At 28.2% G+C, this 144,179-nt stretch overlaps 9 protein-coding genes, 2 long non-coding RNA genes and 1 other non-coding gene across 24 annotated transcripts in view; 7 read left to right on the top strand and 5 right to left on the bottom strand.

The window, feature by feature from the left end:
- Positions 1-4,571: 4,571 nt before the first annotated feature.
- On the top strand, positions 4,572-24,263 carry LOC126902335 (uncharacterized). Of its 8 annotated transcripts, none has more exons than XM_050679491.1 (7): positions 4,572-4,720; positions 6,775-6,958; positions 9,711-9,912; positions 14,355-14,599; positions 15,897-15,995; positions 16,050-16,749; positions 16,820-17,229. In XM_050679491.1, the coding sequence occupies exons 1-5, from the start codon at positions 4,629-4,631 to the stop codon at positions 15,954-15,956; spliced, it is 783 nt and encodes a 260-aa protein (XP_050535448.1). In that variant the 5' UTR covers positions 4,572-4,628; the 3' UTR covers positions 15,957-15,995; positions 16,050-16,749; positions 16,820-17,229. The 8 variants fall into 8 exon arrangements, with proteins under 8 accessions (XP_050535448.1, XP_050535449.1, XP_050535450.1 ...); XM_050679492.1 differs by having other exon boundaries at positions 15,897-16,358; positions 16,624-16,749; positions 16,820-17,226; XM_050679493.1 differs by lacking the exons at positions 15,897-15,995; positions 16,050-16,749; positions 16,820-17,229 and adding exons at positions 20,914-20,978; positions 24,130-24,253.
- LOC126902345 (uncharacterized) lies at positions 17,486-19,592 on the bottom strand. Its single transcript, XR_007703192.1, has 3 exons — positions 19,024-19,592; positions 18,375-18,546; positions 17,486-18,121 (listed from the first exon to the last, which is right to left on the bottom strand). It is a non-coding gene; the product is annotated as an uncharacterized LOC126902345 (long non-coding RNA).
- Positions 24,264-31,682: 7,419 nt separating the features above from the next.
- Positions 31,683-46,770, top strand: LOC126902322 (E3 ubiquitin-protein ligase rnf8-A-like). The gene is made up of 8 exons (XM_050679454.1): positions 31,683-32,356; positions 42,209-42,361; positions 42,625-42,691; positions 43,286-43,402; positions 43,610-43,679; positions 44,486-44,583; positions 46,393-46,591; positions 46,646-46,770. Exons 1-8 carry the CDS (start codon positions 32,151-32,153, stop codon positions 46,705-46,707), a joined length of 972 nt encoding a protein of 323 aa, XP_050535411.1. The 5' UTR covers positions 31,683-32,150; the 3' UTR covers positions 46,708-46,770.
- Positions 46,771-58,972: 12,202 nt separating this feature from the next.
- LOC126900418 (ATP-dependent RNA helicase p62-like) lies at positions 58,973-63,487 on the top strand. Of its 3 annotated transcripts, none has more exons than XM_050676112.1 (9): positions 58,973-59,129; positions 59,229-59,331; positions 60,176-60,376; positions 60,436-60,682; positions 60,738-60,926; positions 61,846-62,025; positions 62,088-62,371; positions 62,789-63,132; positions 63,200-63,487. In XM_050676112.1, coding segments are annotated over exons 2-9 (1,524 nt in total). In that variant the 5' UTR covers positions 58,973-59,129; positions 59,229-59,329; the 3' UTR covers positions 63,277-63,487. The 3 variants fall into 3 exon arrangements, with proteins under 3 accessions (XP_050532069.1, XP_050532067.1, XP_050532068.1); XM_050676110.1 differs by having other exon boundaries at positions 58,978-59,129; positions 59,207-59,331; XM_050676111.1 differs by having other exon boundaries at positions 59,018-59,129; positions 59,198-59,331.
- Positions 63,488-69,140: 5,653 nt separating this feature from the next.
- Positions 69,141-69,264, top strand: LOC126903394 (U5 spliceosomal RNA). Its single transcript, XR_007703491.1, has one exon. It is a non-coding gene; the product is annotated as a U5 spliceosomal RNA (small nuclear RNA).
- Positions 69,265-70,082: 818 nt separating this feature from the next.
- Positions 70,083-78,204, bottom strand: LOC126903290 (uncharacterized). The gene is made up of 10 exons (XM_050681396.1): positions 78,032-78,204; positions 77,886-77,947; positions 76,931-77,146; positions 75,342-75,579; positions 74,909-75,271; positions 74,563-74,846; positions 74,364-74,485; positions 74,053-74,286; positions 71,925-72,271; positions 70,083-71,443 (listed from the first exon to the last, which is right to left on the bottom strand). Exons 2-10 carry the CDS (start codon positions 77,909-77,911, stop codon positions 71,129-71,131), a joined length of 2,145 nt encoding a protein of 714 aa, XP_050537353.1. The 5' UTR covers positions 77,912-77,947; positions 78,032-78,204; the 3' UTR covers positions 70,083-71,128.
- Positions 78,205-78,525: 321 nt separating this feature from the next.
- On the top strand, positions 78,526-83,998 carry LOC126903291 (actin-binding protein IPP). The gene is made up of 10 exons (XM_050681398.1): positions 78,526-78,738; positions 79,303-79,511; positions 79,584-79,728; positions 79,824-79,962; positions 80,063-80,228; positions 80,514-80,857; positions 80,930-81,193; positions 81,251-81,336; positions 83,278-83,498; positions 83,558-83,998. The coding sequence occupies exons 2-10, from the start codon at positions 79,329-79,331 to the stop codon at positions 83,786-83,788; spliced, it is 1,779 nt and encodes a 592-aa protein (XP_050537355.1). The 5' UTR covers positions 78,526-78,738; positions 79,303-79,328; the 3' UTR covers positions 83,789-83,998.
- Positions 83,999-84,891: 893 nt separating this feature from the next.
- LOC126903165 (uncharacterized) lies at positions 84,892-108,856 on the bottom strand. 2 transcript variants are annotated; one of them, XM_050681184.1, is made up of 5 exons: positions 108,603-108,856; positions 87,274-87,380; positions 85,395-85,759; positions 85,077-85,198; positions 84,892-85,017 (listed from the first exon to the last, which is right to left on the bottom strand). In XM_050681184.1, the coding sequence occupies exons 2-5, from the start codon at positions 87,377-87,379 to the stop codon at positions 84,927-84,929; spliced, it is 684 nt and encodes a 227-aa protein (XP_050537141.1). In that variant the 5' UTR covers position 87,380; positions 108,603-108,856; the 3' UTR covers positions 84,892-84,926. The 2 variants fall into 2 exon arrangements, with proteins under 2 accessions (XP_050537141.1, XP_050537140.1); XM_050681183.1 differs by lacking the exon at positions 108,603-108,856 and having other exon boundaries at positions 87,274-87,424.
- LOC126903162 (integrin alpha-PS2) lies at positions 90,425-131,079 on the top strand. Of its 2 annotated transcripts, XM_050681179.1 has the most exons (20): positions 90,425-90,687; positions 96,042-96,270; positions 111,004-111,125; positions 117,656-117,753; positions 122,605-122,722; positions 123,630-123,691; positions 123,766-123,814; positions 124,262-124,345; positions 125,441-125,616; positions 125,681-125,887; positions 126,177-126,282; positions 126,437-126,844; positions 126,920-127,068; positions 127,127-127,332; positions 127,394-127,640; positions 127,784-128,129; positions 128,333-128,424; positions 128,501-130,021; positions 130,087-130,323; positions 130,457-131,079. In XM_050681179.1, exons 2-20 carry the CDS (start codon positions 96,101-96,103, stop codon positions 130,562-130,564), a joined length of 4,506 nt encoding a protein of 1,501 aa, XP_050537136.1. In that variant the 5' UTR covers positions 90,425-90,687; positions 96,042-96,100; the 3' UTR covers positions 130,565-131,079. The 2 variants fall into 2 exon arrangements, with proteins under 2 accessions (XP_050537136.1, XP_050537137.1); XM_050681180.1 differs by lacking the exon at positions 124,262-124,345.
- Positions 131,053-136,127, bottom strand: LOC126903164 (epimerase family protein SDR39U1-like). 2 transcript variants are annotated; one of them, XM_050681181.1, is made up of 6 exons: positions 135,901-136,127; positions 134,967-135,079; positions 134,700-134,907; positions 133,507-133,653; positions 133,238-133,428; positions 131,053-131,417 (listed from the first exon to the last, which is right to left on the bottom strand). In XM_050681181.1, the coding sequence occupies exons 1-6, from the start codon at positions 136,001-136,003 to the stop codon at positions 131,196-131,198; spliced, it is 984 nt and encodes a 327-aa protein (XP_050537138.1). In that variant the 5' UTR covers positions 136,004-136,127; the 3' UTR covers positions 131,053-131,195. The 2 variants fall into 2 exon arrangements, with proteins under 2 accessions (XP_050537138.1, XP_050537139.1); XM_050681182.1 differs by lacking the exon at positions 135,901-136,127 and adding an exon at positions 135,224-135,322.
- Positions 136,128-136,222: 95 nt separating this feature from the next.
- LOC126903166 (uncharacterized) lies at positions 136,223-136,832 on the top strand. The gene is made up of 2 exons (XR_007703436.1): positions 136,223-136,446; positions 136,632-136,832. It is a non-coding gene; the product is annotated as an uncharacterized LOC126903166 (long non-coding RNA).
- A 2,726-nt stretch (positions 136,833-139,558) lies between these two features.
- Positions 139,559-144,179, bottom strand: part of LOC126900907 (SNF-related serine/threonine-protein kinase) — a 5,090-nt gene continuing 469 nt past the window's right edge. The window contains exons 2-9 of the mRNA XM_050676941.1: positions 144,035-144,179; positions 142,639-142,928; positions 142,466-142,575; positions 142,055-142,400; positions 141,885-141,989; positions 141,571-141,685; positions 140,777-141,508; positions 139,559-140,439 (exon numbers count right to left, since the gene is read on the bottom strand). The exon at positions 144,035-144,179 is cut by the window's right edge and continues 135 nt beyond it. Of these exons, the coding sequence (XP_050532898.1) occupies positions 140,191-140,439; positions 140,777-141,508; positions 141,571-141,685; positions 141,885-141,989; positions 142,055-142,400; positions 142,466-142,575; positions 142,639-142,928; positions 144,035-144,179 (2,092 nt within the window). The 3' untranslated portion in view covers positions 139,559-140,190. The remainder of the gene's footprint in view (positions 140,440-140,776; positions 141,509-141,570; positions 141,686-141,884; positions 141,990-142,054; positions 142,401-142,465; positions 142,576-142,638; positions 142,929-144,034) is intronic.

The following is a 144,179-nucleotide window of genomic DNA, read 5'->3' as shown; positions in this document are numbered from 1 at the left end:
AAATAATCATTGCAAAATATCATTTTTAACCTATTTTTTTGGTATTATAAAGTTAATTTTTTGAAAGTTTATGTTTAAAAAAATATTGAAATTTACATTATTAAAAAGAAAATTTTATAAGAATAAAAAAATTGTATTGTTAAGATTAATATGGAGTCAGGAAATTGTATAATTACTATTTACTGTAAATTTATAGAAAAGTTCAATATTTTAGCTTCGATGCGAAGCTGAGAAGGTATTAGTTTTACTAAGATGTGTTTATTTTTTTTTTTTTTTTTTACGTCAAAAGATCTCAAATTGTATCTAGTCGAAGACATTACCCTCAAAAATTGAAAAAAATGCCCTCGTTCCCCGTAAATGGGGAAAAACCTCCAAAAAAATTACAAATTTAAAAATCGCTAATTTTTGAAATTTTTTTAATTTTTTTTACTTAAAAGTGCCATAACTTTTTTAAAAATGAACATATCAATATAATTCTTTTTTATATAGATGTGTAATATCATTACCTTTCGTTTGGTATTTTTTTTTTATAAAATTAACCCTTAACCTGCCCACAAGGGCATTATCAAATGCTATTATTGTGTGAAAATTCTCGATTTTATTTTTTAACATTTTTAACTTTATAATGCTATGACATATTGAAAAGTGTATTGATAAATATAATTTTTTTATGAGAAATAATATTTTTTAATAATCCCTTTTTCATTCGACGTACTTTATCTTAATCAGGATATTAATAAGGAACTAGCAGTTTATGAAGCTTTTGGAATAATCCACCAATTTTTTAAAATTAAACACTATCTAAAGATTTGCATCGAAGCGTTTTTTTTTTTTAGTGATTTTAATCACTGTCAGATATCATTATACTTGATCCAACTATGCCACATCACCACTGTGACGCGACCCCCCTGTGCTGGGTTTTTAACTTTATTATGCTATAACTTTTTGAAAAATGTATGGATCATTACAATTTTTTCATGAGGAGTAGTATTTATATACATCTTTCATTCGACATACTTTTTTTTTAAATCGGACCATTTCCCTTAATACAGGGGGGATTCAAAACATAAAAATGCATATAGAAAGTAGAATTTTTTCAACTTAATTTTTGAAAGTGTTCCAGAAGGTCTGACACTTTTATATATATCTTAAATTAAAGCTAATGTAATGTACTTTATTATGCGAAAAAAAAATTTCGGACTTCATTTTATCTTCACGGTGAAAATGGCTACGGAATGCTATTATTGTGTGAAAATTCTAGATTTTATTTTTTACAATTTAGCTTCGATGCGAAGCTGAGAAGGTATTGGTTTTACTATGATGTGTTTTTTTTTGTGTCTGTTACCACTTTTTCTCAGCTCTCACCGAACCAATTTCTTTCAATGATACGTCAAAAGATCACAAATTGTATCTAGCCGAAGTCATTACCCTCAAAAATTGAAAAAAATTCCCTCGTTCCCCGTAAATGGGGGAAACCTCCAAAAAAATTACAAATTTAAAAATCGCTAATTTTCGAAATTTTTAAAATTTTTTTTACTTAAAATTGCTATAACTTTTTTTAAAATAACCGAATCTATATAATTCTTTTTTTTAGAGATGCATTGACAAGTATCATATCGTATACTTTATTATGCAAAAAAAAAATTTCGGACTTTATTTTATCTTCATGGTGAAAACAGACATCAAAGTTTATAAAAAAAATACGATTTTTGTAAAAAAATTCTTTTTTATATTTTTAACTTTATAATGCTATAACTTCTCGAAAGATGTATGGATCAATATAATTCTTTTTTTTGTAGATGCATGATGTCTTTACCTATCATTTGGTATATTTTTTTTATAAATCTGACTTTTTACCTGCCTACAGGGGGGGATTCAAAATGACAACTTTTTCACAAAAAATTGACTTTTTCAACTTAAATTTTGAAAGTGTTCCGGAAAGTCTGACACTTTTATATATATATTAAATTAATGCTAATGTAATCTTCTTTATTATGTAAAAAAAAAATTTCGGACTTTATTTTGTCTTCACGGTGAAAATGGCTATTATTATCAAATGCTATTATTGTGTGAAAATTCTCGATTTTATTTTTTACATTTTTAACTTTATAATGCTATGACATATTGAAAAGTGTATTGATCAATATAATTTTTTTATGGGAAATACTATTTTNTTAACTTTATAATGCTATGACATATTGAAAAGTGTATGGATCAACATTATTTTTTTATGAGAAATAATATTTTTTAATAATCCCTTTTTCATTCTACATACTTTATCATAATTAGGATATTAATAATGAACTAGCAGATCATGTAGCTTTTGGTATAGTCCACCAATTTTTTAAAATTAAACACTATCTAAAGATTTGCATCGAAGCGTTTTATTTTGATAGTGATTTTAATCACTGTCAGATATCATTATACTTGATCCATCTATACCACGTCACCACTGTGCCGCGACCCCCCTGTGCTGGGTTTTTTTTTCATTTTTATTGTAATTAAAGTCTAAGTCAAAAGCCTGAAATAACTACGTTTTTTTTTTTTTAGATAACTTTAATTTTTGAGCCAACTCGACAGTCATCAAATTTATTTGACTATCTGAGTTCAATAACGCACTAGTTAAAAAAAGACTACTTGTTTTATAATCAATTCTTATAATGGTTGTGGACAACAAAACTTGTTTTTTTTCACCGACCACCGCATAAGCACTTATGGCAGCGTTTATTCCCATTTCGACTGCTTGCACGTGCAATAGTGTATTATGACGTTCGCTGCATTTCCTACATTTGGAAAAATTNATGACGTTCGCTCCATTTCCTACATTTGGAAAAATTACATGTATTTTCAGCATGATGACCTTAATATATGACACATATATTTAATTGCTTGACTAATTCTTGACGTTTCTTTATGGATAGTGAAAGAAACTGAGGACAGCGGGTATATCACAATGATAACAACTTAATTTTATCGATGATGCGTGCATAGCCATTTTTTTGCCACTCCGGTTCTCTACGCCATCTGTCTTTTACAAATGACATTTCCTTTTTGTCACTGTCAACTTTAATTAAAAGCCTACGAAAAGCTTCTGCCGCTTCTAAAATTTGAATCCTTTTTTCTAAAAACTGTATTAAACCTTCAACAGTTGACATTTTTGTTTTAGGCGAAACGGTTTCCCACGACTTCAAAGTTGTGCTATCTAATTTTATTAAAATTATGTGTAGCAACATAGAGCACCAGTTTACTAAATCCGTTCTAAGTTGTTGGCCAAAAGAAAACGCAATTTACAAATAACAAAATATAGCTAAAGCATAATAAGTGCTGTTATCGTCCGCAACTGTCAATAATGACAGAGAAGGTAAGCTGCCGAAAAGGGGTGTTAAAGCCTCAGCTAACCAAATTTAAGACCTATGTCAAAATTTTCAATAATGATAGCGATATCGAGCATTTATTAAAATTAATAAAAAATAAGTTTGAAGAAAGCTGGAACGTGTTTCAAAAACTACAGTCCGAAATCGAGGACAAGTTGTCGAAGCAAGACGACGAAGAAAAATATAGAGACAACTATGTAAATGATTATTTCAAAGCTCTTACTGAATGTAGTAGAGTGATGGAAAAATAAAAAGTAAATGATCGGGAAAGCGCGACTTGGTCACAACAATAATTAAATAGTTTCTGAATTTGACGGTGAATACAAAAATTGGTCCAAATTCAATGACAAATTTTTAGTCTTTATCGACTCGTAGCCAAGAATTTCTAACATACAAACATTCTTTTATTTTTCTATTTATGACATTACAAAATGACCTTAAAAGGAAAAGCTGCGAAGACAATTCAGTCATTATGACTGAAACTAATTACAAGTTACCGTGGCAATGTATTAACGACCTTTTCAATAATGAAAAATTCATAATTGAAACTCATACAAAAGTTATATTCGATGTAGAGGTTATTAAAAGGAAGTCAGCTTCTGAATTACGTTGTTATTAGATCCATTAGCGGGAGAAATGACTACGCTAAAACAACTTTTCTTCAAAAGCTCATCTTTACACCTCTAACCTTTATTTATTTTCCTCCCTTTTTCTTCTATTAACACTATATCATCAGCGAACAGCATAAACCATTTTCCCTTTATCATCTTCTACATTAAAAATCTATAATATTCTTTAGTTTCAATATACATTACATTTAATGAAAATTAAATTACATTACATTCAATACCGTGCTAAAAATATTTTAAAGATAGTAAAGTTAATTTTTCTAAAATTTTGAAATAATTACATTAGTTAGATAAAATTTCTTAGTCTTATGTAAAATACTTAGCTATGACCGAAAATATAAAATTAGCACTAACAAAAGAGTTTTGTAAAAAAAAAAAATATATTTCAACGTAATTTAATATTATTTTTTTCTCTAATAAAACTCAACAGTACTAAGTTATTTACAGATAAAGCGTTTTTGTACAAATACTGGTAATGACGATAGTAGATTTTTCGCATCTGTGTTTAACTATGCTATTAATATAAATTAATGAATAATATAATTAACCGTTATTAACGTATTAAATAGTTGAGCAATCTAATGATTACTAAAATTTCTCTCTATATATAAATTTATCAATTTATATGCGTACAAAAAAAATAATTCTAATGATTTTATTAAAATTATTAATAACATTACATATATGCTATGGAACATCTGGTAATCTAAAAACAGAGTGAGTATTAATTCGTATTTTTCCATTTAAAAAATGTAAAAAAATTAAGGAGTATCCAAAAGAAACAATTGAGTATATCTCATGGAACGGACTCGTAGATTTAATTAGTGAGAAAGAGGTATTGGAGAGGCAACAATGAAAAATAATAAACCAGATGATTTACCAATAGAAAAATGGAAAATATCAGGCGGTATTGACATTAGGTGGTTAAAGGATCTTTTTAATAAAATCTTATTAAAAGGGAAAATGCCAAAAGAAAGGAGGAATAATACTGCATTGTCGATATTTAAAGGCAAAGAAGATATACAGGAGTGTGAAAAATTATAGAGGCATAAAGCTTATGTGTCGTAGTATGAAAAATTAAAAAAAGGTAATAAGAAAATAAAAAATGAAACATACCTAAAAACCAATTGGGATTTATGCTTGGTAAGTCAATAATGGGAAATACAAGGAGAGGTGACGTGGTGTATGTGGTTCGCTAGCGATATAAAGTTAATAGTAGAAAATAGGTAGGAAAATAAATGAAGGCTAGAGGTGTGAGGATCAGCATTTGAAGAAAAGGTTTTAAGAATAAGTAGAAATAAGACAGAATATATAGAGTACGAGTTTGACATAGGAGAACACGAGGTAGGTGAAATGAAAAAATCAATAACGATATGTGAGGACGTGATAGAAAAGGTGAAATGTTTTATTTATTTAGGTGAAATGTTTTATCTATATCAGTTATAAGGTGATTTTAAGCGTTTGGTGTCTTATGCGATAAAAGAATTCCTATGAGACTGAAAGGTAAATTCTACAAGACTGTAGTGACACCAGCTATGATGTATGTTTCAGAGTATTGGGCGGTTGACAAGAAAGTAGAGCTGAGAATGAGTGTAGCAGAGATGAGAATGCTTAGATGGATGAGTGTTGTCGTAATTTAAAATAAGCTTTGTTGTAATTTAACTAATAAAGAGTAAAAGTGTAATAGAAATTATATGTGGTATTAAACTATGTAGTGAATGCTTTTTGAGATTTTATCGGGGCAGTGTGGTTCGAGAATCTGTTATTGCTTGTAATGAAGTGCACATTAGATTGGAATAATCTTACCTGAGTTATGTAATCTTTTAATAGTACAGTTTCAACTTATGGGATGGCAATTAACACACAAACTCGAATAATCACTAATTTATAGACAATGTCTTTAATAAGTTTATTTTTATAATCACATAAAACAATGATAAAAGATTAGCAATGCAAAATTGACACGAGGAAAAATTGTACAATAATATTTTTAAATCAGTTTTTACAGGCACGAGTAACATAAAAAGTATTTTTACAATTTTCACGAGTAGACAAAACAGAGCCAGACGATAATCGCGACGTGATCGCGCATTGGGATAAAATCGAAACAGGACGAAACTATGAGCCCAGGGATGTTCTTGGTGCATTTCCCAGGTCCCCTTTCATAGATGTGGATAATCATCGTCCAGCTCTTATTGGGTTTCACATTTTAGGTCTTCTATAATTTGTTTACATCGTGAAAGGGTTTCTTTAACTATGGACAATAAAGAGTAACATTCGACTGTTTGATATTTGATTATTTAGCGTTTGCATGTGTTGAAAAGGAGCGGATGTTTGTGGCGTGATCGTGGGAGTTATGTGTTTGGCTGTTTTAGAGGATAGAAAGTGTTGATTGTGTTTTGTATTTTATATATAGAGCCTATTACAACAGTGGAATAACAAGATAAAATAATGAACAATCAAACAAGAAGGAGTATAGGTGTAGTGTTATCCGTGGATAAGATAAGAGAAAATAGACTTGGTCATGTTATGAGGAAAGAGGAATTGAAAGCTGTAAGAATAGTTATGGAAGAATAGTTGAAGGAAGAAAAGGTAGAGGAAGACCACAAAAAGAGATGGAGGGATGTTATTAAATATGGTACGAGGACGACTGATGTTTGCGCAGTTGATGTGAAATTTTTATTAGTAATATTGAAGACCATTATTTTTTTTCCACAAAAAAATTTTTAAAAAATTGTTGTCAAGACTTAAAAATACACTTATTTCTACAGCTTAGATAAATCATGGGCCGAATTTGATAAATATTTAAATTGTGATCACATACAGTATATTGGTTACTATGAAGGAATGGAAGATGATATAGACATGCATTCTAAAATAAAAACACAGTATTTATCTGGAATAAATAATATCAGAAATTGGCATAATGTAGGACCTCTAAAAGAAAATAATGAAGTAAATAATTTTTAAATAAATAGTAATAAGTAAAAAGTTATCAGCTTTTGGAAACTTATCATAGTATCTTACTACCGCACACTTACTGATCGAATCATACCTTAAGTGAACATGTTCTTCAATAAATTCTAATTTATCTAAGAAATATAGTGAAAATTAATTTTTATCTATAGAATATCTAACTTAATATTTCCTACTTAATTATTTAAAATAAAAAATAAGCTCGCTTTCAACAGCATCTCTCCTTATTACCATATTCAGATACAACACAGGTTTTTACATTACCATTAAATTAAAAACATTGTATCTTAAACACAGTGTTTAAACCTTAGTTACTAGTATTATACCCTAAAATTGTTTTTTATAATATCAAAACCTATTAACGTATGTTTTAAGTAAAATGTATGTTAAACATGTCTATTGTTATAAACCAAAAATAAAAAGGAAAGAAATGAAAGATTAATTAATTTGGTCGATGAAATGTTAAAGGTAAATAATTAAATAAAATATAAATTAATAGATGGAGGGTTTTTAGTTATATTAATTATGTGGTTTTTATTATTAAATTATAATTAAAATAAAAATTAAATGTCTCGTCTATAATATTTATTATATGATTTACACATTAATTGTTTCTTTATTTAATTATTAATTTTCCTATTTAATTTTTATTAATGTTTTATTGCGCAATAGATTGTTGGAAGTTCGAAAGCATAGGTTAAATTGTACTTAACATACGTCCTATGTAATACAATAATATTTCAAGTAATCCAGTGTTGATTTCCGCATTAAACGCACTATGTATACGATTTATACTATACGTCATATAGTCCATATAATTACTAACAAAAAAATAACGATTCAAGACTTTAAATAATATGATTCAATTACACAAAGTCTATGGCTGATCTTACTTGTAAAAGATTTTAAACACTCTATATCTTATTATAATATAATTTATAATCTGTATTTATTAATTTTTTACGTGCGTTGAATAAATATTTTTTTTGAGAGAGTATTTTTTTATTGAGAAATCGATACCAATATTTCTTAAATTTTCCTCTGGTCTGGCCAAAACAAGATTCAGAAATATCTATATCTATATAAAAAATTTATCAAGGCGAAATTGTGGTGGCCCAATGTGTCCCGGCACTAGAAATCGCCTTGAAAGGATGCGGCATAATAATCACCAGGATAAAAATTAAACATTGCAAATATACTCGTAAGTTTCTCTGTGTTGTCTGCCGGCGCGATGTTTGTTAAAACAAAGACATTAGCAACGAGACTAGCTACCCAATAAGAAAAGCTCACAATAAATTTTTATTATTAAATAAAAATCTAAGGTTAAGTTGGATTTGTTATTAAAATAAAATAATTTTAAGAAGATGTAATGTTTAAAATATTATTTGATATTAGTCTCACAACAAGAAAAATAAAATTTTATTAATGATTGAACAAATTAAATTAAATTAAAAGATTCACCAAAACAAAATTCACTTTAAAATTTCTAAGTGTCATTTAGTTTTAAAGAAAAATATTCTAAGTCCAAATTAATTAAAAAATCGACTAAATCCCGGAGAATGAAATCTCGAGTAGAGTGTCATAGATTTTGTANATCCCGTAGAATGAAATCTCGAGTAGAGTGTCATAGATTTTGTATCTTTTAAAATCGCCGAAAGAACTGGTTTAGATGGGGAAAAATAGCTTTTTATAGTTCGAAGAGGGTAGCCTAGCGATCTCTACCGTGATCCTGGAAGCTGAGACTTTGTATTCTAATTGGTTAATTAAAAGAGAGTCCTGCGTGTAGGCATTACTTAATAATTTCTACAAGAGGGAGATTTTTTGCATTATTAAAGGGTTATTTTGTATTTTAAATAAGAGAATCCTGTATTGGTGATCTTGTATAATCATAATATGTGACATACATGTACAAATGATAACATCATATTATATGAAATATTATATATGTATATATAATATAATATTACACTATACTTCTGGTCCTAAAAGGTACTGTTAAATGTTTTTACTAAAATTTCTTATATTGTTAATGTATACATTTAAAAGTTAAATGAAAATTATTTACAAGATTAATAAGAATTATATTCATCGTAAATATATTTTTTATTTCAAAGAATTGATTCTAAAAGTTTGTCCATTGAAAATTATTTATTTATTATTGTCAAAATGATTTTAGAAAAAAAATCTGTCATGATAATTTTTATATTAAATATAATAGAGTTGAGTTATTAGTAACTGAACCGAACAAAACGAGCGGCTTTGTAAAAATTTCCCCCATTCTAATAAACTTTGAAATGATACCACTGCCTTATACATAATAAAGATATTAACTTTAATAATTCAATTGATAACATAAATATTTAATCAACTTAACAAATAGAAAATGACTTATTTAAGAAAATAACTGGTCGATAACAATTATTGGACCAGTTTTCCAAACGTATTAACAATTTAAAGTAATTTCAACAATTACTTAACAAAACCCGCGCTTCACCTGTTGAAGGTGAACCGAGATTTTTGTAGTTTTCATCTTTATACATTTCCAGGCCGCACTTGTTTCTCTCGCCTAGGTATAAAAATGTTAATAACTTCCTAAATAATGGTCATATACTTTATTATACTAAATATATTTTTGAACACTTAATTAAAAGATTTGCAATAATACATTTTAAAACTATTGTTTATATTACTAGTATCGTAACGTTTTTAATAACAATAATATGATCTATAGTTGGATGTTTTTGCACAGTCATATGCAAATTATGCAGCCAGAACAGGACAATATGATAAATTCAATTCAGTTTTTGGACTATTATTCTCATCTCGTTTAGTTTCTAATGACATAGGAAAAATACCTTATGAATTGTATATAAATTTTGATAAAGACGATGAGCCTTTTGATTTTGACGCAAATGAGGATGAAATGATTAAATGTAAGTAATAATAATAAATTATAACTATCCCGTATAAGAATTTTAGGGGAGTTTTGAAAATATTTTTAATTAGCTCAATAACTTGTTTCTTTGCTGTGATATTTAATTGCTACATATTAGCATTAATTGTTCAAATCAACTTGTGATACCTCATATCGTATTAAATTTTATAATAACCAGTAAATTATTATTTTTATTCAACTACCTATTAGACATTTTTTTCATTAACATTGAGTTTAAGTTTTCTGATAATTATTGAACCACAATTGTCTAATTGTCTATTCTATCTATATTTATTGAAATTTGTTAATTTTTATTTTAATATAATATTGTTATTTGTGTAAAAATAATTATTTGGTTTATTTGGTAATGATTATAATCATTCATATTCTCTTTTATATTATTTATTAGTATTGATTATCTTTATAAATTATTATTGATCAAATTACGTTAAAGTATTTAAATATTGTATATAACTCTAAGGTTAAAATTTTGAATTACTTATTATTCACTATGAAGAAGCTTAATTTACTAAGATTTTTATTACTGTTGGACCAGCAGTGTCATAAATTGAATTTTTTTTTTCTGTAAACCGTAATGATATTTTTCGAATAAGCTGACAAATATCAATTAATATTTATTTGATTGAGTTTTATCTATTGAATTAATTTAAAGGCCCTAAACACATAAAACAAAAACACTTTTACAACGCTGCCGGTCGATTAAATTCTATGAGTCTAGCAACTGATGTAGACTCAGGTTTTCTTAATGTTAGCTCACATTCTATCATAAAATATTTATTATAACCTCCACCAGCAGTTTTTTTTTCTGCAATAAATCTATGGGCCACTGCATTTTTTCAGTATAGTCATACCATAAAATAAAAAACTGTTTTCGTGGAAGATCATAAGCTCTTTTGTCAATATTAATCACGCATTGTTTCAACTCCTTCATTTGTGCTTCAGAAAATGTTTTTTATACCTCCCTAAATTTTGAGGAAATTCACATCAATTTCTATTCCCACTGAAATATGAATTCGTTATTTAAAATATCTTCTTAGAGTAAATAGGGGTATATTATATTTTATTGCGGTAGCATTCAGACTTAAAACATAGCTTGTGACATCTGATGTAGCAAACATCATGTCTTTATTTTCCCAACTTTTCCTCTCACTTGTTTTTACATATTGCCGTGGAATGTTTGTACTTAATTGAAAAAAAGGCAAATGGTATAGTATTGTTATCGTTTCCGCCACATACTACTAACCACTTACAGTCATTGGATGTATCAGTCTATGGTCCCTTCAAAACATTTTATCATAATACAGCTAGTGGATGGATGGACTCTCACCCTGGTGTCCCATTATCTATCTATGATATACCGTCATTAGTAAAAAAAGCTCTCCCATTAGCAGCAACCCCAAAAAGTATTATATCTGGATTTAATAAAACTGGTATCTGGCCATTTAATAAAAATGTTTTTACTGATGAAGATTATTTGTGCTCCGCTGTTACTGATAGACCATTGACTGCTGATTCAATAAATAATACCGTCGCCATTGAATTACCAACTATTAGTAACTTCTGAAGACATAAGACCACTACCAAAAGTAGGTGAAACGAAAAATAATCGTACAAGAAAAAAGATGAAATCAACAATTTTAACTGATACACCCGAGAAAGAAAAGTTAAGACAAGAACAAGAGGCCCGTGATGCACAAAGAAGAAAAAAAGAATTGAAGTCTAAAAAGAAATTAGATTTAAAAAAAACTAAAACTAATAAAAAATCTAATTGTAAACCAAAAAACAATAGTCTAACGCAATAAGTTCTGAAGAAGAGGATGATTACTTTTGTAAAATATGTCTTGGAACTTATTCAAAAAATCACAAAGGAGAAGGTTGGGTTGAATGTTGTTCTTGTAAAAAGTAGGCTCATGATAAATGTGCTGGAGTAGGTGATTTATTGTTCTACAATTGCAAAAACTGCACTTCAAATATTGATGAAGATTTTGAAGATATCGCATGAAATAAGTTAAATAAGATTGTTAAAATAGTAACGCATAGGCTGCTGTTAACTTTTTTCTAATAAATAAAATCGATAATTTTCACACAATAATAGCATTTGGTAGCCATTTTCACCGTGAAGACAAAATAAAGTCCGAAATTTTTTTTTTACATAATAAAGAAGATTACATTAGCTTTAATTTAATATATATATAAAAGTGTCAGACTTTCCGGAACACTTTCAAAATTTAAGTTGAAAAAGTCAATTTTTTGTGAAAAATTTGTCATTTTGAATCCCCCCCTGTGGGCAGGTAAAAAGTCAGATTTATAAAAAAATTATACCAAATGATAGGTAAAGACATCATGCATCTACATAAAAAAGAGTTATATTGATCCATACATCTTTCAAAAAGTTATAGCATTATAAAGTTAAAAATATAAAAAAGAATTTTTTTACAAAAATCGTATTTTTTTTATTAAGTTTAATGTCTGTTTTTACCATGAAGATAAAATAAAGTCCGAAATTTTTTTTTACCATTATAAAGTATATTACATTAGCTTTAATTTAATATATATATAAAAGTGTCAGACCTTCCGGAACACTTTCAAAAGTTAAGTTGAAAAAGTTCTACTTTCTAAATGCATTTTTATGTTTTGAATCCCCCCTGTATCATTGAAAGAAATCGGTTCGGTGAGAGCTGAGAAAAAGTGGTAACAGACACAAAAAAAAAAAAAAAAAAACATATCTTAGTAAAACCAATACCTTCTCAGCTTCGCATCGAAGCTAAAAGGATAGATAAAAAATGGAAGTATGTAATTTGTAGTAGCGCTCATAGCTCATACACACGTCACTGTGACCCCATGTTCGTCGAACGAAATTTTTATATTCACTCAGCGAGTATCAATGGGGCTGATCACTTTTGGAGTTTTTGTTGCCACTGTGGAAAATCCTGACTCGTTTACATTGTAGATTTGTTCAGCTGTAAAAGAGTATTTTAATCTGACTTCTCTAAGTAAAGCCGCTAAATTTGTAATATGTAAATTTTTTCTTTAATGGCGTCGTCTAATCCTGCCTCCATTTTCTGTAGCCCTTCGGGTCTGGTAATGTATAATTTATTATTTTATGTTTTGAGCCATACCTATTTTTTTTTAGTGCGCCGTGCCTTAAGCACGTGTGGCGAATTGTTTTTTTATTTTATTAAATTTTTTTTTTAGGTGCCCCTATTTTTTTTATTTAGATCCCGCAACATGGCAGACGTGTGACAAAACCACCTGTCATGTTATATCTATATTTTTTTGTGATTTTTTTATAGGTTTTATATTATATTTTATGGGGTGATGCGTATGTATCATTAGTATAATGTGATAACGTAATGCATTTTATGAACGTCTTGCAAGCTAAGTCTAACTGTTTAAAACCAGTCGCTTACTTGGGACGTATACCCACCGTACTTAGCGGTAATGCTGTGATTAATAGCCGGTGGGTAAGACGTTCATCGTATTATCTATTTGTAAAAGTGTAGGTGTAACTAGAATTTTTTTTATTAATATCTGTTTTTTTTTCTCTCTGTTCCCCTTTAATTTTTAGACGAGGTTTTTGACCGTTCGGTTTTTTTGCCTCGTAATAACTTAATTTTTTTGTTTTTTTTTTAATAAAGTCCCCTTAATTTAACTTAACTATCACCTTACTTTTTTTGCGTGTTCCATCTTCATTGGACCGTTGTATTTTTTTATCTTTTTTCCTTTCAAAAATCAACTCCCCTTAGTTTATAAGGTACGGGCAACGGCCTTGTATAGGGTCATCCCTCATTATTATGGTTATGTGACAACTGTCACGAGGTTTTGGTATACATCTACTATCAACGACTCAACTGACATCGACTTCAACCTTTAATACTTTTCTATTTATTTTAAAATTGTTTTTTAATGTACAAAATTTAATTTCTTTTTAAAATCCTACTGTGGTCCGACAATACATTGTCTCGCCCAGTAGGTTGGCGACCCTTTTCTTTCTAATTTTTCAATGCGCCATGAAAGTTACAAATTTTCGTTGTGGCTAATTAATTCAATTTTTTTTTTAATATTTGTTATCTTTCAACATTAAAAGCGAATTATTAAATACAATTTTTTTATTGGTTTATCAATATTTTAATTAATAATGCAAATACGTCATGGTGAATACATTTTTCAGAATGGAAGGAAAAATAATGATATTGTGATTGCCACGTTTATTAACAAGAAGAAGCGAACGGAGATTTTATGTCATTTTAATGTAAAACTTCATTTTGGACAAAAGTGTAGGATCTCAGTTTATTACGATTTACCTAACGTCATATTTTGATGACAAACCCTCGTTTATGAGTATAGAATTGTAGCTAAATAATTTTACATTTATAAACTCATTATTACTTATTTGCTAAGCTGTATGATTTTATGTAGATATGGATAATACTTTGTGTCGACTTTCAACTACTGTAATTTGGAAAAGTTCCATTAACATAGGAATTGGTGTGGCAAAAACAAATGAAATACGTGAATCACTGTATATTATTGTAGCAGTAACACATCCTAAGCCACGCGCATTGGGAAAATATAAAGAAAACATAACACCTAGAAATATTGAAATCATGGAACATGATGGTTACTTCAAATTTCTTCAGGAAGTAAAAAAACGCGAAAAAAATGTAATTAAATACAAAATCGAGTCATATGTCCAAAAACTTATGGAAACTTTCTCTAAAAAAAATATCAGTATTGAAAAGAAAGAAAACTAAATGTTCAATAGATTCTTATAAATTCTTAAAACACTTATGAAATTGTTATTTATATTGATATAAACTATTAACTAATAATAGGCTCTTAATAAATTTAATAACCTATTAGTAATATGCACTCTTTTAATACATGTATATTATTTTACATAATGCGTTCCATTTGTGTTGCATAGTTTTGTTCCTTTTTTGAAAATTCCGTTAATTGTTAGTTTTTATAATACAAAAATATTTTTAAAACAACACATCACCTTACTTAACTAAAACTATAAAAAAAATACACCAAATGATAGGTAAAGACATCAAGCATCTATAAAAAAAAAATTATATTGATTTGTTCATTTTTAAAAAAGTTACGGCAGTTTTTAGTAAAAAAAATTGAAAAAATTTTGAAAATTAGTAAAGTGTATAAGCTTTAATTTAAGATTAAATAAAATTGTCAATATTTCCGGAACATTTTCAAAAATTACATTGAAAAAGCTGAACTTGTGTGCAAAAATTATTTTTTTGAATTCCCCCTGCGAGGAGGTTTAGAATAAGATTTTCAAAAAATTATATCAATTGAAAGAAAAATATCTAAGTTTTCAATGTAAAAAAAATAATGGTAAATATTAAAATATTAAAATATTTCATAATAAACAGTGATTTTTACAAAAAATTACATTTTTTGTTAAATTTTCTTACAGAAGAAAAGGTGTTGGACAAATTTTTTTTTTGAACTTATAATATTTATTGTAAGCTTTAATTTGACATATGTTTAAAGGACGCAGTATTTTCGGAACATTTTCAAAAGTTAAGTTGAAAAAGCTAGTTTTAGTAAAAAAAGTTGCTATTTTAAATTCCTTCCTTTGAGCAGGTTAAGTGTTAAAATTTCAAAAAAATAACATCAAATAAAAGGAAAATATCAAAGGTTTTAAAAAAAAAAACTTAAGTTGTTTTGTTAATTTTTAAAAAAGTTATGGTAGTTTTAAGAAAAAAAAGTGAAAAAAATTACGAAATATATTGAATTGAAAAATTGTAATTTTTTTGGAAATTTCTCCCATTTACGGGAAACGAGGGAATTTTTTCAATTTTTAAAACTTACCCCAACGTTAACACGTCTTTAACTTTTAAATATTTTTGTACTAACAAATGACTTTTAAACAGTTGTTTTTTTAATTATAAATATGCTTAGTGATTAATGGTAAAAATAAATATTTACTTTGCATAGTTTCATCATCCAACAAAACGAACTCTATGTCTACTGGCGTTAAAAAAACCAAAACGTTGACAGAAGTCAACAAAATTAGATTAAAGGATCAAAATACAGGTAAATATTTTTAAATGATTTTCTAATAAATACTTATAGGTAAAATTATATCAGTTACTGAAATTCGGACAAATTTAAACATAAAATCTGCTGAAACTCCTGAAATAATCGTAAATACACAAACGACGTTTACTGTTAATGCACCGAACAATTTAGGCAACACATTCATTGAAGAACTCGAGTTAAAATATGAGGAAATACAACAACGGCATCATTGAAATAGAAAAATTTGTAACAACGCTGACGTTATATTGTCTGTATTAGCAGACGCTTTTAGTGAGAAACTTCAAATGATACGGACCATTCGTAAAACTAACTCCTCCAAGGCAACTAAAGAAGTATCTAAAAAACACTCTATCTTGGGTAATGATAAAAATAACGAGTCTTTGCCTATAAGTTAGTTAGAAGCTTTAAAAAATCAAATCGCTATGAACTTGCTCTCCCAAATCCCATTCATTCGTCCCTAAGTCAGATGTTAAAAACATTACAAATTCGATTACTTCAAAGTCTTCTTCACGTTATGGTACAGCGAAAGTTTATCTTCCATTGAATAAAGCGAAATTCGTGTTTACGATCCCTGTTAAAGTACCAGGTAGTAAAATTTTTAATGGTCAGTCAGAACATATAGGTCATTTAGCAGCTGTCGTTTACAATATGGACACCTCTATGGCATCATCAAATCAAAACAAAACAAACAAGAAATTTGTGTATAGGATACCCATAAGGATCAATGTTTCAAATGGAAAAAAAATTAGTAATAATTAAATTATTTTTATAATGTTATTCACGAATAAATAATATTAAATAATACTTTAATTTTTCAGGAAAAGTTCACTTAAGATTTTAGATTTATCCTTAAACACTGACAATACATACAATAACACGTAGTTCAATGTCGTAGATTATACAACTGTACTTCTTTATATTCCAGAGTTAAACATGTCAATGCCGAACCCTATACCAAAAATTGTATTAAAAGGACCATTAAAATAACCTTATATTATTATAATTAATGACACAGAAAGATAATTTTAACAATTACTGTTATTGTAATAGCATTTAACTACTGCCTGAAACTCTTGAATAAACTTGTGTCTGTATGAAAAAAAAAAATGCTACAGTATTAAACACTAGTCTTAAAGATTTTATTTCATCGTTAGTCATGAATATCACACTAAGATTTATGTACATTAGTTCATATTTTGTGTTTGTATATGGCCATAGTAGATGATTATAATGTAGTATAGATTTAATAAATATTTATACTTCATTTTGTGTAATTATTAACCGATTATTAGACCATTCATGTATTACATAACTAATAATAAAAATAGTAACATGGAAAAGATATTTAGTTAAAAAAAAAAATTTAATTTTTTGTCTTTTTATGGACAACCTAGAGTACATACATATCCTTAAAGTCTCTGCCCAAAATAAATATATTTCAGTAAAAATAGTTGAAAACAACTCATTTCAACTAGAACGCTCATTATAAGTTCACACAATTTAGATAGATGGTTTTTCATTCTACTATAAAATTTTGATTTTATGACAGTACTTTTCCCATAATAGTGTCTAAACTATTCTATATTTAATTATTTAGATATATTTCAATGTAATAACAGAAGCTGTAAAAACAGTTATAGAAATTAATGTTAAAGGAAGAAGAGGTAGAGGAAGACTAAAAAATAGATGTTACTGAGTGCGATATGAGGACAGCTGATGTGTTATGCAATAAGAGAATTCCAATAAGATTTTTTAAAAGTAGTATTAGACAAAATTTTTTTAGAATCCTAAACAGAAATTGTTATTTAAACAAATAAAATATTTGATCTAAAACTTTACTTTTTAAATGTACAATGGATGGTAATCTACTTGTATTAATTTTTATTTGACACAGTTGCTTTCTATTTAATTGTGTGTGCACAAAATCGGTTATTTTGGGTAATATTTACACTTTTGGATTGTTTGGGTAACTTATACTGATAATGTTGATCTTCATTATTTAGAATGCTCAAATTGATAACATCAATTTCTCCTATTTCATCATCTACTTCTACTGAATTGTTCACAAGCAACTAATTAGAGACTTCAGTAATTTCATCATCAAATACATGACCAATGTTCTAAAAAATATAATAAAGGTTTAATTTGAACTAATTTAAATTCATGATTTTTCCATTTATATAAATGAAAAAATTAATACTTTCAGATGTATTTTATATATATTAAAATAATTAGCAATACCAACATAAATAACTTTATAGTTATTAATTATATTAATTTAAATAGATCCTACTTAAAATATTTTACAAAATTAGAACCATTATATGTAGCACAATAACATAATTTATCTAATATTTCAAACTTTATGTATACTTCATCTTTAGTATTAACTAAGATAACATATGTATGTGACCCTTCTAGTCTTCTCATTGTTAAAAACTTTTATTTCTTAATAAATCATCTTTGATCCATGTGACAATTATTCCAATGTGTGATCTAACAAGATATATTATATTACTGCATATAAAATATATTGATTAGGTACCTACACAAATAAAAATAAATATATTATTTAATTTTTAAAAATCTGCAGTCTTAGTAATATGATCATATTTAATCATCTCAGATTTTATTTTGAAGGATAATTTATGAAAGTCATTCTCAATAATTTTCATTGAAGACATAAGTTTTCTATTTAAGAAACCTCGTTCAATTATTTCCTTTAAAACCGTATTTTTAATTATTCTAAAAGGTAAATTAACACTTATAATAAATTGTTGCAGTAATTGATCTAGAGTATCTGAAATCTAAATTATATAGTATTGATAACAAAGAATAAATTTACAAAAACGTATGTTAAAAGATTTTTAATTAAGTTATAATTTTAATTATATTAAATATTTAATATTGACAAATAACTAATTAGTTTTCTACATTATAAAGTAGCAGTTTTAGAGTTATTTTAACTAAAGTCCTTAAATATTAAACAACTAAAATAAAAAATTACTATGCATATTCTTACTTTGATTAGTAAACTTATTCGCTCAAAAAGTACTCCAAAACTGGCTGATTTATTTTGAAGTATAACACTACTGTTTTCAAGTGATCCATTACAAAATTCTAATATCAAAACTTTCAAAGATTATTATGAAATTAAATTTTTCCCCAATTTTATTTTAATTATAATTATCTTAAAATAATAATTATCTTGAGAATGTTTTTTTTTTTTTGAGTAATGGTTAAATACTTTTTAGTTTTTCGAAAGTCAATCGAGTCAAAAAGTAGGAGCGACAATTTCAAATAACCGGCCAAGCAAAATATCATAAATATATAATACAGTTAATATAATACACACTGTATGAAAGTACGATACTTGGCGGGCAAATGGTAAGATAGAACGAATCCCCGTCTCATTCCATAGTCTCTCAGTTGCGTGGCCTGCGGTAAAGCAGTAAATTCATAAGCAAACTGGCAACGTTGCTTTGAGAAGTCTAAAGGAACAGAGCGTTAAATACGTTATAAACAGCACGTTGCCAGTTTGCTTATGAACTAATCTTTTATTTGAATTTGTCGCTCTAACTTCTTGTCACTCGATTGACTGCAATAATAATTTTCTCAAATATCTGTCCGTCGAATTGTTAACAATCAATGAATTTGTCGCTCAAATAAACTAAAATTATTAGTAATAGTTCGGTCTTTTATGTTACCTTGCTAATTGTTATAAATCGTCCATTAGTATTGTAAATAAATTCATTTATGAAATGTGTATTATGACGGCTATCACAATATTTTGTACAAATTATTCAAGCACCACTTATTCTACATTATATTTATTCTGTTTTGTTCTATTTTTAGCAGAAGTTGTTGATATATTTGATAGAAGTTTTACATTTTCTTATTACAATTTATCGAAGACTAAATATATGATGTAATTTATAATTATTTAATAGGTTATGCACTATAATAACTTTTTTTGTAACTTTTAAATTTAAAATTTAAAAATATAAATGATTGTTAATAAAACTATGAACTTAATAAATGTAAGAAAACTATTACACAAAAATTGTGTAAAGTATTTTTAAAAGTATTAATTATATATATATATATAATGTGATATTTAATTAACTTTACAGAGTGATTGATTTATTATTAAGAAATAAATTTCTCCTTAAGTAATAATCTTAAAAATAATTTTTTTTTGGTTTTGTTGAGTGCTATTTGTCTTTCAACTTATAAATGGTTAAATACTTATTAAGTTTATCCATTATCCTTTATAAGAGTAAAAACTTAATTTTTTTTTTGATAACATCATACATTTTTAAAGCAATAAATATTCGACAAATTCATTGATTATATTGTTTTCGAAGAACAAAAATTAGAGAAAGTTAAAGTCTACAACTGTTAACTAAAAATTGCCTGAAATATTACAAACAATAATAAAATATATGCATAATGTGTTATTTAATTAGTATTACAGAAGTATTGATTTATCACTAACACTCTCTCAATTTATAAATGGTTAAATACTTGTAGAATTCATTCTTTATCCTTTACAACGATATATACTTTCTTAGCCAACTTTCTACTTATGACTGATTGACTTAAGTATCTGTCCATCGAATTGAAAATTCAATGAATTTTGTCACCGTTTTTAAAATATTTTTTTCTCTGATGAAAACGGTTGTTGAAATATATCTCTCAAATAACTAAAATTATTATAAATAGACCATCACGTTTAGATTTTTTTGCTATTAGTTTGTTATTGTATAGTTATTTATCACCCATTAGTATTGTAAATAAATTGAATTTATTAAACGTGTAGTATGACGATTTTGAAGATTTTTAGTGCAAATTAATTAAACACCACTTATAATAAAGTTACTTAAGTTATTCTTTTTTGTTCTATTTTTAGCAGAAATTGTTGTAATGTTTAATGGAAGTTTTGAATTTCATTCGAGATAATATACAGAGTGTTCAGTAAGTAACCAGTAGGTTAGTTCAGTAAGTTAAAAAATCCGTTTCCTTGCTTATTTAACACCCTATGAATATTATAATTAATAATAATTTAATCGGTTATATATTGCAGCTTAAAATTTAAAAATATAAATAATCGTTTAGAAAATTGTGAACCTAATAAATGTATGAAACTGTTACATAAAAATTACATAATATATTACTAAACATATGTTATACGTATATATATATATATATATAAAGGCTTTGTTGAGTACTATTGACCTCTTAAATTTAAAGTAGTTAAATATTTTTAAGGTTTGTCTTTTAACCTTATAAGTGTACAAACTTTATTTTCTATAATAGCAACATACATTTATAACTTATCCAACATATTGGTGACAAATTCATTGATTATTTTGAATTTCATGAACAAGAATTAGAGAAAATAAGTACTGAAGTCAATCGAGCTAAAAGAACAACAAATTCAAATAATCCACTGAACAATATTAAAGTAATAAAAGTATAGTACATATATATATATATTACAAGAGAGAACGTGACTTGACGGCCAAATGGTAAGATACAAAAAAAAGATCCTACATTATTCAGTAGTCACTCGGTTGCGTTTGTTCGTGTCCCATGGGTCAGAAATAAGTTCATAAGCAATCTGGCAACGTTGCTTCCATAAGTCTATATAACTAAAAGGGACAGAGCATTGAAATCATTCTTTACGATTACCAATAACACGTTGTCAGATTGCTTATTGTTACATATTTTATTTGAATTCGTCGCCGTTTTTAATATCTGTTCCGTCTGCTGAAATCTATTGTTTGAAATTGTCGCTCAGATATACTAAAATCATTGCTATTACTCGGCCGTCCGGTTGTGTTATTTTTCTATAAATTATTTACTGCCCATTAGTATTGAAAATAAAGTAAATTTGTAATATGTATGCTATTTATTATGTCGGCTTAGATAATTTTTGGTACAAATCATTCAAGCACCACATTTATTACATTAAAGATATTTTTTTTGTTCTTATTTTAGAACAAATGTTAGCTATATTTGATAGAAGTTTTAAATTTTCTTTTTACATAACATTTGATACTTTTTATATATGATGTAATTAGTAATATTCTAACTTTTAGTAAATTTAAATTATTTATTTTTACTTTTTTTAGCATAAATGTTTGTTATATTTGATAGAAATTTAAAATTTTTATTTATATTTTATTTGAGATTAAATTTATAATGTAAATAATAATAATGAAATCGGTTATACACTATTTTTTGTTTAACTTTTAAATTCAAATTTAAAAATATTAATAATTTTTTACAAAGTTGTGAATTTAATAAATGTATAAAACTATTAAACATAAATTATGTAAAATATTACTAAAAATATTTTTGAAATTTTGTTTAATTAAATTTAACGAATGATGATTTATCCTTGACCACTAAATATTTCTAAAGTAATAATAATTTTAGAAATTTACTAACTACCCCAAGTAGTTGGAATTAAAGCTATGAAAAAAAAGAAGAAGAGAATTTTTTTTTTCCTTCGTTGAGTACTGTTTATCTCTCAACATAAAAGTGGTTAAATACTTTTTAGGTTCGTCCTCTATCCCATATAAGTATAATAACTTTATTTTTTTAAATGATAACATACATATTTAACTTACTCATAAGATAAAAATTTAAAACTTATACTTGAAAACAAAATTTGGATCAGTATTTCAGAAATTATTACTATTTTTGTATTTAGCGCGGGTGATATTGCGCGGCCTAGAATCGTCTAATTACAAAAGTATTAATAATTTCTGAAATACTGAGCCAAATTTTGTTTTTAAATATAAGTTTTAAATTTTTTTCTTACGTAAATTATTTAAATACTAGTGTACTGTAAGAAAGCAATTGTGGAGTAATAAAGTTAAAACTAAACAACATATTTATGTTAAATTTATAAATATTTAATTAATTTGATAATTAATAATTGAGAAAATGAATACTGAAATTGAGACAAAAATACGATAAACAAATTCAAATAATAGGATAAACAAAATAAATGTATAGTACAATATATATATATATTCAATAAATTGAAAAAAGTAAGAGCGACAATTTCAAATAACCGGTCGATCAAACTATAATGAAGGTAAATACTATGAACATATTGCACGAATGAATAAATAATTTGTCTATCAAATGGTAAGATGATAAACGGCTCTTATTTTACCCAATAGTCACTCCTTTATGTTTTCTCTGGCCCTAATTACAAATAAGTTTATAAGCAAACTGGCAACGTTGCTTTCATAAGTTTGTATAATTGAAAGGGGCCGAGTGCTAAAAACGTTCTTAATGTTTATAAACAACATTTGCCAGTTTGCTTATGAACTAATCTTTTGTTTGAATTTTTCGTTCTTAATACTTGTGGCTCTATTGACTTCAGTATTAATTTTCTCAAATATCTGTCCATCGAATTGTTAATAATTAATGAATTTGTCACCGCGTTTAAAATATATTTTCTATCTACTGAAAACAGTTGATTGAATTTACCGCTCAAATTTTGAGTAAAATACACCATTAGTATGGTAAACTAAAATTATCACTTTTAATATGACACGGTCCCGCGTCGCTTCACGATACACGAAACCCCGCGACCCGTCCCATATTTATCACCAATCGCCCTATTACGTGAATATGGTAGTTTGATTGCATGACACTGCGCGAGATACGCTACGGTACGGTACAAAGTCCAGCAAGTGCCACACGTCTCTCGATGACCCGCCGCAACATTACGTTGTAGTCGTTTCGTCCAAACTACAGTTTTTCGCCTCACGTATCGGCTTCAATATTTACATACTGTTATATATTATTAATTAGTTTTATTAATTATTATTAGTTTTACTTTTTTTTTTTTTCAATTAAACTGCTCGACGCCATTCAGTTTTATATTAGCCCAGTACTGTCTACGTTATTGTGTTCGGCACACTAGTGTTTCCCCTGTCAAATAGCCCATCTGGTTTGGTTATATTCCTTGTTATTTATCGCCTAATAGTATTATTAATTGTTGCATTTATCAAATGTATGCTGTTTATTATTTCAGCTTATTCAATTTTTGCTACCAAAATTCAATCACCACTTTCTTTATATTATTTTTTTCTACTTTTAGCAGAAATTGTTGTTGCTTGATGGAAGTTTACAATTTTCTGTTTACATTTTATTTGATACCAAATGTATGTTGCAGCCTACATTTATTAAAATATAGTTTTATAAAAAGTTATCATAAGAAAATCAATCCTTATAAAAATAATATCAACAAATCCGAATATTAATGGTATATAATTTTACTGTTATTATATTAGATCTATGATTATAGATAATTGTCTGTTATCTCAAATCAAATAAATCAATTTTTTATTATTTAATGAATTTTTTTCTTTATTCTATTTATAAATGAAGGATGCCAAATTTTGAGTCATTCCAATAACTAATTAAGTAGATTAAAATCAAAAAGAACTGCCTTTAAAAACAAATTAAAACACCCAGCACAGGGGGGGGGTCGCGGCACAGTGGTGACGTGGCATAGTTGGATCAAGTATTATGATATCTGACAGTGATTAAAATCACTATCATAAGAAACGCTTCTATGCAAATCTGTAGATAGTGTTTCATTTAGAGAAATTGGTGGATTATTCCAAAAGCAACATCAACTCTTATTTCTTTAATTATATCCTGATTAGTAGTTCTTTGATTTTAAAATATAATATATGAATAAAGACTAATTATAGTTTTCAAATTCAGTATGAAATTGTGAGGCCAGCTATGATGTATGGTTCATAGTGTTGGGCGGTTGATAAGAAAGTAGAGCAGAGAATAAGTGTAGCAGAGATGAGAATGCTTAGTTGGATGAGTGGAGTGACTAGAGAAGATAGGATAAGGAACGAGCATATAAGAGGAAGTATAGGTGTTGCGTCAATCGTGGATAAGATGACAGAAAATAGACTTAGATTGTTTAGTCATGGTATGAGGAAAGAAGAATCGAAAGCTGTAAGAACAGTTATAGAAATGAATGTTGAAGGAAGAAGAGATAGAAAGAACTAAAAAAGAGATGGAGGGAAGCTATTGAATGCGATTTGAGGACAGCTGATGTGAGCGTAGAAGATGTGGGAGATCGGGTCAAGTGGAAGCTTAGGATAAGGGTGCCCGACCCCAAGTAGTTGGGATTAAGGCAAAGAAAAAGAAAAATATTACCAGATATTCCGGTGGCAATTGACATAATATGATTGTTATTTCGGAATGTACAATTTAGCGTTTAGTTGGGTTTAAATAATATAGCGTCAAATCAATTACCTACTCTATCGGTTGTATCTCAATATACACTACACTTTAATGATACAATAAATAAATAAACTCACACATACACACATATGCATTTATAACATTGTGTCTAATGTAAGTATAACATGATAAAAAGTAACCGTAAAATGAAAAAAATGGAATATAAATTTTATTACTCATATTAAATGTAATGTAACTCGAAAAATATTTGTTTAAATGAAAAAATATAAGATTATATTTTTATTTATAATTGTCTTTTAAACAACTTTTGTGCGAAACTTTTTTTTGTAAGTTAAATATTTTTTTTTGAGAAAATTAAGAAAGCTCATATTTTTGAACTTTTGCGAGGATTTAAAAAAAAAGCTCAATTCCAATCTTGAGGACTATTAGTATGTCATTATACATATTTTAATTCAACTTTTAAAAAAACAAAATTTTTTCCGCAATTTTTCCTTTGTTGACAGGCCTAGATGTCAATTTTAAACTTGTAATTGAGCTAAAAGTTATGGTAATATATTCAATTTATTTTACTATAAACTTTCATAAATCTTTATCAAAAATTTTTCATCAACTTTAAAGAACCAAAAAAATAGGTTAAAATTGAAAATTTGGACTGATTATTTTTAACATATTAAAAATCAAATCAGTAATAATTTGAAAACAAATTTTTTTTTCTTTTAATTATTATTTTATATATATAATTAGTAATAATATAAAAAATTAGAAGTGATAGAAATAGTCTACTTGCAGATTTGAAAACAACGCGAAAATTTGATTTAGAAAAGTATATTTTTGTTTCTGATGAAAGTTCCTTGAAGTCGAGTGCATTCATTTATAGTAACAAACAGTTTTTATTGATAATTATTGTATTAAGCCCTTTAAATTTTTATACACGTAAAAATAAAGCAAAATATAACTTCTTTATTATTTTTATAATTTCTCCGTTTAAATTACAATATTAAATATCAATTTCATACTAAATTTAATAATTATAATTAGTATATATTCAAATATTATATTTTAAAATCAAAGAACTACTAATCATGATATAATTAAAGAAATAAGAGTTGATGTTGCTTTTGGAATAATCCACCAATTGCCTAATTAAAACAAAAAAAAAAAAAGTTTGTTGGGAATTTTTTCTGCTATTCTGCAAAATTACTCCTTCGTTGACTAGAATGAATCATTAAATAGAAAATTTTATGAGAATTAAAACAATGTTATTTTTAAGATTAATATGCAGTCAGAAAGTTTTATAATTATTATTTATTGTAAATTTATCAGAAAAACTCATTATTTTTTGCATTTTTATCGTAATAGAACACTTAAATAGAAATCATAGTAATCATTTCTAAGTAATTTTTGATATTTAAAAAGATTCTACTATTGAAATATCCAGAACTGAATTAATTTTAATGATTTACTTTAACTAAAAAAAAAAAAGTTAATATTTTGAATCCCTCTTGTGGGCAGGTAAAGGGTTAGATTTATAAAAAAAACCAAATGATAGATAAAGACATGCATCTAAATAAAAAAAAATATACTGATTTGGTCATTTTTGATAAAGTTATAACAATTAACAAAGTTATAAGTTTTATACACTGGACTACAAGGAACTTCCATCAGAAACAAAAATATACTATTCTAAATCAACTTTTCGCGATGTTTTAAAATGTGCAATTAGACTTTTTCTATAACTTCTAAGTTTTAATATTATTAAAAAATAGTTTTTACATATAAAAAAAAATAATTAAGAACAAAAAAAATTGTTTTAAATTAATACTGATTTGATATAATATTTAATATTAATTTGATTATTAATAAGTTAAAAATAAGGAAAATGACATATTTAACCAATTTTGTTAATCGTTTAAAGTTGATTGTTGTAAATGTTTATAAAAAAAAAAAAAAATTTATTTTACCATAACTTTTAGCTCAATTGGTAAGTTTGACATTGACATAATTAAATAGAAAATTTTATGACAATTAAAAAAATTGTATCGTTAAGATCAATATGCAGTCAGAAAGTTTTATAATTACTATTTATTGTAAATTTATCAGAAAAGCTCAATATTTTTTTGCATTTTTATGGTAATAGATAACTTAAATAGAAGTAATAGTAATAATTTCCTAGGAACTTTTGTTGTTTGTTGAAAAGATTCTATAATTGAAATATTGAGAACTTAATTAATTTTAATGATTTACTTTAACTAAATGTACCAATCAAAACAAAGTTGTTAAAAAGATTATACTCAATAGCGTACTATACAATTTGATTATAATTGTAAAAATCCATTATTAACTCAGGAGAAACTAGCAATCATTTTTTTTAGAAATGATTTATATATCAACATGTTACCAAAAAATTTTGAATATTATAGTCTAGTAGTAGCGCACACAAATAGAGTAAAAAAATTATTAAATTACAAAGTAAAATGATTAAATTTTGTAGTTGAAACCTATCATATCAAACTTCATTCGTCAATAAATACTTTGAAACAATTAGAAATTAATGATTTTAATAGTCTTTATGGAGAACATGTAATAACTAACTGTCTAATTGATAAATTAGAATTTTTTTTTCAATTTTTGAGGGTAATATCTTCAACTAGATACGAATTGTAGTCATTTGACGTATCGTTGAAAAAAGTAGNAGTAATTTGACGTATTGTTGAAAAAAGTAGGTCAAGTTAGAGCAGAGGAAATTAATGATTGTCACAAAAAAATATCTTCTCAGCTTTGCATCGAAGCTAAAACTTAAAATATAGTAAAATAATTTTAATACGAATAAGAAATTTCTTCTTGCAAGGGGCGACTAAAGTGATGGGATCCTTGATCTTTATTGAAGTTATTGAATCTAAATGAGATAAAAATCAAACGAGTTAAAATTTATACTAACTTAAAAAGAATTAAGAAAAAATGCAAAAAATTCATTGCCATACGCGGGTTGGAACCTCGTACCCCAAGCGTGTAAAACATAAATTTTACCAACTCGGCACGTACGTCGATGCCGTCGGATGAAAAAATTTAGTTATTTAAGCTAGTTCAAATTTCAAAGTTATTTTTCTCGACTTCAAAGAAGCAAACAAATTTAAATAAGTTTAACTTTCTATACTATATCAATTTTAATTTATATAATATTTATGAAAATCTGTACTCCCCTTGTCAGGTATTTTAAAATAAAATAAAATACAAAACCCAGAATTTTAACACAAAAATAGCATATTTTTGCATACGGTAGTCATTTTTACCATGAAGACAAATCCAGAGGTCAAATTTTTTTTTTTCACATTAAAGTATATTACATAAGCTTTAATTTAAGATATATTTAAAAGTGTCAGTATTTCCGGAATACTTTCAAAAATTAAATTGAAAATATCGTAGTAACAATACGCATGTTTAAAGTTTTGACCCCCCTTGTTAAAGGGGTATGATCCGATTTACAAAAAAAGCGTGCCAGATGAAAGGGGTATATCAATATTTATTATAAAAAAATAATAATATAGATCCATACATTTTTCCAAAAGTTATATAAAATATAAATTAAATAATATAACATATAAAATCGAGATTTTTTTCACGGAAATCGTACGTTTTTCTTTAACTTTGATGTCCGTTTTCACCACGAAGACAAGTCCAGAGGTCAAATTTTTTTTTTTCAAATTAAAGTATATTACATAAGCTTTAATTTAAGATATATATAAAAGTGTCAGTCTTTCCGGAACATTTTCAAAAGTTAAGTTGAAAATGTCCTAGTAACAATACGCATGTTTAAAGTTTTGACCCCCCTTGTTAAAGGGGTATGATCCGATTTACAAAAAAAAAGTATGTCGAATGAAAGAAGTATATATAAAGTATTTATCATTAAAGAATAAAGTTGATTCATGCATTTTTTAAAAAGTTATAGCAACATAATGTTAAAAAATGTAAAATATAATATCAANGTTGAAAAAGTTCTACTTTCTATACGCATTTTAAAAGGTTTGGAACCCCCTGTATAAAGGGAAAAGGTCCGATTTAAAAAAAAAGTCGAATGAAAGAGGTATATATAAAGTATTTATCATTAAAGAATAAAGTTGATTCATGCATTTTTTAAAAAGTTATGGCATCATAATGTTAAAAAATGTAAAATATAATATCAAGAATTTTTTCACAAAAATAGCATATTTTTGCATACGGTAGTCATTTTCACCATGAAGACAAGTCCAGAGGTCAAATTTTTTTTTTTCAAATTAAAGTATATTACATTAGCTTTAATTTAAGGTATATATAAAANATCAAATTTTTTTTTTTTAAATTAAAGTATATTACATAAGCTTTAATATAATATATATATAAAAGTGTCAGTCTTTCCGGAACATTTTCAAAAGTTATGTTGAAAAAGTTAATTTTTTGTGAAAAAGTTGTCATTTTGAATCCCCTTCTGTGGACAGGGAAAGGGTCAAATTTATAAAAAAAAATATATAAAATAATAGGTAAATATCTAAGATATCTATAAAAAAAAAAATTTAATTGATTTGTTAATTTTTGAAAAAGTTATGGCACTTTTAAGTAAAAAAAAATGAAAAAATATCAAAAATTAGCGATTTTTAAATTTGTAATTTTTTGGGGGATTTCCCCCGTTTGCGGGGAACGAGGGAATTTTTTAAAATTTTTGAGGGTAATGTCTTCGACTAGATACGATTTGTGATCTTTTGACATATTGTTCATCAAAATCGGTCCAGCGAGAGCTGAGATTGAGNATCAGTATGTAATTAACATCTGCTACCATAGTTTCGAATGTTTTTAATTCAAAACAAATACTTTCATTACTTTAAAGTGTATTTATATAATAGATTTGAAACTGAATAGCATAAATCTTAAAAGGATAAAAAACACAATGAGCTTANTTAAATCTTAAAAGAGATAAAAAACAGAATGAGCTTAAAAAGAAGTAACAGTTGTTCTGACTTAACTGGTAATGCGACAATACAGTGCTTGGCTAGTGGCACTTACTATCCTATTGGAGAGACTGAGGTAGATTTTTTCTTTAGGAAATAAAATAAATTTAAGTGTTAAGATGAACTTATTAAAAATACATATATTTTTATATGAAAATAATATTTATATTAACTTTAAGTCATCTTAACTTTGTTTTATATTTTACAATATACTTCATTTTTCTTTAAAATGGTTAAATTGATGTATTATAACTCTTCAGTTTGTTATCGGAAGTTCTCCTGCCTGTTCACTTGTAATTGAAGAAGAATCTATTACAAGACGGCATTGTTTTATAAATAAATCCAATGGCCGATATATTATTTCTCACAATGTAAGACTTAAAATTTTTATTGCATGTTTATATTAATTTAGCTATCAAAGAGAATAATTAATTCTAAGTTGATCAACAATATCTGTACTACAGGGAACAGACAATGAAACTTATGTAAATTGTGTGCGAATTCCCAATAACCAAAATGAATATCAAGTTTTAAATCATGGAGATGTTATTTCCTNATTTTAAATCATGGAGATGTCATTTCCTTTGTAGATGAGAATAGATTTATTAAATATATGTACAGATTTGTTTTACAAACATGTACAAATAAAAAATTGAAGTAAGATTATTCTTAAGACATCATGTGTGTAAGTAATTTGTAGATTATGGATAAACAATACACTAATATAATCAAATCTATTATTCATTTTATTAAACGCCATCAAATGAATTGATTAATATAAACACTATGTCTAAATCAAAAATATCTGAAAAATATTATTTTAATACATGTCAGTTATTTTTATTATAAACTTTCTAATCGGTTAATATGATAATTACAAAGAGTATGAACAATATTTGTTTATAAAATATTAAATATATATTTTACATTGACACGGCACCGCCCGTCGCTCTAGGCTGGCGCTCTCTACTGTCTCTCGCGATATTGACCTTAACTGGTTTGCCTTTTTCTTGTGTGCTGTTTGTGTTTCATTGTTTTTCCGTGTTTTTTTTTTTTTTGGATTGTGGCGAGTGTGCTCATTACCGATATTACCGACGACAGAAGGGTAGTTGTCCATTGTTACATACGTATAACATTATTCGAATTAAGGAAAATATCTAATATTATAAGAATCAACTATTGTCTTCCGACGTTGTTTCTTTGTTTTTACTGTTGTGCTTGTGTAAATATATACAGAGTGTTCACTAAGTCAGGAAACGGGTTTCTATTGTTCTCATTGTTTGTAACAATGAGAACAATAGAAACCCGTTTCCTGATTTACTGAACACCCTGTATAATATATATATATATATACCTGGAGTGCCGTACCATTTGGATACGCGTTAACTGGCTCACCGAAGAGGAATCTCAACCGGCCGAGAGAAGTTAAGGGAAGAGGCTTTGAGCCGATTCAGTTTTATTTCTAATTATATTAGATTTTAGTTTTAACGGTGAAGTCTCCCTCACAAATTTGATAGTTCATATAGTTATTTGAACGGATTTCACTGATGACAGCAGTGAATTTTTATCTGGGTTCTTCACAGTTACATGTTAGTGGGATTAGATTGTTAGCCTGGTCCCTGGGAAAATTTTCTTTTATAAAAATAAAGTTAGAGCAGTTTATCTAATATAATCCGCAGTAAGTATTGTCGTTTAAGGCCCGTTTCACACTAGCGCGTATATTCTTGTACGCGCAGCGTTTTTTTTTTTTTTTTTTTCACACTATACCGCGTTTTTGCTATAGCGATTTCTATTTATTTTCAAAATGAATGTCCAACAGATAAGATGTATGTTGGCTTTTGCGGCCTACAGGCACATTTAAAAAAAAAATACTTCAAAAATAAAAAAAATTAGGCGATTTTGGATTCACCCGATGCTAGTTCAAAGACCTCTTAATGGCGCTTTTGCAACCCTTTTTTCTGGATTAAGAGACCACGAAGAGAAATGTTTTGATTATTTCAGAATGTCGTTAAAATTTTTTTATGAATTATTTTCAAAGTTAGAAAAGGGGCTAACCGTAGTAAATAGTAACTTTCGCGTACCTATTTCTTCGACAGAAAGGCTGTGCATAACATTAAGGTAAGTAATAAATATTACTCAAAATAAATTATTTAAGGAGCTAATTTTATAATAACTACATAATAATTATCAATAAAACGACGGGGAATTGATGTTTTTTCTATAGGAAAATATTAAGGGTTTAATAAAAGTAATTTTTTTTACTTAAAAAAAATTAATTAAATTGACAATTCACATTTTGAAATTTTTATTATTAAAACACGATATTAGGTGGGTAAAATCTAACAGTATTTGTAATTACTCAGAAATCATACTAACGTTTTTTGAATAAATACTCACTTAATATTTTAATTAGCTCGTATTTATAGATACTTAGCATCAGGTAATTCATTCACAGACCTTCATTACTCCTATAGAATGGGAATATCTACTATTAGTAAAATAGTAGAAGACGTATGCAGCGAATTATGGGGACTTAAATCTTAAATTATGCCTTTGCCGGATCAGCAAAAATGTAAAGAAATTGCTTTGGGTTTTGAAAACGATGCTAACTTTGTAAATTGCATCGGCGCTTTGGACGGAAAACATATTCGCTTAATTAAACCAATCCAGATTGGATCAGATTTTTATAATTACAAACATTACTATTCAATAGTTCTTATGGCTATTTGTGATGCAAATTATTGTTTTACTTTTATTGATGTGGGAGCTCAAGAAAAGTGTTGTGATTCAACAGTTTTTAAAAAAACAAAATTTTACAAAAAACTAGAAGATAAAGAACTTTTTGTACCACCACCGAAACCCTTACCCGGCCAATGAAATCCATTACCGTTTGTAATAGTTGCTGATGAANGAAATCTATTACCGTTTGTAATAGTTGCTGATGAAGCTTTTGGTGTATCTCAAAGCATACTTAGACCATATGTACAAAGCAATTTGAATTACAAAAAAAAAGTGTTCAATTATCGCTTGTCTCGGGCAAGAAGATATATAGAATCAACTTTTGGAATACTTTTCAACAAATGGCGTATTTTCCATAGATCGATGAACACAAGTGTAGAACTTTCTATAAAAATTGTTAAAGCTTGTTGTATATTGCACAATTTTGTCAGGAATAGAGTTGGATTTAGATTTGAAAACACATTAAGTATTATTGGTTTTGAAAGTCTTAATGACTCAATTGATGTTTATAATAGATCAGGTAATATATTAAGGGACCAGTTTGCCAATTACTTTATAAGCGAAGCTGGTAAAGTAGAATGGCAAGATAGAATGATTCATTAAGTCAATAAAAGTAATGTGCTCAATAAGTTTATGTTAAATGTCTTCTTAGTACTACTAGTAATGGTCTTTGATTTTTATTCTTTTGGTAAAAAGTTTTTGCCAGAAGAATTATTTTTACTAAAAAATAACATTTTTTTATAATTAACATTTATCAAAATTGTTCTTAGTATAAACATACAAATAAAAAATTTTAAAAGTAATATTTTATACATTTTTATGCTATTCATCTGGTCCCTGGCACTTTTCCACCTTTGCTGTACTTTGTCCACTGAACCATGATAATGGTAATTTTAAAATATATATATTTATTATTCATAAACAAAAAAAACCCGCACAGTTGGGACTCCACATAGTTGAGATTAGTATAGATTATATTTGACAGTAATTAAAATTACTATCATAAAAATTGTATCGATGCATATCTGTAGATTGAGTTTAATTTTTAGAAGGAATTGTTGGGTTATACCAAAAACAACATTGACCCTAATTCCTTAATAATATAATGATGACTAGTTTTATGATTTATAAGTATAATACATGAATAAATAAATATTATAGAAATTAAAATAGTATGAAATTGATATTGAATATTTTGTATTGTAAATTTATAGGGTGATTAGATAAGGTGTCGGGACAATTTTTTTTAATTTAACTTGTAGTTTATAGGGTAAAGCTTTAATTTAACATATGTTTGAAGCTCGGAGTGTTTCCAGAACGTTTTCAAAAGTAAGGTTGAAAAAGTTATCTTTTAATACAAAATTGCTATTTTGAATCCCTCCCTGTGGGCAGGTAAAGTGTCCAAAAATATACTTAATAAAAAGAAAATATCTAAATGGTTTCTATTCGTCCATTTTTAAAAAAGTTGATAATTTTCAGTATAAAGTAACGTTCCGGAACACTCTTAAAAATAAATGGTAATAATATTAAATGAAAAAGAATGATATATTCCAATTATTCTCCCATTTTATGTCCTCTAACCTTATGCGTTAAGATAATCGTTTNCCATTTTATGTCCTCTAACCTTATGCGTTAAGATAACCGTTTACCTACCTGTATGTGCACACATAATTATATTTTATTGGAAACATTTTAATGGGATGAGCGACCGCCCGCCCCCAGGGGGGACAATGCCTGTGTACAATATACATGCATAAATACTCACTTGCATCTTTTTGATCGTTGCTGTTCATAGCATCGAACCCAATTACAACACGTTGCGCTACTTCTCTAAAGGTTGCTGCTCTAATATCCTTGTCCTTATACCTTTCATCCCTTGAATTTCACAAATTTGGTCTTAACTGAACCTCATTTATCAAAACTTCAGTGTCTATAATGAGAATCATTTTTCGAGAACTTACTAGGGGTAGAAGTCATGACAAAATGACGAAAAAATACAAGACGCGTACATCGTACGCGTCAGTGTGAAACGGGCCTAAAAGTGTTGGTTACAGTTTGTTATAAAGACCTTATTGATATGGACAAAAAGTGAATTTCCGGCCGATAGTTACAGTCTTTTGGTAGATAAAAATAGTATATTTTCGTCTGACCTTGTCAAAGCGGCCGATTGCCAGGTAACCGTTATTATTATTGTTCACTCGCTGCCATATCATATACGGCGGCCCCGTACCATCTTATCGCGGTACTTTATTACAACAAAAGCAATAATAATAACGCTTGTTTTCTACTGCAGTAGCAAATCTGACCGTACACGGAGATATTGTTTATCTCCGCTATCAACTTAGCATACATTTGATTATTAAGGTTTATAAATAAACATAATATTAACGGTCAATATTTCGGGGAAATCATTAGCATAAATGTAAATTGCGCTGAATTACGTTGCGCTTTCAGACAGCTACCGTGCTACGCGACGAAACCCAACATGCTAATTATACTAGAGGAAAACATACGTAGCGCAGGGAGGAATCCAGCTACCGAAATTTTACCGCCCCGTACGCCGGTCGATAGCGAAATTCCGGTCCGCGAACCCGAAGTGAGGGTTTTAGACAACTCCACGGACCGTGTCAGCGAACTATCAGCGGCCCGGCGTAGCACCTTTACCGGAGAAACATCCGGTGAACCTCGCGCTACGCACATCAGACGACGAATCTGATGTCGAACGATCGAGGGAAATTACGCGAGCAAGCGGTCAACTAGGCGCACCGTAAGTCGAGGACGTATACGTTGCCCGCTCGATAGTGCACGCGACAGAACAAGTGTGGGCGATCCGACAGAACATTGGCGACATTTCGAATAACGCGCGGATCTATAACTGAACTAGAAAGGTCGCTGTCGCGTATGTCAATGGAACAGCGACAGATTTCAAACATGTTGGAGCGAATCAGTCAAAATATGCTGCCGTCCCCACATGCTGCTGCACAACCGACTATTCGTCAAGCTAACGTAGAGCGAAATGATAGTCGACGATAGTGGTCCATCGGGAGCGACGGACCCGACGCGACACGACGCAACACTACACGAGCGCCTCGCGGACATCGAAGCGCAAGAAGCCCGCAACATGAGACGGTCGTACGGACAAGCGTCGCTACCACGGATGTGTAGTACGGGTTGGCAAGACGAACATTATCCGCGCACTCATTCATATGAGAACGAGCCGACCGATATTTCGTTTACGCGCCAACCACGGGAGGGGCAATTCAACACAACCGACGGTCGTCGGTCTTTCAATGATTTGTCGCCTACCCGCAGTTCGCGGTCTGTGTTGGTACCTTACCACGACCTACGCACCGTACGCGCCTGCTTACCTGAATATTACGGGAGAAACGAAGAGGACCCACGGGAGTTTCTAGACAGAGCGGAGGATCTACTCTGTCAGGACGGTATACACCCAACCGCGTGGTTACGATATTGCGGCGAGCGACACTGGCACTGCCAGTACCCAAACAGACCGTCGGTATCGGGAAACGGCATGAATGTTCACAAATATAAAAAAAATCAAACTAATTGGCCGCAACGAAAAAATTTGTAACTTTCATGGCGCATTAAAAAATTACAAGAAATGGTCGCCAACCTCTGGGCGAGACAATGTATTGCGGACCACAGTAGGATTTTAAAGAAAATTAACTTTTATATATTAAAACAATTAAACAAAAATATAAAATTAAGTAATACTAAAGTTGATGTCCGTTGAGTCGTTGATAGTAGATGTACACCAAAACCTTGTGACAGTTGTCACATAACCATATCAATGAGGAATGACCTTATACAAGGCCGTTGCCGGTGCCTTATAAACTAAGGGGAGATGATTTTTGAAAGGAAAAAAATACACGAGTCCATTGAAGATGGAACACGCAAAAAAAAGAAAAATATGATGATTCAGTTAAATTAAGGGGAAATTATTAAATAAAAACAAACAAAAAAAAATTAAGTTAACACGAGGCAAAAAACCGAACGGTCAAAAAACCTCGTCTACAATTTAAAGGGGAACAGAGAAAAAAAACAGATATTAATAAAAAAATAGTTACACCTACACTTTTATTCTTAGAGAATACGATGAACGTCTTCGGGTACCCACCGGCTCTATTAATCGCGGCATTGGGTATACGTCCCAAGTAAGCGACTGTTTTTAGGCAGTTAGACTTAGCTTGCAAGACGTCGGGACATCCGGAATAAAATGCACTACGTCACCACTAGGGTGGCCCTCAAAAATCGAATGTCTTTTTTTTTTTTACGCTACCCCTTAATTTTTTTTTAATGGTCAAAAAAATGAGCTGTGCAAAATTTGGGACCGATCCGTTAAGGTTAACCCGTGCCCCCGGGCCTATTAAGTTGAGTCGAAGAGTCAAATTTAATAGAAATAACTGATCTATGTCTCATAACTTTTTTTTCTCTTAACTTAGAATAATAAAAGTAAAACTCAAGTAAAGGAAATTTTACAAGAAATTCAAAAATAATAACTTCAATGTTGTTTTCTCAATAAATAGCCCACAAAAACACTACATACAGTAAAAAACANGATAAATAGCCCACAAAAACACTACTTACAGTAAAAAACATGTAAAAGTCTTAAAATACGTTATAACTGATTTTGTTGATTTTTAATTATTTATTTTCATTTTATTTTTTGGAAAACGCATATTCGTTTAAAAAAAGATTCTAGAAGTTTAATTTTTTATGCCNCATATTCCGTCCGACGTTTGACCCGGCGGTCTGTTGGCGACAACACGGCTAGCCTTTGGAGTAGGGGTCAAAAAAAAACTTAATACCCAGTGCCAGAAATTACTAAGAACAATTTTAATCATAAGGCGACAATGTATGCGGTGAGCAGTGCAAATGACGTTCAAGATAGGAAAGGAGCGGGGTGAATGTACACACAAATGCCGTCCATGCACCGGTCTGAAGTAATACACAGCTGACTATCTCGCACGCGCATAAACAAATCACAACACCTTATCATGATAATTTTAATAACAAACGCCGTCGCAGTCCGCATTCGGCTCAACACAAATATATATATATATATACAAATAAAATAAATAGATGAAGAGTGAATGCGTCAAACGTTCTATGTGCCAAAAAAGTGAAAAATTGTTTTATTTCTGATTTATGTTCTATGTGCCAAAGGCCACAATCTTGTATCTGTTTCAAATGTCAATTAAATTTTTTACTTGTACAAAATTGCATTCATAGATGGTGTTCGATATGTGAGACATGCCCATGTTACCATTGTTTTTTGTGTTTTCTGAACAAATATGTTTTTGGCACATAGAACGTTTGACACATTCACTCTTCAGATACTTTTGTCACGTTACAGGCAATCGGCTAGGAGGGAATTAGTCTGCCCCTCCAGCCTACAACAGAACCAAACAGGGCGCAGCGCTTTAGATGACGTTTCGTTTAAAACGATCTTGGCACTTTTTCGGCACCGCACCTCTCTTATCGGAATGGAGGGGACGCCGCGGTAAATTCGGTTGTAATCAGGGTATCGGAGTTCGAACACGCTGCCGACACGAACGACCAAAGCGCGGGTCAGGTGTTCGAAATTTTTTCGGGCACAGTGGGGGAGGGGGTATCAGTCGATCCGGCAAGTTCACTAATGGCAGTTAACACTGTCAGTGGGCAAACCGACGTCGCGGTTAAGAACCAGCTGCCCCCCGTTCGAACCGTAAACCACCCGAGTAATGGCCAACGAAAATGCCCGCGTAGAATTACTACTCCAGCGGTCGAGTTATAATTCGAAACTGGCTTCGTCACAGCCCTACTCGACTTACAGGCGCATAAATCGTATGTAAAACCGGTAATTGCTTATAAATACGGAACTGTTTATAGAGGACACACTGACGCGGTTAAACTAGTGGACGGACACATCGCCACGACGAACGGTACCGCCAAAATCGCGGATTTAGAAGTGCGTTTTCAGCGGTTATTTTAGACGACCTGTATTGCGACGTATTACTTGGCCGTGATTTTCTGATTGATCAGAAAGTCGCCTGGGATTACTCAGCAGGAACAATACACTTAGGCACTAAGAAACGTACAACCGCTTGTTGGAAATCAGGCGCACGACACATCTGACGCAGTTAGATATAACCGGCGACGTTATTAACACAGACGATATGTAATTACGCAGCGGTCTTTAACGACACGGTGGGTCGCACAAAATTGATCGAACACGACATTCTATTGAAAGACCCGCTCCTATCGCACTAAAACCATACCCCTACCCCCTACATAAACAGGAGGTTATTGACGATATGGTAAACGACATGGAGGCGCATGGGCTAATAGAACCGAGTGTATCGCCGTGGTCAGCACCGATCGTGCTGGCCAAGAAGAAGAACGGGACTTTTCGTTTATGTATAGTTAATCGACTTAAAGTCGGGAATTGGGAATGTTCTTTAAATCAAAAAGCTCGTAAGTTTACGGCATTTAGAACGAGAAGGGGCTTGTTTCAATTTCGTGTACTACCGTTTGGACTCAAAAATTCACTTATGACTTTTGTAAGACTTATGAATGAAGTATTTGAAGGATATCTAGATGATTTCGTCCAAGTTTACTTGAACGATATAATTATTTATTCAAGTAGTTTAGAAAAGCATTTAGAACATTTAGGCAAAGTTCTAGAACGATTAGAGTGACACGGGCTGACATGTCACACAAAAAAGTGTAAAATAGGGTTTTCCAAAATTTCTTTTTTGGGCCATATTGTACACGGTGAGGGCATAGACAAGCAGCCTGAAAATCTTGAGTCCATCCGCGTCCTATCGGTCCCACGGAATATTTACGTAGATGTCTCGGCATATTTAATTGGTATTGTTAATTCGTCGACAACTACGCCGAAACAATAGCGCCGCTGAAAAATCTACTAAAAAGGGGGACGAAATGGTTGTGGACGGAAGACCATCAAAGGGCTTTAGAACAGGTAAAAAAGACCCTGTGTGAGTCCCCACGTCTGAGTCCTCCTGACTACGCCAAAACTTTCTGCCTTCAAACCGGTTCGAGTATAATGAGCGTGGGAGCAATACTCTTTCAACGCGGAGATGAACCGGGAGAGAGAAGAATCATATCCTACTCCAGTAAGAAAGTATCAGGTATAATACCAAAAAAGATTTGATGCACATGCTATTAGTATCAAGTGATCCATATATATCTCCAATGAAATTATTTAAAAAAAAAGTATAAATTAATTTTCTATTGATGTGCGAAATTTATTTGTCAATTCCGAATCGAACGTTGAAGATTAAATAAATAACCTAAACAATTCAATATTAGAAATTGAAATAAATGAAAACTAATTGTAAATAAAAAATGTACGAATTGGTTTAATCTTATTAGCCTTATGCACAGTTATTTTTGTCCGCCGCAATAAAAAATTATATTTTTGAAATTTAGACTAGTTGCTCTACAATATCTATGCATTGATACTTGGGTAAAATAGGGTAATTTTTAGTTTCAAAAACGCCTCAAAAAATGCTCTATTTTATTAAAACGATCATTACTTAATCAAAAAAATTTTTTTTTAACTTGTTAGAAAACTTTACAACGAAAGACCTTTTTTATGTTGAAAAAACCGTAATATAACCATATCTCTACTTCAAACGGCTATAAATAACAACCGGATTAACATGTGACCTTGAAATTTTATATTTTGTCTACGCAATATACTAGAATTGAATTTCAAAATTATTTTAACATTATGAGTACATTTTAAAATGAGACTTATGAGCGCCTAAAATTCGATTTCAGACCACTGTGCGATCGCGAGCGTACTCTACAATCAGGGGATGAGGGACGGCCGCGCGGCTACCCTCCGTGAAACTCGAAGGGCCCTCGCTACCATGCCGGTGGTCCCGCGGTCTGTTCCGGGGGAGGGTGGTGCCTCCTCTCCGCAGCGCCCTGTTACCGCTGGCGCGGTGGTGCAGTGACCGGCGGGCCGCCGACCGTCCCGCTTCGACAACCTACACACGGGACGGAGCGGCCGACGTGGCGAGCACGTCTTCCAGGGCGGGCTCGGCCAGCCGGCCGCCACAGCCCACCCGGGCTACAGGAAGCTCACTCCCTCCGACGTAAGTCGGACGTATGTCGGAGGGAGCGCATCAACAGGACTTTCAAGGAGAGGAAAGACCGGGAGAGAGAAGCGGCCAACCGTCCACCATCTACACCGGCGCCTCCAATGCCCGCGCCAAGGACCCGTCCACCATCACTGTCAGAGATCGTGCGACACTCCTCCACAGCAACAAGTACCACAGCTGGACCGGCCCCCATGGAAGTCGAGGACGCCGTGGGCGGGTTCCTTGCAGACTCTCCTTCTCCTCCCCGTTTCCATCGTGAAACCCCTCGTCGCGAGTAATCCGCCGAGGAGTTTCCTTCTTTTTTTTCCCCCTTCGGTCCTGACGTCATCCATATGTTACGGATGACCGGACCGAATAGTCCATTCCCTCTTGCCAACGAGACTGAAGGTTTCAGTCTAATACGGTAATTGTTGAACGCAATATAAATGACCACACACACAAGGAACATGGCGGTAAGTCAACAATTGTTAATTACTTATAACTACTGTGTATGATGCGACAATTTGTCTACAAATATCGTTTCCGACGTTGACCTTAACTGGTTTGCCTTTTTCTTGTGTGCTGTTTGTGTTTCATTGTTTTTCCGTGTCTTTTTTTTTTTTTATTGCGGCGAGTGTGCTCATTACCGATATTACCGACGACAGAAGGGTAGTTACCCATTGTTACATACGTATAACATTGTTCGAATTAAGGAAAATATCTAATATTATAAGAATCAAATATTGTCTTCCGACGTTGTTTCTTTGTTTTTACTGTTGTGCTTGTGTAAACATATATACACATAGACATAAATATATAATATATATATATATACCTTGAGTGCCGTACCATTTGGATACGCGTTAACATTAAATGAATAATATTGTTAAAAAATGAAAAAAGTTATTCCTTTTTAAATTTCAACTTTTAAACTATGCTTTGCTCACAAAAAATATTTAAATAAACTTGCATTCATGGTAAAATGCTTTTTTACAAAATTCAGAATTATGCTTAAAATATTTCATTCATATATACCCTATTCTTTTAAAATTACTCTGCTTTTTGTGTTTAATTTTTATAAAGTTAGATGTTTTAATTATTTGTATTTATTTTTCAGACGAAATAATGAAGTATCTAGTGAAGAAAATGAATCTAGTGAAAGTCAATCTGATGTTGACGATATTGAGAGAAGCGGCCAACCGTCCACCAGCTACACCGGCGCCTCCAATGCCCCTCTTGCCAACGAGACGGAAGGTTTCAGTCTAATACGGTAAGTGTTGAACGCAATATCAATGACCACACACACAAGGAACATGGCGGTAAGTCAACAATTGTTTATTACTTATAACTACTGTGTATGATGCGACAATTTGTCTACAAATATCGTTTCCGACGTTGACCTTAACTGGTTTGCCTTTTTCTTGTGTGCTGTTTGTGTTTCATTGTTTTTCCGTGTTTTTTCCGTGTTACTCTGCTTTTTGTGTTTAATTTTTATAAAGTTAGATGTTTTAATTAATTGTATTTATTTTTCAGACGAAATAATGAAGTATCTAGTGAAGAAAATGAATCTAGTGAAAGTCAATCTGATGTTGACGATATTGTAAGTTTTAATTCTGTGGATGATCTTTTTTTTTACAATTCATTTCTTTAAATGAATACAAAAATTATATATTTATTTTTAATTTTTACTTATGATACGACCCTATTTGGGTACATATCTCATATGTCTGTTAACAGTAACCCAACATTTTAATTAGTACATATCACATTAGAAAAAACTAATTAAAGTAAAATGGATTCAAATAATAATAAAATAAAATAAAATAATAATCTATGGATTCAAGATATGTTGAGAATATCCATTAGGGAGATGACAATGTGCTATAAACATCATGAGAATTATAATTTTTTAAATCACAATTAAATAATAATAATAAGTTCAAATAATATTAATTAGATGTATAACATTCATATGGTAGGTCTCAACTGCTTGTTGCACTACATTTTCACAAACAGTTTTCTGTAAGAATGTGTATATTAACATTGTCAGCGGGTCCCTGTATATCTATCTGTAATAAGCATGAATGCTGACCAAGCTGTTAAATGTTATTGACTGAACCAAGATTTGTGCACAAAATGTGACCGTATTACTTATTTAAATCCAATTTTTTAATTATTAGTTGATTTATTTTAGCTGAAAAGTGAAAAAGCATCAATAAAGCGTTTTATAAATGCTAAATTTGATAAATTTAATGAAATAATTAATCAAGCATCAAAAAAAGTTAAAAAATTGAAAAAAACAGTTCTAAAAGTAAATATATTTTAAGTAAAAATAACTTAACCACTGGTTAATACATATTGTATTATTTTCACACAATAATAATTTTTTTTATTAACATTTACTATAATTAAAAAAATGTATATATAGATTGTATTAGTTTTTAAATTAGTTCTAAAATCATGTTTTATTAACCTATATTTTTGTATTAAATCATATTAAAAAAAATTTTTTTCGCAGCATAAACTCGCTAATAATGAATTAACAAGAAAGAATTTAGACTACGAAAATACTTTAAAAATACAACAAGGTGATTATATAAGTATATATATTGTTATTAACTTACTTTATTTAATTTTACACCTGTTTAAGCAAAGTCGCATGATATTCTTAGTATATAACATGAAATATACTGTGTCTTAATCTGGACTTATTTACCTGTATAAAATATACAGGGTGTTCAGTAAGTGAATAACCTATGAACTCTATTTATTTATTTTTTGGATGGAGTTCACGTAATGGGGTTTAAATTAATTTTGGGCTTATATATTACTATTGTATTAAATTAAACATTAGAAACATTGGTAACAATATCATGTCCATATGGTCATTGATTATTAAGTAATTATCAAAAGCAGTTACATATAAACATACATTTTTGTTTATAAAACATTACATTTTTTTATATTATAACAATTATAATTCAAATCTCTAAGAAAAATATAATTTATAATGCATTGTCATGTGTGGTCTTAATTGATTTTTATAACTATTTTAGAAACATCGTCATCACGTTTTAAAAATAAATAAATCTTATTCCTTTTATTAAATATTTTGATAAGAAAAAATATTAATTAAAAAATAAAACACCTATGGATTTAAGACATTTTTGAAAAAATTAATTTATCTTATTTTTCCTAAACTTTCAATTGCATTAAGGCTAATGTTAAATTACATTAAAAAGAGGTATTTATCAAATTATTATCATTTGTAATTCTATTTTCTAGATAAAATTTTTAAGTTAAACTTTGTTAAGTCATTTAATAGCTTCAACATACTTTAATTATTATCTTTTATATTGAGAAGTTAATTTTTTTGTTTGAATTATTTTTCTAGATCAAATATCAAAAATTGAAGAAACGATCAAAGAAAAGGTTTATAGTGTTCTAGAAAGTGATTTGCAATGTTCAATTTGTAATGAATTAATGGTTAAGGTATTATTTTTACATTTATATCCATTAATAGTGTAAATATAACACGTCATCATGTTAAAAGTTCTTAGCAAATTTATTATGTTACTTTGGTTAAAAAATGCATTAGGGAATACTTTTTAATCAATTTTAAGATTATTAAATAATATAAAGTGATAGTAGAGATCTGAAAACTTTTTGAACTTTCTAGTTCTAGAATTGTAAATAAAATTTCTGAAAAGTAAAGCTAAAATATTTTAACTAAAAAAATTATTTCTGATGAAAATTTCCTTTTTATTAGTTGAAAAAGTAAATAAATGTATTTAAAAATCAATTATAAAATTCATATAGTAAAATCTAGTAAAGCAATTTAAAATGCTTTTCTTTAGGTAAATGTACATATTTTTATTTTGAACTAATAATTAATATGATTGCTAAACATATGAAGACACAAATTTTCAATTTAAAATAAAATTTGCTTAATCGTCTAAGATAAAAAATAATTTTACAATTACTTCATTTACTTACATATACATTACTTTACCATGATGTGTCACATTTTAAAGTAAATTTGTTTGTTTATGAAAATAAAATGCAATTTAGGTAAAATGAAAAATATTACTATGTCATTGTCTATATATTATTATTTTATAATNTTAAATATTAATATTATTGGGTTTGAAGTTTAAATAAAACATATTTTATCTCAAAATTGTAGTAATACAAAAATAAGCAAAAATGTTGTTTGGGGTATTTTATTTGACCAATGTTGGGTATTTGGGGATTTGGTCAATTCAGGAGCAACGAGGTTCTATCGGGATTGTAGAGTCCGAGGGTTTAGAATTGTAAAGACAAGTAGATATAAAAATATTTGTATTAAGTTCCTCTCATAGAGGTATTAAAAATGACCTAACTGGTAAGTACCTGAAATAATACAATGAGGCAACGAAGAGGCGATGGCCAGCTCACGAATACCATGTAATGTGATTATGTACAAGGTACAAACTAGTCAGTAACAATTAATAAAATTTGAATATAAATATGTGATCTGTTACTTTATCATTTTTTATTCAGATAATTAATTCTAAATAATTGGGTTAATATAAATTTAATTACTTCTTTTATATATCTTACGTTCAGATTTATACTTTTCCTTTTTAATACATAAATAAAGTATTGACACAAAAATAATTGTACTTGATTTCGCTTTACAATGTACCGATGAAAACACAGGGTCGCGGCTGGTTTGATCAAAATAAATCAGTTTGAAGAATTCTGAATTTCTTATTGAATCCAGATCTTCAAAAAGAAGAGAGAACTGAAGGTCTCTTAGAAAATCAGCGCCTTTTTATATTATTTTTAATTACCCCCATCATGGGTTGTTTCCGTCAGCGCTTTTAGTGATTTTCAGTTTATTGTATAAAATTTGAACATGATAATTATTTTAAGATAAGATGCATAGTATACAATAATCAATTTAACATGTATATGCATATGTAATAGCTAGTGTACAAATGTGTATATGTTATGACAGATAAATTAATTATTTGTTAGTATACAATTGGTATTAAATATTGATAAATTGAATATAATTATATTATTAATTAAATATTAAATATTGATAAATGTAAGATGCGTAATGCAGAGCATTGTGCATATTACGACAAAATGTTAGTTCAAAAAAACTTGAATTTTACGCATCCATAAATTAGATTAAAAAAATGATTTTAAATATCTCATTATCATTGAGAAATAAATAAAATTTAGTCATAAATTGTGAAAATGAATATTTGATATAAAATTTAATATGTAAATTTGTTTTTTTTTTTTTAGGCGTGTACAATTAATTGCAGCCATACATTTTGTGAAATTTGTATAAATACTTGGTTGAGAGACAGTAATGAGTGTCCTCTTTGTCGAACTTCAGTTCAAACCGAAACCCTATGCCTATCTATGGATAACTGTATTACTAATATGTGTAATGTTCTTGGGAATGAAATAAAAGAACATCGGGAAAATATACAACAAGAAAGTAAGTATATTTAAACATTTATTAACTTATATTTATTGTTATATCTATTTTTAGGATTGGCAGTTAATGTCCGGCGAGCACCACAAATGGCTCGGAGAGGTCGTAGAAGAAGATAAGATATACGTCGAAATATATAACCTGCACATGTTCAATGAGAAATAGTGCAAAGAATTCATGAAGTAAATTTATTATTATGCGTATAATGTTCACCAAATCGTTTCCACTGGCACCAACACCGCCAGCGACGACGTTTCCTCCGAACGGTCCAGCATTACCAACATCAATGTCCACCGCGCGAACAATTTCAATCTACACGGTGCCAACTTCTATTGTTACAATTCAGGATAACTCGGCTACGGAACCTGGCGTGTTGTGTACGCGATACTTATAACGTATACATACATATATACGCGTTGTAAGAAATATTTAAAAAAAGTGAACGAATTAATACCGTCTCACATTCCATAACCACAATAGTTGTACAGTAAGGTTATGTGTTTCTAAACTGTAAAATAAAATAAATTTACTTTATAATATAAAATTTACATTACTGTAAATTAAGCTCTATAATGTCATTAAGTAATAGTGAGGTTTGTTATAAATGTAATCTAGGATTTGCCGAACTTAATTATCCTATCAAATGTGATGGCTGCAAATTGTCTGTACATAACAAGTGTTCTGGTTTAGCAGTGAGTGAAATTAAATGTCTAACATTAAAAAATCGTAGTTTGAAATTCTTTTGTGTAGCCTGTAATAATGGTTTAAGTGAACTCCCCGAACTGAAATTAATTGTTAACCGTTTAATTACTGAAGTAAACGATCTTAAAACTCAAAAAGACACTATTTATACATCAGAAAATTCTGAAGAGTTCATAGTCAACGAAATAAGTGAGCGTAACATGAGAGCGTCAAATTTAATTCTATACAATGTTCCAGAGTCAAAGTCAGATAACTGATAGAATTGTGCAAGACTCTAATTTGGTATGTAATGTTATCAGTTCAATAAGTAGTGGTAAAAATATTATTAAACCTTTAAAAGTTATCCGATTGGGTAACCGTGACCAGAATAATACTCGCCCGATAAAAGCTATATTTGCTTCACCAGCTGAAGTGTTTGATATCTTTTTACGGAATGCCTTATTAAATGTGAATTATGATATAGTTTGTTTAAATGAAACATGGTTAAATTATATTTTTGATGCGGAACTTGGTTTTAATAATTATAATTTATATAGAGATTATCGTAATTTGTCGTACGGTAAACTGCGTGGTGGTGGTGTGTTAATTGCAATAAATAAAAAATATGTTGTGAATTATTAAATGTTCCTCTTGTAACTGGAATCGAACAATTATTTCTAAAATTCACTGTAAATAAAATAAAAATAGTTTTAGTTTGTGTGTATATTCCACCTGATGCAACTATTGAAATGTATTCTAAACAATGTGATGTTATAGAGTCTATATATTTTAACTATCCTGATTACCATTTTATTATTACTGGTGATTTTAATTTAAATAGCTACGATTGGTCTATCGAATCAAGTATTCGAGGTAATGTCTCTGGAGATATACTATATAATTCTTTTGTAAATCTTTTAAATTTAAAACAATGTAATTACATTAAAAACTCTTTAGGTCATACTCTTGATTGTATATTTCTTAGTTCTGATGTAGAACTTACTTCTATTGTTCATTCATCTGAATCCCTTGTTCCAATAATTGATGATTTTCATCCTCCTTTAGAGTTAAATATAAAATTTACTCATCCTTTTTTACAAAATTTTTATGAACTTCCACTAGTGTATAATTTCTAAAATTGTGATTTCAATAAAATTTCTCTTGTTCTATCAAACATCGATTTTGAACTTAATCTAGACAATACTTTAACTTTTGAGGCTCAAATAAATAAATTTTATGAAATAATTTACATACATTCTCTTTATTTATACCCAAAACAAAAATATTAAATAATTTTTCACCTGTTTGGGCAAATTCTGAGCTTAGAAAACTCATTATTGATAAGAAATGTGCTCATAAAAAATTTAAACTTAGTCATTCTCATCAAGATTATCTTATTTTCTCTAATCTCCGCAAGAAATGCAAAAAAATAATATCTCTCTCCCATACACTATTTATCACAAATTTAGAAAACGAAATCCAAACAAATATTAAACCTTTTTGGAAATATAATAACTCACTGAAAAAAACTAATAATGTAGTACCAGATTGCGTTAAATATCAAAACCACTCATCTTCAAACATCTATGAAACAGCTCAATTATTTGCCAACTACTTTTCCAGTGTTTATGATACTGACTCAAGAATCTTTAATGAAGAGTCCTAAGAAAATATAAATACGTCTTTAATGAATAATATAAATGTTAATTTAAGCTCCATGTCTATTGATCAAAATGAAATTCAAGAGTTATTAAATAATTTAGATATGAATGCGAGTATATATATATATATATATCATTGTATACTACATTATACATATTACATAAATATACTATATTTATATACTTAGTTGATTTTCCCTCATGAACATTTTGTAGCATATGTATCGATGACTTGTTGTCACCAAAAAGTGTTGTAGACCCCTCTGGATTTATATAACCAAGCTCATTTTCTATTCTACGAATCCAGCAAATATCATCAATAGACACAATTACAGCTCGATATTTGACTTCAGACGTTGACTTTTGGACCTCCTCTTAAAATGAGTATACCACTGGTTGAAATATGAGCAACAGGTTGACCAGCATAATCAACATCACTATAAGCAAAAATTTTATCATTTCGATTAAAGAGTATTCCATATAGCATTGTACTCTTGAAATACTGAAATATACGTTTTACTACTTTCCAATGACTTTGCATAGGTTTGTTGCAATAACGACTCAAATAACGTACAGCAAAATTTATGTCTGGACGAGATATTGTAGACAGGTACATCAGACTTTCATTGACTTCACGATAGGGTATCATTCATAAAATGTTCTTCTTCGGTTTTCATTCTAGGTTCCATCGAAGTAGATACAGGATTTACAGACTCAAAATTGAAACGTTTTATCACCTTCCTAATATAATTTGGTTGATTTACAAAAATACCATCTTCAGTCTCTTGTATTTATATACTTAAATATGGAAGTTTATTTTAGTTTCCTTTATCAAATTTTTGACATTTCATCAAGGTCTTTACCAGCTATTAGTCCATCATCAACAAATAACGCAATTATTATACTTCTGTCATTGTTATAATAAACACACAGATCATCATTAGTATCATTAAACTCCATTGTCTTCAAGAAATTTGTAATTTTATCATTCCAATTTTTAGAAGCTTGTTTCAGGCCATATAGACTCTTGTTCAATTTACAGACACGGTTTGTATTATCATGAAAACCTTCAGGTTGATACATAAATATATCTTCTTTTAAATTACCATGTAAAAATTCTGTTTTGACATCAAATGTCATTAATTTCATACAATTAGATGCAGCAAGACTTAAAAGCAGTCCAATTGATACATAACGAGCTACTGGACTAAATGTATCAGTATAATCAATACCTTTCATTTGTTCAAAACCTCTGACAACAAATCTGGCCTTGTATCGACCATCTTGCTTTTTACGTAATATTAACGACAAGTAAGCGATTTGATGTTATTTAGCAGTTTAACCAAATTCCGTGTATTCATTTTTACAAGTGACTTAAATTCTTCTGTCGTTGTTTTTCTCCATTTTTCATCATTAAACGTTTCAGAAACAGAGATATCTTCAACCTCACATATCATAGCCATATCTAAGTTATTAATTGAAACAAATCCACATTCATAATCATTCAGTTTTTCAGGCTTCTTCAAGGTTCTACGTTGTCGTAGATTTGAACAATTGAACTTCCTTTTTCTTGACATTCTTCACTTTTGCTTTCATCGTTAGAACTTGCTGAATCTGATTCCCTTCCTGAATTTGCAGTTTGACTTTCATCAAATATAATTTCCATAATTGTTTGATTTTTGTCTGTCTTTTCATCAAAAATTACATTATCTGAGCTTGTGACATCCTATCTGCCTGACAAATAAATTCTATAACAAGGAGTGTCCAAGTCATATCCAACAAGNAATAAATTTTATAACAAGGAGTGTCCAAGTCATATCCAACAAGTATTCCTTTCTCTGATTTCTTAACAGTTTTAACTCGTTTATGATCATTTTGTTGAGGAGTATAAACATTTGAATTGGAATGAAATACACCAAGTTTATTCAATAATCTTTGTGTATAAGCATTTTTTATTTCAGTATCATGATCAGACCTTAGACATTAAACTTTCTTGTCTAATTGATTTTCTATAATTTTCATGAATATTTCAAGTTTTCCTACAGCTTCATCTTTTGTTTTCAAAAAGTAGACAGTACGATATTGTGAGAAATAATCTTTAAATAACAGAAAATATTTAGCACATTTTAGTGACATGATACCCATTTCACATATGTCGATATGAATTATATCCAAAATATGTTCAATATAATAAAATATGGACACTTATGAATTTACCGGATGAGAAACATAATGTTGCTTACCATAAACGCATCCAGAACATACATAATTATTTCAGTCATCAATATATTTAATACTATGTTAATTTAAAATACCCCTGACATATTTAATGTTTGTTTGAGCAAGTATTTCATGCCATGGTTTTATAGAGATAGCTGACAAACATTTATTTTTGTTTCCCTGATGAAACATAATTTTGTATAGATTTCCATCACGTTTTGCAATGGTTACAATTTCTTCGTCATTTGATGTTTTGAATATAGAGTTATACAGGGTGTAAATCTTTCAAACCATAGTAATGTATGGGCGAGTATCCTGGTAAACTGTAAAATAGGACCTCGTTTTTTTTTTTTTTTTTTCAAAAATTGGAGAAATTTTAGAATAACCCCCCCGAATTTCTCTAAAATTAAAAATAAATCATACCACAATATTTCCCGCAAAATTCTCATACAAATTGAATGGTCACTCAATTTTTTGTAATTTTTGCGCCCTCCCCTGAACTTTAGGTTCAAAGTTGGAAAAAAATTTCACATTAGTGTGACCCATCAATTTGTATTGAAATTTCACTGGGAGTCCTGTAATGTAGTTTATTTTTAGTTTAATGGATTAAATAACAAGAAAGACCGGAAAACCCACAAATAATGTGATATTTTTTTAATTTCATGAGTTTATTTCGTCTTTTATTATTTATTCAAACCGATTATAATTTTTATCATTGAAACTGTATAAAATTATAAATTTTTTTCTTTTTAGGTCGGGGAAATAAAAGAATTATAATATTGAAATGAATATTTTTAACTTTATTACAATTAGAAATAATTATGTAACCGAAATAATGTAACCGGCACACTACTATTTTCCGAAATTTATCAATAATGAGAATATGGTACATCACTGAGCTTGTTAATGTTTATTTAAATGTTCGAAAAATACTGTTCACTATTGAATAGTCACTTATTAAGTTGCACATAATATTAGATAACCTTTAAAATATAGCTTCTTTTTTTGTGCAATAAAAATGCATAAATATTACATTATTTGTAGGTTTTTTCGGTTTTTCTTGTTATTTAATCGTTTATACTAAAAATAAACTACATCACAAGACTCCCAGTGAAATTTCAATACAAATTGATGGGTCACACTATTGTGAAACTTTTTTCCAACTTTGAGCCCAAAGTTCAGGAGAGGGCGCAAAAGTTACAAAAAATCGAGTGACCACTCAATTTGTATGAGAATTTTGCGGGGAATATTGTGGTATGATTTATTTTTAATATTAGAGAAATTCGGGGGGGTTATTCCAAAATTCCTCCAATTTTGGAAAATAAAAAAAAAAAANGGGGTTATTCTAAAATTTCTCCAATTTTGGAAAAAAAAAAAAAAAAAACGAGGTCCTATTTTACAGTTTACCAGGATACTCGCCCATACATTACTATGGTTCGAAAGATTTACACCCTGTATAAATCTGCTGACTGGATAAATCCTTTGTCTAGTCCTTGCGCCACCGAAAAAAGGTTGAAAGTCATTTTTGGTACATACAAAACATTTTTCAAGACAATTTTGTACTATTCATATCCATTAAAAGATTCTAGATGAACGTCCACTCCAATACCTTCAAATTCTGTAGAATCACCAATCACAGCAGTTTTTGACTTTTCAAATAATTTTAGATTTGCAAGCCAATACTTTCTGGCAGTCATGTGGTGTTTTGTTGCTCCACAATCTTGATACTATGAACTATTACAATCCAAATGATTATTTAATTCATTAATATTTGCAGACGATAGACAAATAGAAATGAGTACTTAGTCATTTTGGTTCCTAACTTCATTTCTTTCAGACTTAATTTTAGTATCATTATTCGGGCAGTCTTTGGCAAAATAAAAAAATGGTTTAAGACAACATGTATACATACCAGCGTTGGATTATATAATTAAAGAACTAGAAAGACGATTTACAGATAATTATGGTTTGTTGGCATCAATATCTTACTTACACCCTCAACATGAACAGTTTTTATGTTATGAACAATTAAAACCTTTAGCTGCTCACTATAATCTTGATNGCAGTTAAAACCTTTTGCTGCTCACTATAATCTTGATCTGGATAATTTAAGAGCAGAACTAAAAATCTTACCAGCAACTATAATCAAATATCAAATTCATTTTAATGTTAAGGTAAACAACTTGATGAATTTAATTGATTTACTTGAAAAGTACAAGCTTGCATTCGACGAAACGTATAAGCTAGCTATAATTATAATAACTATTCCAGTATCCAGTTCAGCTTGCGAAAGGACTTTTTCATGTCTCCGACGTTTGAAAAACTACATGAGGAATCGGATGACAAATGAACGGTTGGTTAATTTGGTTTCAATAAGCATAGAAAAAAAAATATCTAAGAACTTGGATTTAGATATTTTTGTGCAGTTGTTTTCTGAACAACACAAAAACAGAAAAATAATTTTATATTGAACTATTTAATATTTATAAATCTAATTATTACTTTATATATTATATTTTCAAAAAAATTTTTTGTATTTGTATTTTTTTTTTAATAAATTTTAAATTGTTTATAAATTATAATTATTTTAAAAATTATTTATAACTTATTTGTTATTAGTATTTAGGTATAAATTATTTTTTCTTAATAGCTTAAAAGTTGACAAATCAAATCAGTTTATGTTCACATCATTATTTTATTTATTTTTCACAACNAACAAATTAAATCAGTTTATGTTCACATCATTATTTTATTTATTTTTCACAACATGAAAAATTCATCTCGATAGTAAAGATGTAAGTATTTTTTATTTTTTTTAATTTTAGGTACTATCCATTTTTTATAATACTGTTAACAATTAGTATACTTTATACGAAAACAATTTGTTTTTAACCAACCAATGGTAAAATTTTGAACTTGTAAGATTCATATTATGGGGTACTATTTAAAGACGAGTGGAGGGAGCCCCCCCACAAGCTTTTTACGGGAAACAAATTATGGAAAATGATACAAGGGCCCAAAATTGTTGGCCCCTCCAATAAAAATTTTCTGGCTACGTGCCTGCCGTTGAGTATGACATCAAACAAATTATTTTATTCAGGTAGTAGGACGGTGACTGACAAAGATGGCTTAGGCGAGGGATCGTGTCAATATATTATACAGAGTGATCTACTTCACAATTTTCTTGGAAACTATTGAAAATTTTAAATTTTTGCAAAGAAAAATATTATTTGACTTAAAAAATTTTATGACAAGTAGTTAAATTATTTTTCTTGCGTCTCTTCGAGAATAAAATACCTAAACTTTAATTTTCTTTAATGGAAACACTATTTTTAGTTTGACGATACGATAGAAAAATCAATTGTAAACAATTTTGTTCTTATTATTATTTTTATCTGATGAACCATTCTTCTGTTATTAGTTGTTTAAGAATAGTGAGTTCTTCTTAAAAAAAAAAATATTATTGTATAATTGTGCTATAAAACATAGTTATTTAATAAAGTGTAGTCTATAATATTGACACGGCGACCTGTAATGATCGATCGGTAACGCGTTGTGCCTCAAGATTCGATTCAATACCGTCGATCTATATACCCAACCGTCCTCCCATACAAGAATTGTTTCCTCTCAATTAAACGTTAGGACTAAATTTAAAAATAATTAATTAAAGAAACGACTAGCTACAATTACATAGTATATTTCTAAGTAAGCAACTTTTAATAATTAATTCTTTATAAAAACTTTATATGAGACTATTCGCAGATTAACACTATCACAGTCAATACCTGACAACTGATGACTGACGCCAGAGAGTGCTAGCTGGAAGGCACTATTTTTTTATAGGCGACTACCTGGTCAAAAAAAAAAAATCCTTACATTTTTTAGTTGAGAAGACATTAAATAATATAAAAAAAGATTATATAATAGACTTAAGATTATAATCTTAAGTCTAATAATTATTATGGTAATTATTATTGGAGCTGTGGTGGTTTCAGTCCCCATCATTAAAGATAATATTTTAGGAAAGAGTGGGTGATAAAAAAATATGGCAAAGCTTTCTATTAATTTATTGTTCAATATTATGAAATAGTCCCCATAGACAAAATTTTCAAGTAACGCTTATGTTTAAGGCTCTCTAACAATACTCTCATTAAAAAAATATATATATTTATAAAAATATATCTACTGCTTAAATTGTTTACAGATGTATCCACGTTTTCAGTAAAGAGCTGACGTTTCGGACTTGTACCGTCTGTAGTTTGTTTACGGTATGTTTTTATATCAGTTGATAACTGATAACATTGATGTTGCTTATCTGTTGTTGACAACTGTCAGTTTCTTGTTTACGGCAAGTCTTGCTAATAGCTTATCCAACTTCTCTGTTGTAATTTTCTGGGCATTTTTTGATGGACTATTACCAAGACTTGGTTACCTATCATACACCACACAAAAAGAAAATTAACAAACAACAAAGAAAGTAACTTAATGTGTGAAAAAACTACAATTTAAAACAGAAAATTGCCGATTTAGAAAACAAAGAGCTAAATGTCAAGAGTAGTGATGGGCATTTTTGAATATTTTAAACTATCGAATAATTTTTATACAACCGAAGTTTATTTTTGGCATAAACTATTCGAATAGACTATCGAATAGTTTTACCTAAAATTTTTATTAAGTATACTTAATTATAATAAGAAGATGATTAACGAATACTTATAAATAAATTATTATGCAATTAATAATAATAAAAATTAGTGATGGGCATTTTCAAATATTTTAAATTATCGTATAACTATTCAAATTGTGTTTATACAACCGAATAGTTTATTTTTAGCATAAACTATCGAATATTTTTACTATTCGAATACTTTTTGAATGACTATCGAATAGTTCGAATAGTGGACAACTATCAAATAGTTCTATATAGTGATGGGCATAATCGAGATATTCTGATTTTTTTAATAAATAATATTAGAATAATATTGATTATTCTATAATCGAGTGATTATTTCTAATGATTTCTCGTTTATTATAAAAACAATGATTTCTTGATCTTGAAATGTATATAATCGAATAAAAGTTATTTCGAATGATGTCCATGAAACGATGAAACGAGAGAATACTATTTTTAAGTTTTTATTTAGCATAAATTATAGTCGAATTATTATTAAATTGTTGACTTCGAGTCTTATTTTCAACTCGTTCAATCGCTACTCATGGCAACACCTTATCTGTCACATTTTTGGGAAGTATGTGACGATTAGAACAAAGTTTTGTCCTGAACTGGCTAAACTACTGAGTTCTGATTCTCTCACTAGTTGTGAATTTATGAAAAATCAATTAGGTGTGGAATTAGGTGTTTTAATTATGATGGTCAAGCAGGCTATTGCTACCTTATCTTATGTTTTTATTTTTAAATTTGTTATCGGTTTTTTTAAAATATAGGTAATAATTATTAAATAATAAAAATAACAACTTGTCTTTTATTTAAAGCACTTATTAATAATGCATTATTAATATATTATTGTTATTATTATTCCTAAATTATAGTTTAATATATTAATTATAAATAAACACCAACAAATAAAAAAAGCAAAATTAAATTAATAATTATTTACTATAGGTATATTTATTCATATTTCGTATAATTTTTCGATTCTCTCGATAAATAATAATAGTTGATTATTCTTATCATACGAGCAGACGATTTTAACTTCGAGTGATTTTTCGAGAGATTCACTCGATTATGAAAATGTCTCGATTACTAATCATTCGATTATGCCCATCACTAGTTCTATAGTTTCTATTAGATATTTTCCATCACTAGTCAAGTGTGCCGTAAACAACAACAAAAACAAAAACCGGATGTAAACAACATCGATGTTATCAGTTGGTAAATCAACTGATTTAAAAACATACCCTAAACAAGCTATGCTGACAGTACAACTACGAGCCTCTGACCATCGTTCTGAAAATGGACTCTACAATGAGTCCGAAACATCAGCTCATAAATATATATATATGTCTAAATATAGGTGGGCACACGGTAAAATGTTTAGGAGGCTAAAGCTTACATGTAAAAAAATACATATAAAATCTTCATTTAGAGAAATTAAAGCCCTTCAAAGCAGTAATGAGCGTTTTAACCATCACATATTTTTTATGCAACTATATATTTTATTTTTAGCATACACTATTAAATATTTAAAAAAACTACCGAAAGTTTAAAAACTATTTTTAAACTAACTAAAAACTAGTTTAAAACTAACCCGGCTACGCTGGGCACGATAAGTCTTTTGCAGAAAAAATATTACATCAGAATCAGAGTAACAAAAATATATTAAAAATTTTATTATTAAAATCAAGAAAATTTAAAAAGAGAATATACATAAAAATTATTAATATTCTAATTATAATAATCGTGTTTATATTATAAAATATGTGGGACTATGTAAAAAATTTAATTTTGATATATATATTGGTAACTGTTATTTAACGTTGGACAGCATAGTTGTTATCCCAATTTAAACGATAAACTCATAGACTTATATATCATATATGAGAAAAAAAATTTATTAATAATGTATAGTTCTGATAATGAAAGTACAAACTTAGATAATTATAATCGTCTTGAAATTTATGTATAACATGTAACATTCATCGATAAAATATAGTGCTATGTGCAAATGCAAAATAGTGTCCTAATAAAAATACATATTACACTAAATAATCAAGGTTCAGGATAAACGTATGAGCAGAAATTAGTCAATGCGCATATTAAAACCAATAATTCAAACCTTAAGTCGTAAAACGCTGGCGTCAGCGAGCGTTTTTCTCAAAAATGGTTGAAATTTTAAAACACTCGTGGGCGAACGGCAAAAATTTTCCGACCTTCACCAATAATTTTCCTGGAGTCTGGTTGAGTTTCGTAGAAAAAAAAAATTTTGAAAATCCGAGCACGCTAAATAATTTTTCCAGAAAAGCGTTTTTTTCCTTGTTCAATTATATAATAAGATAATACAAAAGGGTTACAAATACAGGTAGCTAATTGGTTTTTTTTTTAACGATATTCACAGGTATATAGCCTTTATTTATTATCAATAGTAGTAAGATACAGCTGTGAGTTTATAAATACACTAACTGCCAATACAGAAATTATATCTATTGATAGTCATAATTGACAATAAACACTTCGTGACTGTGACAGCGATGTCATAAAAAACTAAAAGTGAAAAATAAATATAGTTTAAAAAACTAAAAAACACGCTTTTAAAGTACATCGAACAAAAAAGTTAAAAATAATTTTTTAAAATAAACTTAGAACAATAATGAACGAAAAATATTAGTATTATTGTGAAAAAAAGCGTGGGTGCTTTGTGCCATACTTTTCGTATATTGAGCGCCGACGTTTTAAGTTTATTTTAAAAATCATTTTTAACTTTTTAGTTCGATATGCTTTAAAAGCGTGTTTTTTTTAGTTTTTTAAACTATATTTATTAATGTTTGTTGTTCATTAATTATGCATAAAACTGTTCTTTTCAATAAAATCAATGAGTTAAGGTTATAGATTTTTGATGTATCCTTCATACTCTCTGATATTACCATCCTTTAGAATAAGTACTTTATTTTAATTAAACAATACTTAAAACAAATTGTATTTTTATGTATATTTTATTTATTTTTTGCAAACACCGGTGTTAATAGTTCGGTACTATATTAATTTAGTAAAAAGTAGTTGGTATCACTGAGCTTAAGTTGGTAGATATCACTAGTGTGCTAGTAGTAAGTAACCAATGACGTGTCATCGATTATATTAATCCATAGTTTCTCTCTTTCTACATACATTATTCTACCTTAGTCGCCCTTCCGTTTTATCTTTCGTTCTTTCTTTCGTTTGCTGGCGACGACGTAACATCACATTTGACGTCGAACGAAATCAAGTTTCTTTCAAGATCACTTAAGTTTCATTACTGAGTACTGTAAGTATCAAATATTTGTTAATTGTAACATACCTATTTTTTTTAACTCTAGTTGTAAACCTAACAAGTTAAATTAGACCATCATTATGTTTGCTCAAGGTTTACGTTGTGTTAAATCCGCCATATTGAACCCAATCAATTGTTCATCAACATTGAAAGGCATTTCATCATCTCAGTTGTTCTTAAAAAACATTTCAATTATGTAAGTATCTAGCGTTTTTTTGTCTTTGTATACTTTGATAATTTTACCCGAGGTTCTTTGTAAAATTTTCTACTAGTTAGGTTATGCCATAGTGTGGTTACGGCGTGTTCCCATGTTCTTTAGAGCATTTTGTATCATAATTCAATTTTAACGTCACAATGAAATAGCATTTAATTCTTCTTCTTCTTCTTTTTCCTTTCCTTAATCCCAACTACTTGAGTTCGGCCACCCTTAAATAGTATTAAATTATTTAAAAATTTAAATAATTATAAATTTTTTTACAATGATTTTTTTTTTAACTATACATTCCATATTAATGCCTTTTATTTATAAAAACTATACTTTATTTTTACTTGAACGGTAGAAAATATATTTTGCCATTAAGTAATTGTTTAATATTGTTCAATCACTTTTTTTTTTATATGTTAAATATTAATTAATGTATTTTGAAATTATAAGGGAAATAATTTTCTCACAGTCAATAAAGTCTTTATTTTATATTGCTTACTATATTAAACAATTTTTAATGTCTTATTGCCATCACTTTCCAGTCTTCATTCATTTCAATTAAAATTAGGTATAGGTGGGATAGCTTTAGTGCTGCCATCTATCTGCCATTAAATATTCCTATTTTTATTTCTAGAGTATTTTCAAATAATCTAGTTCTATTTTCTGTATGACTCTAATGTGATAAAATTTACTATGATTTGACTTGACATGAGTCAAGGTCTTTTTAGCTTCATTTATTTTATGAATTACTTACACTTGTGATAAATTGTTTTCAATGTAATTTATTTCTTATTTGTTTGTTATTTATGTTATCTAAATGAATATTCATTTGTAGGTCTTATGCAAGAAATGGTAGAGGTAATAGTTCTTATGGAGGCGGTGGTGGAAGAGGAGGCGGTCAGCGATATGGTGGTGGTAGAATGGGAGGTGATAAGAAAAATCCTGGTGCAAATCTGCAAACCCCTAATTGGGACCGTGTTCAATTACGACCTTTCAAAAAAGAATTTTATGTTCCCCATCCTACTATTGATCGAAGGTAATTTCTTAACAATTCGTACCTTTTTATATCGAGTTTAATTTTTTTTGTCTGGTTAGATCTTATGAGGAAGTAGATAAATACCGTACTAGTAAGGACATCACAGTGATGAGTTCTGATAGAACTGAAGTTCCATATCCAATTCAACATTTTAAAGAAGCCAATTTCCCAGATTATGTAATGCAAGTTTTAGTTAATGAAGGTTTTAGTGAGCCAACACCAATCCAAGCTCAAGGTTGGCCTATAGCTATGAGTGGTAAAAATATGGTTGGAGTTGCACAAACTGGATCAGGCAAAACATTAGCTGTATGTGTATTATTTTTCATTTTAAATTGGAAGCCTAATATAACATTATTTCTAGTATACTTTGCCTGCTGTTGTTCATATTAACAATCAAGAGCCCTTAAAAAAGGGTGATGGTCCAATTGCACTTGTGTTAGCTCCAACAAGAGAATTGGCTCAACAAATTCAGAAAGTTGCTGCTCTTTTCAACCAATCCACATATTTACGATCCACTTGTATATATGGTGGTGCACCTAAATCTCATCAGGTATTTTTAAGTTGAATTAAAATTAATATTGCCTATTATTATTTATTTGTAATTATTATTTGCTGAATTTACTAATAACATGGTGTTTTGTTTTTGTTCGTTGCAGGCCGCCATTTTGAAATTCGGTTTTGCAGAACTGGTTTTTAATTTTTTTGCTAAAATAATTGAGTAACCTTAATTGCGCACAGTGTATTTGGATCATGACTTATTAATTATGTCGTGTTCATTCACCTGAAGCGGCGCTGCAAACCGAATTGATACAATTGATTTGTCAATTGGCGGCCATATATCTGTTGGTTCAACTAAACCGACACTTTTCAATCCTTTTCTTTAAGTTCTTTGTTTGTTCCTTATGCATCGAAAACTAAACCGTCAGCATGTCTTCATCGTAGCACTGAACAAACAGTAAGTTAAAACTTATTAGTTTTTTGAACCAGGTGTGTTCTCAGTGCTCATCGATGAACAACAATTTTTAATTTCTTCAGAAGAAAATAATAAATAACATAGAGTTGGGTTTAAAATATGTATGATAAAATATTGAACTTCTTAATTTCTTGATTACACCTTGTATTAAATTGAATATTATATAATTTACGTTTAAATTCTTAATAATAATTTTTTTTAGTTATTATATATAGTTAGTAAAGCCCTACCATTAGCAAATTAATATTTTAAAAATGATCTCGTACAAGATTATGTTAAATCTGTTAGTACACAATTTGTACTAACATGTGTAGATTAATAATTAGAACATATTATAGGTTATCCTGTTAGAATTAAATTTAACAATGAGGCACTACTTATTTTATTATTGATCTATTTACCTTTTTAAAAGTTCTAATCTAACTTGAGTCATATTTTTTTTCCCAACTCTGTATAAAATATTTCATAAATTAATATTAATATGTTAACACATTAGGCTAGAGATTTACATAATGGTGTTGAAATTGCTATAGCAACACCAGGCCGTCTACTTGATTTTTTGGAATCAAATGCTACTAACTTGCAACGTTGTACTTATCTTGTCTTGGATGAAGCAGATCGTATGTTAGATATGGGTTTTGAACCACAAATAAGGAAAATCATTCAACAAATTAGAGTAAATTTACTTTACTTGTATTTAGTTTTAGTTTTAGTTACAATAATTTTTTATTTAAATAGCCTGATAGACAAGTGTTGATGTGGTCTGCTACATGGCCAAAAGAAGTCCAAAAATTGGCCAATGACTTCTTAAGTGACTACATTCAGCTTAATGTAGGATCTTTAACATTATCTGCCAATCATAATATTCAACAAAATGTTGATGTCGTTCAAGAACATGAAAAAGAAGATAAACTTATGGATCTATTACAAGACATAAGTAACATGGATGAAAATAAAACCATAATTTTTGCTGAAACTAAACGAAAAGTTGATACAATTACCCGTAAAATTGTTAATATGGGGTAAGTTCAATTAAAATGTATTTCTATGTAAGCAGTTCCAAGATTGTATGATAAATATTTTCTTGTATACAATTTTTTTTTTTTTTTTTAATGGTTTTAGTTTTTAAGCTATCATGATTTTTTTTTTTTTTACCCCTATGTTTGTGTTATAAACCTACCATGAAATCTTTTATGTGGTTTAAAAATGATGATTTTTTTTTTTAGAACATACTCTGTGTTGTTTATTTGTCCTCTAAGAAGATCTGATTATTAAACCTATATATATAACGATTTTGTAAATGATGATAATCTTACATTAAACATGCCTAGTGTTGTTTTTTGTCCTTTAAGAAGATCTGAATTGCTATATTCAATTTAACATTTAATTACTAATCAATATTATAAAATTAATTAATTAAGTTAAGAAATTATTTTTAGTGCTAGAGCTGTTGGTATTCATGGAGATAAATCACAATCTGAAAGAGATCATGTATTAAAACAATTTAGAAATGGAAGAGCAAATATTTTAGTAGCAACTGATGTTGCTGCTAGAGGTTTAGATGTAGATGATGTAAAATTTGTTATTAATTTTGACTATCCCAATAATTCAGAAGATTACATTCACCGAATTGGTCGAACTGGTAGATCGTCTCAAAAAGGTACATCATACGCCTTTTTCACTCATTCCAATAGCAAGCAAGCTAAAGATTTAGTTGCTGTACTCACTGAAGCTAATCAGAGAATTGATCCTAAATTAGCTGCTATGGCTGCAAGATCTTATTGTAAGAATATATTTTATTCACATATTGAATTGATTATATCTAATTATAACTGTTTTGTTTTTTATAGCCAATGGTGGTAATAAATGGTATGGTGGTGGTGGGAACCGTTGGGGAGGTGGCCGTCCAGCACACAGAAAATTTTAAAAATAAGAAGCAGTATTCATTTATTGTGCACTAATGATCAATATTATGTCCCTTGACTTACTGATGTGAAATATTATTTTCTGTCTTATGTTGTATACTATGATTGAATTTTGTCTCATTCTTCTATTATTTCATCTGTACAATTTTGATGATTGTATTTGAGTAATTTGACTTTGGAAGAACTACTATTATATATTGAGTTTTCTATTAATTAATTTATTTTTTTCAAACCTATGACTTCTAAGTATAATATCTTTTGTATAATATCTAATCTGATATTTTTCTTTTATCCTAATATAATATGTGTAATCAAACAAACATATTTTGAATGAAAATTAAGGAATTTTATCTACTCAGTTAAAAATTTTATAAAGAAATTGAATATCTAATATTAAAGAAAATTTTGCTTAGTTTTATAAGATAGAGATTTAAAGATTTGGATAAGTTAAAGATAATAAATGGAGTATGAATAGCTTTAACCTGGTTATATAATGTAATCATTTTTTCTAAGTAATTTATCATTGAAAACAAGTATTTTAAATATGTTTGATATGAAATAAATTGCTGTTCTTTACTACTTAGTTTACAATTATTTTACTGAAAAAATCCTTCCACAATATCTAAATGGGTATATTATAAGTCTAATTTAATACAGGTTATCTAAGTCTAGAAGACAATCATTTTCTGAAAAACTAACTAGAGCCAAATTTTTATTTTTTGTAAATAGTTCACAAAACCATTATGTATTTTTTTTTATCATTTCGGGGATAAATATCAATAGTTTTCTTCAATGGGAACAACCTTTATTTTTAATAATGTAATATGATAGAAAAAAAGAATTAACAAATTTGATCCTACAATAACTTATACCGTATCAACCTTTTGCGTTTAGATATAGTTTAAAGATTAAATAATACATCATTAATTTGGTTTTTTAATACCAGTGGCCGTGCAATAGTATTGCTGCCGCCGGCAATAATGTGATATGGCTCATCAATTATTTATTATGGTAGTAGTCTAAAAGAAATTTCTGCGCTGGTTGTCTAAATGAAAAATAATAAGTCGCTGTTGAAATTTGTTAGTTCTTTTTTATTATCTAATTCAATTTTGATGCTCTAACAAAATGAAGATGTTAAATTCTTAACAGTATTTTGAATTCATTAATAAAAAAATAAGAATCGAAACATTTGTCATAAAATAAAATATATTTCTTTATCAATGTAGTGTGAATAAACTACAACTTCATTTAAAAACATGTCATAAATAGTGTTTAAATACATCTCTAAAACATAATTTCCGTGAATTTTAACAAAGACTACAGATCTATGGGTTGGTATTTTATTATAAGAGCATTTTACTAAGATAAATACCGTGTTATTTCTAAAAAATAAGTCCTCTAATTAATTTAAGATTAGGTATTGATATTGGGTAATGTACAAACGAAATATGTTTACATACATTTCAAATAAATAAAAATTATGTTTTCACAATGTAATAGTTTTTTCATAGGAATTATACTAAGGAAAATTATTTGCTACCTTTTAATTTATATCTTTACTACGTAATAATTTTTTTGGGGGAATAAGTGTCGATTCCTTCCCCCTCCAGTACTTCCTTCGTAAATTATAAATCGTCGTCTTGTTACTTAAACACCATTTAATGTACAAATTATGGTTTCAATTTAAAACTACTTAAATGAGAGTATTTTATACTTAAAGATCGTAATTATAATTAATCAGTTTTATGAATCGCATGATTGCATCTGACTCATACACCTACCCACCTTATTAAGATAATCTTAACAATTGTAATATCCACTATGCTGAATCATTACAATATAAATAATAACATATTATCTATAATATAGAAAATATATAAATATGATTTATTGACCAGGTAAGTAATACTCCGTGTAACTTGTAGGAGAACAACACGTGGAAGCTATCTCAAAATTCATTTTTTAATCTGACGCAATTATGTTACATTATAAGTTGTTTATTGTCTATAAATTTAAAATAATACAGGCAAAAAAGGAGTTATATAAAATAAATAATTTATTTTATAATGTAATATTTAAAAAAAAACCCAGCACAGTGGGGACGATGCATAGTTGGGTCCAGTATAGATTTAATCTGACAGTGATTAAAATCACTATCATAAGAAACGCTTCGATGCAAATCTGTAGATAGTGTTTAATTTTAAGAAATTGGTAGATTATTTCAAAAACAACAATAACTCTTATTCCCTTAATTTTATCCTGATAAGTTATTTAATTTAGTATTATAATATATGAATAAATAATAATTATAGTAATTAGATGTAGTATGAAATTCATATTCAATAATTTAATACTGTAATTTTTACGTAGATTTTATAAAAATAATAAATTACAGTAGTTGAATATTTATTTACTTATGACGCGTATAAAAAATTAAAGGGCTTGATGCAATACTTTTCAATTAAAAATGTTTGTTACTTATAACAAAGTTATAAGTTTTATACACTGGACTACAAGGATCTTTCATCAGAAACAAAAATATACTTTTCTATATTAACTTTTCGCGATGTTTTCAAATGTGCAATTCAACTTTTTCTATTACTTCTAAGTTTTAATATTGTTACTTATTATTGAAAAATAAGTATTTACATATAAAAAAAAAATAATTAAGAACACAAAAAAATTGTTTTAAATTAATATTGATTTTGATTATTAATATGTTAAAAATAAGGAAAATGACATATTTAACCTATTTTTTTAATCCTTTAAAGTTGATTTTTATAAAAGTTTATAATAAAAAAAAATTAATTTATTACCATAACTTTTAGCTCAATTCGCAAGTTTGAAATTGACATCATTAAATAGGAAATTTTATGAGAATTAAAAAAATTATATCATTAAGATTAATATGCAGTCAAGAAATTTTATAATTACTATTTATAGTAAATTTATCAGAAAAGCTCAATATTTTTTTTGCATTTTTATCGTAATAAATAACTTAAATAGAAATAATAGTAATAATTTCCTAGTAACTTTTGGTGTTTAAAAAAGATTTTACAATTGAATTATGAACTGAAATAATTTTAATGATTTACTTTAACTAAAATAACTAATCAAAAAAAAGTTGTTAAAAAGATCTAAAAATCCATTGTTAATTCAGGAGAAACTAACAATCATTTTTTTTAGAAATGATTTATATAGCAACATGTACCAAAATATTTTGAATATTATAGTCTAGTAGTAGCACACACAAATAGAGTTAAAAAAATTATTAAATTACAAAGTAAAATGATTAAATTTTGTAGTTGAAAGCTATCATATTAAATTATCATATCAAACTTGATTCGTCAATAAATACTTAATTGTCTTTATGGAGAACATGGAATTACTAACTGTTTAATTGATAAATTACAATTTTTTTTTCAATTTTTGAGGGTAATATCTTCAACTAGATATGAATTGTAGTAATTTGACGTATCGTTGAAAAAAGTAGGTCAAGTTAGAGCAGAGAAAATAAATGATAGTCACAAAAAAATATCTTCTCAGCTTTGCATCGAAGCTAAAATCTAAAATATAGTAAAATAATTTTAATGTGAATAAGAAATTTCTTCTCGCGAGTGGCGGCGACAACAGCCATGGGATACTTGATCTTTATTGAACTTATTGAATCTAAATGAGATAAAAATCAAATGAGTTGAAAATTTATTAAAAAAATTGCAGAAAATTCATTGCCATACGCGGGTCAGAACCTTATACCCCAAGCGCGTAAGACACAAATGTAACCGACTTGGTAACCGTACGTCGCTCTCATCGCTTGAAAAAAACGGCAATTTAAGCTAGTTCAAATTTCAAAGTTATTTTTCTCTACTTAAAAAAAAGGAAAAAAATTTAAATAAGTTTAACTTTCTATGCTACATCAATTTGATTTATATAATATTTATGAAAATCAGTGTACACCCCCGTCAGGTATTTTACACATTAAAATAAAATACAAAACCCAGAATTTTAACACAAAAATAGCATATTTTTGAATACGGTAGTGATTTTCACCATGAAGACTAATCCAAAAGTCAAATATTTTTTTCAAATTAAAATATATTACATAAGCTTTAATTTAATATATATATATATATTAGTATGAGTATTTCTGGAACACTTTCAAAAATTCAATTGAAAATTTCCTAGTTTCAATACGCATGTTTANTCTGGAACACTTTCAAAAATTCAATTGAAAATTTCCTAGTTTCAATACGCATGTTTAAAGTTTTGAACCCCTTTGTATAAAGGGGTATGATTAGATTTAAAAAAGTGTGTCAGATGAAAGAGGTATAAAAAAATTATTTATAAAAAAAATAATAATATTGATCCATACATTTTTCCAAAAGTAATAGCAATATAAATTAAAAAATATAAAATCGAGAATTCTTCACGGAAATCGTACGTTTTTCTTTAACTTTGATGTCTGTTTTCACCATTAAGACAAGTCTAGAGGTCAAATTTTTTTTTTCAAAATCAAGTATATTATATAAGCTTCAATTTAAGGTATATATAATAGTGTCAGTCTTTCCGGAATATTTTCAAAAGTTAAGTTGAAAAAGTTACCATTTTTAAACCCTTCCTGTGGGTTGGTAACTGGTAAATGTTCAAAAAGTATATAAAATGATTGGGAAATACCTCAGGTATCTATAAAAAAAAAAAATTATATTGATTCGGTCATTTTTAAAAAGTTATGGTAGTTTTAAGTAAAAAAATTGAAAAAATGTCGAAAATTAGTGAATTTTAAATTTGTAATTTTTTGACGGATTTCCCCCGTTTACGGGGAACGATGGAATTTTTTTCAATTTTTGAGGGTAATGTTTTCGACTAGATACGATTTGTGATCTTTTGACGTATTGTTCATCAAAATTGGACCAGCGAGAGCTGAGATTGAGCGTTCACAGACACAAAAAATAAAATAATACACATCATAGTAAAATTAATACCTTCTCAGCTTTGCATCGAAGCTAAAAATAAAATTAAAAAGAAATTGCTGACTTTGCCTTGCAATGCCTCAATATTTATAATATAAAATCACTACAATCGCTACAATTTCTCCTATAACGGCAAAAGAAAACATTTCCAGTTATCATTATCAGGGTATATGTATATAATAGAGAACTTGTTATTATAATATTTTGATAATTTCTTGACAGTGTAACAAATAGAAATGATAATCTTTATATTTACTGTCTCACAGTTTATTATTTTGTTACTACACAAATTTACTAAAAATGCTATCTTATCAACAATTTAGATACTAATAACGATAGATAATATGATGGCAATGTAATTGTAGCATGACGTGAAAATCTAAATTCTCCCTGTTCAACTACAGGTTGAAGCAACTTTAATATTTTTCATGTTATGAATGAATCAATAATTGAATTTTGTTATATTTTTATATTTGTTGAATAAAAATATTAATTTTTGTTTCATCCAACGCAGTCAGATAAACATCTAGATATTTGCACTTTCTAGATATTTGATGTCAATGTACATTTTCACCACACAGAGCGCTGTTTTCAACTACTTACTTATATTCTCTTGAGCTTATAAATTTACCCGGTAGATCGTAGTGTTGGGCACTTCTTTCTGCGTTTTTACAAATTATTTGGAATATTCTAAATATAATGTTGGTTAATTTATGGAATTTTTAACTTGAATTAACTCTTATCAAAATATTTGTTAATAAAATAATCTTAAATAAATGAACAATGCTGGATAACATATTGGTTTAGGTTGTATTGTGAACTGATATAGTCTTCCCACTCATTTAGTTGTCCAACCGGATCATCATATATAATGTACGATGAACCCGTTTCACAGACAACTCCGGCTCCCTCTCAATACGAATAAATCTTTCGCCTTTTACTAAAGATTTCCGTGGTGGGGAGCATTCAAAGGAGTCTAGAAATTTAATTTTTCAATTTGCCCGACTCTCGAGTTGGGCTTCTATCTAAACTAACAATATTGTGCATACCAAAACGTAAAGTGTAATACTACTTGTAATGTACAAAATAGTATTCACTGCAGCGTTTGAAAAGTGTGGGTAGAAATTTTAACAACTGTTTGTATACGTTGACTAATATTGTATACATACTTCTGAATGATATACTCAAAAGCCAGCAACTTCTAATTTCTCTTGAAATAATTGTTTAGATTTATAATAAAAATAATTTTTAATGTTCAAGAATTTCATATATTTCTTGATTTTCTAATAGCTTTTTAATTTATCCCTGAAAAGGATATTAGCTTTATTTTTTTAAATGGCAATATGTATATTAAATAGTTTCATAAAATTATAAATGACCTAATTATGAAAATGATAAATTTTAAGTATTTCGCATGACATTTTAAAATATAGATTGTAAGTAATGGATAGTACTCGATCGCATCTTTCCTCCGACCCAGACAATAAAAATGTTTAAAAATTTTTTCTTAATTAGATAACAATTTTTTTTATAAGTATGTTGTAACAAAAAAAAAAGTTTACACCCTTATGATGTACAATAAATGAATTAGAAACTGAAATATCGATGAATACATGAAATTAAAATATACCAAAAGTAATAATTATTATTATAATAATGAACTAAACAACTCTATTGCATACTTTTTTTAGGACAAACACATACTCAGTTTTATTGGAATTGATTTATCTGAGAAATAATCATAGTTTGAACTGCATTACAAACTATTATTATTGGTAAATAAAATAAGAAAGGGTATATAAGAGATGAATAAGGTAAAAATAAATTGAACAACATAATGTTTGAATAATAAAAGAAATGCACTTTAATGTAGAAACTTTCAGAAGATCCTTCAATATAATAATGCGCTTAGTTGTAAGCAAACGCTAACTCTTATGTATCGACAAATAGGGTCACATAATAGCATATACAAAAAAAAAAAAAAAAAAAAAAAAAAATATTTTAACTTACACATTAATACTATATAAACCTTAAAACTTTTTTTGATCACTATTATAAAAAAGGAAAAATAATAATAATAATAAAAAGAAAACATCTCAATAAAATAACAATATGATTCAGTTGGAGAAAAAAAATCTGAGACATTTATTGGTCGACATTATATTGCACCACTACACATAACTAGTAGCTTATCGCATTAATAAATAGAAATACGAGTTTTCATATCAGTCTTTCCATTTCCCCCAGATTTGTTAAAGATGCCACAGAAAAATATATCTAAAACATTTTTCTTATAAATTATTTTTTTTTTTAAATTTTCATTTTAAATAAATCCCTTAAACTCTAAATTAGGGAACATCGCGCTATACATCGTTTAACAAATATCACAGATCGAGTATTATTATTTTTTACAATATAAATTAATAGACAAATAAAAATTAATATCATAATGTTAATTTTATCGAGTTTTATACAATTTACATGGACTTGTTATAAAAAATTGACCCTTGGCAAAAAAAGAAAAAAAAGGAACTCATTCAAGTTGTCTAAATAATTTGTATAAAACACATTTTTATACTTTTTAAAGACTAGTTTAAATATTATATTTAAGGTTAGATAGTAACCATGTTTTGTCAATATATTATGCATTTCTTCTGGATGTTTCAAGTTTTATGTGCATTTCAAAAAGAAAAGTATTAGATTATTATATTATATAGATAATTAGTAATAAAGTTAACTTTATTAATTAAATTTGGAATGTGACTTCAATTTGTAATTAAACAGTGGAAGAAAAAAAAATTAGCCCCTAAATCCAAAAAATTGATAAGAAGTCACAATCGTTAAACATTGATTTTTAAATTTAAATTAATTATATCAGTTTTGTTTATTGTTGAACTGTTTGAGGTTGTCCATAATACTGGTAACCACCTGCTTGAGGTACAGCAGCATAACCACTCTGAAACGCATCTTGAGTGACAGTAGGAGGGCGGTTTTGCTGGAAGAATTTATGTGTAAGTAAAGGTTGTATTGATGCATCAGCAGCACCATTCATCATGTATTGAGGGGGTATAGCAGCAGCATACATGTCTGCCATGTTGGAAAATTGACGCTGCTGATTATAATTTCTGGGTTGATAATTGGTACGTTGATTGTTAGGATAGTTGTTTTGACTACGATTGTTATAACCAACAGAATTTGCCTAAAAATAAATTCAGTTAATATTTTAAATTTTCACATACTAATTCTAGACTGCAGAATTAAAAAAAAAGTAATGTCTCGTATATTAATTTAATACCGTCTTAAATGGCCAAACTTGGGACAGATAAACATCCATTAAAATTGTATCAATCAACAGCACTTATATAACATTTAAAAGTATTGTCAAGAAACACAAAATATTTTATCACAAAAATTAAATGATAAATTTTTAAATAATTAACATCTCCAAGTGTGCTCATTTGACAATATTCAGAATAGTAGTTAAGAATAATTTTGTATATTATACTATAAAAAAATGAAACTAGTTTCATATGTTTGATATGATCAAAAATAACTACTTTAGCCTAAACGAGCACTATTCGAAAATAAATATATAAGTTTAACCAAGTTAATATATATATGTAAATTCTTTAATAATAATTTTACTAGGGGAAAGTCAAAAATTAAGAATATTTAATTACTTGATTTTGACCATATTTTGGAACACTATTGCCATTAAATTGTGGTTGATATTGTGGATTTTGGAACTTTGGTACATTGCGTGGAATATTATTTGTTCCCGATTGATATCCTCCATTTTTGAGTTCATTATTATAAGGCTTACTCTGATAGTTTTGACCACCAGTATAGTTACTACCATTATTATAGTTGGGTCCTCCATTATTATAGCTATTATATCCATTAACATAGCCATTACCATTTGAAAAGTTATGATTAGAAATTCTTGCCATGTTGGTTTGACCATATGGAGCTTGAGGTACCAAAGGTGTATTGACATCTCGATATCGACTGGTCCATTTAGCACGACCTGTGAGAAAATAAACATAATATAATTAAATGTATTTATTATTTTGATCTAATTAAAATCTGATACATTATATATAGTTAATAATACAGTCAATTAAATTGTTTTCAAAGAATGTCTTCTAAGTTATGTAAATTACATAATGTAGTTGATGGCAACAATTTTATATTTAACAATTGTGTCAGCATAATTATTTAAATATATTTTTATTACANTAACAATTGTGTCAGCATAATTATTTAAATATATTTTTATTACAAGTATTCATCTCTATTCAACAATCATTTCAGTTAACTAAATTTTATGTTTAAATAACCAATAATAGAAGGATTCCTTAATATTAATATTAATACAATGATAGAATATAAATAATATAAAATAATTATCAATACTATACTGTCATACTGAATTTTAACTTTGTATGAAGGTGACTGACCTTAATTATTATAAAATATACTTAAGGCTAATTAAACCCACAATTAATATATAGCGACATTAGAAGAATTCATGAATTACAAAATTTATGAATATGAAATTAAATGTCGCCTAAATGATTACTCAGTATTTATCAACAAAACTAAGCTGTAAATTATAAAATTAATCTTTTGGGGATTTATTAGTTTTTCGTATAATTACTGAAACTTGCAGTAATGTATTGATTATAATAAAATAGTCATGTATATTTTATTATGTGTTTCACTTCATTTATAATTATGCGCACTAGAAGAAGAAACTTAACAGTGAGTCCAAAGTATTTATTTTAACTGTCCATTTAACGATTATAAATATATATTTCCAAAGATACTGAAAAAACCTGAATATTTTTCAATATAACATGAGTGAATAATTAAAATAATTAATTATTTTTTTAAATTTAAATAGTGATACAACAATTCATAAGGCATTAAAAATTTGCATCAGACAAATTAAAAATTGATTTGAGTGAATTATTTTGCTTATAGTTAATACTAATTTTGATTTTAATTTAGTTTTATATAAAAGTGAATGGTCTCAAATGATACATACAATTAAGGTTAATTAAATTAAAAATAGCAATAGTTAGTATGTTAACATTAAATTTTTTTTAAAAAATATGAAGTCATTGCACATGAATAGAAATATCACATTAATTCTTCTTCTTTTTCCTCGCCTTAATTCCAACTACTTGGGATCAGCTAACCTTATCCTACACTTCCACATTATTAAATTATTAAAACATTCTGTACTTTAGAGCTTTTATAAATAAATAAATAAATGTCAAAATTAATTTTTCTCAGAAGCAACATTTGGCTTTTGTATGTTGAAACATTAAGTCAATAAAAACAATATTGAAACTAAACTATTACTACTAATAGAGGCAATTGTTTTTTTTATGCAATCTAAAAATATGGCCTCTAAAAATATATTCGATATAACACAATTTGAAATTACTACAATATAATTGTTATGCACTGAAAAATTTTCCAGTAAAAGATTAATTAAAAAAAATTATTCGATAGTATATAAGATATAGAAATACATAATAATCAAAATTACCCTAATCTTACATGCAACTATTATAATTTGTCAGGCTGATACAAACTATACACTTTATGATTTTTAGATTTTGTATGAAAGTGACTGGCCTTTATTGATATATACAAATAAGGCTAATTAAACCAACAAAAGTTAATATGACGACATTTTAAAAATTCAAGAACTATGCAAGTATTGAATACGAAATCATTAATTGTCGCCTAATTAGATACATATAAAATAAAATTCCTTATTATAAATAGACATACTTGACATATGACTTTTTGCCATATTGGCCATTTCCAAAAGTTCTTCAGGAACTACTTGATGTGCTTCTTCCAGAATAGCTATTAGATCTTTAGCCTGACGCATATTATTCGAAGAAAAGAAAGTATAGGCAATCCCCATTTGTTTAGAACGACCAGTTCTACCAATTCTATGTACATAATCTTCTGAAGAATTTGGATAGTCATAATTGATCACATATTTAACATCATCAACATCTAAAATAATTAATAATTAAAATTTTATGAGCAAAAATGAATTGTTTTGATTTAATTAAAAAACAATAATTATTTACCTAATCCTCTGGCTGCAACATCAGTGGCAACTAATATTGGTGATTTTCCATTTCTAAACTCATTTAAAACATGATCTCGATCCTGTTGAGATTTATCTCCATGCATTGATGTGGCAGTGTAACTACAAAAGATTAAATAATTTAATTATTATTAATTCAACTTATATTTACACAAACTAATGTTATTAAAAAGAATTACCCTTCATTCCTAATTTGTTTAGTTAATTCATCAACTTTCTTTTTTTTTTCTACAAAGATTATAGCTTTAAACCCAGGTTCAATCGATATTTTCATAAGCAATTCAAATAATTTATAATCTTTTTCATGATCTTCACATACTTCAATAAATTGTTGAATGTTGTGATTGGCAGCAAGTTCTAAAGAACCTACATTAATTTGTATGTAATCAACTAAGAAATCAGCAGCTAATGCCTGGACTTCTTTTGGCCATGTTGCAGACCACATTAATACTTGTCGGTCAGGCTAAATTAATAATATATTAATTAATAAATCATAAATTTCAATTCAAGTTAAATAGTTATTACTCTTATCTGTTCAATAATTTTTCTAATTTGTGGTTCAAAACCCATATCTAACATTCGATCAGCTTCATCAAGAACTAAATATGTTACACGTTTCAAGTTAGTCGATCCACGTTCTAAGAAATCAATTAATCGTCCAGGAGTTGCAATTACAATTTCAACACCATTTTGTAAATCATGAGCTTGTGGGCCTTTGGGGGTACCTCCAAAAATGCAAGTATTTCTAATACTTGAACTAAACATTTTTGCTACACTTTGAATTTGTTGTGCTAATTCCCTAGTTGGAGCTAATACCAACGCAATTGGACCATCACCACGCTGTAATGGTTCCTGATTACTGATGTGTACTGCTGCTGGCAGCATATACTAAAATTAAAAACATTATTTATTCTGAGAGTTTAACTGGTTTTAAAACATATTTATGATTTATACATACTGCTAAAGTTTTTCCAGAACCAGTCTGAGCAATACCCACAAGATCACGACCACTTAAAGCGATAGGCCATCCTTGAGCTTGAATTGCAGTTGGTTCTAAGAATCCTTGTTTTTTTAATTCTTGAACAACACTTTCTGGAAAATTTCCTTCAATAAAGAACTGACTTGGGTCTGGAACATTTGTGCCACGAATTGTTATCGCTTTGTCAACACGGTAGGAATTCACTTCATCTTGACTCCTATAATTAATTTTATTATTAACCTAATGATAAAAGAAGATATCAATTGACATCTCAATTCATAGATCAATATCATTTGTTTCAATTTTAAGTAAATTTTCATAATTTCTAGACTCATATTACTTTGACTACACACTTAAAGCATATTTTATACAATATATTAACGCCAGTTGAAGAGTTAATTGTTTTAATATATAAAAATAGTAAAAATAATGAAGAAATCTGTATACAGGGTGACCCACCACTCACTGACAACTTAAATAACTTTTGATCCAGTTAATATTTTTAGCTGATTTTTTTTTAAATATTAGTTAGATGTTAGGTCTATAGCTATATCTCAATAATTAATTTTTTTACATTTTATTAAAAATATTTATTATTTTTAAATTTTAAATAAATTGTAAAAAAAAAAAAATCTAAGATAGCTATTTTGTAGAGTAGAATTTAAGAAAAATTTTAGTAAAAAAATATCTTATTAATATTCAGTAGTAAATATTCTGTAGCGTTTTGAAGTTTGTGAAAATTTGAATTTTCATGTATTATTTTACGGTATTAAACATTGAAATACGTATTGAGAAAAGGACAGAAGAAAACGCTATCTTTTCAATATACTTTTGAATGAGAGTGATAAGTAATAATTGCCTTATCTAATTTCTTATCATGGTATTAATGCCAAGTTTGTAATGTATATACATTATCATCATATGTATACACAATAATCATGAAAAGATAGCATTTTCTTCTGTCCTTTTCTCAATACGTATTTCAATGTCTAATACCATAAAATAATACATGAAAATTCAAAATTTCACAAACTTCAAAACGCTACAGAATATTTACTACTAAATATTAATAAGATATTTTTTTACTAAAATTTTTCTTAAATTCTACTCTACAAAATAGCTATCTTAGATTTTTTTTTTTTTACAATTTATTTAAAATTTAAAAATAATTAATATTTTTAATAAAATGTAAAAAAATTAATTATTGAGATATAGCTATAGACCTAACATCTAACTAATATTTAAAAAAAAAAATCAGCTAAAAATATTAACTGGATCAAAAGTTATTTAAGTTGTCAGTGAGTGGTGGGCCACCCTGTATGTTAGAAGAAACTTTAAAATCTAATATTAAAAGTGAAATATATAATATTACAGGCAATATATGATTTATTAAAATATTACAAGAAATTTTTAATTAATTTAATGTTTAATAGTATTGATTGAATATTTAGAAGTTTTAATAGTAAAAATTTTGTTTATTATTTTACTAAGAATATTTTCAAAATCTAAAATGCAAACAAATATTCCTTATCATTATTATTAAAATAGTGGAATGAATAATTACTGACCTATTAATAGTATCTATATGTGGAGAATAAAAGTCTTTTTTAAACGGTTGAAGAGATTCACGAGTCCAGTTTGGTTTTCTCAATAAATCACCAGGTGTCTTATTCATTGGTTTAAACATGGCTCCTCCAAAATCTGTATTGTCAGCATTTCCATTTTGGGATTTCCAAAAATGATTACCACCATAACCTTGATTTTGGGGTGTACGTTGTTGATACCTTAATAAAAAAAAAATCAACTTAATACAATAAATTTAAAATGTATCAATGTATTTAAAACTAATAATTAACTCGGTCAAAAAAAAAAACCAAAATGGTTTTTTAATATTTTTAAGTTAAAATTACTATTTTTAATATTATATACTATTAAGCACAAGTGATCAGTTTTAATTATATCTCAATATACTTGTGCTGAACTAAAAGGTTAATTTAAAAATTAACTTGTCTTTATAATTAAAAAGAATATATACAAAATAAAATATATACATATACACCCTAAATTAATAAAAATTTCAACATATAATAAAACTATAAAACTAGATACCAGTGAAATGTAAAAACAGTTACTTTTAATTGTTAAAAAACAATATATTTAGTAGAAAACATTGAATTTAAAGTAAAAATAGATCCTAGAATTGTAGGATTTTCATTTCTAAATAATAAAATTACTTTTTAAAAAATAGTTTTGTTTGAAATTAATATATTATTTATAATATAGCATACAATTAATCTAAATTCTCTATAATATATTTTTTTTTTTATAAATTAACAATATTATGATAAAATTTGATTTTCAAATATTATCTCTCTGATGAGACAAGTTAGTCTACTGTGGATACAATTAAGATTTATTAACCAATTAAGGGTTAAATTTTTTTAATTCTCAAATATTGCATAAAATTGTTCAACATATTTAACAGCCGTATATACTTTAGTATATATATTCATATATACTCACATTGGATAACCAGGATTGTTGTACATATTATTTTCAAAAAATTTTTTGATGAATTTCAAGATCTGCAAAATGAAAATGAGGGTCACACTATCATACTTTAACATTACGGCTGCATCAATATATTTAATCTTTGATAGAGTACTTACCAAAATTAATGAACTTTATTATAGAGTTCTTTTGTTAATATAAGTGGTATAATGTGAAATTAAATTTATTGGTTTAAGTGTGTTAATTGTTTAATATTGATCGGAAAAACAGAGAATGGTCGTTTCAAGACGGAGAAGCGGCCATGTTTGAAAGTGTGAGTGTCGTTCGTTGTTCGCCCCAAAGATCGCCCCCGATGACGTATAATAAAAATGGACGAAAAAATTTCATACGTATTCTTCCATGATAATATAAAATGAGAAAGTCATTAAAAAAATATTTTAGTCTCCAATTTAGGAGATCATAAAAACAGATTCATAAAGTAGTCTCCAAATAAATATTTATTTTGTTTGACACAACTCAAAAGTTTTTTAACCAAATAACTACATTATGATTTTTTATAAAGATTAATTAAACACCTGTTTTTAGTGATATCACAATCATTATCAAAATATTTTGTGGTACACTTATTATAATTCTGGTTATATATAGATCATTAATATGTGTAGTACTTAATAATTGAAAGTAACATGTATTATAAACAAAATAATACTCAGTAGGGCGTACTTTTCAATTATTACTATTGTTATAAACATTGTACTGTAATTTAATTTCAGTTGTATAGTTGAAAAAATATACTAAAAAATGTAAAATTATGCTACAAAGATAATTATGCATATTCAACTGAGAATTTAGCTAATTGAAAATGGTATGTATTTAAGAAAAATTTACAATCTGAAAGAAAAAAACAATTTTATTTTTATTGAATTGAACTATTGTCTGTGCGCTATCAAATGATAAACTTGATTTTTGTACAAAAGTTTTGATTTACATGACTTTACCCTATTTACTTTAATGCTATTTATATTAGGTGTTATATTATATTGAATAATGTTTTAAAACTTGGTAAACTGTCATTTATAGGATTTATTCAAAAGTCTACATTTGAATTTTATAATGATGGTAAAAGAAATTTTGTTTTTAATATAAAATAATAGTGGATATACAATCTATTTTATTGGATACCTGAATTTTCAATATTTATATAATTAAATGTCTTACAAAAGTTAATTTTTAAAAGCTATTGTTTTATAAACTTATCTAGTATTATATGTCTGAATATATAAGTCAATTTTATTTAGAAAGGTTTGTTTTTTACCTTTTAACTTGTATATATTTGTCTGAATTATTTTTTAACTGGTAAAATTTGTTTTTAATGAATTAATGTTTATACTGCATTATACATTACATAAAATTATATCATCTCTTTTAGATAATTTATTTTATAAACTACAAATAATGGCACCATCTAGAGAAGACAAAGAAGTGTTAAGTTGTACATGCAACCTAACTCCTTTTGATATTCCTAATAAATATTTATCTAAACCATATGTTGAATCATTTCTCAGAGACCTAAATAATTTACGAAAAAATCATGTATTCTGTGATGTGCAACTTATGTCTGAAGGATATTATATTGATGTAAGAAAATATAATTTGTCTTTCGCTATTAAATTTAATTTGAATTACTAACTTTAATATTTATTATTTCAGGCACATAGAGCTGTTTTAGCAGCAAGTAGTCCATATTTCTATGCAATGTTTACCAATGGATTATTAGAAGCTGGTAAAAAGACCATTGAACTCCCATCTGTTTCTCCTAATATTCTTGAAACATTAATTAATTTTATTTATTCAGGTAGAGTTAAACATGTATCTTAATTTTAATTATCTTTAAGGTTGTTTTATTTTTTCAAACACTATTAAATATAATTATATGTATTTAAATTATAGGTAAAATAAATATTTACCAAAATAATGTTGAAGAAATAATGATTGCAGCAGATATGTTAGAATTAAATGATGCTGTTAGTTGTTGTACTGAATTTTTAAAGAGTGAAATAGATTCTTCCAATGCTGTAGGGCTTTTGAGGTAATTATTTAATTGAAATTAATCTTTATTTTCATTACAATAATAATAACAATAATTTATTTAAACTGTATGATTAATGTTTAACTACATATATACTCAGATTTGCAGATATGCACAATTTCTCTGTTTTACATAAGCTATCTGAAGATTTTATATTTGGAAATTTTGTTCAAATTTGTGATGAAGAAGAGTTAGGTGATTTAACTAAAGATCAATTTATAAAGTTTTTAAATAGTGAATATTTATGTGTTGATTCAGAGCAACAGGTAATTAAAATTGTCAGCTTAAATAAAAATTAAAAATGTTGTTTAAGTTCTCTGAATTAAATTTTTGTCATATATATACTGTATAACTATTTTAGGAGGCACATTTAAGATTATTCAATGAGAAACTAATATAAAAATAATTTGTTGGTGATTCTTTACCTATAATGTTGGCTTTTCACATCCTTGAATGTGTTAACTCTTAATTTATACAATAAAACTTGTATTTAACATTAATGAAAGACTTTAGATTAACGTGCTATTAATTTCTTTTAATATTAAATATAGGTGTTTCATGCAGCTATGAAGTGGATTAAACATGATCTGTCTGATCGCCGTAGATATATTTTTGAAATTTTATCTTGTATACGTTTACCTCTTATTAATACACAATTATTAGAACGTGAAATTAATGAAAATACTGATGCCAGTTTAAGAGTTGCTTTACGTTCGATTTATACTGATATTGCTGAACGTATTGGTAATCTAGTGTCTTTGCAAGTTGAACCACGTTTAGGAGCAAAAAAAGATATATACATCATAGGCGGTTCAAAAAGAGAAATATGTAGTGCTTGGTCTCGCTATTCAGAATCTACATTTGAATCTGTAGTCAAATTCAACACATTTAGAAAGTATGATTTTATTTACTAATATTTTTAATTTACTATCTAATTCTTTACCATGTGAAAATTAAATTTTTTCAGAGAATGGTGTGATATAAAACCCATGAATATAGGTAGAATTATGCCTGGCGTTGCTATATTAAATGGTTGTATTTACGTTGTGGGTGGTGAAAATGAATCGCTTATTTTATCAAATGGTGAATGCTATAACCCTACTGAAGATAAATGGAGTCCTGTTGCTGGAATGACAGTTCCTCGATGTGAATTTGGAATGGCTGCTTTAAATGGATATTTATATGCAATCGGTGGATGGGTTGGTGATGATATTGGAGGATCTATAGAAATGTGAGATTTTTACTTTTTTGATGCTTTGTTCTATCATTATATATCTTATGTCTTTAGTTATTCTCCATCATTAAACCATTGGACAATGTGCAGTAGTGTATTACCAGAACCACGTTTTAGTATGGGAGTTGTTTCATTTGAAGGTATTTAATAAATATTTTCAAAGACATAAAAGCTGATTCTTTTAATGCTAGACACTGGACTTCTTTTAGAATAATGATTATGTTAAGAAATCTATTTTTAGTAATTTTTAGTTACATATATTTCTTGTATCAGCTAATAATTACTTATTTATTATCTTATTCATATTATCAATTATTTATTCATCTCTTATACCTTATGATGATGCCAACTTTATTTTTTTTAATGACAACATATACAATGTGTTTTTTTATCATAACCCACTTGATTGCAAAATGAAAACAATTTAAAAAAATTTTTAGATGCTTTTAGTTGCATATTATTTTTGAATTATTAGTTGTATAATACTTTTTAAACTCATCTCTTATGCCTTATAAGGGTGTAAATATTGTTTTTTTCAAATGGAAACTCATTTTTTAAATTTAATAAAATATTTGAGGTTTATTTTAACAGTAAATGGCATTTGAATTTTTGAAATACCTTTATTTGTTTATTAGATATAAAACTTTAAATTTATTAGATAGTATATGAGGTGTTTTCAGAAAACAACGGAAATTTTTTAAATTTGCGGGTTTGAAGAATCTGATTATCAAAAAAAAATTTTTTTAATCTTGGTACACATGTCCCTGAAGTATGATAAAATTTTTCATGTGGATTCATTTTTTACTTTGTCAGTGGCAACCGCTAAGGTTAGACGTTTTTTTTGTCAGCGATTTTCATTTGTTTAAAAAAATGGATCAAAGGATTTGTATCAAACTATGCATAAAAAAATAAAAAAAGTGTGAAGACATTGAAAATGACGAACGCCCCAGCACATCAACAACCGATGATAACGTAGAAAATGTCAAAGAAATGGTTATGAAGTTGATGATGGCGGAATGTTGATTGGTTTATGTTATGAAATTTTTTGTAAATGTTTTGGGTATGAAACACGTAGCAGGAAAATTTGTTCCAAAATTGTTGAATTTTGAACAAAAACAGCGGCGAATGGAAGTTGCTCAGGACTCATTTAATGAAGTCAACGATGATGCAGAATTACTGAAAACAATCCAAAATGTATGGCTTTTGTTTTACAATAATGCACCTACTCACTCTTTATTGCTTGTTCATCAATTTTTGGCCAGAAACAATACTGTAACAAATCCCCCACCTCCATATTTACCAGACATTGCTCCATGTGACTTTCTATCTCCAAAAATAAAGAGAACCTTACAGGGCCATCGTTTTACAAGCATAGATGACATTAAAAGGGCATTGCTTAATGAGCTGGAGGCTATCCCAAAGATCGAGTTTGAGGATTGGAAGAAGCGTTGGCACAAGTGCATAATATCTAATGGAGACTTTTGAAAGCAACAACATTAATGTAGACAAATAAATAAATATTTTTTCAAATAACAAAAATTCCTGTTATTTTTTGATCATATTTCGTTCATGTATAATGTTTATTGTCAATTATGACTATCGACAGATATATTCTCAATTTTGCCAGTTGGTGTATTTATAATCGTTAACTCACAACATGTGCCTTATAACCACACTAAGTATTTCTGTTAATAAAGTCATCATAAGTTGACAATAAATGCTGTGTATAATAATAATTATAATAGAATTATAATTGTATCAATAATAATAAATATTAATACACAAAAGACCCATTTTTTGCGCCATAAAAATTCTTGTAATAGATCAATATTGGCTCAACAAATTATTCGGAAAAAAGATTAAAAATCACTATTTTTAAATGTTGAAAAAATTAAAAAAATAATTTAAACTTTTTCTTCTTAAGACAAATAATAAAAAATATATTTTTAACATAGTCTAAAAATGCAAAAACTGTTTCAAAAAAAATTACAGTGAAATAATTACTAAATCAAAAGTTATTAGATTTATCATATTTTCATAATTTAATATGTATTAAAATTATTTATAAATCTTTTTTTTAGGGTTAATTTACATAGTTGGTGGATGTACTCGAACTAAGCGTCATCTTCAAGACTTATTAAGCTATAACCCTGTGACTGGGGAATGGTCTATATTAGCTCCTATGTTGGTACCTAGAAGTCAAATGGGTGTTGCTGTCCTAGACAAACATTTATATGTTGTTGGTGGCATAACTAGTAATAATGAAGTGTTAAACTTAGTAGAACGATATGATTTTGAAGAAGTAAAGCTATATATTATTATTTATTTAGTATGTAAAATTAATTTTTATTTAAAATTTAGAATTCTTGGGACTTTGTAAGTCCAATGAAAGGTAAGCGTGCAAGCCCAGCTGTAGCTGCTGCAGATGGTATGCTATATGTAATAGGTGGAGATATTACTCACACTATTAATTCATACAGGTCACAAATAACAATTTCTACTGTAGAAAGGTACAATAGTTCAACATCCCAATGGGAAGAATTACCTCCTCTACCAGAATCTAGAAGTGAAGCTGGAGTTGCTGTATTATAAAATAATACAAAAACAATTATTTAAAATGAATATTTTAAATTTTGGTGGGGCACAAAAATGCACAAAAATGTTAATTGTTAAAACAATCATTCTAAATTTTATTTTTACCAATTACATAGTGAGGCGTTAAAATGACTAATTTTAAAAATTCAATTATAAAATGAAAAATGAATAAAAATTAACCATTAAAAAAAAAAATGTTATATTTTATATATTTTTTTTCTACTATAATCTCTTAAAAATTCCTCAAATTTTCCATATAATCTTTAAGTTATATTGTTTTCAAAAATAGTTATATTTATTTACCACTACAATAACTAACGCATTATTTTATTATGATGGTTTCTATGTAATTCTACATACAAAAACTTTATTATGTTGGTGTTTTTAAAATATGAGAAAAATTTTCAATATATCAAGTACAAACTGAAATAATAACAAAATAAAAAATTGTATATTATAGATGCCTTGAAATAAGAATAACCGCTCAACTATTTTATATTAGCTATCTTATTTTTGTAACAGTTCAAAATTTCTTCTTTTGAGTTGTTCTGGAAGTAATTAGCCCTTTGTCATAGTAGCCTATTCAATATTGAGCACAATAGAAATAGATAATACACGTTGGTTATCTTAATTAAAGATTGTGTTATCTTTAAAAAATGATTATAAAATAATAAATGGCGTGTTATTAACTTAATTTTAATATATATATATATTAAAATTAATACACATATATATATATGTGTAATTAATTTTTTCNATAATAATAATACATAATTTTTATCAAACACAAATTTTTTCGTATTCTAATAGAAAATTAAAAATTAGATTTTGAATTACAAAATTTGATGATAAAAAAAATATTATTGAAATAAGAAAAGACAATATATTACACATTTCATAGCTTCAAAATTAATAATTTAAGTACATACATGATGATAATTGTAATATTAAATGATTAGTTAAATTTTCTCATTGTATTAATAAATAGAAAAAATTATTAACATGAATTTGTTTACATAAAATTAATTAATACACATACATTTAATTATTAAAGTTCATTTGTATAATACAATTTTTATCAATAAATTTAAGTACTCGCATATACTATAATTTGTAAAAATATAATAGTTTTTTTTTACAAGAAAGGATAGTAAAAATTATATGAATCGATATTTAAACGAATACAGTCTTCTGTATAATGATCAAACATTAAACAATAATAACACCTGTAAAAACAAAAAAAAAGTTAATTAAATTTTTTACTGTTATATCATTTAATAATTACCGTTGGCCATATATTCGTCCAATTATCACTATGTCCTTTGCCCAATTTGGTCGCGTAGAATCAATGACGAACTCCGCTTTTTGCGGAGCTTTATAGTATCGATAACGACCAACTATATCTTCCTAGAAAAAAAAAATTTTAACTTCAAAATTGTTTTCTTTTTATTTGAATTCATCAATATATCGTCTATGTGACTGAATCGTGTATCACGATTTTAAAGATTATTTTGAAAGAAACAAAAAATAAATTATTTTTGTATAGTATATAATGAATAATTTTTTGAAATTCTTTATTACTGCAATATTTTAACATGCTTACCCTCTTGAAATAATAGCATTTCCCATTATTGGAAATAATCCTTCCAACTTCATTCTTATTTCCAAAATAACGTATAATTCCTTCTCCATTTCTATTGGTTTCCAAACTATCTCCTTCATCAACAATTTCTTCGTTCTCTGTCATACAATTTAAGCAATCAACCTCAGTATCTATGTTTTGAATGTTTAATAAGTGCGTGTCTTCTTGCGACTCCGCAGAAACCATAACATGTTTAAAGCCTTCTTCTTCACTCTGTTTTTCATTTACTATTACACCTACGTTTTGTATATCAATATCTTCATTTTGAATTGTGACCAATTCCGTCTGGTTATTACTATTTAGACATATGTCATGCGCAATAACTTCTAAATAATAACATATAAAATTCTATTATTATGATTGTTTAAACATTAATTAGTTAAAAATTAATTTTTTGTGTTGACAGATTTTATATAAAATTATATTAAATGATATCGATGCAATCACACATAGTATAACATCTTAGTAACAGTAAGCTAAACTAAGTAGGCTTATAACATTGACACACGGACACACGTATACTACAGAAGGGCAGACATAATACGAGTGTCTCAAACACCAATAATTATTGACTTTTTACTATCATCGCCACTATTACTTATTCAAATAAATAGAATTTTACAAAGAACATGAAGTTTATTAGTCTTTACAACAGATATTTTAGAACTTGCACCAGACAATGGTTATTACATCTTTGGGAAAAAAAACCGTTACTCCCTCTAAAGCTTTTGAAACGTGTAGGAATATTATATTTCCAATAGGAACAAATATTAATTTTTGAACACTCTTTTCGAAATGTATAAACGCAAAAGTACACGTCAGTTACTGCCTAAACAATTTCAACAAATTTCACTTAAAGAAAAAATTGAAATCTTACAAAAAAATAAAAAAAGGTTATTAATTTTATTATTGCAATAATACGTGTAATAAAATGAGGTTTTTTAACAGCCGCAGCAATGAACGTCTTCCAAGCATAGATAACTTAATGCAAATGGTAGCTGTCAAAAGCAGCCCTTATCAGCGGCTAGCTTCATTTGAATATTTTCGTCTGCTATTTTTCAACTTTTTTGCATTAAGTTATCATATTTACTAAGCTAGCTGTTGTCGTCAGCCTATCATACTCACGATTTATTTATCACTCTTATACACTACCAAAGTTTCAACAATTTGCATACCAGCCTAATGTTACAAAACAACTAAAAATACCATTAGCCGTGGCTTGAACACTATCCTGTCATGTTCTTGAACATTTCCAAGATCAAGATTTTGTATAAGGAATTCATAAAATTAATGAGACACCTAAAACGCATACTTTAATACGTTTCAGGCGTCTCGATATAGTGTTCAGCCTTCTGTCGGTTATTTTCAGGTGGCCATCAATATAATTCAATTATACTATTATAATATTAATAATTATTATTATTTTATAGACCATCTAAGTAATGATATTACTAAAACTATTACCCCTAACATAGTAACACTAAGTCTCATACATCTTAAATACTCTTAAATCTCAACTTGTTATCCAAAAAGCCATAAATCAAATCATTGTAAGAGTGACACAATTTATCTACAGTTCTTTATTTGAAAATAGATAAGCGCAATTTTCTATTTTAACCCAGGTAAAGAATTTGACGATGTTGATCACAGTATTATATTGCATAAATTAAAAAAATAAAATTAAGGAGAGCACTTTAACATATGTTTTGTCTTACTTAATAACAGAAAACAACATATTAAAATAAAAGAGTGTATTAATTCTTTGTACTTATTGAAATGCTGGATACTGAGAGAATTTTTGTTGACTATCTTTTTAGGCTAAATTTAATTAAAAAATTACCTGGATCAGATTGAGTTAAGAGACCACCTTCATTGGACTTCTTTTTCTTTGAAATACAGCACGCCAAATATCTTACCAATCGACCAAAAAAACTATTCTTCTTCATCCTTTTAATGTTGTAAACAACAAAATCAATGTAACAAAACAATTGTTTTCAAGTTAATAATAGTTAACAGAAATAAAATAATATTTTATATTATATTATAAGGACAAAAAATTAATCTTTATTCGCAAATTTAATAATAATCTAATATGTGTTTGATTGTAAACATCAATGTTTCAATACAGGTATCAATGGCAACTTATATTTTTATGATTATAAGATATTTAAATAATTGCATTAAATTAAGACATTTTCAAACATAAAACACTAAACAACTGTATTAATAATATACAATTTATTTATCATTACAAATTTACATAAAATATGATTTCTTTAATTTTGACAACTATTTAAATTATATAATAGCTAATTATTAGATACTAACATACAAAAAATACGTGTGAAGTTGTAAAATATTACTGGTTTTAAGTAATCATCAGTATACATAATTTTAATTATGATTCATATTATAAATTACATAAGTTAGATAATATTTAATGTTAAAATATAATCTCAATATGGCGAATATGATGAAAAAATAACATTTTTAACAAAAATTACTATTTTCGAATTTAATTTCCAAATAACATTAAATATGATATTATTTATTCAACACTGTTATGGTAGTTGCATTGACTTCAGTTATCTTTTAACTAATTTATTTTAATCGTTGATTTGTAAAAAAATTATATATGGAACCAGAGAAAAAATTATGTGCATTATCTTCAACTTTATGTAACATATGTTTATGTTTTTAAACAAAAAATTGTATAAATTTGAATTTAAGATGTATCGATTACACCATAATTTATGATACTAGAGATTTTAATATATTTCAATCTAGTTTATAATTCTCTATCTAAATATGCCAGTGATTTATAAAAAATTTGTCTTAGAACATCCATATCTAAATAATAGTAATAATAATAAGATTCAAAACAAAGTAGCACAAAATGTATCTCTCGTGGATGATTAAAAATTTAAAGCCTTTTTTGTGAAACGACTTTTTCGGATAGGCGCAAGTAAATTAAGATCTTTATTTTATGCTCACTAGTTTTATTGAAAATTTATTTTTTTATTTTATCTCTGACGTACTATTAATTGATCCTATGTTAACTTAAACAGATTAAAATATATCATATTGACTTAAATAACTAATTACAAGAGAGCCTTGTCATACTTTTCGAATTATTTACACAAATTATTTTGATTTTGTAATATATATTCTAATAAAATAATAAACTTGTAAGAAACCCATTATTTTTTATTATACTCTCTAGTAAAACATGTTACTTTTATGTCGCTCGTGATATCAGCATATAATTCTTAAAACATATGCTTTAAAAATTTCTGTTCTTTTTGATGAAAAGTATTTTTTTATTCGTAAGAAAAATATTGACCTTCTCTAAATATAATAATACATAATATATTTTATTTGAACTAAAATAAACATTTTATTTAAATATATTTAAATTTTTAAATTACATTTTTATAATTTGTCGACGTATTTGTAAAAAAAACACACATGTTGATTTTAAAGTGTTCACTGGACTTAATGTAACAATTGATGTCCCAGTATAATAATTAAAAGTAAATACTTCTATTCGACTAAACATTTTCTATAGAGGTAAGTGATACTTCTTAAAATCATATTGTAACCTGAAATTCAGTTTCACTATACAAGGTGTCTTTTAACATTAAGAGTTAATGAATTTAAATAATGTTGTATAAAGAAAATTAAAAATTAAATTAAAAAAAAAAAATTCAAACTTGATTAATTTATTTGCCGAAATTCTTTTATTAGTTCAAAAAATTAGTACACAGTCTAAAAAAAAATAAAATAAGATTATTTTTGATATTTGTTTTAATTTTAGTAGACATATTTTATTGCTAACATGTTTTAAATGTATTTTAAATAGAAATAAAAATACAACCAAAACTAGAGTATAACATAAATGCATTCTCATTTTTCAAAATTAAAATATGATTTCCTTAAGTAATTTTTAAACAACATTTTTAGCAATTAAATTTTGATACGCGTATTTCAATTTAGTAAACCTTTCAACAAAAATATAATCTAAAATTATTAAAAACATAAACATTAAATTGAAAAACATTTTTTGATATGGAAAAAAATTAATAAAATCTCACAATAAAATTTGCTAAAACTATGATTTGATATGATATATTATGAAACATGGAAAAAGTAATCTTACTGCGAAAAACATTTTTCTGTACTGAAATCATAAATGGCTTTATATTAATATAATATTTTTCAACATTTTTGGGGGTACTTAACACTGTAAAACACCCGCCTACTTAAATTGTGTCTAAGATGTCACGCTTTATTTTTGTCTTACAATAATTTTACAATTCAGAATTAGAACAAAGATTTTTGTTATACTGAAAATTAAACTCTCTATTTTTTATAAATAAGTTGTTAAATAAATAGTAATGATGTTATCTGCTTAAATATGTGTTTAATATTTAAATACAAGTTATGAATTTAAAAATGTTAATTATTTCAACTCATTTTATGGTATAAAATTTATTTATAAAATGGTATAATTTTTTGGTATCTCTTTCTAATTTATGAGATTATGGACGTTAATAGGGGTAGTGTTTTCAATAAATGCATATATCAGCGAATTCTTACACTAATTTACCTAATGCAAATGTTGATACACTCGTGTTTTCTAATAACATTAAAAAATATCTATTAATAAATATAGATGATAAAATTATATTAAAAAGTAAACCTCTTCATACTTATGTTGATATAACGTTTATAGTTGTATGTAAAATTGAGTTAAATAATTCATTTTTATTGAAAAAAATAATTATAAATTACGAACAATTACGAACTTCTAGTGTACATAATGTTGTCTATTCGTGCGCCTTAATTGATACATATTGAAACCCGCTTAAATTATAATAAAGTTTAACAAAGAGAGCACTCTAGCGGAGTATTTTTTGTGACAAGCACAAGATGCACCGGAGTAGGAGAAATATTAGGGTATGTTTACAGAGAGACGGTATCACGACTGTGGTGTGCGTTTTAGCCCGCCAGTTTTGACTCGTGTGTCGGATAGCGCGCCAAAAATACAAAATTAATTTATAGTGTTTTAATAATAAATCGCTTCACAGTTTCGGTTTGTATGGTGTTCGTAAGCGCATGTTTCTCTTAGACAAATTTAGTGATCGTAAATCTTGCCTATTTTTTTAATTTTAACTAATATTTCTTTTACTGTGAAATAATTAAGTGTACAGTGGGTTCCTAGCAACATTTAAGGCGCTTCTTTTTAATCACTGTGAGTAGATTCTTTAGTATACTATCAATGATATATTATCTATATTTTAATCTGCCAAAAAAGAAATGGATAGGTTTTTTATATTTTTTTGAAAATATTTTAATATTTATAACTCAAAGTAATATTGTAAAAATTTCACAATACATTTTCACCAAAGAATTAAAAGTTTGAAAATAATTCAATTTTTTTTTATCAAAATAATCATTAAGTCGATTAAAAATAATTCGTACAAATAAATTTAAACTTATAAAAACCCTTTAAATTATTTTAGCTTTAGTTGCGTCTATTGTACGCGGAGTACATTTGTAAAGTATTATAAACTTTGGTTTACAGGGCGCTAAAATTAAAATAATGATGCGTGGATGAGAAATTGTAATGGCTCACTTTAAAGTGGCAACTGTAGTGTAACGTCTTTGAAATTCTGAGAAAATATTTTGATTTTACTCGGTTTTATTACATGTTCAGTTCTAAGTTAATTATAGTTTATAGTAAATTCCACGAATATAAATTAATATGATTGTATTATAATACTTTTATACCTCTGTATGAATTAGCATCGCATTTATTTTCCATTTTAACTTATGGTAAATACTTTTCGTTATTATTAAATAATAATAATTGAAAATTTTTCAATATGGTTTAATTTAGGCCGATTAGTTTAGAATGATTTTTTTTGGAAATGTTAGTCTGATCCTAATTTCAAATCTTAAGTGAGATTAGGTCAGGTATTCAATTAATTTGTAAATAATTGAGAATAATGTTAGGTATATGTGCAGGTTTTGATTTGAAAAGATGCGGCACAGACAGTGGTGCCGATTTCTTTACAAATGTATTGTGGATGCAATATATTTTTGGGGTAGGTGACAATAATATTAAGAAATAATATTTATTTTACTTGTTTGTAATAAATTTTATAGTTAAAGCGTCAAATAACATCATTAGTCTCTAAAAGATTTCTTCATATTTTAAGTATTTTTTTAATAAAATGAAAAAAATAATAATTACTAAGGTTACATATTTAGAGGTGTTAATTTAATTTTCTTCTACAAAAAATTATTTTTATTAAACAATGCATATAATTTTTCTAAGTTTCTGGGGGTCTGATTTTTCTTAGTCCTTCCCATCATCTGATCATCACCCATTATTACTACCATTATTTATAAATAGATAACAACTTTAAAAACAAAAACCTATGTATACATAACTTAAAAAATTATCTCCCCCTTCCCCAAAAATAACACTTAAAAATAATTTAGTTATTTAATGGTATAGTGTTTGAACATCTCATACCTCTAAAAATTATTTCCAGTCATAAAAAAATTATTATTTGTGTAAATAATGGCACTCGGGGTATTAAGAAATGTAAAAATTTTTAAAACTCTGAAATCCGATTGGGTTTAATTGAATTAATAATCAACATTCCTACGAATCTGCTTTAAAAATAAACTTCTGTTTAGTTTTAATAACTAAGCTATAGTAAGTTACTATGATAGACCATTTATTTTTGGAATTATCAATCAGTTTACACAATTAATACGCTTTATTGAACTCATCAAAAGAGAAACAGTGTACTTATACAAGGTAGAGGTGTTTTTGTAAAAAACTAAGAATTATAGTTATGGTTTTGACCGAGTTTTATTTCTGAAAGTTGTTCAACCGCGAATGAATTTCCTGGCACTAGATGTTTTGTCGATTTTCGGGTGTTACGGAGGAATTGCATGACATTAAAATTTATACTTTTTTATTCATACTGATATTTAAATTTCCCTGAGTCACCAAGATAAATTTCAATCTTAGTGACAAATTGCTTAGTTTATCTGGAACAACGAGTATACTTTAAATTTTTAAATTAGTTAAACTTAGTTAGTTTATAGACTCATTTTATGGTAATTGTAAATATTTATTTATTTTTTTTTTATGTCACAAAAATGCTGTACCAAAACCATATATTGACTTTTTATTCAAATGTATAAGTTTTTATATTTCGTATAAAACAAATTTAGTTATGATTAATGCTTTTGTTGACTCATTATTTTTCAATTATGGCACATTATTATGTTTTTACAATCAGACTAGACAATTTTCTATTTAAAACCTCAGTGGTGTTCATTCACTGGTGATGTTACCCTATTAGATAATACAAGGATAATAAACGATGATGTAATATACATGGACATTATTATTATAATGGTACACTAAACTTAATTAAAAATATATAATATTAATTTTTTATAATCAAATATGCTGCAATGTCTATTTTCTAATTAAAATTTATTGTATTCAAATAAGTTTGTAAATATTTCCATTCTAATTACTTCTATACTAATTTTTGACATTACGACGTCATCAGTACTTTTTTTAAGTCCTAATATTCGGTTAGGAACTCATAACCATATTTTATTGTAGCAAGTACAGTGACGAACAGACTTGTATAGAGCTAATATACCAGCCGTCGCCAGGTATATGGCGATCGGAGTATATTGTGTTGGTCACGATTAGGTCAAATGTTAAGTATGGAGCTTCTTATCGAAGATATCATCCACTTGCGGTCAAGTAGGCACCTAAAATCTTATATTGATTTATTGTCATCTGTTATGTATAATAATAAATGGGTTAAATATTTAAGGCCCCGTTAGACGAGGAAAATAATGATACAATAATAATAAATATAAAAAAATGATTTCTTTATCACATTTTAATTTTAAGGACTTAAAAAAAATAGATGTGTCACTAATAGTTTAATTTAAAATTCTCTAGTGGTGTATGATTAGGTACAGTGATGTAACAATGTTTTTTTGAATAAGGAAAATATCAAAAAGCTATCATAGCCAAAAATAATTTCTGGTAGTGGTACATACTGAAATTTTATATTTTATACCTCAAATATTTTTATCTATTACCAATGCTCCCCTCCTCGAAAAACATTTGTTCAGAAAAGTACATTATCGTTTTGTACATAAAAAAACCTAAAATGTGGATATCAATATTATAGTTTGTTATTGGCGCCTTTAAACATTTTTTGTCTGTTACTATAGTTGTTCTGGAGATCATTATATAAAAATTAACAAATGGACGACACATACGTAGTACCAGCTGTTAGACATATTAAAGTTATTTATCGTTGAAAATAATTGTAATATTTAATTGTTTGTTATTTTAAGTTATGTATTATTTAATTTTTTTGGGGAGTCGCAAAGTATATGTTTTAATTTTGATTTTAGTAATTATTCATAGGTCTATTTAAAATTAAATACACTCTATAGCTAACAATATTATTAAGTTAATTTTTTTAAAAAGTTAATTGGTATAATTTTTATGCAGCTCTGACCAACAAAATCCATCCAGCTATTAACACAAACTGAGTCATTTCTTTAAAATTAGATCAGCACATAATGGATTGGTGCCAAAATTGTGTTTGGCCAGAATGATCAATTCGTTAACAACAGTCATGAATGAAATACTAGCTTATATAAGTGTAACTTGTAAACACGAGAAACAAGAACTACCTTAATATATAGAGACATGTGTTCAGAAAATTTCAAAATGAATTATTATATGTTTTTTTTCAAAATTAACTACGTGGATGATTAAAAATACCTGTTTATTTTAGTAGAAAAATTACATTTTCAATTGTTGAAAATATAATTTTGATTTTTTTCCTTGCTGTGTGAAAAATCTTGTGATCAATGACACTTTGATATTTTAGATAAAAAGGCTCATCGTTCAAACCTCATGACAATATCGTTATATTCTTTGGCTATTGTATTATTTGTTATGTACATATTGTCATCAATTCAATTCGAAATCAAACTAATGTGGTCGTGAAATGAATTGATCGTCAATAATTGAACTCTAAAGTTATAGTATAAGGTAACGCGCACATCATACGTTTTTTTAAGCGTTCAATAAGTGGGCGTGAATCTTCCTACGAAAACGTTTTATGAAATTACCATAATAAATGGTTTTGCTCATTTCGAAGTGATATGTGGTTGAATAACAGCTAACCCTTCTCGATTTTTGTAATGCTTACCGGTTCATCGCAACCCATTCCATGTTGTTCGTGCACACCGTAATATGTTGATTTATGCAAAACTGGAGCGTTTTGTGCTGGACAGTTTCACGACACTTTAGTGTCACGAACGGGCACGCGCATTTTTATTTGTGTGCTGCTATATGTATGTATATACACGTGTAAAAAACATAATACACGGGTACAATAATATCATATTATATGCAGAGGTTGTTTTAGGGCAACCCCGCCAGCGACGGGTAGCCTCGTACTCATGAAAGCTAAGAAAAGGGTAAACAGATAAAAATCGCTGTACATGGCCCGTGGGAATGAAATGCACGCGGGTTTTTTATCAAACATGGAAATATCGTATTGTCTCCTCCACACACGTATTCGCGGATATCATTTTTTTTCGATCGACTGTCGACAATTATTTTTGTCGCGCGCATATAATCAAACGTAGAGCTTAGATTCATAGCTTTCTTAACGAACAACTATATTTTACTGTAGTTGTCTCATAACAGCCTCGTATAGCATTAGCTTGTCATAACAAACGCACGTTCACTGACCCGCAAGTGACGTTTATTATTACCGCAACGATATGATTCGGATTGATGAGGTGATCTCTTTTGTGGCCTCGAGAGATCTCTGTGTTATTAGTACATCCGAGTATTTGTGGTTTGTTAGAAGAAAAAAAATGGACCACCTTGTGTGTTCCAGAAAATGATGTAATTTATTAAAGAGCTTAATTTAAGCAGGATTCTTAACCAAATAAAAATTACATTTACTTTTAATTATTATTTTTGACCGATAGATAACACCGCCCCCTCAAATGTGACTCTAGTCCTCCAGTTCGTGTTATAATAACATACGAAGTCGATTTAAATTCTAAAATGGCAATGCACTTGTTTGCTTATAAAATTATTTTGTAGCATCGTTTATTTTTTTATCTTATTATTAATATTAAATACGATTAAAATCAACTATTTCAACTTGGTTGATAACAATTGTTATGTTATTTGCGAATATCGTTGAAATGATTTCGAGAGTGGGATTGAATAAATGTAATAATTTATATGGTAGATACCAAAAGTGTTCTGTAAAACACAAAGATGTACCAATAATACATTGAGACAGACTGAGTGTACCAGTTTTATTAAGGAGCCGATATCGCGATGGCCCGTAAATCGTACTCGTGTCGTCCGAGCGCATTTCTTTTTTTATCTATCTTTTCACGGCCCGCAGACATCTTCATACAGTCTGCGCGTGTATTTTAACTATATGTATCACTGTAAACGTGCGCATTTAATTAAAATTCATTTCGTTTTCCTTCAAATTGTTTCAGGGCTCAATAGAAGAACACACTTGTTTATTATGATCACGGGCCGAGCATAGCAAATCGAGATGACCCTATCGTCATCACGCATCCGTTTTTTAGCCGCTTTTCTATTATGCACGTTGTGTGTAGTAGACGGGTTCAATGTAGATGTCAAGAACTGCATGAGGTATCAAGGGCCCAGAGGGTCTATGTTCGGGTTCAGCGTAGCCGAACACAAGGAAAGAGGACGTTCATGGTAAGTAAACTAATTTTGAAATCATAACAGTTCGATCATGGCGATAAAATAGTTTTGTACTGGCACTTGTCATTTGCTCGAAATCGAATCTATTATTTAAATTTATTGTCGTATTGTTAATGTGTCATTTATTCATTGTTATTCCTCACACAAACCGATACGAACGTGCAATATAATTAGCAACGTGTACCTCTCAGTTACCACGTAACAACTGTGTTAGCGTTCTACGACACGATGGCATAATATCTCCATTTTAACATATTTGGTAAGCCGTAAAAAAAGCATTACAAAATTTTGTCGTACTACTAATTTAGTTGCGATATTATTCTCTTTCGTGACCCGAGTTCTGACATTTAAAGCTAAGCGCAGACACACAACATCATTAAGGGCAAACAATGACATTTCACGAGTAAATTTTTGCCGAACATCCACAATTGTATTGAAAACCATTAAAATATTCTCGAAAAAACATTCAATCGATCATTTATTTAGAGTGATCGACTTTCTTGCGGAAAATTATAAATAGTAGTATGGAATTTTCTATATTATCTCTGCTGTAAAATTTGTTTTCCACTCGTGTCATTATTCTTATTGATAGCGATATCAGAGACGTATTTAAAGACAATCCACGACACTAACCAGTTATTTATGCTTATATGGATTCAGGCTAAAATAAGTAGATACGTCATGCTTGGACGATCACGTCCGCGAAATAGTATAGTCGTGGAATATGCGTCATATCGACCAGTATTACTACATGACCAGAGTGATATGAGATATCCTCCTGTAGTTCTTAAACTATTGAGAATATACGTACCCAGGTATAATGTAAGGATTTTTCACGGCTAGTCCATTAAAATTCTAAACTACCTTACGCAAACCCCCTCTGGTTTCAATCGTCTCGGTATATTCCGCTCTGCATTAATTGTACTGTAGGCTTTTTATGAAATATATCAATTAATTGAGCTATCCAATACATTTGAGAGTTATTTTATCTTTTTCAATTCTTATATTAGCTATAATAAAACTCATAACTACAATAAAAATCAATTATACAATTAACAAATACATATATAATGTACTAAATGTTTGTGAAAGTTTTCTTTTGCATATCTGTTGCGCTAAAGTTGTCTGTTAGGTTATAGCCTGGCTCCCATCGATATTGATTTAATTAGACAATTTAAATTATAACCGTGTGTTATATTGAAGTAGATAATCATGTATGGAATACGTTTCGCGTAACGCGTCTGGAGAGGAGTATTGAAATTCATGAAATTTGCGTAGGACGCATTTTAAAAAAAACATCTTCCGTTTATCGAGACGATCTTCCATTTATTTAACTTACTCATAAAAATGATAAAATTTGCAAAACGGTGTGGTTATTTGATGGAAATTCTTGTTATTCTCATTTGTACCTGTTCGACTGGGCATGGTTGAAGTATTGAGATACCGAACTATTAATAAAGTAACAATAATTGTTACTTAATGATTAATTATTATTCATAATACCTCCTTGGTATTTTTATTTGAATTTTAGTATCGGCAGTACAACTAATTTTAAGTTTTATCGAATCATAAGACCCAACTGTTTGTAGAGATTCAATGATAACGTTTTCGAATAAGTTGAATTTTTTTGTTGCTAAAGTAATTACTCATTCTTAACTATCTTTGAAGTTTTAGTGTTTATCGCGTCTACAGTAAATTTGGAATGGTACGGAGGTTGGCGGCGGATAGTAAGGGAATTGGTTGAGAGGGTTGAGTCCAACGTGTTCCCCTCAGATATTATCCTTTTTTACTCCCACATGACTTCCGCCATCTGGACCAGACTTTATCCATTAGCCAAGAAACCGTCATCACGTCCATTGACACTACATAGCGTATTGACGCAATTATGACTTGCAATTAAAACTTTTTTACTAGGTATAATGTCGTTTAAGTAGTTTATGTTACCCACACATACAGAACTAATGCGACGTATAATGACGCGGTTTATTTTTATACATCATTGTTCGATGGTTAAGAAGTCGTTTCTGAAGTTTAAGTTGTACCACTTAAGTAATAATTTTTTAACATATAAATTACTCGGCGTACGAGATGGACGTCGACCATGTCTTTTGTTTCCGTTTTAACGTCGCCGACTGAATATTTTATTATAATTGAACATGCCGATGGATGTGACTGTCTTAGTTAAAAGGTAGGGGAAAATCAAGATTAACAAACGTATATCGTTTCATTTTATACGAATATAATCGCTGTACGTGAACGGACAAGCGCCAAAATGTGCACACGACATACAAAAGAAGATCCATTGTGTCAAAATTATCCAAACCGAGTTACGATTTTAATATTCCAATGAAATATTTATTGTCGGTTTATGAAGAACTCCAGTGTGATTTCTGCAATTGGCGGCCAGCAAGGATTAACAAATTACATGTCTTTCGCGAGAAATTTTCCAAATTAATTCTAATGTGCTTACCGAACAAAAACTAACGATAATTTTGTTTAGTTGCCAGTTAGAATACCGTTTACACAATTAATGAATCAATTAAAATTACATTTGATAAGATTATTGGTAAAATGTGTTTGCTTATCCGCCTTTATGGATTTTAATTTCGCATTAATAGTTACTACTTAAGTATGTTTGATTTTCGATGTTTATAATTCTGCTTTATAAAAGCTCATTAAAAAATTAATGTCGACATATTTTTCAACAATGTGAACTCATTAAAAACTGAAATCGGACTCAAAAGTTATTTTCTATACAATATTTTATTTAATGTCGTGTGGACTAAAGACGTCTTAACCCCTTTGAGTAACTTTAGCTTTAGAGTCGCATTGATTTTCCAGCAACCAAATTCACTTGAACGGACAAACGAAATGTTAAACAGTGACCTTTTGCACATTCTTAGTGTATAAATACTAAGCGATCCTTTCGACATTTTTTGTTCCGTAGTAGTAGTCATTAGACAACTATTCTAAAGGCGACGGAACCGACTATCAGTCTGTTTGCCACCCAGCAGTACTTTATTTTGTTTGTATACGTTTCTTTGAATCATTAGCCAGTAAAATTCCACAGACAGCTGCCGGTCTCGGTGCTCCTCTCGAGTCTCATCCATCATGACCGTCTCTGATTGAAATATAAACAGGGAGAGAACGCTTTTAATACAGGAGGAGGCCGTGCAGAGTTATGGTAGCACAACATCACGCCATTTCAATAGGTCTTTGATGAAGATGAGGTAGTCGCCCTGAGGATCAATTATATACTTGTGCCGTACGTATATACTTTTATTGTGCCTATTGTCGATACGATGACAATGTTGCTCCTGAAAACGGATTATTCCGTCTCAACGAACGATTAACCTGACCGGTAAAAATATACTCTGGATAAAAAATAATGTTTTTACAATTTTTTTTCCCCCCATACGAGCGGTTACTCGTGTTATTACACACAATGGAAAGCACAACATATGGTACGCGGGATGGAATCTGACTCACGAATGAAATGCAAATCAATAGTGTATAACATAATATAAATAGAGTTGTAGTTATTTTTACGGCGAGTTGCCGTTGAAACAATTATCTGTTTCATAAAAACTGTAGAGTATCTATAGGTATTAGGTATTTGTACAATTACAGGTTGTCACAAAACAGTCGTTCTGTAATGTGAAATTTGCATATTTTTTGAAATGCTAGATATTATAATTTATTGCTGAAAAAAACTACATTATGTTGTGTGCAGTCTGAACAGAAGCTCGAAACAATGATGGCGTATCAAATCTGACAAGTCACAAGGAGTGTATTACATGATTATCGTTTGACTGCATTATACAATTTACTGTGTGTTTTATGCTACGACAATTTTATCAGATTAAAGGATATTATGCAGTGAACCGAATAAACGTTTGTCTAATTTCCAGGGTTACGATTTAAAATGTAATGGGGCCATATGGTTAGGTCGTGAGCGCTTTGAGACCATTGTAGACCTATAAACGAAGCACCCCGACAGTTAACGGTGGGTTTTGTTTCTCCTACCTTTTTTAACTCGCCCAGATGATCTTTTTCGGAAGCATGACTTGCTGAAGATATTAAGAAAATAAAGAGACACCATGTGTGGTTCGGGTTCGGCGTGCAGTTGTTTAGATGGTAAACTTAGTCAACGACATGGTTAAAAAAACAGAATTCATATAAATGTTATTATTGTGGTAAAATGGAGAAGAGATTTTGGCAAACAATCCGATATTTCTATTGCTTATAATTATAAGTGTACACAAATAGAAAGTCCAGTTCATGTTTTATTACTATATGAAATAACTGTGTTCCACTTAAATTTTTAAAAATATGTTTGCCATCATTACACTTTTCGATCTAACTTTGAGCGTATAAAACGTACAGCTACTTCAGTTCAAACTTTGAAGTAGAGAAACGTTTTTGCTATCCATCCGACTTTGATAAAAATTATTCATCTATTGCGGACGATAATTTATATTTCTCGTTTCTAAAAATTATATTCGGTAGAAATATCTACCGAGTAACATTGTTCAGATTATAGTAAAATCGATCGTTGTGTGTACGTTAAAAATATTGGGTACATTTTAAACGGCTATGCACATGTTTTCCACATTTTACGATGCGTACATTTTGTACAAGAATAACCTTTTGGTTTCCTTTGTTTAATTTGATCTGTAATCCAACGGAGTGAACGGTTAAAACTGAAAGTTCAATACTTTTACACTTGGAAAATTCAAATTTCTTACAATAAACGTTAAGTGTAAATTCGAGTGAAAAAAAAACAAATAACGTAACACTGAAATTAATTATTAGTTACACGCAAATCGATTATCGAATTACTTCAGTAACTTTTAAAACAATGTTTAAATGTAAACAGTTTTAATGCGTAAACAAGAAATAAAAATATTTTACACCAATAAATTGAAATACGTGCAGTTTATTGCAGTTAATAGGAAATTCTAATTTAATGTTAAAAAGTAGTCAGTCTAAAGCAATGTGGCGGTTAATGTTAATTACGCAATCATTTAATTGAAATAAATTCAGAAATTATAACTTCATTAAACACATGCCATTTCAGGGGGGCGGCCTTAACAAAAACAGCGCATATTTAAATTTGCGGTTTACTGATACGAAAGAAAGTTTTACTTAAATAATAATTTTACTTAGAAAACATAATATTAAACCGTGTTAAATTTAATTCCAAGCCGAATTTTGAAAACGTGTTTACTACACATTTTTTTATCGCGCAAGTTGTTCAATTGGAGTGTTTGTATTATGTCATAACAATACCTGTAAAAGAAAAAAAAACCCATTAGTGAGAGAAACGATTTCATTTATGGCGCACAGAACAACCTGTACGAAATACCAACTAGAGACAAGGACTGGCGACGCAACAAATTACCAACACCTACTATAGGGTAAATCTGAGGGCCAGATGCGCTGTTCTTCCGGTCGTGGACGCCACCGAGCCGGTCGCATATTTAAACGGCAACAGCCCACGAACGGACACCTACACGTCTTACGACACGGACGTTTGCCCTTAGACGAGATTTTCGTTGAAAATATCCACTCGCACGAAATGATATCGTAGTGTTGAGCCATCTGGTCGCGCACATGGACTACGTTTCGGCATGTGTTTCTCTCGATTCTACAGAAAATGATTTTTATTGACATTTTAATCTGACCCAATTACGGCACCGACTCGAAATGTCGTCTACGGTGTACAATAATGGCACTGGGTCGTTTAGTAAAAACGGGAATATTAATTAAGGGCAAAATAGCGGTAATCACCCTGTCTGCAAATATGGTACCGGCGCGCCAACAACACGGTTAGCCGTCGCGTAAAAATGTTCACAAAACCGAACAGCAGCGTATAGATACGTACAATGGAAATGATTTTCCTGTTGAAGTTAAGACGTACAAAGCAATTTCGAACCCAGACATGTAATTTATTAATAACACATACTTTACGCGCCGAGCACACTGTCTACTGATTTCTGTGCGGTGCTGCTGGACGCTTGCCCCGGTCTACTCTAAAGTGGTTTGTGGCGAACAGCACGATCACAATGACAGATGCGCCCGTCCGATCGCTGATGTCTGTGCCGGCAGTTTTGACATAATAATTATCACATTACAAAGCCCAGGTGCGCGGCATCATTTGTAATTGTGTGCACTTGTAATGAGAAACGAATTCCAGAATAAATTACTCGGTAAAAAATGTAAAAACTGAACTACACGCTCTCTTTGGTGATTCTCCGTTTGAGCGTAAACCTTTATGCCCGTCCAATAAACCCGAGTGTTTATGCGGCATAAACGTGTCGACGATTTATTCCACTAATTAAATGTTGCTTCCAACCGGTCGTGTTTGTACGACTGGGATATTTTTAATCGGTAATAACCGTAAAACACTGCTAGTGGCACGAGAGCACTGGGTGCTATTGGTGGCGGGCAATTTCGTTGTAAAGACATGTCGATTAGCCTTTGTGTGAAAATACCCAACCGCGGCCAGGGAAGTGTGTATTGTTATGCAACTCGGTTTGTAGATGCGCAGACGTGACTACGAGAAAAACGTCAACGGGATGAAGAACGCGTCAGGGTCACCCGTATGCAGTTGTTTTTCGGATAACATAATTGTTATTATTGGCGACAAAAACCACCGTACCAACCATATGGACGTATGGGAGCGCCATAAAATAGTAACCCACGCGCACTGGGCACCGCGCGTTATATGGACCGCCGTCCGTAAGCCGCTTTCCAACCGAATCCCACACGTTTTGCACACGCGAGGCAAACCGAACCGATGGACTTCTAAGAGTACAAGACGGTCTTTTTAATTGTTTCATTTCTTAGGGATATTTTACCCAACCAAAGGAGAAAAAAAATAACTTCCCATCAAACGCACGTTTACTATTTACTGCACATTTGTTTTGTACTGTCGTCATCGCCTCACAGCGGGCATCGATCCACAAACGTGTGTTGTTCTGCCCAAAGTTGATTAGTATTATTCGTATAGGATGTGTTTTCATTTATCTATAAAAAACATAAACCAATGTCGGAGATGAACCCGAGACATACCACTAGTTTTACATGCCGTGCAAGTCAACTACGCGGTCCCATTCGGTGTGTTTTGTTCATTATACAACATACTTTTTAACACTCAATGGAGACGTACGAGCTCATCGATTGTCAGAAATATCATAACTGATTCAACATGAAACACACTTATCTGTATTGATAACCTATGGCCATGCCGCGTCCGCAGTCAACGCTTGAAATTGTGTAGGCGGCACCTTGACCGTTTAAAGCCTAAGGTAATTGTTGTTTTAATGAAAAATACTATTTTTTTCAAAAACAACGTTCTTGAAATCAATTTATTATTTCCGTCCGTAGTTGTGTTTCGAAACTGTAATGTTACATTTTGTCCAATAAAACGCGACCCGAGAGAAAACTCTTCTCCGTTCGATCTATCCTAGTAATTCATTTTTTTGATTTTTTCTTATTTTCATTTAAAATACTAACGGTTTCCCATAGGATTTATGCAAACATTTATCAAACGGAAACTGTAACGTTTGCGAGTAGTTTATATTATTTTGTTAATTATTACTTGCGAAATTCCATTTGAAAGCGTACAATATTCACGATTAACACAATACAAGAACATGGGTTATCTTATCGGTACGAGTTTTATTAATTATCATAAATTGAACATATTTTCTATGACTACGCATAGGAGTATAAAAATACACATTTGATTCGTTATTCATACAAATCAAATAGTCATAATAACAAATGTAATTTCCTCGTTTTCGTTTAAATAAAAGCGTACATATTTTTGTGCCAGTTTATTAGACGAGGCTAAAGAGGAATTTCATGATTAACCATATTTTTGTACTCCCTTCTATTTTAAAATTATGACTATAAATTAATCTCCGGTTGACTGACTCATAGACAATCTAAAATTAACATGAACCAATGGCGTAAATAATACACCACTATGAACTTTTGAACGAATCATAAGGACGTTTCGTACACTGAATCATTAATTGATCAATTAATAAAATCGTTTTTTAATTTATCATCCATAACCGCCATATCTAAGGTATTCGTGACACATTTTAAATACTATAATCTCTTCTATCTGATGTACGAGATAAGTATTTTTTTAAATATTAACGCGCTGTTGCTCTATTTTAGATATTAATCCGGGTAAATGTGATTGCTCGTTATAGCGTTTTACTTAAGACCTGATCTATGTAATATGTAATATAAATGTTTATTTTTTAAATTATCCGAAAGTTTTCGCCTGGATATACTGATAATATAATTCGCTTAATTAGATGGACAGTTATTTTCACGATGAACAATCCAATTTTTGACCATTTATGGATCGTTTATGGTGTAAATTAGTACACGGCAAGTTATTCGATCGATTGCTGGTTCGTGTTTACATTTAATTAAAACTCTGTTAGGTTTACTTGACGTTAAACGTTGACTGAAAATTGACCTCGATAAAAACGTGATGAACAGATGTTTACAATGTTGGCGAAAATCACTCATAATATTTGTGTTAGTATTATTAAGTATATAATTAATAAATGTAGAATTTAATTTTTTTATTGCCTGCGATGTATGCTGGACACTGTAGGCGTTGTTCTTTTGTAAGCTTCATTAGCATGTATTGGATCCCAACTGCACAGTTTTTACAATCATTCACCCGTATGAATTTTATTGAAACTCACAGTTATGTAGCAGTGGATCGAGAGAGCTGTGTATTTTATTGTTTTGAAAATTTAGTGCATTTCAATGCAAATATAACTTCGGTATAATCGAGTTTGCCGACTCGCATTACAAAGTATTAAACTAGTTTAATGCTGAATAGGCAAAGAGATTCGTGTATATAAATGTCTATTTAATATAAAAATGAAATTATCGATAAACCATTTGGAAATCTTATTGTGTAATTTCCATCTGAAATCACAATGCATTTACCGGTTTCGGATGCATAATATTTGATTTGATATCGTTACGAAACCATTATGTTTAATCGAAATTTTGGCAATCTTTGCGATCTCGGTGTATCAAAAAGTTATTTCACGCCATAGAGAGTTTTTTCTGTTCATTCATGCTCGTCTTATGCAAGTGGGCGTCTGGTGAAGGACAACTACGCGGAGCTAACCATATAAGGTTAAGGTGTAGGTAAAATAGGCCTCGCCCTTCACTTTACTTATTAGATCATTACGCCGCTGTCGTGTTGTCTATGCATTTTACACTGCAGTAACTGTAGACCGATAGATTAAAAATCAAACTTATTTTTCTTACTATGTTTATTTTTGAAATTTACAACTCTTAATTTTTCTAGTTGCTGTTTATTTAGAGGGTCGACCACTTTCAGTTTCCTTTTATTTTGTTTCGCGGTTCATATTTAGGAATTAATAACAACCTAAAACTTATAACCTAAGAGCTCACCAAATAGGACATTTCTCAAACGTTCCTTTTTTGCGCGGGATTTTTGATAAAAAAACGCAGCGAGCGATAAACAATGAACAAAATAATGAACTTTTTTTAATGCCAATGTATTCATGACAGTACTCGCACATAAAAGGTAATTTGCGTAACCCTTCTTGTCATGAGGTAAACGGTAGTTGCGCCAAGTTGGTTTTCTAAGTTTGGAACGAACATCGTCTAAGACTAAAATAGCCGTTTCAGTCGATGCCGCAATGATATAACATTTCTCTGGGATAGGCGGCTCATCTTCGCAGACAGCTGTGGTGTCTCCCCTCCGAACTGCTCTTTGTAACTTTTACTGAGGTCCATTACAAACGACTATGATCGCATTATTATTATTTCACCAGACATTCAAAATGTACTCTCCTAGCTGATATTTGGGTGTTCTTATTTAATACAAAAAATATTGACCGACTACAAAGTTCATTGACACGTACATCGTTGTTTTTCATGTTATCACGTACAATAAATAATTAGCTCAATAATTGTGGTAAATGTACTGATAACGGTACGGCGGTTAATACGGTCGAAAGTGAGTAGGACGGGCATTGTTATCACGTCTGAGAAGATCCATAACACAATTAATACTTCAACGCCTTCAGTGGCACTAAGTAACACTACTGACGCTGTCGAGCAATTGAATTAAACAATGTCTATTTTTTCTGGAACAGATACCTATAATTTTGTAATATTAAACGAAACTTTAAATAATTTTTTTTTTTAACAATGGTTCGTTTTACATTTGAACACCATTTATGTTGGGACAATAAATAAAAATTAATCGAAATAATTTACTTATTCATTTCCGTCGTATCTATAAATACCTTTGTGCCTTCTACACGGTAGTGCCCAACACTGCCAACTTGGTGTAAACAAACACATGGTGTAATTAGTGTACGTGTGCGTTTTTTCTACACACCACTTCTTAATTCTTAAACAAACATATTTTTCGGCTGTTTGTTCGGAAATTAACCAACCGTATTGTTTACAAACACTCGACGGATTTCTCTAAGAATATTGCTTAATATAATTTGTCCAAAGTTGAACAACTAGTGTGGACAAAATAAAATGTTTTTTCAAAAATCTATTGAAGGTGCGCTAAAGTAATACCAAAAAAATTAAATATATCTGTTACACTATATGGATTCGGTTGGCAGGTATATTTCTCTGTTAATACACTCAAAATAATATTCGTAAGGAAGCGCTTGAAAAAACAAATGTATACAACACTCATGTTAGAATGCGGTTCAGAAGATGAAATTAAATATGGAATTGGAAATCTGATATTTTAGGGTTCTTTCTAGGTGGTTCAGAAGCAAGACGAAAACTCGACTTAGTCACAAGGTCCTTACAATGAAACGCAATACTATTGTCAGAAATGTTACTCATGGTGAATAAGTGAATTCACATTTTTAACAAATAAAAAAAGTTAGGATTAACAAATAATTACAACTTATTAGTAAGATTTTGGAAATTTGAAAAAAGGTCTTTTCCTAGTCACATTTTTCTAGCTTGTTCAATGTTTATTTATAAATAAAAATACGATAAATGAAAGAGTTACAACACAAAATTCGACAAAATTAAATATAATAATGATTTAATATTTATTTATCGATTTATAAATATTTTTAAACTTCATTTCTTATAAGGGTACCAATTTTATTGTTTTTTATTTGTAATATACATGTATTATTACCTTAAATGTCAGAAAATGATCAAATATAAGAAATAATTGGTCAATAACAATTGTTGAGTCAGTATTTTAGAAATTATAAACACTTAAATACATAGACTGGAGTTGAGATTATAAAATATAAGAGAAATTTAGGTTTTTAGATGTTTATGTCGCACTTTACATAATAATAGTTTTAATAGTAATTTTGACGCGGCATCGAATGGCATGCTGTTTTTATTTGTCTAAATGTACTTTTTCCAATACAAAGTAATTGATTTGAAGATAACTAATTTATTTTAATAGAAACTTGCTTTTTAGTTTTTAGTAAATTGCTCTTATGAAAAATCGTATTTTTGCAAATAGTACGTTTTCAATTGTAACCATTAAATTGTCTAAATAAAAAAATCTATTTCATTATTCTTTATAAATTCAATTTGATAAAGAGTATATAGACAAAATAAAAAAAAAAAAAATTTCGACAAAAAAAAAAGAGCTAAATTAAATTAAGTAGTACAAACATTAAATATCTTAATATTTTAACATCACGTAAAAATCTTAACTTTTTTTTAATAGAAACATAATGCATCAATAAGTGATGTACTATACAATAGAAATAATTAATATTTAGAAACATTTTATTTAGACGTAATATGAATAACAATATTAAGCTTTTAAGTTTATAAAATAAACAGTATGAACTATTCTACGTTAATTTTACTTTAATTAAATTCTAATTTTTGTTCTACATAGTTGCAATTATAACAAAATTATAGTTTAAATAATTATTATCGATATCTAATTAAAGCATACCGTTATAAAAAAAATATTTGTATCTGAATAAAATACAAAACTGTAAGTACAAAAATGAGATAAGTATTAAATAAAAGGTCATTGATTAAATTATATATGCTTATTTTATCTCAGATTTACTACGAAAAATGGTAAATAATTGTAATATGTCTAATTTTTAAGTGAAAAATGAAGTTACGCTTGTTCAATACAAATAATGTATTGTTTTCCTTAAGAACTCAAACAATAATAAATTAAAATATGTTGTATGATCAACTATCTCTTAAAGTCGAATACTCGCTGAATAATTTAAATAAAAACAGAATAAGGATTTTTAATAAAAGAATATACTTACCGTTTTGTTCATATGTGTTTTAGTGTATAGATTTTTCAGTATTTTATGTTTTGTCAGTATTATATTTTATACCTTGACAAAGATGTCCTCAATATTCAGTAGTTCTACTTAAGGTTATTTTTTTCATTTTTTATTATTTGAGCAAGGTCTTTTCAAGTTAGTATTTGTGTGTCGTCTATAATAATAAATAAACAATAGAAAATGGTAACAATCTCAAAATCTATTTGTTAACTTCAATTTTTATTACTGCCGACCGTTTAATAAATCAAGATAGAGATTTAATTACATGTTTGAGCAATTTGTATGATGTGTAGTACATTTTTTTCATGGAACTTTGATAATAATTTCTTTAGTTTTATTTTTTCCTTGTAAAAAACAGCTATATTTGATTTCAAGGCCAAACATTTTATTATAATAACACATTAATTTTACAGGAACGAGCTTTCCTCGTTGTAATAATATTTCATTGCTAGCGTGTAAAAAAATCAACTTTTGTATAATGTGATTAACATTATATTAAAATGTGTGGATTTTATATTCGTTGGGCTATGTCCACATAGTTCAATGACTATGCCACGCTATATGAATGTACTATTTACATAAAATGTATCAAATTTGATTAAGTTCTTCTGTTATTATGAGTTAAAAAAAAAAATACTGAATCAATAAATACTTATGTGTCTATAAAATTGTTAGCTAATGTTATATAAATTTTGTCTATTTTAACATTTAACAACATAGTTAAAAAAAATCACCAAAATGAAATATGTGAAATCAAAGCACATGTATTATAATAATAAATAATAAAAACATTTGGGTGGTTCATTGTAACGATTTGTCTTTCTTATATTCAGATTCGATTTGTAAGTATAAAGTATTGTTATTAGTGTAATGAGCATTGTAGGTTGATTCATTATTTTGTCGATCAAAGACTTGTTGAACAACACTTGGATTTTATCGCACGCGTAATGTGAATATAACCGAGTTTAATAGCCTTGTTACTCAATAAAATCAGTAATGCCGCATAAAATAATCGATTTACAAAAAAAAAACATTTTACTAAGTATTGGAAAGCATCGTCTGCCGCAAGTATATATACATACATAATAAAAGGTTCTTTTAAAACGAAACGCCCTGAAATATACACACAACAGGGTGTGGTTCCTTTGACCTATGCGGGAATATTCTATTTTTTTGCTCTTTCTATTAACTGTAGTTCGGTTACTTTGTTTATCTGCCTGAATTTAATTTATTGCCTTTACTCGGTTAATATTCATTTTTTTTAAACTTGATTTTTTACTGGAAACACACGGCTACAGGAAATTAGGTCACGAACCATTAAATGTTGTCCGGAAGGGACTCTATTGTCTTACGGTTGTGATTTGTTTTCTAAAATGATCACACCAGGATTGACTACTCAATATTTATTGTTAATATTGATAGTTAAATCTTTAACATCAGATATTAATCTTAGAAAATAATTAATAAACATAATTTTTGTTTAGGCCATCATTAATATTTGTTAATAATTAACAAACACAAATGATTCCTATTGAACAATTCTAATAGATCACGTAATGATTAAAAATGATACGAAACATTTTTTTCAATTACTCGTTCAATATATTTGCTTAGTGTAGGTATTATATTATCATGTCAGTTAGGAGCCAAATAAAACAAAGCACATTTCGTTTCATTTATTTTACAACTAAGGTGCCAAGATGTTAGTTTGTTCGACTGTTATAGTCACTTACGCCATCAAGAGGCATTCTTCTATTATTGCATAATTACACACGTGAGGAGTTCAAAGCGCATTAAAAACATTTTATTCTTTTGTATTGCATTAATTTGTTGTCTCTAGAGTCTGTACGTATAAAACAAATTATTAATGACTATTAAGACTATAATGGTTTCTACGTGTATTTAGTATGCGCATTACATTTATCGTATAAAACTTCTGAATATCGCCAAATAGAAATTGCATTAAACATTGAAGTCCACTAGAATTCAAGCTTCAAAAGTTGTTTAAACAGAATGTTTTTTTTATGTTACGCGCGTGTATTCTTTAGAAGATTCAAAGTAATGAATCAAGGTAGGGTCTTACATAAATTTTTATAGGCATTTTACAAAAATCGTTAAAATATATGTAAAAATTACGATGTTGTATATTGTAGACATAAACGTAAACACTCGTCCTTTTGATATGCTCCACTGCATAAATTGTTCATAACTCAGTCAATATGATTTCCTGTGCACATCTAAGGGCTCTTTTGTTTCGGGAATGAATCCATTTGCATAGGTAAATCGTTCAAGTCGGAAATAACGAGCGTAACATTTTCGATTGAGTCGTTTTAATAATGTGCATTGCATGATTATACTTATTTGGATTTTTAAATTTTAGGTTACTAATAGGAGCTCCGGAGGCGCAAACCAATCAGCCCGGAGTTCAGAACGGCGGCGCTGTTTACAAGTGTAACATCGCAGAGGAAACGGACTGCAAGCAAATACCATTCGACACTACCGGTAAGAACTGAAAACCATGTACCCAATAGTACGTTGTGTATTATGCAGCTTGCACCGTGTAATTTACGACTCGTGTTCTTGGATTATGAAGACATCAGTATAATAGATTATTCAAAGTGCCGGTGTTATTTGGACGCTATCCCTTTTCGAAATTGCGCGTATAAATCTTTAGGCGGTACGACCGTGAGAGCGTCGGGGCTCGTTGGAAAATGTAATATGCGAGAAAGAAAAACTCTGTCGTCGTCGTGATCTTCTGTGTATGATTGAACAGATGGCTTCGGAATGCTCGCAACACGGCCGCGGGTCAGGCCGAAGTGAAATTTATTAATATGGAAGCTTGTCGCAAGACGATAGAGGCCGACGGCGACCGGTAATGTTAAAAGGCCGGAGAATCGACTTGAAAATAGAAATAAATATATAGAGTGATAGTCTGGTTTTACAGTCTCTGTAGCTCGTCAATCATGACAACTTAATGGATTTTACGAGCAAAAGAAAAAAATAATACATTTAATGTATTTGGCGAATTACTAAATTGAGTGCGTTTGCTTCTTGTTGGTAATTGATTTATGCAATTGTAAATAACGAGCATCAGTTACGAATCGTTGATCAGTTTCTTTTCGAATAAAACTCTTTTTCTTCGGCAAATTTAATCGTCTAAATCGCGAAACTGATTTAATTTAAATAAACAGTATCACCGTAAGAAGTAAATGCACATGTATTATATTCGCTCAACTAGTTTTTGTTTTTTCATGCGAAATTTCATTAATCTTTGTGGTGGTTTCTGATAATTCATTAGATTTTCAACTGGTATGATATGCTTAATATCGGGTAAACATTAGAATCATTAGTTAGCTTATGATAGATGACACCACAGACGTTCTCGCGGGTGGGAGTAGAACCCTCCATATTAATTTTCCTATTTTAAATGAAGAAGTTTTTTTTTTTTTTACTGGAAAACATGGAAACCTCTATCCATTATGAGACTTTTAAGGGAATTATTTACAGGCAGTCTGTAAATAAATTAATAATTTAAATCTCAAACTAAAAATAACAAATTGAAATCAAAACGGAAAAATATTTTTTGTCGAGTTGTCGAATTTTGGCGACGATTATTAATAATGTGGTATTTGTACGTGATTATATTCTTTAAAGTGATTTCTTCAATATATTTATTGTTTAATTGTTTTTAATAAAATGAGAATAATTTTCAAAGTATTGTTCGACTGCATGAATGTTTATAAAAACAATTGTGCGAGATTTCTCGTTAGTATAGTTTTATGACTAGTATTTCATGGCAGGAGCAAGAAATGAGGTTTACACGATATTAAACGTCTGGGATTTGTCTTAAATAATCTATAAAATTAAACTACATATTTGGGTTTAACATACACAAGTTTTGGAGTTGATTGATATAACCACGTGTTGATGAAATTACTTTTTATACATCTATTATCATATTTTTCTATTCGGATTGTTTTCTATTTAGTACCCTCGTTAAACTCTCCTGATCTTCAACGTCTTGAACCCGCCGTTAAGTTAAAAACGCATGGTCAAAGAGTAAACGGCAATGGGATGTAATGAGTATAATTATATTTACGGCCCATTTAAATACAGCGGTTTCGTGACTATTTTAATGCCGAGCTGAAGATCATCTCACGTACACCGGATTTTAATAAATTCAGTCACTGATTCTCAGGAGACTAACCGGCAAAAAACACAGGATCTGACTGAAATGTTTTGCTACTCGGCGGATCTTGATAAGATAGAAATATACACTGCAAGTCTGAAAGACAAATAATGTACTGTCGTCATCTGTATTCCGTTGTCGTGCGCCATTCACCAGTCGACGGTTTTAAAAAACAACAACCCGGTGTCGGGCATTAATATGCATACCGTTTACCCCCTTCAAACATAAATCTATAGCCACCGTGGTATCTGCGGAATATCTTGAAGCCCATTAAATTTTTCATATTTATGTATAAATGCAACTATTATATGCGTACAATGTAATTTTGGTAATGCGTCTTGCCTCAGTCGAGAGTTTCTATAAAAACAAATTACGGTCGAGTAGGACAATAGCAGCAGATAATGTGATGACATCGATATGATTTAATAATACGAAAGGACAAGATAACATAAATTCATATATCGCTGTGGATAAGTAGCGTTAACGACAAAGGTAAAATTTTAAATACGCGTTTAATAGGTTTTGGAAAATTTAATAGCACTCTTAATGATATTATAACGGCCATAGTGCAAATATCGTTTGTATAACGTTTGAATTAACTTATTATAATCCATTTACATTGTTAAGACTATGAAATTTATTTTTGCTCTAGAAATCATTTTCTGATCGTTCGAGTTCAATTGAAACTAGAGAATCAATAGAAACTTCACTTTTAATTGATTCGTTTTATGTTCATTAGTTCAAATGGGTTACTACTCAAAACGGTCATGCCGTTTATCTAGCCAACTCATCTCGTACGTTTTTATTTTATTTCCATACTTTACGTATGAAACATTTTTACAAATGATTCTGAATAGCTCTGAACTTGTAGTCGGCATACCCAAAGCATGAGAAAATGAATTTTTTTAATCGTCGGAGAATTTAAAGTAGCTTCTGGTTGTCTCAAGTAGTGTATTTAATGTCCACACAGATTAGACCGTAAAGTTATGTATGACAAAAATGTTATTCGTCCAACACATTGGAACAATAAAAAAGAATGAGCTAGCATATATATGTACATATAAACACAATACAAATATATACTCGGATATGTGCTGTACGTAAAACGGCACTGGCTTTAAGGCAAATACGGAACGGCATTCAACTGTCGTCCGATCGCCTTTCCGAACGTATATCAAGTAGAGTACGATTTTTTCTGTTTGCCAGTATTAGATTCCTTTTTTATTTTCGTATTCTTTTTTAATGTAAATTTCGCCGGTAGACGGAGTATATGGGGCAAAGGACAAGAAGAATAGCGTAGTAATAGTAAAAAAAAAAAAAATTTTCTGCAGACCGCCGCCTAAGGAAACTCGTTTCGGTGTCTTCTGCTTCTGTGCCGTGAACGGGTGACGTTTCAACCATAAGGTATAACATGTCCGTTTTATCGAAATGGCGGTGTGCAAAAAAAAAAAAAAATGCCTTTCAGACAAAAACACGAAAACGATTCTGGTGTGCTATACATCAAACACATACGAGACAAATTACAAATTTATTTCCACGGAATCGACCGGTATAACGCATTATTTAATGGTCTTGTATAATGTATTAAATGTTAAGTATCTCAGAATAGTTTTTTTTTTATAATGGATAGATCGACGTTTTTTTTTTATACTATACTGTGTGAATCATTTATAACTTTTGAATTAATGAGACTAATTTTTAACAATAGACCTATTTTATCGAAACAGAGCAAGACTTGTGATTGTGTTATTATTAAAAATATTAATTTTAATGGCAATTTTATAATTTTTGCTATGACTGAAAATCCAGTTTCAGAATATCGATACAAAAGCAATGAGAGTAACTTGAGTATAATTTCTTTAAATAGAATTGTTTATGCATTAAACTAAATTTACATCACAATCCACAATAGTTTATTGTATTTATAAGGTGCACACTACATTAATAAATAGTATGATGATCGTTTTTTAAATCGTGAACTACGGTTAAATTTTATTGTTTATACATAAACTCGTATGTTTAATGTGCGGAGTAAGATCACAATATAAATAGCTAGTCTCAAATAATAAAGTAGCATGAAATTATAGTTCAATGTACAGTTTCATATGATTATTATTTATTTTACCGTTTCTATTATTTTAATAGTCAAAGTCAATTGTGATTGATTTATTATTTTACAACTTGGTGAAAATTATTTTGTCGCAGAAAATCAAAAAGTAAAATAATAACTGATTTCATCTACCTACGAGTAAATTCTTAGTAGCGAAAAAATCTATCGTCAGTGTAGTACAATAAAAATCTTAGATTAATAGTAATTGTGACAAAAATAGATTCTCAAATGGATAATAAAAAAGGGGTTTAACCCTCAAAAATAATGTGGTGACTACCGTGTGAAATACCACAAAAGTACCCTGCACATTATAAAATTAATTTTCCAGGGTTACCCTATTTCATAGTTCTATTTCTTAGTCTCCTCTCACGTTGACAGCTGAAAATTGATGGTAGATTGTTTTTTTATTCGGGTAGATAACACATGGAGGATTACCATGAATGTGACAACTATTTTCTCTTATGATTTACAATAAAAATTTTTTTACTTTTCAGTATTATAATTTAAAAATTTATGATAAAGCAAAAAATAATTAACATTTTTGTTTTTATATTTTACACAAGAGAAATATGAACTTAAAATTTTTAAAGTAATTTGTAAATTGTTCTCATATTTATATTAATATAAATATTAAATAATAAATATTAAGCCGCCACATATTATAATGCGAATAAACGTATTGCCGAAAATTGTATAGCTATTTGTTTGATTTAGCTTGTTAAAATAGCATTAAAAAGTAGTAAATTATAGTAATACCATTTAGTAATGCGCGTGGAATTACACGGAATGCATTATAAATTAGAATTGACGTCTCGCGTGACAAGTTATAAGAATTGATAATATTCTGTTAATGATTTGACATGCAAATAAAATAAAATGTCTCTGCATACTGTATTACGTTTTGATCAACCTCGGGGTTGTGTTTCATGTGGTAAGAATTGTCAGGGTATCATATGCCGTGCCATATAAAACGACGTATGTGACAGTTTGTGTGATTACTTATAACTAGTTAAAATAATGGTTGGATAACCTCGAATGAAATTATAGGACTCATAGAAAACTAGAGGAATCGGAATAGAAAAAAAAAACACTTGTCGCCGCGCACGGTAACGGGCCTGTGGACGTATAACATTATCATCCGGATGCTTAGACGTTTCTAAGCAAACAAAACTTCTTTTTTTATTTATTCCGAGTACGTAATACTAGTTGTCCGGTTAAGGAAAAGCGCATTCTGAGAAGATAGAGTTTAATGTATAAATATAAATGTGTATAATGTCATATATGTTGACTTTGTGTGTGAACATCCACAAGTGGTTCGGATGCTGTTGCTGTTGAACTTGTATTTATCTAGTTAAGTTCTTTGGCGTTAAAAAAACATATAGACGAACGCTTGCATATTATGCTACGACAAGTAGTGCAGTACAGTCTCAAAGAGGGTAAATAGAAGGAAAGAGACAGAGAAATAAAGACTTGCCTATATTTAGGTATTGTTTTTTTTTTTCGATAGACCTTCACGCGAGTCCATATCTGACCTATTACTACTATATTTCTATAGTTACAGCATTCGATTATTAATTTTGTCGCCATATCAGTGGCTGGTTACAATAACTGACGAGTAGACTCGCAGAAGCGCGGGGGAAGTGAACAATATATAGTATAATATAGAAGCCTTATGACTATTCATCTATTGTTTAGCAAATTGTTATTGTTATAACTGGTGACCGTGTCAATGGCTCTTATAAGTCTTAACACCTATGACCCAGCAAAAAAAGTTACATGGAAAAGGTTGACCGTTTAAGTTCCGCTGTGCATATTTCGTTTTAGAGATTTATCATTGTACGGGCACACGATATCTTTGCGTGCTCATTGATACAGTCGGAAAATAGAATTTCTATTTCGGATTGTCATCGCACTTCCATTAAATAATACTAGATGTGAAATATCTCACCGTGTTAGCATAAAAACAGATCTACATTGGATAATACATTGCCAGTTATCTAGTGTTGTATGAAAAATTACCTGTGAATACATACGTACAACTCGTTAGTAAGCTGCAGCCAACTACATGGGAATTATCATCTAATCTTTGTTGCGCGTGGGTGCTGTATAAGAACCTATGATATCTATGAACAGACAACTTAGTGGGTTACGCATATTTTAAAGATTTCAATATGTGATTTCACAGTAAAAAACTAACATGAAAAAAAAAGAAACAAATAGAATGAAGTATAAATAATATACATTTATGTATATGGAATACGCGATAAAGCTAAATCAAGAATTATTTGCAATTCGCAAAATCTTTATTTTCAATCGAGGATCGATAAAAAAAGACATTTAATCTCGTTTTAATGTGTTCAAATGATACATTTAGTACCATTTAGTTTAAACGTTGTTCAAATTATTCGTCTTTATATATTTGTGATTACGGTTAAATTTTTTCAATAGCTTATGTGTTATTATTGTGGAAAATAATGTATAGTTTAACAAAATGCTTTCTATACAGACAGGATTAGTATGTAATATTAGTAATAACTAGAATTTTTTTATTCACGAGTTATATCAACGCTATTTGGTACCGCTGTACCAAATAGCAACATGTGCGAGTTATTGTCTTGTGAATTGACGTTGATAAAATAATGGTTAATTTTATCATAATTTTAAATTCATCGATTTGAATTTAGTTGATACTGTTGTGTAATTATTAATATCTACTTTTGTGTTATTTTATAGGACCTAATAGATTGAGCAATTCGAAAATAATCGATCAGAAATCAAATCAATGGTTTGGAGCCACTGTGAGCAGTTCTGGGGAAAATGGAGTAGTTTTGGTGAGTTCAATGGCTTAATTTTTTATTTATTATACTCGAGTAAGTTCTCAGATGGATTGTACAAAATACCGTGTGTTCAGATTAAACGTTTATTTCCAAACGATCCATTTTACTATTTTACTTTGATTAAGTCCAATTAAAATCTCCCAAACCAATTATAGAGCATATAGCCAGTCCGTTTGAACAAAGTAAACAGACTACAGTAATTGTTTAAGTACGTTAAGTGACTCATTTGAATATAACGCTACCTATTTTATTAGCGGTTATTTTTTTGTGTTCAACATTACAATTCATTTTACCAAACTTTGATGACAAGTACTTGATTATTTTTTTTTTTATAGTCGGGCCGTTGTATTAATGACAGTAGATTTGTACTAATGTATACTACGACTCAAAAAAGTGAGTCGTCGATGAAATATGTTTATTCATTGAACGGGGCTAATGAAGTATTAATATTCCACTAGCTGTAGGTATAAGTGATTTATTATTACGAAATTTGTCATGGGTTCAAAGGTTTTTTTTTACCCACCCCTAGTGGCTAGCGGCTACTACAATCAATCAACATGGACAATTTGTATCCGAACAATTTGTATTTTACTTCTTCAACACAATTGCGTTCGTAATTAAAAATCGTCTAATATATTTTTGTTCTTCAAGCTTATAGACATTTTTTGCAGCATTATTCCTCTGATACACCATAAGAAATACTTGCGTAATGTTTTTAATTAATATGCTTAATTACCTAAAAACTGTTCAAATCGCTTACTTATATTTGATAGCAGTCCAGTATACTGGAGGTGTATTTTTGTTCGCTGTGTTCAATTAAGTTTAAATTGTTATTACTTAATCGGTTTCTACCGCTGAAACCTACGCGTTTAATTTATGTTTAACTGAATGTACATATTTTTCGTTGATTAGGTATTTATTATCGTGTGAATCAAACAAATTCAGTATTAATTGTTTGTAGAAATATTTTAAAGATTTATTTATCTAATAAATCGGATATAAAATTAAAAACGATTAAGGGTTAAATTAATATAGTAAATGTTATAAAAAAAAGTTGAAAATTGTAATAATATCTCTTCAACAATTTAAAAATCGTCAATTAACTAGGATAATAAAATATAATTCCTCAATTATATTTAGGTTTAAAATATTACAATTCTATTTTTAAAACCTATATACATAAGCATTGCCTGAAAATTAAGATATTAATCTCTAATCGTTACCTAAAAAATTTAATATTTTTTTGATTGTAGTAAAGAAAGTAGAGCTACGATAAGAATTTGTATAGAAAAATTTTATTATGAATTAGAATACGAACTTTATTTTATTTATATTAATCATCAATTATTAATGAAATTTTAATCATTTAGCTCGATCATTTAATTTTAATTACTTTTCATTGAGATTTTTTCTTCGATAACATGCAAATTGATATTTAATTGCATTTACTGAGAAATCACTGTATAAGTATGATACCAATGCATGTTTTCTCACGCTACCTTCGTTTTAACGATTACACATAAAAATGTTTAGTTCAAGACAATATTCGAAATCACGTAATATTAAATAAATAAGATAAACCTAAATGTTAAAAAATATAATACAATAAATAATTAATTTGGGATTAATTCCATTATTAGAGCAATTATTTACACATATAGAGAAAAATGCTTGATGAGAATTTACTTGTTAATTATTATAATGAGATACAATAGGATACTGCATAAATATTTTTACTCCACAAATCTTACATAATATACTAACGTTTAAACATTTAAAATAACTGTTTATACTTTTAATTAATCATGAAAATTACAAACGTATCTATTTAATGCATAAAACGAGGTGGTTAGCTGATGAGCAATTGTATCAAATGAAAAACAATGCAATATAATAGATTACACTTGAATGTTAGACAACATATTATGTGTAGGACTGTGGTACACATAGCCAGCACGCTTCGATTTAATTATAGAAATTAAATACGAGCTGCGTTAATTCTTTTCCAATTGCTTTTGTTCTCTACCCATATAATATTCTTAATGGATCATTTCAATGTAGATAATATATAAAAGAAAGTAAAGGGCGCACGGGTGTGTAGTCACAGAGGTCTAAAGAATTTACAACAGCTTGGAAGCAATTTATACGACGCGTCTTGAACATACTGAAGCATCGATAATTTTCCACAGACTTGTATCTAGTACATGAATGTAATGCTTACACATTCTTAACACTCTTTTCGTATTATGTGTGAAGTAATTAATACTTACAACACCGGGTGGTATTAGATTCACACGTTTATGTACCTATTTCTCGACATTTAGTCTCAACGGTATTCACAACTTTGTAGGATATAAAGAACCTCTTGCCGCCTGTAATCGATATTTTATCACATTTTTCTATTGGTAGAATTATGATTATAAATCCAAAATTTTAATAGTTAGGAAGTTATCATTGGGTATTTTTAACTGGTAATCGAAACAACCGGATTAAAAGTAATTGTTTAATTTTGCATTGACGATTAAATGTTATTCTCATCCACAAAAAATAGCTGTTAAATATATAAAGTTGCAATAAAATGGAAAAGTAACAGTTGTATTAAAATTAAAATTAATTTGATTTTTTTAATTAGTCTATCATCTGACAATATACACAACCTATTAAATAAAAAGATGCAACTATTGGATTGGTCGAGGTTAAAATGGATTGTAAGGCGATCATGTCACACGCCTCGAGCTATTTGAGTAGACCTATCAATGTAATGTTTATAACGACATAAAAGGAAATGTTTTTTGTCTTTCCTCGTTGTATTCACTATTTACACGGCCCAAAGAAAAAATAACTAAGATAACTCGAGATTTATTCAAATAAATCAGAAAACCAATAAATATCAACAAACATAAGTTGATATTGCTGCATTCGCGCAAGATAGTGTGATCGAAGAAAAAAAATATCCCAAGAACGTCGTGATTGTCGTGCAAAAATATCTCTTGAAGTATAAGTTTTCAACTAAGATACATTATACGGGAGTCATTCTGTGACAAATTGCAGTAATAAATAACTTCAGGATTTCCATCTCCATCTTTTGATAGTCGTTTATGAGTATACTTTTCTGAATATATTTTATTTGAATTTTATAGAAATGAATCACGTAAACAAAAGTTATTTAAACGAAATCATTTTAAATTGATTTAAAATCAATTAGTATTTTAGTACTAAATTAGTACTTAAAATTAAATTGTACCGTCACTCGTAAAAAAATATGTTATAAAAAAGTTGAACAATCAAAACTATTTTTTTTAATACACTATCAAAGTTTTAATTATCAATTAGTGTGTTTATTTTTTAGTTATAATTGTGACAATGTCATAATATAAGAATAACACAAAATTTAAAATATTAGGATCACATATCGCACGAACTATATTAATTTAGACTTATATTTGTTTATTTCGTTTGATGGTTTTCTATTAATTCATCTTTATTCTGGATAATATTTTAGTATTTAAATAAAAAAAAATTTATCTAACTTCTGTTTTACTTCTGATCGAGTGACGCATGTAGCAAATTATCCAGTGTGGGCTTTAGAATGTGTAGATTAATATAATATTGAGATTCTTAAAACCGGAAAGGAAACACCCACACAGGTATAACATTATACAGAGATGCAGAATAAAAGGCACAGCTCCAAATTTGGAAATGTCTAACGGAAAACGAAATGCTTAAGTTACAACAATAATATAGACTCTCAACGGCCATGATCGTGACCGGTAAACGAGTACAACGTATTGGTTTTATTTGATCTCAGCCAGATGAAGTTAATCACTAATGTCAATCCTAAAATCAGAAGTTTTAGAAAATTAAGTGATCACTAATGTAGTTGTAGTCATAAAAGGAAAAGACAAGAGGTGAAAATGTAAAAATAAATTACTTACCGGTTAATAACTTAATCAAAGTTTGGGCCGCCTAGGAATTCTTTTTTTTATGCCCGACTGGAGTCATTGGACGCTAATATGTCTTACATGATAAAGGTTCTGTATGAATAAAGTGTTAATAATAGTTGTATAACTTATATTTATACAAATTGAATATATATAACTTTGAAAAGACTATTAAATTATAAGAAATTGAGTACTTAAAATCTTTGGAAATTTATTATGTATAATACCAAAATCACTTTACCCTTTGAGTAATTTTGAAAGTAAATATTAAATAAAAAAGTATAGAATTAATTAGTCCAGTTATGTGTATGCAATACAATATAGATGTTTATTGAACATATTTATTAGTTTTTTTTTTCATTTAAATATTTTTTTATGTAGATTAATCATCAAATTATCTTATTATACTAATATTAATAATTTTTATAACATCATTCGGTAATATTTATTCGCTAGTAGTACTCGGTAAAAGTTAATTACGTACCTCATGAAAAATGTTTTTTTTTTTACATGAAATAATAATAACTAAACAAGACCAAATTGAGATGGAATAGTATTTATTATAAATGGTCTCATTTTGTTCTCGTAACGATCAATTAATCAATGTCTCAAAATCTAAAAAGGCCTATCTGGCAGGAAAGAATATGTATAGTAATAATAATTTAACGGAACTAACATTGTTACATTATGCTCACTCATACATTGCAACATATTTGGTCTGAGATCTAATTTGTCCAGGATATAAGGCCAACTCGACTAAATGGAATCAAAACACGGCAATCATTATTTTTTTTTGTTATTAGTTTTATAAACGAAGATGTAGCGGCTAACTGTTTAATAAAACTAGCGCGGGAAGTAAAGATGAGTACACAATTAAAGGAAATTGCTTTATTTTTCGTTCCAGGCATGTGCACCAAGGTATGTGTACTATTCGAGTTCCGGAGCCAGGAAAGATCCCGTAGGAACGTGTTATACAACCAAAGACTTCAATAAATTCAATGAATATTCACCTTGTAGGACAAGTAAGTAAATATTTCGGGTTTAGATGCTCTAACTAAAATTATTGTTATTTCTTCAAAATGGAGTAGAATTTATACGAATTACAATGAATAAGTTTATATTTGTCAAGTCAGTTTTTAATTGTTATATTTATCCGAGCGTTGCACTTGACAGAAATTCCACACCATCAGCATGTAAGACATTTTATTTCCTACCTTATTTGGATGAAACTCGCTAACAATAATATTATTAAACATTAATGCGTCGCGCATACAAAATATTGTTTACATGTGATATGAAGTTAGAAAATAAAAATAAGTTATTGATTATATTCATATTTCAGATAAATAAAATTTATTTATCTAAATGATTATTGCAATAGTAATTTCTTGTTTAATACACTTAGTTGAATATGATTTAAATTAAATAATAATTAGAATAGTTTGGACTGAAAAAGATTCTGCTTTGATTCCTCACTTATTTTCTATAGTGATAGATGAAATTGCTAGAGAAATACAAGAAGAGGTACCGTGGTGCATGTTCTTCGTTGATGATATAGTGTTAATAGGAGAAAATGGGGAGGGTATTAATCAAAAGCTAGAGGTGTGAAGATCAGTTCTTTAAAGTGAGGGCTTAAGAATAAGTAGGAGTAATATAGAGTATATTGAGTACGAATTTGACAAAGAAGAACACGAAGTAAGTGAAATGAAAAGATCAGTGACAATAAGGAAGACGTTATAGGAGAGGTGGATGAGTGAAGTGACTAGAGAAGATATATAAGAGATTAGGATAATATAACATAAGAGGAAGTATAGATGTAGCGTCAATCGTGGATCACATGAGAGAAAATTGACTTTGATAAAATTGATATAATTTAATGTCTAAGTAAAATTAGTAAATAATATAACACGAATGTTTTTGTTTTTTCAGGGAATTGGGGTCAGCACAAACAGGGTTCTTGTCAAGCTGGTCTCGGGGCATCCGTTTCTAAGGTATGAAAATGGAAAACTGAAATCTTTAAAATAATTGGTATAAAAATAATATATTTTTGGGGGATTTGTTTTAGGATGGTCAACGCTTATTCATTGGTGCCGTGGGCAGCTGGTTCTGGCAAGGTTAGATAATTTTACAAGAGTTACGAAATATTATCATTCTTTAATTTAAATATTATTATAATAAATTTTTTATCTTAAAATTTTTACTAGCAATTTATGTCATTATTACTTTTATATCTACTTTTTTATGTATGTATATTTGTTTTTTATCTATGCCAGGTTAGAAAAGATGTGCCTCCTATGCATGCACTGTTATTTTCACAATTCGGCATGTAGTTTTATACGTTGCTTTTTGTCTGAATATGGGCTCATATCCATTATGACCGTTTCCGTATAAAGTATCTCCCTCTTGTGAATATGCCAATTTATCCTATGCATTATCTATTTATTTGTTATTGCGATTGTATATCATAAAACTTGGGCATGTTTATTCGTTTTTGGGGCTTTACATGTTTAGTATATAAATTTTTATTTGTAAAACATTATGTTTTTAATGTTCTTTAACAGGACAATTATACTCAGTCGACTCGAATGCTCGGCTGCCGTTTACACCAACAATAGAGATGTTTGTATTCAACGATCTTGGCCAAGGTAAACTTGCATTTGGAAATGAAAATGAACCAAAAAATTTCCACAGAAAATCGAATATGATAATAACATTTTTAACACTGGACTTGAGACCATTATCCAATTTTTAATAATTTATTTCAAATTAATAACTGGTTGTCTTAACATTATTGCAAGTAGAGAATTCATGGGTGTTATAAATTTTCATTTGTAAGAAATTGTACACCATTAGGTGAAAAACATAGTAGATTATTTACCTTAAAGAATTATCATATGAACAACATAAAATGACACCTATGGATTAGTTACAAATATGAAATTGTTTTGACAATACTTAACGGTTTCAAGTCCTTTTATTTGAATAGCATGATTTATACTTGGGTGATAGTCCAAAATTTTTTGTTACTTAATGAATGAATGCTAGGAAATTGACTTCAGTTTGCTTTGCTTTTCTTAGCTCTTAGTAATTATTGCTAGTTGATTGTGTTTGTATGTTTGCTTTAATATTCATATCTTCTAATCTGTTTTTATAGTGATGTTTAATTATTAATTTACAATCTTTCAGAGAACAAGACGATAATAGTTAATAATAGATAGACTAGTTAGTTTCTAATGTTACACCTCACTGTATTGCACATCTATAACTTGTATAGGATGTTTCTGGCACGTAAAAACGTCATGTGCATACTATTTTCTTCAAACTAGAAAATTGAGTATGGAAAGAGAAGAGATAATAAAAAAGACGTTAAGTCCGGCGCAGGGCTTAAAACGAACATTCTATAAATGGGTTGCAGTCGTCATAGAGACAGGTGTACGGCCCTTAACATATGTTCATTAACAACACGTGCGCAACCAACGACAGTATCCGTGATCCGTCGTGCATTCGAAACATCCTGTACCAAAAATATACATTAATATTACTACAGATAAAACGAAGATTTAATAAGACTCATGTATTAGGGATAACATTTACTAAATTTCTTTTTTTGAAGGTGGATTATATTTCTAAAAGAGAGAGTTTAACTTCAATTTTAACTTTTACTAAACTTGGATTAAGGAATAATATTATAACTATACTGCGTAAACAAAATTAAATAAATTATAAATAATTTACTATAGGTCAAATTTATGTTCAAAACGTGTACAGTCGTCCTGATGTCATTTTTTCAAACGAAGGTCCACCGACTGACGATGATTCGTATCTCGGCTACTCAGTTGCAACAGGAAACTTTGGATTTAACTCTGAATCCGGTACTGCAGTTGGTGTTCCTAGAGGAGCCGGCCTCTTGGGAAAAGTAAATTTTGTTTATTTGAAAATGTTTTATTCTGCATTGTTAATACAATTTATTATTTATTTAGGTTGTTCTATATAATACAAACCTAACCAATCTCTATAACATCACTGGCGATCAGATGGGTTCTTACTTTGGTTACTCTATTTGTGTATCCGACGTAGATGGTGATGGTGGTGATGACATTATTGTTGGAGCTCCACTGTACAGTGAATATATGAAAAACGACGGGTCCTATGAAACTGGCCGAGTGTACGTGTACTTAAAGCGTGAGGTAAAAAAAAATAAATAACTATTTACTTAGGTCACAACTCAACCCACACAAAATGTTCTCATTTTATAATTTATTTAAATAATTTTTTTTTCTTTCCCTTATAAACGGATTCATGTAAACTTCAAACAATAAACTTCCTTTAGACACTTTACATGAAGTAAAAACAATGACTCGCTTAAACTAAGTTTTGACTTTAAATACTTATTTACGTTGTATTAACAATAGTTTAAATTGATTATTTATGATCTTTTTACGTTAGTGATTTTATAAATATAATTTTTACTAATAGGGTTACAGATTCTATGAAAGAAATACCAGAATGGGTATTAACTCAAAATCACGTTTTGGATTGGCTCTTACAACGTTAGGAGACATCAATAGAGATGGCTACGGTGGTAAGTAATTTTTTAAAAAAAACAAATATCTATTATGATTTATTAAAACAAACAAATAAATTATTTTATAAAAAAAAGAGCTTAAACTGACTTTAAGAACTTTTAATTATAAGATGTTTCACATTATAAGTAACAATTTTACTTAATATTACAGATTTTGCTGTCGGGGCTCCATATGATGGTCTCAATGAACTTGGTGCAGTATATATTTACCATGGAACTAGAAATGGTGTTCGAGAAAAGTATTCGCAAGTGATCAAATCTGAAGACGTATATTACGGACGAACTGTGTCTACATTCGGGTTTTCTTTAGCCGGTGGTATGGACTTGGATAACAATGAGTATCCCGACTTGATAATCGGTGCTTATGAATCAGATACAGTATTCTATATGAAATCACGACCAGTAGTTCAAATGTCCAATACGATCGAATTTCAATCTCCCTCAAAACAAATTTCATTGGAAGATAGAGGTTGTTTGACTAAAGATGGAAGTTCGGTACCTTGCCTTTACTTAAAATCTTGTTTAAAGTACACTGGATTAGGAGTAGATGAACAATTGAGTGAGAACAATAAATAATACTTTCAACAAGATTTTGAATTAGAATAAAATCTAACTTCTTATTTGATTTTACTAGACATCGAATATCAAATTATTTTGGATTCAAAAAAATCAAAAGCACCAAGAATGTTTGTGAATGGCGAAGAAAGCATTTTTATGTACAATCGTAGTTTGACTTTGAATAAAAACACGATTGAATGCCCTAAAGTTTTAGTATTCTTAAAGGTAAATATAAATATCGAATAAGTAGTTTGAATTTTTTACATTTTTTTTTTCATTGCAGAATAATATAAGAGATAAGCTAACACCATTAGAAGCTGAATTGAGATATAGAATTATTGAAGATACTAGAAAGTTCACTACAACCCTACCGCCAGTTTTAGATCTCGAAAATGAGCTTTACGCTGTTTCTAGAGATTCTATTATGATACAAAAGAATTGTGGAGATGATAATATTTGTATACCTGATCTTCGTTTAATAGCTAAATCGTAAGAAATAAAATTTTTAACTATAATGTTTTTTTTATTATTAAAAATTTGATTTTTATAGTAACGTGGAGACCTTTTTACTTGGGTCTACTGAGAAAATAAAAATTGATGTGATAGTTCAAAATGAAGGCGAAGATTCGTTTGAGACTACGTATCATATGACCATACCTCAAGGTATAAATTACGTTAAGGTAGAAAGGATGAGTGACAATGACAATGATATACCTGTTCAATGTTCAGCCCCGTCAGTTTCGACAAATCATACGTTGTTGTGCGATATCGGAAATCCACTACCACGATCGAGATATGTTAGTAACTAAAAAATTATTCACATAAAAACAAATATTTATGATGTACTTTCTCGAATAACTATGAATAATTCAATTATTCGTTTTATCCATATCTTAGATATTACTCAAATATTTACTCATTTAATTTTATGTGATTTAAGGTCCAATTTAGAGTTATTTTGGAACCGTATCAGACAGCTGAGGGTAAAGCCAGGTATGATTTCTTCATTGCTGTTAACAGTACTAATCCAGAAAATTCCATATCTATGTCTGACAACGCAATCCATTTGGGCGTGCCCCTTTGGGTAGAGACTGATTTGATAATTGAAGGAACTTCAAAACCTGAAGATGTTCATTACAATACTACATCAGAAGATGTTATAGACATAAAAGAAGAAAAACAAATTGGACCACAAGTAGTCCACTTATACGGAATTCGGAACAAAGGACCTTCAGATATACTAGAAGCTGAGGCTTATATTGATTGGCCATTATATACATTAAATGGTAATTTACGTTGAATTGATTGCAAAAATAAATTTTTTATTTCTTTAAAAAATTATAATATAATTATGTATTTAAATATCCGATGCCGAAAAATACAATTTCTAGCTCGTAGACTACATAAAAAAATCTTTCAATATTTAATTAAAACTTACATACACTTATAATAATTTATGTTTATTTATTAACAATAGTTATGTTTTTAGGTGAACCATTGTTGTATCTTTTGGAAATGCCAGAAACAATAGGCCCAGTAAAATGTCAAGCCATGGAACCAATTAATCCGTTAAAAATTAGTGTTAGTATTATACAATTTTTATTGTATTCTTCATTTTTTTGAAAACGTTTTGTAAGTAAATTGTGGTTTGCAATAGGTCGATCGTATGAGAAAATCTTACTTTGAATCAAGTGGTTTAATATCTAGTGGAGCACCTGGTACTACTACTTACACAGGTCAAAGTTCTAGTTCAAGTTCAAGCACAGTTTTCGGTTCAAGTTCAAATTCTATTTCGAGCTCAGACTCCATTATAGTAAAATCATTTTCAGAATTAACCGAAGAAGAAAGGAAACGTTTGGTTGAGTTACAAAAAAAAGACGAAGAAGCAGCAGAAGCTGAAAATGGCGAAGGATCTTATGTACAAAACACTAGGTTCCATAATTTAGAATCACAAGGTGGTGTAACGCATGTTGAAGGTCAAAAGATTAGTGGAAGTTCTACAGTTAATGTAAATCGAGGTTCTAGTTTTAATGCGGGTAGCCCGACCCTTGATTTTGGCCGAAATTCACACGAATCTAGTGGTGCTTCTGTTAATACACAAACCTTACAACAAAGCGGTTTTAGTTCGCAACCTGGTGCATCACAGAGTAGTAGCAGCGAAGTATCGCGTTTTTCATCCAGTGGCAAAGTAAACGGTAATTCACAAGTATATGGGGCTTATGGAGAGGCACATTTTGATGAATCATCGGGATCTTTGGCGTCTGGATCTTCATCATCTCGCTTTGAATCAGGAACACAATTACATGGCTCGTTAGGTGGTTATAATCAAGGACTGACTGACAGCAAGACTTGGGAAACATCAAGGTCAAGCTTAAATTCAGCTAATATAGGATCGAATCGGGCAAGTGCAAACCAAAATAGTTACAATAAAGAGGTGTCAGCTGGTAAAAATTGGGAGGCTTCTTCTAGCGCTTCTCAAGGTAATTGGAACGAAGGCAGTCGCTGGGGAGTAGGTGGTAGAAATAATTATTCGAGCTTCCAGGAAACAGAGAAAAGTCATATTATTAACACCACATGGGACAGTGCTTCATTACCGTCAAGGACTTACATAAAAGATCAATGGAGAACTAATAATGATGGTCACATAAGAAATGGCAGTTTAGTTCGTGTTGAGAATGGAGTCTTAGATTATAACGATGCTTTAAGAAAGATTAATAATGGTAACAGTTTTTCCAACGTAGTTACTAGCATACCAGGAGATGACAGCGATTTATCGTTGACTTTAAGTGGCGTTAATGAACATCAAAACAGTGGATTTAAACAATCAAAAATAGACGAAAGTGAGACTGTTCAAAGGTATAGAACCGTTGATGGCAAACTGTATAAAGTAAATAACGTAGATGATTGGCATTCGTTGACATCAAAAGACACATCGACTCAAGTGTACGAAGCCCAAAATTATTATCCACAAAATTATAGAAAACCAACAAATAATAATGGACAAGATGTAGAAGGAAAATTTAAATTGTATACAAAGTTCAAAAGAAATGTAGAAAAAGCAAAGAAATGTGGACCAACTAAATGTGTGACGGTCAAATGTACTATTGGCCCATTATCGAAAGATCAAGAGGTTTGGTTATCGTTTAGATCTAGAGCTTGGATTAGTACCTTAAAAAAAGTAAATAAATTAAAATTATATTTTTTTATTATTTACATTAAATCTTTTTTTCGGCTGTTTTAAAGGTAGCGCCTAATAGACAAGTAAAATTGAGTTCAAAGATATCATCACAAGTCACTAAACTTCCATACATAGGGAAACCAGATAATAAATTAGCCCAGGTTAGAAGCCATGAAGTGTTCACTAATGTCATTCCGATTGATCTCGGTGGCAAACCAGAAATTATCCCATTGTGGATTGTTGTTTTAGCAGCCGTTGTTGGAACTGCAATATTGTTGTTATTAGTGTTCCTGCTTTATAAGGCAAGTTTATTTCATATACTTTAAATGGCTTATTTAGTTTAATAAATAATTGTATACGACCATTTTGCTTTAAATTAATAAATCTAGAGTACTAGATAAACTGTTATTAATAAAAAAAAATGTTTTATTTTAGTGTGGTTTCTTTAAACGAAATCGACCATCAAATGCTCCAGAAAAACAACCACTTACTCATAGAAATGGACAATCTGAACTTTACCAAACTGGTGATGAAGCTCTATAAATTATTTAATTATACTCAACATTAATTCAATTCAAATCGAATTATTAATTGCCATATTAAACCACCTAACTATTATTAATTTGTTATAATTTATTTGTAAATATTTAAAATTATTATTTATAATATGGTTTATCTTATATGTATATAATAAGTATGTTTGTTTTCGTTTCATTGAAAAATTGTAAATTATAGTTTTAATGTATATTAAATTATAAAAAAAAAAATTAACTGTACTTAGAAAAAAAATTGTTTTATAGACAAATGATTAATAAATTGTTTTAAATTTAACGCTCTAGTCTAAAAGTAAGTATTAATGCTATGAGAATTTACAGTTTTAATTAACATTCAGATAAAATATTAGTACTTAATCTTGAAGATATGAAATTAGAATGCTTATGACATTTAAAGTATTTTTAACATTTCAATAACGACTGATAATTATTGTTTTTATATATATATATATATATAAATAAAATAAAATAAACAAATGTAAATAAAAATAATATATTACAGTATTAATTTATTACATGTATTATAATCACACAACAAATTCAAATGAAATGAATCTCAGACTAGTAAAAAAACATTATCATAATTTACTCATAGTAGTGAAGTTAATTAAAGAGCTAAATTATTCATTGACAATTTGCTTCATTGCTTTATCTATAGTATCATAATCAAATTTAAACCCCATTTCTAGTGATTTCTTTGGTTTAACATTTTGACCATCAAGAACCATAGTTGCTCTTTCTGGTCCATATGCTAAATTAAATAGAATTCCAGGAAGTTTAAAAAAAGCTGGTCGATTCAATGCTTTAGCAAAACTTTGGGTGAATTCAGAGTTGGTAATTGTCTAAAACATTCATAGTAATCATTTAAAGTAATTATTAACAAATATATTTACAATATAAATTATTAAATAATTATAAACTAAATATAAATTATAATGAACAATTTTTATATCTTGATATAATTATAATGTTTTTGATATTAATAAAAAATAAATATGTATAATAAAAAACACTGTTGAAGTTACCAAATTTTAAGAAAGAATACATTTTTTCTTAAATTGTCTTATAACTCACAACATATTCATGTTATTCACACTATTACATAATGTCATCTAAATGCAAATATTATGAAAATTTATGATTTTTTCATGATGAATTTTCATATATCAATGACAACACAAAATTACAGCTTTAGTATGATTCGCAAATTAGTTATATTCCAATTAATAAATAGATTTTAATAAAGAACTGGGGGTTATAAAAAAAATAGCTAGATTTAATGAGTATAACGAAAACATAATCTCAAAAATAGTCAAAGAAAAAGATTTAATGAAAAAATGAGGGCAGTTAGTACACTCACTAGCGTGGGGGAATAAAATGTAATTAGATTACTCATTTTATATTATTGGAGAATTTCAAATGAAATGGTTAGAATTTTCAAGAATTTTGATATTACTGTAGTAACTTCTAAAAGTAATAATTTAAGAGATTTTTTAGGTAACCCTAAGGATAAAGTAGAAGACTGGAGAAATTGGGCAGTTCGCTATGCGCAATGAATAATGCAGAAACTCAAAAAATTGATTTAGAGATTATAAGGTATTTAAATTTAAGTTTTACTCTTCTTATAATAACTTTCATAGAAACATTGACAATTTGAATTGAATCAGAATTAAACTAAAAAAATTTATATACATATAGGGTGTAATCGAAGAGTAATTTTTATTTTCGTTATCCTGAAATGTAAGAAAAAGTGAGTTACTTCCTTATTTGTTGCACATTTCAAGTTATAAAATATAATATGAAAGTTGTAATAAATGTTACATAGCACAAATAAAAGAAATATAAGGGTCAGATTTAAAGAACAATTAAGAAACATTAAAAATTAAAAAGTTGATAAATCTCTTGTAGCTGTATAATTAATGACATATAATCACTCCATTAAAATCATAAAACTAATTAAAAACGTTCATAAGTACAAAGAACTTAATAGAAAAGAGGCTATAGAAATATTTTAAAAAAATTAGAATAAATTAATTAATTGGCCTATTGAAAAATTATTAAACTTATGTAATCTAGCAAAATGTGATATTTTTCAGTTATTGTCAATGTGTGTTTAGTGTTGATAATGGTAACAATATCCCTGAAATATATATCCGAAATTTTTTAATAATTTTTTTTAAAGCTATTTAAGTTAAATATTTTTTAATTTAAATTAAAATTTTTAATATAATTTTAATTTTAAATAATTAGCCCCAAGTTATCAATTATTATTATAAAAACCCATAGTTTGACAAAAATCACCATAAAATGTTTTTTTTCCAAAGAAATTTTAAACTAATTTTCTAGTTTAAAGTTAATGCTAACTTTTTCATTAATTAGTATAATAATAAATTTATAAAACATTTTGATCTCTCAGCATTTAAAGTGATCTTTAAGTAAGTTTTAAATAATTTATGTAATATGGTTTTTTACCGAAAAATAATTTTCATTTATACCAAGAACATTTTAATACCTAATAAAGTCCACAGCAGGAAGATAGCGTGCACCTTAAATTTATAAAGAAAATATTGCATGACATCTACCCACTATCTACCCAACTATTAATAAACAACTAATATTTTTATATATACTGATATTTCTTCAAATTATTTAATTTCTTTACCTGAGGAGCAACACCATTTAGTACTCCATTAATTGTATTATTTTCAATACTAAAAATAACTAAACGACAAATATCATTTATATGAATCCAAGGTAAGTATTGTTTTCCACTTCCAATTTCACTTCCAAGACCAAAAAGGAAAGATGGATACAATTGCTTTACTAAACCACCACTTTTTCCTAGTATAACTCCTAAAATATAAAACACTATTAGTGAGTTTAGAACAATAAATTAGAATTCAGAATAGTTTCATGTTACAATAGTAGTACCTGATCTTATGGCAATGGATCGCACAGAATCTAAATTTACTTTGGCACTTTTTTCTATGCCAATAACTAATTTTGAGAAGTAATCAAATTCTTTTATAGGATGATAATTTTCATCATAGACACTAGTACTGGATGGTGGATAAATTCCTATAAAAAACAACACTTTTAAATAAAAAAATACAATAAACAGAATAAATAATATCCACTTCATATACTTTAAGTCAAATTATTTATCGATAGTAACTATTTTGTTTCAATTTTAGTTATTGATAACCAACATTTTTGTTAATTGCAAAAAATTATTTTTGTGGTAGAATTCATACCAGGTCAGGTTAAAAAAAAAACAGTATATCAATTGATTTAAAATTTATATACTAGCAGGGTTGGACCCAGTAGTAAAATCTAGTAAAAAACCCACTTGTAAAAAAAGCATTTTTTGCAATGTTTCTTTTTAATTAACAAATAGAACATCAAAATTAACACATCAAATTTTAGAGAAATAAATTTTATATTTTATGAAGAATTAACAAAAGACAGTTTAGTGTATTATTAATAAGAACAAAAATATTTATCATTTGAACAACAAATTTGATAAATTAACTGTTTGGTGTATTAAATAATAATAAAAATAATCAATATAGGGTTCTGCTATACAAAATTCTCTTCTTACAAACATATGATTGGTTGTACAATAATTTACCAAAAACTAAGAAATACTAATAATTTAAATTAATTTCATTAACAAAATTATTTAACTAGTTCAAAACCTACAACGAGTAAAAAGATGCTAGTAATTTGTTATGAACTTACCAGCAAAGTAAAAAAGAAAAAAATTATAGAACTAAAATATTTTATTATTATTAATTAATCACTTAAATCTCCTAAACCTACATTCCAGCTATTTGGGTTTGGTTCTACCGTACAATGATTTGACAGGTTTTTCACCGGCTATGTGACACAACCTCACTGGCTGAGGAAACCGATAAGTATGTGAAACTGTTAAAGTTACATCAGCACTAAGGTGGCAAATGAATGTTTTTAAATGGGTTATAGTTGATAGGTCTCTCAATAATAAGAACTGTATGATAAATAAAAAATTTTGATTAAAAAGGTAATTAAGTTTTCCACATCTCTATAAAAATCCTATACCATTGTTCATAATAAAAATAAAATAAACTTTAATTGAAACTTACCTACCCCTGAAAATACAATAAATGCTTTAGGTTTCTCTACAGTCTGTTGAATAGCATTTACAATAAATTTATTTGTATTAATTCTACTATTCCATAATTCTTTTTTAAAATTTTCGTTCCACATTTTAAATGGGTTCATTATAGGTTCTCCAGCCGTGTTGATAACTGCAATTGTACCACTTGGTAAACCTTTTTCAATTAAATCATCCTGAAAAAATTATTTTTTTAATTAAAAGCTATATATTAATAAATTATTTGATATATTACCCAAGAAAGAGTTTTGTCACTATTTTTTTTATTCCTTGAAAGAATAATTACATCATAATTATTCTCAATCAAAAATGTTTTTAAACGTTGTCCAGTAAACCCTGTTCCACCACCTACAAAACCATTTATTTTTAAAATTAATTATTTTAATTTCTATAGAAAGTAACCATATTATTATTTATATGAGGATAAAATGTAAATGTTAATGAAATAAAAATTTAGTTTACTCTCTAAATTTTGCATATTTTAATACATACATAATGATTCATTTATCATGAATCACTAAATTAATCAAAAAATAAAAGTAAAATAAAACATTTTTTTTTAGATATTTTCCTTAATCTGTCAATAATTAAGAATATATCATTAACATTTTATAGTGATGGCAAGAGCTGAAGTGTGAGTGTTATTTTTTTTATCACTAGTTATTTTTCAGTTGCATTCTTTTTTGTGCCAAGGTATAAAAATGACAAACATTTTCAGACCAGTCATTTTCTTAATTTATTATCTATTAAATGAACTAGTTACATATTTTGCCATTTGAAAAAATAAAGTAACACTCTTATATAGGATGAATATAATAAACACTTTATAACTAATTAATTAAGAAAAATATATCACTTAATAAATAAAAAATAAAATGTATTTAAATTTTTCGATTAAGTGGTCTACAATAAAATAATCACTCTATACATTAGAAATAATAAATTAGCAATTTAGTTCTTAAATCAATAGTTGTATATTATTATTGTGTATAATATACATACAATTTATACTTTCTAAATACTTTAAAGAGTACCACAAATATTTTTGTTAACCTATAATTAAAATTTACTTAAAAGTAATTTTTTTCAATAAAATTAAATTTTTTAATTATATTTAATAGGGGAATAAAAATGCACCTAATAAGTTTATATATAGTTTAGTTTCATACCAACTAGAATTTTTCCTTTACTAGATACTGCATAATGCCTCTTAATTAAAGAGTCGCAATTTAAAGCTTTTTGATTTCTTACAAAAGAAAATATCTTTAACATTTTCAATATTTTTAAGGGGTAAGAAAATTATCTTAGATTTAGTAAATAATGATTTATAAATTTAGATTCATTTATAATTTATGTGGATGTTTATACAACAAATTCAAATTAGACATCGTGTATTTATTACCATAACTGAATCATTTCTTTTGAACTAATTGATGTTCAAAATTTGATTTGAGATAAGTATGCAGTGTTAAAATACTGAGGTAAATTCATTCAAGTTACCAATAACTGGTTATCTACTCATCACTGAAAATAATTTTTCCATGAAATTAATATGTTATTATACTGACATAACCTCAATATAGATCTCTGTTTTCTTCGCTAGGCTACGTCTTCGTAGCGTCCATTATTCGACGTCAATTCATGGCGTCGGTCACAATTTCTCAAACTCTTGAACTGAATTGGAGTATCTTCTCCGGACCTCGTTTCAAATTTTGGTAATTACATTTAATTATTTTACTTTGGATTTTTAATTCATTATTACACAACAACTTGTATGTTATTTATATTTAATTATTAACTTATTATCATTTTTACATGATTTTTCGAGTTTGACCATGTGAATTTTCGTAGATTTCCTATATTTGAAATTTTTATATTGCATTATTTTTTTTAATTATAGATTTCGTAGCCTAGTAATGCGGGCTAAGTGGCGTAAGAAGCGTATGCGTAGGTTGAAGCGCAAAAGGAGGAAGATGCGTGCAAGGTCCAAGTAAACCTCGTGCCTTGATCCTGACATATTGTCGTGTTTGGTAAAAATACAATGATGTTGTAACTATTTTCTATTGATATAATTAAAATCTACTTTATACCACATCAAAAACGTTTAAATTTTTTAATCTAAATTATAATCCTAAATTCTAATTTACCTTAATCTATATGTATTATTTTAAGGTTAAATTTTTTTCAATATGTAAATATGTTGAATAATGTATTATTATTTTAACTGATAACTTGTAAAGTTCTTTTAAAGAGTCAAAAGTTATGTTTTTATTACTGGTTGAAAATTTTAACCTAGTTAAAATTTTTGTTTACGTAATTCAAATTTCATGTGCTATATCATTACTGATGTGACATAGAAAATGTGAACATTTTAAAGATGTTCGGTGTTCAAAATAAATTTAAAACTTGCCTATTATTGTAGTTGTATAGGTCATTTTAGGAACTTAGTATATTGATTGAACATCAAATTATTTCTGTTAATCTCATTAATTTCTATAAGTCAATGAATGACTTAGAAATTGTTAAAGAATGATCTTATGCAATTTATAGGGATGAAAATCGAGTATTTAAAGTTGTAATTTAAATATTTCAACTTTTGGCAGTTAAAAAAAAATATTTATTTAAATTATTAAGAAAGAAATTTTAGAAATGTCATAGAATACATTTGTAGTTATATTTAATTTAATTATATAGCAGACATGTATCAATATTTTTCACATATATTATGTGAATTTATCTCAAGTTATAAAATGGAATATTTTGAACAATTTTCCTCATATCAAGAATATATATCCAAAAAATATTGATTAAAGGCTCTACTTTATATTTTTTAAATTTTGTTATTAAATATATATATTCAAAAATACACTGTTAATGTTTAAGTGTAACTGAACTACTGTATTTATTGAATGGTGGTAAGTATACTCTAATTAAGACAATTAACTAATTAAATGTAACTTAGTAAAAAAAATTAAATAAAGTCTCGAAACTTCATTTGATTTCCAGGGTTGGGCATTTCAATTGTAATTAAAATACTTTGTGTAATTGGTAATTATTTATTTACACTTGTACAATTCTAATTTGTTATTATGTTTAATGGACTTATTTAATTCAATATTTTTGTGTAAAAATGAGTAAATTTAATTTATTTTTTAAAACTTAATACTTAGATTTGATGAATTTATCATTTAATACTTTTTTTGAGTAATTTGCCTATCCTTGACAATTGTTCACTTTTTTACCAAGTTGTTTCTAGTAATTTTTTTTGTCCAGAAAAACTACATTTATTGTTTTATAAAGTAAACTTAATATAAGGCTGAATTCCATCAAATGATCATAAATATTTAATTCATCTATATATATAAGATTAGCAAAAATAATTCAACATTAATTTGATACAGCAAGAAATAATTAAATGAACATTAGAAGAAATGAGAATTATTTATTATAATGCTCTAAAAGGTGTAATTTAAATTGTTACATATTCATATATACCTAAATAATAAAAGAACTTATTATATGAAAAAAAAAATTGTCAACCAAGAGTTCTTTTTCTAAGACTTCTATAAAAGAAAAATACTACGAATTTAGTAGGCACCTGATTTTTAAACATATATTTAACTTAGAAGTTACATAAAATAATGAAATACTTATTAAGCACTACTTATGTAAGTTATCAAACTATCTACCATTGTCGATGAGTAGTCTTGTTCTTAGAAAACTATCTCTATATCTACTGACAAGAGCATAATAACTTTGAAATTTCGTAAAGGTTTTTATTTTTCATCTTAAATTACATTCGCATTAATTAAATATAGATTAAAAGAAAGTGGGATTTTTGAAACAATCAAAAATTAAAAGAATAATTTGTCCCGTTTTGAAAATTTTTTCTTCAAAAAGCAATTTTTCTATAGAAGATATTAGATATTATTCTATAGAAGAATTTTTAAATGTATGAAAATATACTGAATGCAATTATTAAGAATTAAAAAAAGTTATATAATTCCATAGTGATGAGTTCTTTTTATTTCCGATAATAATAAAATACTATTATTGACATTTCATAGAGTTTCAGGCTATTTATTAGTATTAAAAATTTTGAATATTTTATTATTGTATTAACACAATATCAACATTTATAATACTAATAATGATACTTATAGGTTTGTTGTCATTTTTTAAAAATATATTTGTAAGGATATTAAGCTGATTATTTCATGAAACATTTACTGCATTCTGTTAGCTACACATTAGTTTTTGGATTAAAAAATCAATTTCAATTGATAAAAAAACAATTTATTATTTTTAAAATCACAACCAATTCAAATTAAATTAATTAAAAAGTAAACTTAACTTTTTACATTGGGTTGATATCAAATCAATATTTTTTTCTCACAATAATGAAAAATGATACTTTTTTTACTCTCTAATTTTAATCCAGAAATACACATTTTTGTCTTAATTTTAATCACATTCTCAAAACATTTTATTTTTGTTACACTATACTTATCTAATTCTATTACATTTGACAGTATATAGGAAAAGTCTTTGGAAAGACAAAATTTAATAAAATATATAAAATAAATATACTTAATTTATGTAATTATTAATTTTAAAATAAAACTTTTTAATTATAAATCAATTGTAGATAATTAATAAAATCTGTAATCAAAACAAGAATTAGTAGAATATGTTAACATTTTTAACCATAACAATTTGATGATACCTATTTTAATTTTATTGCACTTTATTTTTTTTTCAATTTATGATTAAAAATATACTTTTTAATTAGTATTAACTATTCAAGATTTTACATTGTAAAATTAATTTTGAACAAAAATATTTACACAATTCAAACTAATATCTACAGCAAACTTCCTTAAAAATATTATGTAACTTTAATACTAATAAATTTACTTTAATACTTATTATAGAAAATAAATAACTAGATTAATAGACCTAACAATCAGCACTATAATGTCAATCAAATTGAATTACATATAAGGAGAGGGAATTATTGACTAGTCAGTTTTATGAATTAATTTACTATTAACACCTATTATATATCAAAATAAATAAAATTAAAATATTTTTACAATATTATGGGTTTATTATGATATCAAGTCATAAGGGTTGTAATCTTGTAAATTACAGAGAAGCTGAGTAAATTATTCAAATAATAACTTGCTCAAGTTCATTCACTTTGGTTTATTGCTAATATGAATTAATAGTCTATTTAAAATTCAAATAACTAAATAAAGACAACTAACTACCAGTGTCAAAAAAATAGATTCATTTGAGTTGTTCATTAAAATTAAAAAAGTATGTATAACAATAAGTTTTATAACAAGAAAAAATATAATTTTAAGGTACTATAAAATAATTAAGGATTAAAAATTTTTTTTGTTCTAAAAATAAATACTTTAAATTACATAAATGATTTAGATATTAGTTAATAATTAATACCTATCAACACTTACTTCTCTTACAACAGTATTTGAACTAACCATTTCTGAACATGATTTTGCTTTGTATAACTGATTATCAGTACTTTTTTTACCAAATAAAATTTGTGTGCATAATTTTTTTTGTAAGTTTAAATATTTGCTAAGAAGAGAAGTATGTTTAGATGGTTGAACTTTCTTTTGCTGTGGCATGCTTGATATACTACTTTTGATAGATTCTGTTTTCACACTATTTGAAGTATCCTAAAAAATCAATAAAATTGTGTTTGCATATATTTAAACAACACAAGTATAAAACTCAACTAAAATTTGCCTTTACTGCTATAAATAATGGGAGATAATAGGGTTTGTTTTAAACATTTTTTAGAAAAGCCATTAAATTACTAATTTGAGTCAATACAGATGGACTCTTAAATAATTTTTTTTAGATAAGAATAACATTTTACCAATTTTGTATTCTACAATTAAACGTTTTGTAATTAGTGTTGAGACTTTTATAATGAATTCTAATATAACCATAATGAGATAAATCATAACAAAATTTTCTATTATTCATAAATTTATAAAATTATATTGTTACCTTTTCAGTTTTTGTGTTATAAATAAAATGATTAGTAGCATAAACCAAATTGGATGTATTAATCTCAGATTCTTGAACTTCAGTTATGCGATTCAAGCTCTGACTTTCTCTTAATCTTGTTTCTGCTGACCGACCTCTTCGACTTCTTGAAGTCGCATTCATACAATGTCGTTTACCAGGTACACTATTATTACCATTGCTTTTTTCTGCCTTATTAGTATAATTACTGTCTCCTTCACGATTATTTTCATCTTGATCTAATGAGGGTTCTGATCCTTGACCACCAGAATTTCCCATTCCATCACCATCAGGGTCTCTGTCGTTCCCTTTAAATGATGCCAATGATTTACTACTTCCTCGCTTTTTACGGCCATCTGTATCATCATCACTGGTTTCTGAACTACTGCAAGATGCTGTTCGATTTTTATGCATTTTAGTTCTTCTTTGTTCATAAGTTATGTAATTGCCTACTCTATGTTTATCATCTGGAAGCATTTGTGACATATGTTGAGAACTTGTATAATGAGATGGTGTTTTGTTAATAATTAAAGGAGTAGGTGCTGTATTATACTCTTGAAATTCAGTAATAGGTTCAATTAGTCTCTGTATTTCAGATACAACACTACTTAATTTACTCTCAGATCTCGATGCTCTTCTTGTTTGACTATTACCATCTTCATCTTCGTTTTCAGCTTCATCTTCTTCTTCTACCACACTACATTTTCTAGTTCTCTAAAATAAAAAGTTGATTTATTGATAAGATTATAATTTTTCTATATATAAATATTTATTACTTTAGGATGATCAGGTAATAAAGTTTCAAATACTGCAGATGTAGGTTTTACATTGACATTATCTGAGGCATTGGTACCATTGCAATTATCAATTTTAAAATTAGGAATATTTGTACTATAAAATAATTATATTTAGTAGAAATATTTTAAAATATATAAATTTTAAATTATTTTTCAAAATGATAAAATGTTTATACATTTCGAACAAATTTATAACTAACTCTAATAGCAAATATAGTATAAAACTCATATAATTTAAGAAATTTACTTAAATTAGGAAGAATTATCCTTAAATTAACAATATAAATAATTACTTTTTTGAAGTGTGAGATTTATTTTGAGTAGTAGATGCCAACTTTCTTTCAGCAAGTAAATAGTATGTAGCTGTTATATGATTGTATTCATTTTTATCCAAAGCTCTATATTTTTAAACACAACATATTAATAACAATAGATATTTAAAATTTTTAAATTTTATACGCACTCAATAATTTCTTCTTTTGATGCAATTTTACCAGTAATCATTTTTTGAATAATTAAAGCGTGATCTTCTTCACTAATTAATTGTTTAGTAACTAGAGGACTTTCGTCATCATATGATTGAGCATTTTTAAGCCACACATTTGCAGCAATTTCTTCAAGAGTAGCACGTTTATCAGGATTGCGAACTAACATTTGACCAATAAGATTTTTACATTCTTCAGACACATGACTAGATACTTTATATTTACAGTCCATAATCATAGTAAGTGTTTCACTATCATTAGCTGAATGAAAAGGCGCTTCTCCACAAACTAGCATATACAATATAACACCTAATGACCAAATATCTGTGAAATAAAAAAAAAGGTTAATAACAATAACATACTATATCTACAACTTAACCAATACTTACCAACAGCAGTAGCATTGTAAGAGTTTCCAATTAAAATTTCAGGAGCTGAATAAGCTAAAGAACCACAAGATGTTTGCAGTTTTTGACCAGGACAAAATGTGTTACTAAAGCTTTAAAAAAAATAAATTTTAATAAAAAAATTATTAAAATTTAAAATAAAACAAATTATTTACCCAAAATCAGTCAATTTTACAACTCCCTCTTTCTCAAAAAATACTACATTTTCAGGTTTTAAATCTCTATGGACAACATGTAACTTATGACAGTATGATATAGCTCGGACAATTTGAGCAAAATATTCACAAGCAAGTTTTTCTGATAATCCACCATCATGTTTCATTATGTAATCGTATAAATCACCACCATCAGCCAATTCAAGAATGATGTATAATTTACTTTGAGTATCAATTACTTCATATAGTCTTACAACATTAGGGTGTTGAACTAATTTCATACACCTAACCTAAAAAGTAATTTTTTATATAGGATTTTACTTATTATTTTAAATAATATACAATCTTTTTTTTTATATAAGAGCTAGAATAAAAATTGAATGTAGAACTTTTATTTTAGCTACAATAAAAAAAATTATGTCATAGTAACAAAAGATCAAAAATTTTAAATTTCATTCTTATATATATATTTATGATTTATAATTAAAATGAGGTAGAAATTATGATAGATATTAAACATAATATGTATAAGAAAAGTAAATCTTGTCAGCAAAGGAATAGGTATAAATTAATGTTGAAGGTTTTGAATATATAAACTAACCCCATTGAGGGTTGGTTTGAACCCTTATTCTCCCTTACCTTTGCCCTTGTATGTCAAAAACCAAGCATTGTAAGGGGAAATTTATGAAAGACATTTTCTATGACTATAATTATATCAAAAATAATCAAAGAAGAACCCATTTAATAAACACATTTAATAATCATTTAATTAATAAAGTAGACTTATGATATTTTATTTCTAGGGTAAGAATATTATGCATAAAAATATTCATTTAAACTAATTAAAAATAAAATAATATGATTATGTTTTATAGATTAGTAGTTTATTTTTGTTGAGCTCTAACTTATTATCATAAATAATTTGTATTAATAGAACTAATAGAAGTGTTATCTTTATTTATAAGGTTGCTTAAATTTATCTGAAATAAAATAAATATTTATAATAATGATAAGGTAATATTACTAACAATGCAATTAACACAATTATAAATGAGCTTTAACGTGAGTTTAGCTCCTAATAATTATTTATATATTTTTAATACACAACATTAATATACCTCAAAACATTTAAAAGGTAAGTTTGGTAAATTCTTAAAATATACTAGTGTAGTTATTTACCCCAAATAATTTGAAATGACACTATAAACAAGGTTTAAATATATTTAAGGATCAGCAAGTATTTAAATGTTTAATCTTAATTCAATGTAGATAATTTCAACTAATGAAGCTTATTGTATAAAATAGAAGACTTCTAAACTTCCAAAAAAATTAATTTAAATCTAATATACTAATTAATTTATACTCTAATTTAAATTTACAATAATGAAATAATTACTTCTTGATACAGATGATTTCTAGAAACTTCTTCTAACTTAGTTTTATCAATTACTTTCACAGCAACTTGTGCACCAGTAAATACATGTCTGGCTGATTTGACAACAGCAAAATGACCCTTTCCTAATGTTTGTTCAAGATTATAT

This window comes from Daktulosphaira vitifoliae, unplaced genomic scaffold (genome assembly GCF_025091365.1).
Source record: "Daktulosphaira vitifoliae isolate Bord-2020 unplaced genomic scaffold, ASM2509136v1 Scaffold_3, whole genome shotgun sequence".
Classification (NCBI taxonomy): Eukaryota; Metazoa; Arthropoda; class Insecta; order Hemiptera; family Phylloxeridae; genus Daktulosphaira; species Daktulosphaira vitifoliae.
This window is presented reverse-complemented; position numbering and strand designations above follow the sequence as displayed.

Coding starts and splice junctions, on each gene's coding strand:
- LOC126902335 (XM_050679489.1), top strand. CDS start 4,629: ATGCGTACAAAAAAAATAATTCTAATGATTTTATTAAAATTATTAATA. Junction 6,959..9,710: donor CTCTAAAAGAAAATAATGAA/GTAAATAATTTT, acceptor TATGATCTATAG/TTGGATGTTTTTGCACAGTC. Junction 9,913..14,354: donor TGAGGATGAAATGATTAAAT/GTAAGTAATAAT, acceptor GATTTTATGTAG/ATATGGATAATACTTTGTGT.
- LOC126902322 (XM_050679454.1), top strand. CDS start 32,151: ATGCTAGTTCAAAGACCTCTTAATGGCGCTTTTGCAACCCTTTTTTCT. Junction 42,362..42,624: donor GAAGGTTTCAGTCTAATACG/GTAAGTGTTGAA, acceptor TTTATTTTTCAG/ACGAAATAATGAAGTATCTA. Junction 43,403..43,609: donor TGAAAAAAACAGTTCTAAAA/GTAAATATATTT, acceptor TTTTTTTCGCAG/CATAAACTCGCTAATAATGA.
- LOC126900418 (XM_050676110.1), top strand. CDS start 59,216: ATGTTTGCTCAAGGTTTACGTTGTGTTAAATCCGCCATATTGAACCCA. Junction 62,372..62,788: donor CGTAAAATTGTTAATATGGG/GTAAGTTCAATT, acceptor AATTATTTTTAG/TGCTAGAGCTGTTGGTATTC. Junction 63,133..63,199: donor TATGGCTGCAAGATCTTATT/GTAAGAATATAT, acceptor TGTTTTTTATAG/CCAATGGTGGTAATAAATGG.
- LOC126903290 (XM_050681396.1), bottom strand. CDS start 77,911: ATGTACAACAATCCTGGTTATCCAAT. Junction 75,272..75,341: donor GTTCTGGAAAAACTTTAGCA/GTATGTATAAAT, acceptor TTTTAATTTTAG/TATATGCTGCCAGCAGCAGT. Junction 74,486..74,562: donor AAACAAATTAGGAATGAAGG/GTAATTCTTTTT, acceptor AATCTTTTGTAG/TTACACTGCCACATCAATGC.
- LOC126903291 (XM_050681398.1), top strand. CDS start 79,329: ATGGCACCATCTAGAGAAGACAAAGAAGTGTTAAGTTGTACATGCAAC. Junction 79,512..79,583: donor CTGAAGGATATTATATTGAT/GTAAGAAAATAT, acceptor TTATTATTTCAG/GCACATAGAGCTGTTTTAGC. Junction 79,729..79,823: donor AATTAATTTTATTTATTCAG/GTAGAGTTAAAC, acceptor TTTAAATTATAG/GTAAAATAAATATTTACCAA.
- LOC126903165 (XM_050681184.1), bottom strand. CDS start 87,379: ATGAAGAAGAATAGTTTTTTTGGTCGATTGGTAAGATATTTGGCGTGC. Junction 85,760..87,273: donor CTTAACTCAATCTGATCCAG/GTAATTTTTTAA, acceptor GTTATTATTTAG/AAGTTATTGCGCATGACATA. Junction 85,199..85,394: donor AATGCTATTATTTCAAGAGG/GTAAGCATGTTA, acceptor TTTTTTTTCTAG/GAAGATATAGTTGGTCGTTA.
- LOC126903162 (XM_050681179.1), top strand. CDS start 96,101: ATGACCCTATCGTCATCACGCATCCGTTTTTTAGCCGCTTTTCTATTA. Junction 127,641..127,783: donor CACTACCACGATCGAGATAT/GTTAGTAACTAA, acceptor ATGTGATTTAAG/GTCCAATTTAGAGTTATTTT. Junction 130,324..130,456: donor TAGTGTTCCTGCTTTATAAG/GCAAGTTTATTT, acceptor GTTTTATTTTAG/TGTGGTTTCTTTAAACGAAA.
- LOC126903164 (XM_050681181.1), bottom strand. CDS start 136,003: ATGTTAAAGATATTTTCTTTTGTAAGAAATCAAAAAGCTTTAAATTGC. Junction 134,908..134,966: donor GTGACAAAACTCTTTCTTGG/GTAATATATCAA, acceptor TAATTTTTTCAG/GATGATTTAATTGAAAAAGG. Junction 131,418..133,237: donor TAAATGGTGTTGCTCCTCAG/GTAAAGAAATTA, acceptor TGAATGTTTTAG/ACAATTACCAACTCTGAATT.